At 42.7% G+C, this 144,179-nt stretch overlaps 1 protein-coding gene across 1 annotated transcript; it reads right to left on the reverse strand.

Moving 5' to 3' along the window:
* Nucleotides 1–22,337: 22,337 nt before the first annotated feature.
* LOC145393545 (tyrosine-protein kinase Dnt-like) lies at nt 22,338–107,294 on the reverse strand. The gene is made up of 10 exons (XM_080267696.1): nt 107,210–107,294; nt 97,666–97,793; nt 28,405–28,657; nt 27,086–27,281; nt 25,805–26,126; nt 24,419–24,523; nt 23,927–24,108; nt 23,295–23,429; nt 22,915–23,074; nt 22,338–22,586 (listed from the first exon to the last, which is right to left on the reverse strand). The coding sequence occupies exons 1-10, from the start codon at nt 107,292–107,294 to the stop codon at nt 22,338–22,340; spliced, it is 1,815 nt and encodes a 604-aa protein (XP_080123822.1).
* Between the last annotated feature and the right edge of the window lie 36,885 nt (nt 107,295–144,179).

The following is a 144,179-nucleotide window of genomic DNA, read 5'->3' on the forward strand; positions in this document are numbered from 1 at the left end:
TCTAGCCCTTCTGACGGGGAGAGAGAGAGAGAGAGAGAGAAATGACGACGACGAAGATGACGCTGACGATGGGGAGGTGGCAAGAGTGAGAGGATGTAAAAAACGATGGAGAAGGACGAGAAGAAGAGGAGGAGGAGGAGGAGGAGGATGCAGATGCCTGATATATTTACCCTAGCGCGGGGGAGACACAGCTTATGAATGTTGTCGTCTGTCTGTACGTCTTTTTCCTCGTTTGCATCTATGTGTCTGTGTCCTTGTGTGTCTGTATGTCTTTGTCCTCGTGTGTTTGTGCGTCTGTGTCCTCGTGTGTCTTTACGTCTGTGTCCTCGTGTGTCTTTACGTCTGTGTCCTCGTGTGTCCGTGCATTTGTGTCCTCGTGTTAGTGCATCTGTGCCCTCGTGAGTCTGTACGTCTGTCCTCAGGCGTCTGAGCGTCTGTCCTCGTATGTCTGTGCGCCTGTGTCCTCGTATGAATGCACGCCTGTCCTCGTCTGTCTGTACGTCTCTGTCCTCGAGTGTTTCTGTCTCCGTGTCCTCGTGTGTTTGTTCCCTTGACTGCGAGGCTCAGACCCGCGGCTTTTATTGCCTCCCAGTGTTTGTTCTTTGTGGATATTAGCCGGGATATGAACCGACAGTACATACATACCAGTGCTTAACCCACCCAACCCCCTCTCGGCAAATAATATAAAGCCTCGCTACTCGTAATATTATCAGCCTCTTCACTCCCAAGACGTAGTTTCAGTTTCATTCTTGCTGTCTTCTGAGGAACGTGTTAAATATTCAGTAACCGTGATCAGCGACAGGGTTGGAAACAGACTTCATTAACCTCTTCACAACCTGCGTTCTTTCCCTAAGGTGAGTATAATCGTTAAGATATAGCCAAAAATATACCAGTACATCATTAGTCCGAAGGGGTAAAACACGTGCACTCCATATTATACCACCTGAGCACGGCAATTATTTTCACCTTGGCCACACTGAGAAAGATAATTTTACACGCGAAATTCATACCCACTTTCTTGTTAATGCATTCTTATTACGGAGGGGACACGTTGGTATATAAATGACAGTACCGGGTATGTTTGTCTGCAGATCAAAACCACAAGCGACAAACATATACAGTAATTGTGGGTAGTATGTCCTTTCAAATGCTCGTAAATTTTTGACCAATATGAAGCCACACAACTCGTTTTTTCCCCCCCAGATTAAACACACCCACTCTATATAAAACTTGAATACTGCACTTACTTTTACTTAGCTCACAGAGAGAATTACGTAATAATTTTATATGCGAAATTCGTAACAACATTTTTATAATTTAGTTTAACGTACTCTCATTACGGAGACACGCTAGCACAGTGGTGGCGTGCTCGTCTGGGGCTGACAACTCGACACGGGGCGGACATTTCAAAGTGGGTGGTGGTGGTGCGTCCCTTCATATGCAGGTACAAGTTGGCATTCCCATAACATAAACAATGGCACACAGACACTGCTACTCTGGTTCATTCAGGTTAACTTGGCGTAGATTTTTTTTTGTCTCTGGCAGACATCTTTCCGTAGTTCAATGGCACTGTTACAATTCTACAGTCTTGCATCCTATCCATAAAACTCTTTCGTGACTAGCACCATATTTCAGTGTTATTTTCCTGTTATAGTGCGACGTTCAAAATGGAGAGATGGTACTTTTCCGCCCAGTTAAAGTGAAACCGATTATACAAAAACCTTAGTTTTCTCATGCTCTGCTCACTAAATACCCTTTCGCGATTCTTATTTGGTCAGCATTTGAACGAGTTGATTTTGGCAGTCACTCCCCCACCAAAAGGATGATCCAGTCTGGCAGGGGACTTTATATGGACTGATAAAGACACAGGAATACGGAGAATTACGTATACATTATTCTATCCGGCAAATTCACCATCACGTCTTTATATATTATGTGTTGCAATGTTAAAGTGTTTATCATAATACAGGTATAACTTTTGCCATTGCATAATTAGCCAAAGACATTTACATCATCAACAGCAAGTTCATCATCACCTATTTATATCCAATGCATTTTAATGTTAAATCATTCCTTACCATCATACCGTAATATTATGAGTTATATATATTACTTGACCAGAGAATATTTACATCACAGTTTTAATTTTACGTTGTGTTAATATCCCATTCCGTATATTCACAAACATGTATTTCTATTCAGTATGTCGCAGCTTCAAATGTTTCTCTTCTCAGATAATATCGTTCTACCAGGCAACGTTTTATGCCTGACCGAAGAATATACTGTACACACATCATAATATGTACAGTATTTTAAACGTTGCGTCACCGTCCATGCGTGCGTTAATATGATTAGCTGCTCACTCACTATACACTTCACCACGGTAATATATTTTTGAGGGGGGGAAAATATTCATGCGCTCAAACTTGGCCGAGGCGGACTTACTATTAGCATATTCTAAGCTCGAGTGGATTACCTGGGCCGTAATTACATTAAGCGAGGTTGAATAAAGTTGTGTGAGGGTACGCCGCCGCTGCCCCGGCCATAAATTAATTACTTTAACGTTTATGAAAGGGAAGTTGGGAAGGCCGTGGGAATATCAGGATAGTTACCTTGCCTCCTTCCCCCTTAAGATGAATAAAATCGCCTGGATGTAACAAGAACGGAATAATATAACGAAAAAAATATATATATAACTGGTGGCAAGAAAGAAAAATGGCAACGAAAATCCTAACTATAACTGGGTGGCAAAAACGAAAAAAAAAAAATAATGGTAATGGAAATTCCTACCATATTAATTTCGCCGGGGTATCTCCTACACTGAATTAAATCATCCGGAAGGTGGGGGTATAAAATCTGTTGTGAACGTGTTAATGTTTATGAAAGTTAAGTTGGCGAGGGCGTGGGAATATCAGGGGTTCCTCATTGGTCACGATAGTTACCTTGGCTCCTACTCTCCTAAGCTATATTAAAACGTTTGGTGGTAGGAAGAGTGAAATATAATTTCGTCGGAGTCTCTTCATGCAAAAAATAAATAAATCAGAAAAACCATTGGCTGCAAGAATGCGAAGAAGTTGTCCTTTCCAAAGAAAACTGAATAAAAGTGAAACATAAAGATTTGTTCATTTCGACGACACACTCCCTTTAAAAAACTGGAGGTCATAGACAGTGGGAAATACAGATTGAAGAAGACAGTTCGGGTTCACTCTGTGTGTGTGTGTGTGTGTGTGTGTGATATATATATATATATATATATATATATATATATATATATATATATATATATATATATATATATATATATATATATATATATATATTGCGCGAGAGGCAATAATGCAGCCAAGGACCAGAGCTATTTTCTCATGTGTCTCAGCTATGAACGTCACAATGCAAAGTTCAACTGTCCTGTGCATTGTTCTTTATGACAAGCTGGTGTAAATGTCAGCATCATTCTACTTTATCTACTTTACGGTCATGACAACATTTATACACACATTTTCACCATGCATTAACGATCTCTTCCTTCCAGTGTGATGACTGCCCTTGCTTCCGCCTGATGATTATATTCAGCAATGTAATGCTGTGTCGGGGTAAAAAAAAAAAATAATAATAATAATAATAATAATCGCCATTAATCCCTTCAATACCATGACGTCTTACCTGCTTTATACCCAAAACAATTTCATATAACCGGGGGAAGCCCTGAACTGAAAGGGTTAATATCAACTGAAGAAGCACTGGGCATCGAGGTACAGTTCGCTCATCCAAATACTATTGATTTCCGTCATTTTGCAGCCTATATCGCGTAGTTCAGTGCCAGAATAAGACAATACTACGGCTCCACATTATTTCCACAGCATTTCTTCTTGACTGGCACCATTCTCAAGCGTTAATCTCTTGCTATAGCTCTGCACTGAAGATAAAGAGATGGGAATTTTACGCCCAGTTAAAGTGACTTGAGTATAGTTATTCATAATGCTCCAAGCAGCACTTCTCAGCGGATATTGGTTAGGATGAAAACGCTTCGGTAAACTGATGCCTTTAGTTGTCTTTCTTGCGATTTTGTTGTCTAGGAGGGACTTCAAACTGGGAGGGTAAGATACAGCCTTCCTCAACTCCTCCAGTACAAGATGGCCTAAACCTAAGGAAAATCGTCTGGTGGTTGTCTGATGAAAATGAAAGAGACATCAGCGTAGTAAAGGAAATAATAATGAGTTAACAGAGTCCCTCCCATGCTGAATAAAATCGTCTGGTGGCAGCAAAAGAAGAGGATAAAATATATCTCGGTATCAGTATCCCCCTCCCTCTCTCTCTCTCTCTCTCTCTCTCTCTCTCTCTCGCCAGGGCCTTCGGTTGTTTGCCCCCAGGACATATCCCAAACACAGTGCTTGCCTAACGATCGCCACCAATCAGGCGAAAGATAGTCTAACTCTACAACAACCTACAACACTGCTCCACTCTCCTCACTTTATTGCTGCTAACTTTAATCTCTCTCTCTCTCTCTCTCTCTCTCTCTCTCTCTCACTGTGTATGTGTTGGTGGTGGTAATAGTATTGGTGATTAAAGGAACAACAGTGATGATGATGGTCGTGCAAGTGGTAATATTCTTCCGCCATTAAGAAAGAACCAAAGTCTGGAAGCCTTATAAATGATCCTTTCCAAACTAAGTCACACATGAGAGGCAAAAGCAAGATCTGTTTATGTCGATAAGCGTGGACACATCGTATTTCCCGTACACACTGTCCCACCTTCCGTCCAACCACCCTTCCTCCCCTCCCACTCCTTCTCCTCCCTCTGCCCCCTCCCCTATACTGTGCATATGATTCACAGTACTATCCTCCAAAAAAGGAAACCCAAATATAGCATCTGCGTCAACGATTTCATAAAAACCTGCCTACGTCAATAAAAACATGGACGGAATATTGCCAGGGGACACAATTTCCTCAATAAACTGCCATCACATATAAAGTTACTACCACTGCCTTTATACAGCGATTGCGCCCGTGTCACATGTGGCAAATGAGCGCCATAAGGATGAACCGAACTTATGCTGGCGACTGTTTGTGGTGATGGTGATGGCGGAGGGATCAGTGTTGGTATGGTGGCGGTAACGACGGTGCCGTGCTGATATGGATGACAGTGAATGGTACCGGGTAACGATGGTAGTGGACGGCGTAATGGTAGTGTTTAATAAATCTGGTGGTAAATGGTAAAATTAGTGGTAACTGTTCTAACCATACAAAGAATCCAAATCCTTTCCATCTCAACTCAAGGCCAAGTTTAGTTAGTGTCGGTCTGAATAGTAACCAAGGAGATTTAGCCGCGCCTCATAACTAAGGCTCATGAAATTTCCTGCACTCACGATCTAGTAGTCAAGAGGTTGACCCAGTTCCTTCAGGTGAAAAACCGACTCTAGTGGTAAATGATGGTGGTGGCGACAGTGGTAAATGGTACGTTGTTACCGAATGTCATGCGACAAAACCCAGATTTTTATGCAATGTCTCTGTGAATGGATTGGTACTGTACTGGCTTGCTGGTCGTTCAGCGACTGTGGATGCTACAGCTGTGACGTCATCAGCGGTTGGTCAGGTCACAGTGAGGGCAGAACTGAACCAGGGTCGTCTGTCCATCAGTGTCTGGTAAGCATTAAGAAAATAGGATGTCGAGTTTCTGTATACCTTATCGAATTGAGAGTAAAAAATAGCTACGAGGTTAAATTCGTGGACTGGTCTAAATGATGTAATGAAGTACTGATGTTTTATGATCGGCAGATACGGTTATTTGGTGGTAGGTTTACATAACTGGATTCCATTGTATTTCGTCTAGTTCGTAATAGTTGGAGACAACTGTGCTGTGTTAACTTGTCTGTATTTGAATGGGAAAGCAAGCAGAGCTGACTATGAGGCAATCGGGCAGTGTGGAGCAAGATGTCCCAGTGGTGATGCAGACGGGCGGGAACTGCCGACACTTCAAGTTACACATAATCGGGAAACTTGTCACCAGGACTTAATTCATCTGAACTGGAATTTCATGTCATTTCTTAACGACATGCATTAATGTGATGTAAGGCGGACTTGTTAAATATCTGGATATAAAGTACAATCCGAAAATGTCAAACTATCAAGTAGTGTGGGTGAAATTATGCTTTTTGTTTAGGTTTAGATTTATAAATACATACTGTATATATATATATATATATATATATATATATATATATATATATATATATATATATATATATATATATATATATATATATATATATATATATTCTTTATTTTGGGTTAATTACTTTTTTCTTGAATTAAAAACTGTTAAAGACTCAAAAGGTTTAATATCCACCTTACTAAAAACTTAAGTATTATCTTAATCCTAGCATCTTACACCCCTTCAGTCCGATGACATTTTTCATTTTCTTCTTGTTAGCTACCGGTACATAAGATTTTAGGTGGCTTTGGCAACCTCTTTCCTATTAAGGGAAGTGATGGTAGCGATATCTAACTCCTCCAGTTCAAAACAAAATCAAAGGCGAATCAAACCGTCTTTGAGCAGCAAGAATATGGTGGGAAAAAACGTCATCACAATGGGGGGATCAAATGCCAGTTGTATCCCTTGAACTATTTTACACTGAAGTGCCTGTGAGTCGTGAGCTGCAATGTTGTTAGTGCTGGCAATATGTGACACTGCTGGGGATGGTGGCAGCTGAGGCAATGGTGTTTGTGATGACGGTGACAGTCTTGGTGGAAATGACTGTGGTAGTTTTGACAAGAGTGATTCTAGCGATGGTGGTGGTGGCAAGTGTTGGCAATGGTCGTGGTGGCAGTGTTCGTGGTGATGGCAGTGAGTACAGATGATGGCAGCAGCTACTGCTTAGGGTGATGGCGACCATGTTGGTGGTGGCTGAGATGGTAGTGGCACTGGTGGTTGTTAAGAAAGCAATGTTAGCAGTGGTGATAATGGTCGTGTTGGTAAGAGTGGCAAAAGTGGTGGTGGTGATGGTGGTAATGTTGTTGGTGGTGAAACTGGTGGCAATGTTGGTGGTAGCAAAGGTGATGGTGGTGATGGTGGCAGTGTTGGTGGTGGTGGTGATGGTGGTAAGTGGCGCACAACAAGCCAAGTCGAGTGTAATGAAGGTGAAGACGGAGTGGAGGTCCTGCTTTTGCCACTGCTATCTGAAGGGCTATGAAACTGAGAAAGCGTAAAGATCTAAAAGGCATGCCAAATAAATGGGACACATTGTGAAAAGCAAAACTAAAAACTGGACAAGCGTGACTGAAGACAAAGAAAAATACCGATACTATAAATCAGAAGTTGCAGGACGGAAATTGTCAGAAGTGAAAAAAGAGGTAGGCTTAAATGCAAACAGTAGAAAATGAGCTAAAAGGCAAACAAACTGCGAAAAAGAACAAAAAATGGAGAACTAAAACTGAAGAAAACAGCAAAGTGTGAAGGATGTAAAATCGGGAGCCACAACAATCATGTGTAGGCTATCTCAAAAAGAAAAAAAAATACATAAACCTAAAACCTCAGGACGATTTTGTTTAGCCGAATGAAGCCACACTAACACGGCTACAAGCTATCTCGGTCCATCCCTCCCTAGTGTGAACAAACTTGGGTGTTTTAGTTTTTACTCGGCCTAACTAGAAGATTGTTTTGCTCACCCAATATAACTTCAAGCAGTAACGAGGTTAAAGTGTAGATTATATATATATATATATATATATATATATATATATATATATGTGTGTGTGTGTGTGTGTGTGTGTGTGTGTGTGTGTGTGTGTGTGTGTGTGTGTGTGTGTGTGAACGTGTTCTATTTTTATACATCGTGGCTCTTTCCATTTTTCGTTTCACTTTCCATACAAAATACTACTGAGAACAAGAATAATGACAGTAGCAGTAGTAGTAGCAGTAGTACCAGTAGTAGTAGTAGTAGTAATGAACAACTACTTTTATTTTTTGGTTCTGCTGAGATAACGCCTAGCATCAAGGAGTTAAAATCCAGTCGGCGTGCGTGTGTTCTATTTTTTACACTGTGACTGTCTTTGCAACATTCCTTAACTCACTTGCACCCCGACTCCTTGTGGCTTGCGTCACTTGTTGCACCAGTTGCCTGATTCCCACACGTCAAGCTTCAATTGCCCTAAATCTGATCTTACCACACTGCATCACCTCCAACAACACCGATGTGGTTATGCAAGATTGTTCTAGTGTATATTTTTGTAGAAATTGCAAACCCTGTCGTATGTCAAGTTGATTTGTTGCTTCGCCCACCAAAGAGAGGGAGGTTATGTTTTCGACCCTGCTTATTTGTTGTCGATCGGATTGCAGCGAAAAGAATTGGGAATATCTGATTAAAAATGACAATGCTTTTCCACCTTTTGGGCAGCGAGTTCCGTCCCTGTGTCCATATCCCGTTGCTCAATGGCAGAAGAGACAACAATATCGATATCACTTCATTAGCATCATATTCTGAGTTGGTGTTAATCAGAGAGAGAGCGAGAGAGAGAATGTCAGTTTTAGTACATTGTAAATTGGACATATTAGAGTGACTCAATGAAGTGACAAATTTGGTTTTAACACACCTAAAGACAAACACACAATACTTAACATTATCACAGTACCAGCTCAGCGCAGGATGGGGGTAGGGGCTGTACTAAGTGCCTCTTTTGTGTATGTAAAGTAGCTGCACCCAAAGACGAGCGTGCTTACACAATATTAACAAAGAAACGTAAATTTGCCCCTTTGTGTGACCAGATAAGCTCTCTTCTCGCCTAGGGTCTATGTGTGTGTTTGTGTGTGTGTGTGTGTGTGTGTTGGGAGGTCTAAAAAATGTGAAAAATGGAAATGCCCAGTATATTACCGACTAACCAATGTCAATACAGAAATAAGGGCACGGCATTGGGTGTTACAGATCAATTAAACAAAGGGCTGTATTCTAAGTGGGACTAGAGACTTTGTAGTACCTGTATTTTAGAGGATTAGGTACTATATTACACCTTATCATTCTCTTGTCTGCTGTTTCTACCTTTTTAATAGCGACATACTTCGCATCACTTAAATACACGGTCACTGATATAATGTGCATAATAAATCGCTTAGGAAGAGGTGTTACGAATTCTCCAAAGCCACTGAAATTGCGACTATGTGAAATCCAAACCATCAAAACTGAAAATTTAGCCAGCCTGAACCAGCGAGAGTGAGGTCATGAGCTCCCACTACTAGGGTTACCCTCACCAAATTACCACTACTTACCATGCTTTATGTCCAGCGAAATGGTTTTGTGCAAATTACAGTAACAGTTACGGTATTATATTCTGCTGTGGAGTGCTTTCCTTTTTCCTATTGATAAAAGGGTAATATAATTCTTAAGTGCTTGTGTATCACTGAGCTATGATTGTAGTTACTTGCCCACAAATACACATATGTTTAAACTAAAAACTCATCTACATAAAAAATGCTAATGTACATCGTGGAAAACCTCACGCCTATCAATGCCACAAGCAAGAGGCAAAAACTAAGTATATTCTAAGATCCACTGACGCCACGATATGCAAACTACATGAGAGAACGATGTGTCTCATTCCTACGTTATCCATTATTACGGCAAACTACCACAGACAGTGTATAATCTATGCATTTAAACTTGGTCAAAAAAGATATCAAGCGTAAGTCTGATACACAAACTGAAAGACTTAAGACCTACGTTACAGTAATTTCCCTTTCTACCATTCTAAGCTAAGGTGGTTCTGCAAACTTCTTCAACTTTCGCTTCCGATTATCGCCACTCTTTCCCACTTCATCTTAATTTTTTGAGTTACTGTACAACCAGCAGTTATTCACTTTTTTGCACTAGTATATTGATTTCCGCATGGACGTCATATTCGCCACAGAAAACAAACTGCATTATTTAACCTGAGTGAGATTTGGTCAGGCTAATCTGTTCTGAGACAGACAGACAGACAGACAGATTGTCTAACATCGTTGATAGTTTTGAAACAGTAAACTAACAATTCAAATCGCCTGCACCTTTATGTTACGCCTAAGTTTAATAGTTGCAGCTGATGTAAACAAGGTATTAATAAAATATCCTCCTGCTAAAATACTGAAATGTGTAACCGCGTTGTTCTTAGTGATATATTCCCGCAATCTATATGCAATGTCGATGCAATATTTAACTCAGAAGTACGTGGTAAATTGTCCCCCCCCCTCCCCCCCGGCGGTGAGTTGTCTCCTGGGCGTTGTGCGCATGAGAGGAAATTGAGACTATAACAGCTAAGGTGTGGCAAGTCATCCTGAAAATACTACGCTTTATGAACCTTAACGTAACCCAACCCAACTGAACGTAACCCAACCATAACCTAACCCAAATCTCGGCAGGAAATGGGAAGGGGATATTTAGCTGCGGATCCAAGTTACAATTTCCGCGCATGAGCACAACACCCTCAAGCCAACTCGCCACAGAGGACAATTATTGACAACGTTACAATCGGTGGTGAAGCAATTGAGATGAAAGATGCTGCCGCCGTTCGCGTTATCTAATCTGTTCTACTGACCTTTTGGCAACCTACACATTACATAAACCTTTCTTGTTTTTCTCTGATACTTGAACTTACCTGATATGAAGCTTCTGCTAGGGTACACCCGCAGGAAAAGCTTGAAACAGGTGATGAAAACAGAAACGAACGCCGAACATTCACACCTTTGTTGTTTTTCCGCACTCTACTTCTTCAGGTTCCAATACTTCACCAGACGGCGCAGTGTGAATCAGTAAAGTATTTTGAAAGAGTTCACTATTTACATATTCGCTATTTCTCTACAGTTCAGCACTTTTATTGAGGTTAGCTTTGGCTTCAGATTCTATGTATGGCTTAGAGTACATATGTTTGCGTATTATATTTACGCTTGAAGACAGGAAATGATTTCTGAATTGTATATCGTAGTTTGCATAACCAAATTGTTTTATTTCGCATCGGCAATAAAATAAAAATTGTCCATACTAAATTACACAGCATTATTTTTACGGGTCGATCAGTTACCACGAAAATAGTGACTTTGTAGAGAATTATGGAACAAGCTGACGCGTTGTGCAAAAACTGTTGCGATTGTGAGAGGTTTGGGAAGTCCGAGCTTCACCGGGTAACTGAGAAATTGTGTTGTTTCATTTTAGCCCTTTATTTTTTGTTTGAAAATACGTATCTGAGTGGCATTTACAGTGCGTATAATGGGACACTATAAAACAACGAACGCCTGAAGTGACGGTCAGCTCAGCACCATGCCCAAGTGGTCAGGATGTGTGTTAAGTGGCCAGAACTGAAATACGACCGGGAAGTATTTTGCAGCAGCTGCCAATGTGGATCCTTTGAGAAGCCTGTGAAAGTACACTCTTTTGACTTAATAATCTTCATGTTCACTCATTCTTCTTACTATATTCACTTCTTAATCTTCCCTACCGTTTAACAGTTTCTCATGTAATGGATGTACTTTAAAATTGATTCTACTTACTGCCAGGAATTATCTTAACTCCAGTAACCAGATAATAAGGGAGGAACATACAGAGACCAAGATACAGCAGTGTGTGGTGCCGAAGAGGGGATGCCTGCACGTGGTGACACCTATGTAACCGGTCGGCTCCCCTTTCCGGCTATGTAGATTTTCCTCATTCCCTCTCATTCCTTCTGGTGGACTGCAGGTGGAGGGCAACTTCAGCCTGCAGTCTACTGGGTTCACGTACAAATGAACCTGGCAATGCTACTCCTACTACTACTACTTCTGCTACTACAACGACTACCACTACAGAGATACAGAATACCAGCTGAAATAAAGGGCTCAGAATTAAACAAACCATTAAGAAAAATAATTTATTTCCACTTTCCGTACATAATATTGTGTCTGCTGTTAAAAAATGGGATTACAATATTAAAAGTGATCGTTGTGAAGGGAAGTGGGCAGTGAGGGAGGAGGCCAGCATCCACACTGAACACACGAGAGGGTCACTGGCAAGCAGGGACCAGATCCACGAACAAACTTAAGATCAATTTCCTCTCGTAACTTTAGCCTGCAGTCCACCGGGTTCACAATACAACAGTCCTTCTCGTAACAGCCATATCCTCAGTCAGTTCTGAATCCGTGGGAAGTGTACAGTCGAACGAACAATGTGGAAATGAACGGTAATTTAGGGGAACCTTTGGAGGGATTTTGTTATTTCCCACAGTAATTAAACTTTTCATCACACATCGTTCGCCACATCAATGAAGCCCACAAACTATCATTTACGCGCACAACATAAACCAAATTTGATATTAAAGAACAAGAGGCGTGAACAGTTTCTATGCACACTTTCTTATCCTCCCTTCAAGACCAAATAATTCGTGATAAATTTGACCTCTTTTTTATTTCCAGAAAGAGAAAACGTGGCAAGATTCAACATTTTCCTCGTCCTCCGTACCAATAGAAATCAACTTTCTCCAAGTCCTTTCTACCAAAAAAAAAAAAAAAAAAAAAAAAAAAAAAAAAAAAAAATCGTTCTACAAAAAAAAAAAAAAAAATTCTCCTCGTCCTTCCTACCAAAAGAAATCAACATTCTCCTCGTCCTTCCTACCAAAAGAAACCAACACTTCCCTCGCCCTTCCTACCAAAAGAAAGCAACCTTCACCTCGTCCTTCCTACCAAATGAAATCAAAGTTACGACTTGATTTTGATCGTAAATTACACTGTGAATCCAGCCTCTGAAAAATCCCTGCTACATAAAACAACAACTGCGTGTAGAAATGCCAAATATTGATGTGTACCAGAAGAAGGTGGGCTCGTAGAAAAACACATATACAGTAGAGAACCTAATAGTCTTCTCTTACTAAACGACACTTAACATAAGCATCGCGTTTAGTATACAGATTTGCTTTACCAACCCCTTTACTCCTATGACGTAGTTTTTTGTCTTATCCTTGCTATCTCCAGACGATTTTATTAAACTCTGTGATTTACTTATTTTACTGTAGTGGTTAGTCATAGGCTTTACTGACCTGTTCTTTAATATAGAGGGCTCTCCTATGCTGAATAAACTCGTCTGGTAAAAGCAAGAATAAAGCAAATAACGCACTCGGTCTGAAGGGATTTATCGTATGGAGAGCACCGTGGTTGTGGTGATGGAGATGCCTATAGTTCGTCCACCTTAACTTGGCGGAGATTTTCGTCCTTTTCCAGCTTGTTTCCTCGCAGCTCAGTAAAAGATTAAGACTACTACGGTTCTACATCCTCTCCGTAGCACTCCTTCATGACTAGCATCAGACTAGCATTATATTCTTGTGTTAATCTCTTGTTACAGCCCGGCATTCAAGATGGGGAGATGGCAGTATTAGGCCAAGTTAAAGTGGACAGAGCAGTGTGGTGTAGTACTGAGTATGTAATGGAGGGTAGCGTTCACCAGCCCACAGCGCAGCACAGGTTTGGCAGACCTCTGGCAGCACGCGTCACTCCTGCAGGAATACAACTTCCTTAAAGTGTCTATATCTATCGTCTATCTATCTGTTTATCTATATATTAAATTTTCTCGTTTCGTCAGTGGTGTAAGTTAAAACCCTTAGCAATAACATTTCAGACTTTGCCACGAAACCCCATAAATAAAATTTGCAGATGTAACATTTAAAGCACTTTCTCCCTGGCACTGTAGGTGCAGTTTTGGATCCTAAGTCTGAATGGCTTTTTTCCTAGGAGTGTGTGTGTGTGTGTGTGTGTGTGTGTGTGTGTGTGTGTGTGTGTGTGTGTGTGTGTGTTTTACTGACTAAAATTTGTCTTTCGTTTTCCAATGTAAACTAAAAAAGATGTCTTCGGGCTGAAGTACACAGATTGCTTCAAACCCCTCCAGCCCGAAGTGTCTTTTCCAAGCTGTATGAAATAGTCTGTCGTTGCACATATTAAAAAATACGTCATGAAGGTGCAAGGGTTAAATTATTCAATACAGTGCAGCCCAGGTACATGTGATGATGATTACCTGTGTATCGAGGAGAGCAGCGTAGAGCACCTGGCCCCGGGGTAACACTGGCACACACACCTGCAACATACACAGCCCATCACAACTATAAACACATCACATATTGTTTTGTTGCTGCTAGTGACATATTACTAGATTAATTCAGGCTAATTCCTTCATCCCGGTGTCGTCTTGTTTATATATATATATATATATATATATATATATATATATATATATATATATATATATATATATGACATCCCTAGAAAATTTTGTCACCTTAAGACAGACATTTCGAACTTGGAAGGCGTGATGCTGCCTTCACTAACCTCTTCATTCTCATGGGACCTCTCCAAACCTGAATAAAATCATCTCGTTGCATCAAGAATAAATTAAAAATACATCACGTTCTCATTGAAGGGATTAATTCACTTACAGCAGCGTATATAGGAAAGATTTGGTTCCTGTAACAAAATCTGCCTATATATTGAGGAAAGATATGTTTTCTACCCATATACGACTCACTTTACGATGCATCAGGGAGGAAAGCGACGATTATGCTTTGAGTGTGAGGTAAAAGCAGTGGAATAACAGGCTAATTTTTACCCCTGACAGTATGTTTAGTTATGGAGATTGGGTAGTGTGTCCAGGAGCAGTGCATGACCCAGTACTGCTCAGTTACTAGGCCGGGGATGGGAAGGTGAACTGGAAGCTGTCTCGTTGGGGATGTTACTACCACGCCGGATAACACAATGGTATTACTTTAATCAGCGGCATGTGTGTGTGTGTGTGTGTGTGTGTGTGTGTGTGTGTGTGTGTGTGTGTGTGTACAATGCCCCTATCTGCAGAGTCGTTCGATTATACTAAATACACATTGAATCAGGCAGTTCATATCATTACGTGTACACTGATGTTATACTTTGGTGTGGCGTGTGACTGGCAGTGCTACATATATCGGGATAAAGTGGGGCACAATAGTTTCATGCGATACTTTCCTCACCAGTTTAGTCTTTGTGCCACACTAATTACAATACAACACTAAATAAAAACCAGAAACATAATGGTTGGCAAAGTAAAATGACTCATATAATGTGAAAGTAATTCCAAAACAAGCCATTCACCCACCCGTCGGGGGCTGAGGCTACACCATACTCTACTGGAGGCCACATGGCTGCCGCGATGGGCTGGGCTGACACACACCTCACCTGGGGAAGCAGAGGCACATACCATTAGTCTGGTATTACATGGCAGAAAACTGGGCAGTCAGTGATGCATACCTATTAGCATCAATACACTGCATGATATCGTGCTACTTTAAGCTTAAACTGAGCTCACACTGAACAGCGGTAGAGCAGTATTGTTGATAGTACGACAGACACCGTTATTCTAGAGGTTTGTGTAGCCATACACCACCAGGTATTTATTCTGACGACCCCACAGGCCTCCTTATGGTGTCAGGGTGTTTTTGATGTCCACGTGATACCTATCCGTCTACTACTGCTTACCTACAGACATCTGATGTCACTTTCCCCCACACTGCTAATGTTTGTTAGTTTATCTTACTTTTCTGAAGAGCTGATGATGACAGATATAATTAATGTATAATCTGTTTTCATACAATAACCGAAATTTGAACATAATTAATTGCTTCCGTCATTTTCAATGCATACAATGTGTACAGAACAACAGTAACTTTTTGCTACTGAGGTTAAGCTGAATAAGTGTGTAGCGATATTCGCATCATAACCTGATTGCTAATCAATACTGTTCACTTCTTGTATTGATATACAACATTTCACATTCACTACATGTAACAGCAACAAATATCAGTAACGTAACTCAGTCATAAAAGACTAAATGTTATAGTTTTACATGGCTCAGTGGATACACCACTAAGTTACGAAAATCACAGCCGACAGGTTGATTTCGCCCTAACCAAAGAATCGTTCTGTTGCTGCTTGTAAGTAGGCTTTATGGACTAAAAGCCCACAGGAGCCCACGGTGTGACAAGGGGCGAATAGACTATCAGAGCCAAAAACGAGTTATGCATGTGGTGAAGCTTTCCAAGGCCTTAACTTTCATATCCAAGTGGTTATTCATTCCCGCATTAAATGGCAATAAGGTCTATTACCCATTGAAATGAATGGTCGATGCTACCTTGACGGCTGACAGGTCTATTCAAAGGGCCATTTCAATGCAGAAACAGGCCAATATTCACTCATAAGATGAGCAGCGAGTTATATTATAACAGTTAACTCTGTGTTGTAAGCATCATCTCGCTATCTATAAAAACAAAACAAATTATAAGTTGGAGCTTTAAAAACTTTATATATATATATATATATATATATATATATATATATATATATATATATATATATATATATATTGTTACATAGCCTATGATTTCATCATCCTTTGTGTAATTTTAACGCACAGTATGCTGCATGTTTGATCACGAGCGTGTTCTGCCTCAGTCCCCCCCTTCTACCGTTATAGTAGAGTAAGTCGTTCTCTCTGTTGTCCAGAGCGGGATTGTCAACTCTATGTCCCCATGGCTTCATTTGCGCGTCCTTATTACAAGTTGTATCAAGCTCTCCTGGCTCCTATATAATGAGCTCAGTCTCTGCATCATTGCCACTTAGATCTGCTCCTCATTTTGTTCACATCTCTGTCCTCCCCTGTACAGATATTATTATTGTGAGTGCTCAAGAAGTCTCCAACCATCTAGCAGCTGTGTGTAATTTGAGTATAACTGTTGTTGCATTTTCTTGTACTGTATAGCATAAGTTTAATTTGTAGGCCTAGTGAAGTTTTTGTGATTCGTGTGGGGTTCTTTGTCAGTCATTTTTGATAATAGTTTGTATCTGCAATTATTTATCTGGCATTCACTGAGTATTATCTGGTATCTCATTTTATCAGGGCTGACTTAGATAAAATTTACTCTTGCTAATTTCGTGTTAATAGAGGCTATTGCAGTTAACCATATATTTAACCTGTTTTTGCCATTACATTATCCTTATGAGTCCTGAATGTTTTGTTGTTAATTTAAGCATTAAACTTTAACTTGTAATTTTACCTAACTCTTTTGTTTTGAACCTGGAACTTTACGGGACAGTAGTGACTCTTCGTATTCTCACTTAAAGTGTACATTATCTTTCTCTGTTCCGTAACATAAATTTGGCGACCTCATATCAGGATATTCAGGATATTATCATAAGGATATTGTTTGATATTTTGTGACTGTGATATATTCATGATGGCTACTATTTCTACACTTGATGAAGCCAAAGATTTTTTGTCAAATGTGCAAACAGTGTGTGATATAGAAAACAGAACAAAGAATGAACTTAAGCTTGTTGCTCAACAATTGGGAATTGCAGTTCACTCTCATCATTCTAAAGATCAAATTGTTGGCATGATTAATAAAAGCTTGTTTAATGTAACTCCTCCAAATGAGCAAACGCAGATTGAATTAGCTAAGTTACAGCTAGCTCTGCAGGAGGCTAAGGCTAAGGAGGCGGAGTCTCGTGTTAAGGAAACAAATGCTCGTATTGAAGAGGCACAGGTACAGGCTCAGGCACAAATTGAACTTGCCAGGATTCAGGCAGACCATGAGTATCGCATGAAACAAGGTGGAACTGGATCATCTAGCTCTGATGATTTTGATGTGGCTAAAAATGTTAAACTTGTCCCTCCTTTTAATGAATCTGATTTAACAAAGTATTTTCAGTTGTTTGCGAGGGTAGCTACAGGTTTTAATTGGCCTAAGGAGTATTGGCCAGTACTCCTTCAAACTGTTCTCACCGGTAAAGCTCAAGTAACTTATGCATCTTTGCCTCAGGATCAGTCTGATAATTATGATGTAGTTAAGAGCTTGATTCTTAAGGCCTATGAGCTTGTTCCTGAAGCCTATAGAGTAAAATTTAGGACAACTTACAAGCAAGATAAGCAATCCCATGTTGAGTATGCAAAAATCAAAGAAGATTTGTTAGAGCAGTGGTTAAATTCTAAGAATGTGGATTCTGATTTTGACAAATTTAAGCAGATGATTTTGCTGGAGGACTTCAAAAGGTGTATTAGTAAAGATGTAAGCCTATATCTTGATGAGAAAAGAATAGATAATTTGTCTGATGCTGCAGTTTTAGCTGATGAGTATGTTCTCACTCACAAGAGATATTCTAGAGAAAAGGGAAAGCTGAGAGTAAGTACGTTGCCTCTACTCAGAGTACAGGTAACAGGAAAGAGAGTAAAGATGATGTTTCTCAGGAAGTAAATACCAGCTTCACCTCTAGATTTCAGAAAAGTAAATGTACTTATTGTAGTAAGCTTGGTCATACTACGGAGAGATGTTTCAGGAGACAGCGTGATGTGAACAAAAAGGAGTCTTTAAATATTCAGTCAATTGGTCTAGTGTCCACTCTTGAGAGTTCCCAGAATTCTTTAACTGAGTTAACTGAACCTGCTTTGAGGGGTAACTTAAATTCTCATGATGGAGCTCCTCTTTTGAGCAGTAACGTGGGTGACACTCTCAAGAGTTCATGTGCTAATTTCCTGTCTGATGGTTTTGTCAGTCCTCTGGACAGTAATGACAGGAAATCAGTTAAAATATATCGTGATACAGGTGTTTGCCAATCCCTTATGCTGACCAGTGTTCTAGGCTCTAATTTTAATTCCTCTGATGAAACTGTAATCTTACAAGGTGTAGGGAATAATTACTTCTCTGTTCCTCTGTGCAGAGTGAATTTAGAGTCTGGTTTTGTTAATGGTTCTGTTATGGTTGGGTTGGTTGAGACACTCCCAATGTCAGGTGTAACTTTCTTACTTGGAAATGATATTGGTGGAAGTCAAGTGTGTCCAGCTCCTCAGTTGTCTAGTGAGCCAGTGGCTGTGTCCCAGGATTGTAATGTCCCTGATGTGTTCCCTGCATGTGCTGTCACTAGGGCTAAGTCTAAAGTTACTGGTGATTTAGAGGATAATGATGATGATGATGTTATCCTAGCTGACACTTTTCTTGCTAATTTGGACCACTCACCAGATGAGGCAGTACCCCGTAGTGTTGATAATTTGTCTCGTCAAGAGTTGGTTGAGTTGCAGGTTGCTGACCCTGAGTTGAAAGGTCTAGCTAACTCTGCTTACAGTGAAGAAGAGTCAGCCGGTGCTTCTACTTGTTATTATGTAAAGTCAGGAGTACTTATGAGGAAGTGGAGACCCCCAACAGCATCAGCCGACTGTGAATGGGAGGTTGTACATCAAGTTGTCATCCCTCGTGTTTGTAGGCAGGATATCATTCGAGTGGCTCATGATTCCAGTTTGGCAGGACACCTTGGAGTGAGGAAGACTGTGGCACGCATTTTGAAACACTTCTACTGGCCAGGTATCTTCAGGGATGTTTCCTGGTATTGTAAGTCTTGTCACACCTGTCAAGTTGTGGGAAAGTGTAATCAGACCGAAAAGGTTGCACCTCTAGTTCCCATTCCTCCTTTTGAGGCGCCTTTCACCCGTGTGTTGGTGGATATTGTGGGCCCTCTTCCTAAGACTTCTTCAGGATTTTCTTATGTGTTGACCATGATTGATATGGCTACTCGTTATCCTGAAGCCATTCCACTTAGAAATATCTCAGCAAAGAACGTGGTTAAGGAATGCTAGGGTTCTTCACAAAGTTTGGTCTGCCCAAGGAGGTACAGTCCGACCGGGGAAGTAATTTCATGTCAAATGTTTTCAAGCAGTCTCTGAAAGAGTTGGGCATCTCCCAGATCACGTCTTCAGCTTACCATCCCCAGACCCAAGGAGCGTTGGAGAGATACCATCAAACACTCAAATCGATGCTCAAGAAATACTGTTTGGAACATCAGAAAGACTGGGATAAAGGTCTTCCATTCGTTGTGTTTGCTGCAAGAGAATCTCCAAATGAATCACTGGGCTTCTCACCTTTTGAACTACTGTTTGGCCATGAAGTAAGAGGACCCCTTAAGCTACTCAAGGAATGCTGGCTGTCGGAGGAAGATGACGTCAACCTGCTGGAGTATGTGATGAATTTCAAAGAACGGCTGTCCACTGCTTTACAGCTGGCGAGAGAGAATTTAGGAGCTGCTCAGGAGAAGATGAAGACTTGGTATGATAAGAAGTCCAGGTTACGCCACTTTCAGCCAGGAGATCAGGTTTTGATTCTGCTACCAGTTCATGGGCAACCTCTTCAAGCCAAGTTTAGTGGCCCTTATTTCGTGGAGAAGAAACTCAGTGATGTCAACTATGTCATCGCCACACCAGATCGTAGAAAGAGCAAGCAACTATGTCACATCAACATGCTAAAGTTATATCACAGGCGGGACGAAAATAATCCAGTCTGCACTGTAGCTGTTCCACCCGAGTCTGCAAGTGAAGCTCTCCCATGCAGTATGAGCCTGAGTGATAGTTTGGGGAAGAATCCTGATATCATGAATGATCTCCAGACTAAGCTTTCTCATCTACCACCCAAGGAAAGGCAGGAGTTTTCGGCATTACTGCAGGAGTACCCGCAAGTGTTCCGTGCCACTCCAGGAAGAACCACTGTGTTGATGCATGATGTCGATGTTGGAGACGCAAAGCCAATTAAATTGCCTCCTTACCGTGTGAACCCAGTGAAAGTTCCTCTCATCCAGAAGGAGCTTGGCTACCTGTTGGACCACAAGATGATTGAGCCCTGTCAGAGCGAGTGGAGTTCTCCTGTCACTCTAGTCCCTAAGCCAGGTGGGTCACAGAGGCTTTGCATCGACTACAGACGTGTTAATCAGATAACCAAAACAGACACTTACCCTCTCCCTCGTGTGGAAGATTGCATAGACAAGATCGGAAAGGCTAGGTACATAAGTAAGTTTGATTTGTTAAAGGGATACTGGCAAGTACCTATGACTGAACGTGCTAGGGAGATCTCATGTTTTGTAACATTAGGAAAGACATTTGCATGTTCTGTAATGCCATGTACAGATTGTTTTAGAGTAATAAGAAATTTCCTTTGTAAATTTCTTTTTTCTTTGTGGGGAGGTGTTACATAGCCTATGATTTCATCATCCTTTGTGTAATTTTAACGCACAGTATGCTGCATGTTTGATCACGAGCGTGTTCTGCCTCAGTCCCCCCCTTCTACCGTTATAGTAGAGTAAGTCGTTCTCTCTGTTGTCCAGAGCGGGATTGTCAACTCTATGTCCCCATGGGTTCATTTGCGCGTCCTTATTACAAGTTGTATCAAGCTCTCCTGGCTCCTATATAATGAGCTCAGTCTCTGCATCATTGCCACTTAGATCTGCTCCTCATTTTGTTCACATCTCTGTCCTCCCCTGTACAGATATTATTATTGTGAGTGCTCAAGAAGTCTCCAACCATCTAGCAGCTGTGTGTAATTTGAGTATAACTGTTGTTGCATTTTCTTGTACTGTATAGCATAAGTTTAATTTGTAGGCCTAGTGAAGTTTTTGTGATTCGTGTGGGGTTCTTTATGTCAGTCATTTTTGATAATAGTTTGTATCTGCAATTATTTATCTGGCATTCACTGAGTATTATCTGGTATCTCATTTTATCAGGGCTGACTTAGATAAAATTTACTCTTGCTAATTTCGTGTTAATAGAGGCTATTGCAGTTAACCATATATTTAACCTGTTTTTGCCATTACATTATCCTTATGAGTCCTGAATGTTTTGTTGTTAATTTAAGCATTAAACTTTAACTTGTAATTTTACCTAACTCTTTTGTTTTGAACCTGGAACTTTACGGGACAGTAGTGACTCTTCGTATTCTCACTTAAAGTGTACATTATCTTTCTCTGTTCCGTAACAAAATATATATATATATATATATATATATATATATATATATATATATATATATATATATATGTGTGTGTGTGTGTGTGTGTGTGTGTGTGTGTGTGTGTGTGCCCTGAAGAAAAGGTTCCAGACAAGATCTAAACATGTGTTCATGTATTTGTTTTGTGTCGGAGAAAAGACCTTATATTTATTAAATCCGTATGGCACAAGCTTTGACTTACCTTGGCTTGCTGGACTGTGAATCACGGCTTTGGAATATTCCTCTGATCATTCCTGGAATCCTTAGCACTGGGTTTATTAGGTTCACGAAATTTCTTATCACTGTTTTCTTTTTGGTTTACACATCAAATTTAAGTCTTTTCTTTTTTTATTATTCTCTGTGTTTAATGACCACCAAAACACACCACACTTTTTACTTCTTCTTAGCCTTTGCCTCCCCCTCCTTGCCCTCCTTGCCCTTCTTTTTCCGATCGTCAACCTTCCCATCCTTCTGCTTCTTTTTCTTAGCAGCCTTCGACCCCTTTCCTCCCCCTCCTCCTCCTCCACGTCCCGCCTTGTATCAGATGTAGTCATTGAGCTGCTGGTTGAACGCGTCGAGGTAGTCCAGGATCAGCTTAGCGTGTGGTCGGTCGTGTGGATGGATGGCCCAGCAGAAGGCCATCACTTTGTATAGGTCGTCGGGGCAGTTGAGGGGCTGGGCCAGTCTGTAGCCGTCTCGTAGGTACTCGGCCATCTCACACGACGCCACCTCCACGTAAGGCTGCTGCGCCAGGGTTGTCAACTCCCACAGCAACACACCGTACGACCACTGTGGGGGAATATGGTGGGAAGGCGGTTAACCTATGATGTGGTGCGACGGGTTTCTATTAAGTCATGCTATCGTCATACTTTATTCAGCATAAGAAAGACCTCGGGCAATGAAGGGGTTATGTGGTTATTTTAGTGATGTTTTACGATAGGATAACAAGTGTACTATTTCATATGGCTACCACTAATCAAAGTTCACAACAGTACTTGAAGACACTCCTCTGTGGCATTCACATGTTTTGTCAGTAACCTGGTGATTTGTAAATCATTTTTATTGTGTTTTCCACAACGAAATGTTCTAGAATCGGCAGTACATTAGTCAGACTTACCACATCACTGGCTGTAGATATTAGCCTCTCCGTGATGACCTCGTACGCCATCCACTTGATAGGCTGGGCCATCTCCACACCCACGGTTTCATAGTCAGTGGGGAAGAGGTCCCTGGCCAGCGCTGCGTCAGTGATCCGAAGCTGTAGCTTTTCGCTCACGCTGGAACACACAAGGTGGCAACATTTAATAGTACCATGGTATATTTTCATTCATTTGGAACGGTGTTTAATGCTGTTACATTACCATAACATAAGCCCACTACTCATCCATACTCATTTAAGCCATGTTATGTGATAGTTATTTTCGAGTACCCTTGCCGTGAACAAATAACGTCCTAATGTGAACTATATGTAAATCCAATTCATGCTGAGTTACTTACACACAGTTCCTGGCTGCAATGTCCCCGTGGAGGACGTTGGCGGTGTGTAGGAAGGACAGCCCGTGAGCCGCCTGGACCGCCAACTCCACCAGTTCCGCCGCCCTCAGGTGACCCCCGCGGTGCTCCTGTAGGTACCTGGGCAGACAGGAAGCCATCAGGGTCAGCCACAGCAGTTGATATCGTAACGTTTCCGTCAATAGTTCATTTACACTCGAAACAAAGTCTGTGAGGAATCATCATAATCTTCATCCTAATCCTTTTTTCCACAAACAGGAACAGGAAAGCAAAACAGCAAGGACATTCTCAAAACAGTTCCCAGTGAAATTGGCTCCACCTAACAGTCAAAAAAAAAAATAAATAAATAAATACTGGGAATTAACACATACTTTACCTTTATTCGACTAAAATACTTTCTACTTTAGATTCTGGGACTCTTAGACGAATAGGGTAGTCATACGAACAGCAAGGAGTATTCTGGAATAGCACGTGCTTCATCCATGCTCTACAACACGAAAGTATTTAAAGTACTGGTTGATATTTTGATAACAGAAGTGATACCGGTACACTAGAAGTAGGGAGACACTGGGAGTAACACATGCTTCATATATGCCCGACTAAACTAAAGTACTTACTGTTTTAGATTTTGGTACCCATGGAAGGGATATATAAGAAACGGAGATGAGTTGTCAGCGAAGGATATGCCGACCATAGTGAGCACGTTCCTGTGGTAGAGGTTGAAGAGGTGTGTGCCCTCCCTGTACAGCGCCACCACTTCCTCGTGTGGCGCTCCCTCCGTCACAGTCTTGATCAGAACCTGCACAGGGGTTCATGAAGGATCTGAACCAGTCTGAACGATTATCTGGACAATTATTCATAAAGGATCTGAACCAATTAAAATGATAATCCATACAAATAAATATAGAGGATTATAACCAATTTGGGGGATAATCTGAGCCAATTCTCACGATAAACGAGTCTCCAGTGTAGTTCATTATTTTCAGGACTTTTTCGTATTTTCACTCTTTAGACATTCACTCTACTATTTACCGTATGAATGGAGATCTAATTCTAATCATGCTTTATAATACACAAGTTAAGTTCAATAAAGTCTCTGAATAAAGCACCTGCTGGTCTTGCTCAGGACGGTCGCGTTGGATCCACCCTCGGAATACTCTGCCGAAGGACCCCTCATGAGCCACAGCCGTCAGTCGCACTCGCTGCCGCTCAACCTGGACAACACATGTGCAAGAGGGAATAGAAAGAAGCTTAGAAATAGGGTGTGAATAAAATGGCAAATCGTGTATTGTACCACCACCACCACCACCACCACCATCATCATCATCATCATCATCATCTTGGCGCTCCACCTGCATGTCCCCCACCCCACCAAACCCACACCCATTAGAAATATTCCAGGAACGTCAGCAAGGCAAACTGAATGGAAGAGTCGAGCAGCAAAGTATGGGTAGCCTTAGGTTCGATGGAATTCTAATTAAATGTTGTATCCTCGGGTACACTAGTGTTTAGGAATTCTTCGGCCTGTTTTTCGATAAGCCTTCTGCTGACGAGTTTGACTTCAGGTTCAAGGGTCATTTATATGCATGTAACTGATAATGAGGCGAATAGGAGAAAAATTTTAATAACCAAATAAGAACAGGCTGAATTAATAGGAGTAAATACGATGCTAATGATGCAGAGTGAAATGATTTAAGTAACAAATGTATTTCGAGAAAGCTGATTGTATTGCAGACGTAGAGAGGAAAAGGTGTTGGAGACGAAAAAGTAATGTTAATAATTAACTAATTAACAATGTCAACTGTCAGTACCATAAGGTTTGTTAGTCTTATCACGTGCGCAATGTTACATTCAGTTTTGTTCACAACTACTCAGTCTTCGCAAAAAAAAAAAAATGCGCTCAGCTGCCAACATCAGGTTGCACTACTATAAATATTTAAAGTAAACTCTGCTTCTCCAGGACCAATTGTAATACATTAGATACAGATAGTTAACTACCGATGTTTTCATATAAATGCCATGTGCTTCTAATTTGTTTCAGAGTCGTTTCAAATTCTATGCTTAAACACACACACAATGGCCATGTGATACTCCGTTCTTTGCTGCAGGCTGGATTGATAAATGCAATATCAATATCCGTATATGTCAGGATAATGGTTCCAGTGCTACAGCAATTATCCTTAATGATGATTGCTCAGTCCTCTTATAACGCCTCACACTAATTAGTCATAATTGGTCTCACTCTCTCTGTTCACCTCCATCTGCCTGAACCTCTTCTAAATCTCTCTCACTTCACCTCCATGTGTCTGAACCCTCCTGAACCTTTCTCAGCTCATTCCCACTTACTTAGGCCTCTTCTGAATCATTCACAGTTCACCTCCATCTGCTATAACCTCTCCTGAACCTCGTCAAGCTCAGTATCATTTCTCTGTCTCTGTCTGTCTGTCTGTCTCTCTCTCTCTCTCTCTCTCTCTCTTTCTTCTCTCAAAACTCACCTCCATCTGCCTGAACCTCTCCTGAACCTCGGCCGCTGAAGGGTCGACCACCACTTCGGACCTGGAGAGCGAACTGGACGATTGGCACACCTCCTTACTCCCACTCTCCCTGCTGCAGTGAGTGAGGGAGGCGGAGGTGGAGGCGTGGCTGTGGGCGTGGCCGGGGGTGAGGGGCGTGGTGGAGGTCAGCTTACGGAGGGAGGCGTAGGAGTTGACGGTGATGGAGGAGGGGAGCGTGTAGGTGTTGTTGTTGGGGGTGGCGGGACGAAGGAGGGTCGAGTTGGTCAGGGGTCGAGTCTTTACCCCCTGTAGGTCATTCGCGCTGCAACCAAACACCCAGATGACCGATTAAGCATGACATTGATTTACATTTGGCGACCCAGGAAATGAGTAAGATATAAATTGCTATATCAAAATGGGTCCAATTCTTGGCCGATACACAGCGAAGGTAATTGACGGCCTTACGGGTTATGAAGGAGACCATTTTTCCCCATAACGACATCAGTATTGTGGCTCCGTAATGGCTTAGCACTGGACTCATGTTGATATAGCAATGAATACAAATTTGCCCCCCAAGAAAAGAACCTTGAGTATTTTCGCACAATTCCTGAGACATTTGTGTGTAATTATCGCTTACAGTTTTCAGATTACTGCTATGAAATCTGAATAAACGTAAGGAATTCATGAGTCTAGAGTGGGAAAATAATTTCTAGGAGCCATTTTCGTTTATATTAACTGACCTGGTTAAGTAAAAATAACTTCCTACTCTTGAAGGGGACGATAACCAACTTTTTTTTCCCTTAAGATATTTGGTTAAGAATAATTACTGGTGAGTCTGAGGAATATAATAGTTCAGCCTAAATCAAAAGTTCCCATTAAGAGCTATACTTAAATGATGGTTGATGGTGAGTTTTGATGGAGAGAAATAAAAATGAACCGTGTTTATTTCTATCTGCCTAGCTGGTTCACAGACGATATGAAGAAAATACAACTGACTGACTGATTCATGAAACTGATGAAGACGTACAGTTATTATTCAAAAGGCTACATTTACTAATCCTCCCAGCCTCCTTTATAAATCCACTTGCGCTACTAATTTATTGGGCTAGATCTCCACCATTATACCTCTTTATAAATTTCACTACGGTACTACATTAGCATTCCACCTTCACTTTACTCCTTTATAAATCCCACTACATTACACCAAAATTCACCCACCTACGAAACTACTTTACATACCCTCCAGCAATATCAAAATAAAGCTCCCCCTGTCCTACTCACTTCAGTATCCTATGGTCGGTGTCTCTCTTGTGCCTGCGACTCCTTATGTACACCAGGAAGATGATGGAGAAGAGGACGAGTGTGAGGCCGACCAGCGCGGGAACCAGGTAATACACAACAGTCAGGGAGGTCGCACCTGCCCCCGCCACCTCACCTGGAGGGCCGAGGTGAGGCGCTGACACCTCGGCAGACTGACCTGAAAGTGCGCACATTTATACTGGTTATTGTTGTTATTATTATTATTATTATTATTATTATTATTATTTTATTATTATTATTATTATTATTGCCCTGTTTGCCACTAATGAAAGATGAAAGTAGAAATGGGCAATGTGTGAAATCACTCAGCACATAAGTCTTCGATATTCTCTGCTTCATCCTACAGGTGAAATATAAACACACACACTGAGACACACACACACAGACACACATACACACACACACACACACACACACACACACACACACACACAAACACACACAAACACACACACACACACACGGGGAGTTACTGCCCCTCCACCTCCCTCATTCACCATACCCCCAGCTTAAGTACACACAGAACCTCAAGTAATATTGTTGTACTGGCAAGAGCAAGAGAGTCTACATGGCATATCTTTGGAATTACGGACTGATACTAAAACTGATAACAACAAACGAAGGCTCTGTTATTATTCTCTCATCTCAGTAATGATATTATAACACTTTAATTAACTCGCAGGCGTGGAACTCAGCTAGCTCCTCCAAGAATATGATAGTGTGTTAGGAAGGATACTACAAACAGTCGCCATGGCCCCTTCGCCGCTTCACTAATTGTTTTATGGCAACATTTAGTACCCCGTTGTAAAATGCCCAAAGGAATATAAATGATCTGCTGTTTGGGCCCTTCACTGCAAGAACCTTTATTTTTTAGTTTATTTTTATTATTTTGCTATTTTCATGTGTTTTTATTCATCTTTGGGGGTTTGTCGGGGTTAATGAAGGCAGTATCTAACTCCCCCCAGCTCGTTTAAAGGCTCATTGGTATGGTCTGGAGATGGCAGGTATAGTCGTACAAAGGACATGGTAATTAAGAGATCAGTCCCTTGAAATCGTCTCACACAAATAAGAATGAATTACAAATATTAGAGTCTGGTTCAAAACACACACGCACACACACACACACACACACACACACACACACACACACACACACACACACACACACACTACCTCTCTCTCTCTCTCTCTCTCTCTCTCTCTCTCTCTCTCTCTCTCTCTCTCTCTCTCTCTCTCTCTCTCACACACACACAAAGGGGACCCCAAAACACAAGACCCACCTTCGAGGCAAATCTTCCGCCGCTTGAAGTACAGGACGGTGGGCGGCTGGCGGGGTCTGGGCGATGTCACGTTGATGTTCAGGATGACGTCTACTTCTGCGCTGCGGGTACCGAGGCAGGGGAGGTCCAGCCTGAAGGTGAGGGGCTGGGTGGGGACTTGGCCGGTGAGAGACACGTTCACGGAGGGCGCCGCCATTGGGGAGGGGCCAGGCGTCTCGGTCTCGTTGGTCCAGATGGCCATGTTGTAGAGAACCTAAGGAAAAAAAAGATAATAGATTAATGATTTTCAGGTGTAAATGATGAATAATGGATAAGATACAATGGACTTGATCACTAATAACAAAATGAAATACAATAATTGATAAGTTCTTGATAATGAATAATAAATAGTGATAAGAGGGAAAATAAAGGTAATCGAATAGTGATTTTCTGGTGTAAGTGATGAGTGATGAATAAGGTACGATGGAACTGATCATTAATAAAGGAAATTATAATTGGTAAGTGCTGGATAATGAATAATAAAATAATGGTGAAAAGACTAGGCTTTTCTGTCTCAATTATCCCCATTACTAAGACGACAATTTTATTCAGCGTGGGAGAAAGTGTAAAAATTGGTGGGCTGATATATAGCTTCATTAAATGCTTCAGTATGAGTCTTTCACAATTTACAAATAAAAATAATCTGGATTTGCCAAGAATACTCTAAAATAAGATGTGATCGCAATAAGGAGTTAACTAGATAATTAACAGCAGGGAGACTGGATTTAGGTGCATAGTGCTCTCCTGCAGATATGAATAATGGATAAGTGAATGATAAACTAGTGAGTGATATATAGTAGGAAGAGTAGAGGAATATGGTGCTTAGCTCCCCCGAAAAGAATGATAAACAGCAGGTAACAACTACTGGATGAAAAAAGCAGAAATAAATAAGAAAAACTAAATGTGGACCGAACATTCCGATTGTCCTGTATCTCTGGGAAATTGCGATTGTGGATTAGATGAATTTTTGTGATCCGTCTTACTGATTGAGGTCTTCGGGCCATTTTTTGCGACAGAGGTGATAAAGCCTTCATTTTTTTTTTTTCTTTTTTGAGAGAGAGAGAGAGAGAGAGAGAGAGAGAGAGAGAGAGAGAGAGAGAGAGAGAGAGAGAGAGAGAGAGAGGGTGTGATTGGCCTAAAGACATTTTTATGATACGAGTTCTGATTGAGTCTCCGAAGATTTTTTTTTTTTGTGACAGGCATGTGATAGACACTTTGAGGTGCTTTCATAATAGAGACTTGAATTTTTCTTTTTATAGCTGTCTCCCTTGGTAAACTCTGGAACTGGGCATCAGGTAAGAAGTACGTAGGTTAGCTTGGCATTAGAGGCTAGTAACGGTGGCTAATTTTGCGTTCTTCATTTTCTTCTCAAATTCTACCTATAATTACCTCACCTTGGTTTTCTCCACTCCGACAAGAGTAGAGTTTGCATTCCCCCGAGTGTGACATACTGATAAATATTGGCGAGAGTGAACGGCAAAATTGATTCTGATATTCTACACTATTTCGGCCTTCTCACGGTCAACCAGTACTGGGTTTCTTGCCGGCCTCCTCCACTCCGATGAAGACAGGGTTGGCATTCGCCCGGGTGTGATGTATTGGTGAATATTGGCGAGTGTGGAGGCGGTGGTGAGTGACGGTGACTGTGACTGGTGTTAAGCTTGATTGCACATGAGATTGGTTGTGGTGATTGCTATTGATTGATGGCCGTGGGGGTGATGGGGGTCCACTGAATATACGATGCCTGGCTGGTGGCGATGAGTTTGGAAAGGAGGAAAGGAGTTGTGTTTGGGTTCGTTATACCTGAACCATGTAGCTGTGATGGTATGGAAATCAAAGTCATCATCATCGTCATCATCATCATTATCATCATCATTGTAGGGGAACTGGGTGGCTGTAATAAGAGAAACGACCACCACCACCACCACCACCACCACCACCATCATCATCATCATCATCATCATCATCATCATTATCGTCATCATCACCCTAACTCATTTTTTTTTTACTTTCACATGGGGGGAAGGGGGGACGCTAAAGTAAGCTCTTTGATTTCACGAAGGACATAAATCAGAAAGAAAAAAAAAAAAAGTGGTCTCAGGTAGAGCGTTAAAGTTTCCCTCCCCTCCCCTCCTGTGCCGTAAAAATTATGAGACTCCTCGCAACACAAGTGCTCAGCGGTCGGGTCGTCATATTCCCACGACAATACTGAGAAGGGAGATTTTACATTATGCATCTTCATAGCTCGTAGGGAATACACGGGTAGTACGCTTTCTCCTCTACACCTTAGGATAGTGTCGATAGTGATAATCCTATACGGTAGTCGGATATTATTTTTTACTCTGAGTTTTAACCTCCTCAGTGAATATATAAAGCACAAGAATCTATTAAAGTTAAGGGATTTATTGGTGTTACTCAAATTCTTTCCACGGCAGCAGCATTGAGGAAGGGGGTCAGCTGATTATGATGTTACACGGGTGGCGCTGACTTCTTAATGACCCCTATGTGGTGGACAGCCTCCGGTCGTTACAGTCACCTAAACCACACATTAAAATACTCACCTCGTCATTAGCCAGCCTTACCCCCCCATCCATCCCTTCTTCCTTCCCTCCCTCACGCCCCTATCTTCTTCTCTCCTCATTCTTCCACCCCTCCTCTTCCTTTCACACGCCATTTCTCCCTTTTTCCTCCCCATCTCTCTTCCTTCCCTTACCTTCCTCCTCTCCACTATCTTTTCTCATCCCCCTCCTTCCCCTCCAACTCTCCTCCCTTTCCTTTTACCCCTCTCTATCTATCCTTTCTATCCATTACAGCGACATGAAGTATCCTCTCCTAGTTTCTGTGAGTACTGTGGCATTTTCCTCATTTCTATAAATCATCGTCGAATGTCTTGGCAAATGACGTGATAATTCAATCTTAAATAAAACCATTACTTATTATTTACAGTAGAAGGCAATGACGGGAAAAGAGGACAGAACTGAAGAGATAAAGATAGACTGTTGGGCAGAGAAAAGAAGCCTAACAATACAGTATATTCACCACCCGTTACGTCACCTACTTAGTAATGTCACTAACAGAGGATAACGTTTCAGTGAATTATCCTGTCCCGCATCCCACCCCCTCCCATCACTCACTCATTTTTTTTTCCCTGTCACCGCCTTCTACCCCCCCCCTCCCTTCACCCCACCCTTTCCCCCACCCCGTCCGCATCACTCATTCACTTCCTCCTCTGTCACCACCTCCACCCTCCCCTCCTCCTCCCACCATCTCCCCTTTCTGCATCCCTTCCCATCGCACATTCACTCCCTCTCCTGTCTCTACCTTCATCCCCGCTACCTCTACCTCCCTCTGTCTTTCCTCATCTCCTCCTTCCTACCCCCTGCTACTACTTATTTATCTCCCTCCCCTCCCCTTCTTCCCGACCCCTATCACTCATTCACTCCCTCTCTTGTCACCACATACATCCCCACACAACATCGTCCCTCCCTCTGCCCCTCCACCCCACCCCCTCCTATCATTCATTCACTCCTTCTATCGTAGCCTTCACCACCACCCTCCCCCTCCTTCTTCCCCTCCCTCCCCCCCACCTCATCACTCACACTCCCTATTCTATCACCACCTCCCACCTCTTCCTCTCCCCTCTTTCACCCCTATCCCATCACTCATTTACTCTCCCCCTCCCCCCTCCCCCATCACTCATACACTCCCTCTCCTGTCACCACCACCCCCGCCACGTGACTGACAGGCGCGACTAACAGGCAGTGTTGTATAATTAGCGTGTAATAACGAGGAACCACGTGAGGCGTAAACTGGTCGTTAGGGTGGCCGGGCTGAGTGAAGTGATGGAGTGATGACGGCGCCTTTGGTCAGGGTGTCGTGTGTGTGTGTGTGTGTGTGTGTGTGTGTGTGTGTGTGTGTGTGTGTGTGTGTGTGTGTGTGTGTGTGTGTGTGTGTGTGTGTGTGTGTGCAGGGACTGAAGTCAGGACAAGAAGAACCATTCAGGAACGAGTGATATAAGAGTGTTACATGGGTAAGCAAAAAAATAATGGGATAAGGTAGACAAAAGAAGAGTTGAGGAAAGGAAAGGAAAAGATGAGGGAGGAAAAGGAAGAGATGAGGGAGGAAAAGGAAGGGATGGGGAAGAGACTGAAGGAGTTAAGGTAGGGAAAGGCAGGCATGAGGAAGGGAAAGGTAGGGATGGCACAGGGAAAGAAAGTGATGAGAAAGGGAAAAGAAAAAGCTAGAAGAGGACGCAGTGCAAAGAGACATGAAGATAGGCCAAACGGTACTAGAGAAAAGGATGATGTAAGAATGTGAGGGATGTGTGTATGTCTTGGATAGGGGACTGTAAGCGACTATAAGGACCATTCGGAGTATTGGGTAATATAGGAGTGTTATGATAGGAGAGGAAGGGATGAGGGCAGCGTAGGTATTGGTGATGCTGGTAGTGATGGCAGCAGGTGTGTGTGTGTGTGTGTGTGTGTGTGTGTGTGTGTGTGTGTGTGTGTGTGTGTGTGTGTGTGTGAGAGAGAGAGAGAGAGAAATGACAAACCACTCAGGTGCTGGCTAATGTGACTTACAGGAGACTGGCAAAGGAAGAATTGAGGTAGGAAAAAATGGAATGGAAAGAAGACAGGACAAATGGTGGGGATAGATAATATAAATGTAAGGGCTGTGACTGCAAGGCTTAAAGGAGGTTAAAGAGGGTTATTCAGAGAGCTGAGTAATACGGGAATGATACAGGAGACAGACAAGAGATGGGGTGAAACGTGGGAGAAAGGGTGTGAGATGAAGTTCAGAGTGTGAGGAGTGAGGGAGGGGAAAATGAAAGGCTATGTCTGGCTGTCATTGAAGCAGGAACAATCAGTGGTATTCAAGGCGCTCAGTAATATAGGAGTGTTACGGGACATAGACAAAGGCTGGGATACTGCAGGAATAAAGGGACGTTGTAGGAGGCAAAGGCAAGGAACGGAGATGAGATGGTAGGACATGGCAGGAGGTGTAGGGGCTGTAGGAGACGTGGTGGGATGTGATGAGGCAAGAGTAGTAGCAGGACACAAGGTAGGAGAAAATAATGAAGGAGTATGATGAATGTCGGTGAGTGAATGCGTGTGTGTGTGTGAGAGAGAGAGAGAGAGAGAGAAATGCGCGAACAATAAGGCTATTCAGAGTGAGCGGTAATATTGGGGTGTTACAGGATAAGGACAGGAGATGGAGTGAATCAGAGGAGAAACGGTAGAGGAGAATCATTTTCGGGGAGTGGAAGGAAGGAAAAAAGAAGGCTATGGATCCACGAAAATGTGGAGGTGTATGCCGATGAAGCAAGAACAAAACGAGCCACTTATTATGTTAAATATGCCGCAGGAGAGTTACGGAAGCAAACAAGAAAGGAATGGATGTGGAGAGTGTGAAAATTGTTGGAAGGAAAGAAGGAGGGAAGTAAGGATAAGAGAGGGGTGTGGATGTGTGAATGCAGGAGTGTCTGTTGTTGAAATGAGAATAATAAGCCACTCAGGATGTTGGTTGATGTAAAGGTATCGCAGGACAAGACAGGAAATAAATGAGAGAGGCAGGGAGTGTGTGAGGTGACGGAGTTAAAGAAAGGAGATAGGGTAAAAAGAAGTAATTTTTACAGTACGGGGAGAGGAAAGATGGCGACAGGGCAGATGGGGATAAATGTAAGAGTGAGAAGGAAGGGAAGGACGAAGGGACGGAAGGAAGGAATAGGAAGGTACGTGTGTGTGTGTGTCGCGTGAATGGATGGAATGTGGCTGAAGCGAGAACAATAAGGGACATTCAGGATGCTGGGTAATATGGGAGGGTTACAGGAGATTGGCAAGGGAGGGGTAAGGTAGGAATGGATGGAATGGAAGGAGGATGAATGGAATGGAACGAGGGAGACGGGTAGAGAGGAGATTGGCAAGGAAAGGATAAAGTAAGATTAGACGAAATAAAAGGAAGGAGACGGAAAAAAGGGGGAGGGAAAAGACATGAAAAGATGAAATGAAAGAAAGGGGGAAGAACAGAGGAAGATAATTTTAGGAAGGGAGGGAATAAAAGTTAAAAGACAGATAGAAAGGAGACAGGAAAGGATGTGATAAAAGGTTTGAGAAGGTGGAGTGAAAGACAAGAGAAAGCGCAGTGGGAAATAAAGTTAAGAGTGCATGTGAGGAGTGAAAGGAAGGAGACAAGGAAGGAAGGAAGGAAGGAAGGAAGAAAGAAAGGAAAGAAGGAAGGAAGGAAAATGATGGTCTATGTAACGTGAATGCATGGAGGTTGGGTAAAACAGGGGAGTCACAGGAAGCACAAGGGAAAAGAGAGAATACGGGAGAGATGAAGTAGGAGAGGCGAGAGTGGAGAGGAGACGGGAAGACAGGGGACGTGGAAGAATCAAATAATGTAAGAGAGAGAGAGACTAGAGTGGAAGGAGAGATGAAGGTAGTTTAACAGTGTGACAAGAAGTACGCAAGAAAAGATTAAAAAAGGAAGATGAAGCGATGAGCTGGGTGAGAAGAATTTGGATCATTAAGGGTGTTTGGGAGGAGAGGGAGAAATATCAGTGTAACAAAATGCAAAAGGAAAGGAAAGGATAATGTAAGAGTGGAAAAGGACAAGAGTGGACGAAAGGAGACTATGAGGAATGAGACACGGAAGGAGGTGATAAAGTGGGAGTATGAGAGGAAGGAGAGATAAGAAAGAGACTAGAAGAAAGAGATACGGAAGGAAAAGATAAGATAGGAATGATAAAGGCGGAATGAAGAAAGATTACGAAAGGAAAGTTATACGAAGGGGGGACAGGGGAGGAGTGTGAGAAAAGGGACTAAGATATGGAAGAAGCAGATAATGGAAGAATACGGAAGCCTGGAACGGAAGGAGAGAGAGAGAGAGAGAGAGAGAGAGAGAGAGAGAGAGAGAGAGGCCATAAGACGCAGAGGTTCATGTCGTTAAGGTTTCTCTTCACCGCACCTTAACCCCTTCAGCCCCAGGACGCTTATTTGTATTTTATTCTTGGTGCCTTCAGCCGATTTTAAACAGGTATTTAAAGATCTCTCCTAATGGTGTTGTTATGGTGTCTGCCATTGGTGTTTCTCTTGTTAGGGCAGGGCAATGGCGCCGTCCAGTTAAATCAATGCCACCACATGAAGGCGTTCCTTTCCAGCACCGCCTTTCCTTGCGCCCTATATTTATTCCTTCATCTAGAATACGTCTTTTTATTTTATTTCCTTACTACCTTCTCACGATTTTATTCAAGTTATTAAAAAAAATCTCTCGTGCTGAAGTGACTAACGAAAGCTAAATTTATCATCGCCGGATCAAAGAACAAATATGTAAAAATAATATCATCAAGTCTCATCCGGCACGGCTAATTAGAACGGTAATTAAAAACCAAACAATTGATTAAGTTCTTTAGCGAGGGAGGGTATTTTCCGTCACTGGCTCATACAATTACAGGCTTGATAACATTCCCGCTAAAAATCACGTTCATATCCCGACAGCCACAACTTCAATGGAAATAGAGAGGAAAACCAATTTGTTATGACTAAAGGACTCATTTCCCTGACCGAAAGCAATTTAGTTCGTGCGCCAGTCGTTTGCTGAAGTGTTTTGTGCCCTGACGATAAAACATTAGTTAAAACGGGTGCTGGGGGGAAAACCGTGCTTGTAAAATTTAATGCAAGTACTGGACATGGTGTTTGGAAAGTCACTACACACTACGAGACACTGCCACACTTAACAATATCACGCCTCACACTGCCACACCTACACTGCGACACCCCACAGTCACACTTCACACTGCCACATTTCACACGGCCACACTTCACAATACCACACCCCACACTGCCACACCAAACATACAGTACATGTCACACTGCCACACCAAAATCATATCTCACACTTCCTCATCTCACGCGCACTTCACGTTTCCATACCTCACACTACCACACCAGACACACACCTCACACTGCCACACCACAAACTGCCTCACATCATACACATCGCACACCTGTCTCAGTCCCTCCCCCCTACACATACACACACACACACACACACACACACACACACCTCACTGCCACACCTGCTGTCTCCTATCGCAAAAAAAAAATATGCCTTAATGAGATAGTGCTTTTACGTATTTTTGTCGAGGCCACCCGGATGAACTCAGGGATTGGGCGTTGGGGATTATATTGGAAGTTTAATGGCAGACGGATTTATCTAAGCAATAAAAAAAAAATCCCATAAGTGTAACTCATTCAGGCAGGATGGAGTAAGTTTATTTTTTTCTTGCTGCAAGGTATTATCATTATTATTATTATTATTATTATTATTATTATTATTATTTTACTTTAGGGGGAAAAATCTCCGTTAGCCTCTTTAATACGATGATAGCTTTATTATCTTATTCTTGATGTCGCCACTCGGTTTTATTTAGCTTACAGAAGAGCTCAGGCAGTAAAGAAATCAAACATTACTTCCAAGTAAAATGACGTATGTTTCTTTACTTACTCCTGTTGCCTCCAGACGCCTTCAATTATCTCAGAGACGAGTAAAGGTGTCTGCAACTATCTCTATTATTTCTTTTAAGTATTGTGCAATGTCGTGTTATATTTCTAGCTGAGTCTTTTTTAATACCTCTGAAATACCTGTCGCAGCAAAGGTGCTCAGGATGCCAGGCCGTGATAGCAAGTCTCCCACGCAATAATGAAGGTCGCGTGCGTGTGGGAGGGAGGGGGAGGATGGGAGAGTGGGATGGGAGAGGGGAGGAGCGGAGAGGAGGTTAGTGGAGGGATGGGAGGAAGAGGGGTGTGGATGTGGAAGGGTAAAAAGAATGAAGATGAGAAAAAAAGAGGGAGAGGGGAAAGGAAGAGAGGGAGGTGGGAGGAAGAGATGGGAGTGGGAGGAAGAGGGGTCTGGGAGGAGGAGTGAAGAAAGAATGCGTGGAGGGGGAAGGGAAGGAAAGGAGAGGGAGGAGAGGAAAAAGTCGTCGAGGTACACAACGTCTTAATCACTTCCCTCAGGACTACAGTGTTGTTATCGCCACTATAGTCGTTCTATTTTATCAAGGCAGTTTGGGTCGGGCCCTCTGGGACCTCACTCTGTTAGCTCTGTTGCCACATCGTCGCCACACACGTGCGCTCTCTCTCTCTCTCTCTCTCTCTCTCTCTCTCTCTCATATTATATATTAACTACTACTAATTGTATTTTCTTAATTTTTTCTCTTGTTTTCGACTTTTTTTCCACACCACCCCTGAGGTAAAAGTCTATAGGTGCTTTTTTTTTTTTTTTTTTAAATAGCTTCCATGGCGGGAGACTGACCGAGTATGACCCACTCACGCAGGGCTGTCCCTCGTGTCACCACCTGACAACGTCTCAAAGGCAACGCTGACAAGTCTTATGAGATGTATACTATACTACGGCTTTTTTATTAAATTACATCTATACAGAGTGTTTAAAATTCATTTATAAGTAGTTACTAGCTTAAAATAGGAGAGAGAGAGAGAGAGAGGTGAACACAAATAATTACACGTGTATCGGCGGCGATGTGACAACAGAGCTAACAGTGTGAAGTCCCAGAGCGTCCCACCCAAACTGCCTTCATAAAATAGAACGACTGTAAACACATCACTACACCACCTGTAATTAGGGCCAGGTGAAGGGGCGGGCAGGTAACACGTCCAAGGCCTCAGGTGACGGCAGGTGTGGCCCAGGTAAAGCCTTAATGAGCACGCAGGATTCTCAGGAAGTCTAGCTACTGATACCGTAATTTTCTCACCGATGCGGCAAAATAAATATTACTAATTATTACAAGAGTATTAGACAGATGCAGAATCATTAGGGCCGTAATACTGGGGTTGCCTAAAGTCTGCGGGAATGAAGCGTCTTGCGCCCGAAAACCCTTAAGGAGGGACGAAGGACAGGGCCGCTCTAAGAGATTGTCCTGCATATAAAATGTCGAGATGATTATGAGCTCTCATACTTACAACTCTTCCGTATCTAAGTTCGTTTAATCTTAATCCTTACACCACGATGCCTTCCTTATTTAATCCTGACTACTTCCAAACATATATATATATATATATTAGGGTTAAGATGCCTGGTAACAACTCATTTATGAAACGTGTTCGAATAAAATACTGGATATAAAACTCATTCCATGTTCTCATCCATCTTTCCAATGTTTCTTTGTAACAACTGGGGAAAAAAAGACAAAATTACCATCCTCTGTAAAACAGTTTCAAATACGATGCAGAAATCTAAACCCAAATGCCTCTGCTAAAACTCCAGCTCATCCGGATAACTTTAGTAGCAACTCTGTGTGTCTCGGAATTCTAAAACGACACTTGATCTCGTACGCTGAAGTAGCTTGTCAACAGAGAGAGGGACGGTGGAGGCAGCCAGAGGACCGGGATTAAAGATGAGTTTCCCCTTCCGCCTCCCCTCCCCGATTTCTATGAGCCGTGTTTACCTAGGAATTACGTTTGGCGGTATCCATTAGGCAAACCAATCAGGGAGAGAGAGAGAGAGAGAGAGAGAGAGAGAGAGAGAGAGAGAGATCTTCCTATGATGCTTTTGAAGTTACTGAGAGATCCATAAGTGAGTGAGAGAGAGAGAGAGAGAGAGAGAGAGAGAGAGAGAGAGATCCTACGAATGACTAAACAGTGAATTATGGTTTTGGCGGCGTGGAGAATTTCGAGTCCCTGAATAATTAGTGATGATGATGATGATTATGATGATGATGATGATGATGATGAGGAGGAGGAGGAGGAGGAGGAAGAAAAGGAGTTGAGGTGACATGGAGAGGCAAAGAAAGGAAAGGGATTGGGTGAGGTTAGCAGGAGAGGTAGAGGAGAGATAGGGGGTAGTGGTAGCAAAGCTGATGACTGCATGTGTGCGAGCATTTGTGTGTGTGTGCATGCCAGTGAATGTTTGAGCATATGTGGATGTTTGTTATTGCTTGTGTGTGTGTGTGTGTGTGTGTGTGTGTGTGTGTGTGTGTGTGAGTCCTTCAACGTGTGTGTATTTCTTTTAATTGCCTAAGCGTGGATAGAGTCCTTGAGTGCAAATGCATGACTACGTGTGCGTGTGTCTGCTGAATGAGCATGTCTGTTAAAGTTTGGGTGAGAGCATGTGTGTGCTTCCACTACCTCTTAAGCTAGCGTGTGTGTGTGTGTGTGTGGGTGGGTGTTTGATGAGGCGTGTGTTCGTGCAGGCAAGACAATCATGTGAGGTAAAAAAAAAAAAAAACTTTTCCTTCTTCCTTTAGCATCTTACGGCCGAAACACACACAGCACCTCTCTCTCTCTCTCTCTCTCTCTCTCTCTCTCTCTCTGTCTCCACTGACCCAAACTTTACTTCTATTTCCCCACTCCTACTCATCTTTTTCTTCCCCTAGTGAACACATTTTGTTTTCTAGTCCCTGTTAGATTCTATTTTCCGCGGAACTTTATAGAAACGACCCAGAATTTTAGACAATCTTACACACATATCCAGCAATTAAATAATATCTCTATTAAGTTAACACTGTATATATATTTTCTATAAACCTTAAAAATCTGAACGCAGCAAAACAGAGAAAATATTGTCACATGAACTGGCGCAAAATGTGAGGTATGTTTTGGGACTGTCCTATTTGAGTGATTTTAATAAACGTACGCAGATTGAAGCAGATAAACGAATATTTTTAATAAAGCCATTTATTCTCGTAATGTCAATCACCACCAATTTCAAAGCTATTATTTTATTTGCTCGCTGACTGGAATTCTGGCGCGGAGAACACAGAGCAACACACTACACAGCAACACACTATAAACTACACACTACACAGCAAAGAGCAACACACTACACACTACACAACACAGAGCAACACACTACACACTACACAACACAGAGCAACACACTACACAACACAGAGCAACACACTACACACTACACAACACAGAGCAACACACTACACAACACAGAGCAACACACTACACACTACACAACACAGAGCAACACACTACACAACACAGAGCAACACACTACACACTACACAACACAGAGCAACACACTACACAACACAGAGCAACACACTACACACTACACAACACAGAGCAACACACTACACACTACACAACACAGAGCAACACACTACACACTACACAACACAGAGCAACACACTACACAACACAGAGCAACACACTACACAACACAGAGCAACACACTACACAACACAGAGCAACACACTACACAACACAGAGCAACACACTACGATAACAAACCCAAAATATCGTAACAGCTGGTCTTCGGGATGGTGGTGAGGAAATGTTACACTTTTTTTTTAATTTACTGATCGCTTCAAATCCCCGGAAAATTAGTCCATGCCACAAAACTGCTTCCAAAAGATTTTTCAGGAAAGTGGTAAGAGTAACAATTAATCATGTGTTACTTCTCTGGCGGTCAAGGAAGGCTCGGGGTTAGGATTCAGTAGTTCAGATCCTTTAAGATATAGGAGGAACTTCTACGTCTTTGGCAGAATTTCACACGATGGATGAACCTCCTGCCAACTCTTTGACTGGTGCACACGATTTTCCTGTTCACCATCATCACCATCATTGTTATCATCATTAATGTTATCATCATCATTCATCATCATCATCATCATTATTATCATCGTCATCATCGTCATCGTTCTCATCGTCTTCATAATTATCATCATCATCATCATCACCATCATCATCATCATCATTATCGTTATCATCGTCATCATCATTATCATCAACATCACCATCATCATCATCATCATCATCATCATTATCCCAATCTCATTTTCTCTCCACCCAAAGATTGTTGCTTCTTCAAAATTAAAAACATCAGATGAACTCTCAGATGGTTCTCAGCTAAACACTACCCATTAAGCTTATCATTCATTTTTAAAACTAAGTCTTTGGCATGAAATTTTCCTTCAGAAATACTCTTTTCAACATCATTCCTAAAAGTATAAAAGAAAAGGATGTCTTTGCACGTAAATTACACCATTAACATTCATCTTCATCATCTTCTTCTTGTCTTCTTCTCTTTTTTCTTCTTCTTTTCTTCTCCTTTTTCTTCTTCTTCTTTTTCTTCTTCTTCTTCTTAAATTACACCATAAACATTCTCCTTGTTCCTCTTCTTTTTTTCTTTTTCTTCTCCTTTTACTTCTTCTTCTCCTTTTTCTTCTTTCTCTTCCTCTTCTCCCTTTAGTATTAAACATGAAAATTCTCCCATATCTTCTCAATCTTTCATCCCCACATCACTCTGCCGTCATAAACATTCCTCTTTTGCGCCTCAGCATGAAAAATTCTGTCCTAAACATTCTCCTGTTAATGTTTAGCATGAAAATTCTCGCTCGTGTTGCCTCATTCTTTCAGCCCCACATCACTCTGCCTCTCCCGTTGCGTCGGCAGATCCATCACCATGTAAATGTTTGCTCAGATGGGCCCTCACATGCTGTTTACGCTTCTTTTTTTTTCTGTTTTTATTTTTTTTAGTTATCCCCCAAAGCAGCTTTTCTTCATTAATAACTATGGTTTTCTTTAGTGGTTTCTCATTTTTTGCTTTCTCCCTCTCCTTCTTTCGCTCTAATCTCTCCTCTCTTCTCTCTCCCTCTCTCTCTCTCTCTCTCTCTCTCTCTCTCTCTCTCTCTCTCTCTCTCTCTCTCTCTCTCTCACACACACACACACATATATTTGCTTTCGCTTTCTCCTTTCATCATCATCATTATAAATACTCTTTTATTATCTAGTATGTTTTTTGTCTGTCGTGTTCGTTTTTTATTTCTCTCCCAGCCTATTCGCTCTCTCTCTCTCTCTCTCTCTCTCTCTCTCTCTCTCTCTCTCTCTCTCTCTCCTTTCCAATTTTCCAATATCTCCATCTTCTGTGCGTTCCTGCTCTCCTTTCCTTTCCTCATCGTTTGTACTAACTACTTCCCATTTTCTCTACCCCGCTTCTCATTTTCTCTACCTCTCTCACCATTTTCTATACCGCAACACCCTACCTTATTTCCATTGCTCTCGTTTCATTATTTTTTTAGACCCTCTTGATAATATTTAATCCTTTTACCGAATATATCTTCATCTCTACCATCATCTGTTTTACCTCCATTTTCATCATCTTCATTTTCCTTCGTTTTGGCATTCTATCATATTCATTCCACTTCATACTATTATTTCCTTACTATTTTCTCTACTATCACCATCTTGTCATCTCTATTTTATCGTCAGTTATCTTAGTTCTAGTTTTTTTTTTTTTTTTCATTTTTAATCCTCTTCAGAACTCCTCCTTTTTCCATTATCATTTTTTATTGTCATCGCCTCTTTCCCTTTCGTTATCATTATTTTCATTAACTGGCTTCTTTATTGTTTTCTTTTCTTTCCTTTTCTCTTCAAAACAATGCCTTATCCAATGTCACGTTTGTCACCATCTTTTCTTTTTCACTGTTTCATACCTTGGCACTGATTACTTTCCTTCCAATATAATTATCCTTTATTATTTATATCTTTTTTGTACTATTTCTATTTACATTGTCATTTAAAGCTAAAGGTTAATACTCTCTCTCTCTCTCTCTCTCTCTCTCTCTCTCTCTCTCTCTCTCTCTCTCTCTCTCTCTCTCACACACACACACACACACACACACACACACACACACGCACACACTGTTGACGGCTACGTGAATAATTAAGTAATCAACGGTAAATTGGCCTGGTCGTCAGTCATTGCGGGGTCCAAGGTTACGTGGGAGGGCTTGGCGTGGCGTGGGGGTGTAGGGGGGGGGAGGTTGACGAGGGAGGGAGGGGGAGAAAGGGAAGAAAATGAGGGAGAGGGGAGAGGTGGAAATGAAGAGGCGGGGGAGTTGATATGGAGGGGGAGATGAAGTTGATGGGGGGTTGAGGAAAGAGCAGGAATTTGATGGGGAGGGGTAGCTGAAGGGAAAGGGAGGAATTAAGGGAGATGGATTTGAGGGAGAGGATGGGAAGTAAGGGAGGAGGGAGAGTTGAGGAGGTGGGAGAGATTAAGGGAGGCGGGTGAGAGATGTGAGGGTGAGGAAGTGCTGAGCGAGAAAAGAAAGGGAGGAGAGGGTGGATGAAAGGAGGAGGAGAAGAAAAATGGAAGGAGGGAAAGGAAAGGGTGTAGATGGGTTGGACAGAATGGAGGTTGCGGTAGATAGATGGATAGAAAGATAGAAAGACAGATAGGCAGATGAATATAAATCGATCAACAGATAGATAGATAGATAGACTAACAGATAGGTAGACAGATATAGATAGATAGATAGATGAGTTAAACGAAGAGAGAGAGAGAGAGAGAGAGAGAGAGAGAGAGAGAGAGAAACAAAGCTGAGACATCTGCACAGAGAAAAAAAAAAAAAGAAAAAAAAAAAACAGGGTAGGATGAAAAACGCCCCGAAATAAACTAAGCACAGGATGGAAGATAAAACCAGTGCCCAGGGAGGCCAAGATGAAGGTGAAGGTGAGGTGAAAGGGACAGAACAAAGGGGAATGGAGGTGTAGGGGGGCGTGTGAGTGGGAATTATGCCGGGGATGAGGGATGAAAATGAGAGGGTGCTGCGGACAGGGAGGGAGTGGAGCGATTTGTGGAGGACGAGAGGAGAGAGGGAGGGCGTGCTCAAGAATGATTGCTGGAGGAGAGTTTAATAAGGCCTGGTTCTTTGGAAATACGTAAAAATGAATTATCTTTTAATCTCCACAGAACCTCCTAAGTGGTATGATTTGTAGACGAAGATGCCTTTTAAAAGTATGTAGCTTAACTTATACGTATGGGAAAAACAGTTCATTAAAGCTTGGTTCTTTGCGAATATTGTAAAAATAAATTAAACTTTTATTTAGGCAAACAACAGGTACACAGAAAATTTTAGTGCTATGATCTGTAAAGGAGGCGGTGTAAAAAACAAACTGCTTGCCAACTAAACTTATATGACTACTCATGGAAGAAGAGAGTTTAATAAAGTTCGATTAATTGATATCACTTAATTGAAATATATCTATGCCTATTGATTAAACAAAGGCCATTGACAAATAACCACTAAAGGTTTGAAATTTGAGTGTTAAAATTTTAGGACCTGCTTCTTCATTTCCTCCGAGAAATAAATAAAAAGATATCAACGTTTTATCAGCGTTACCTGCAGAAATTCAAAGTATCATGGGTTGTAAAAGAATCCGTTAAAAAAAAAAAAAAAAAAGCCGCCACTCGACGCTAGAAACTTAATCATACTTAGCCTTCGGAAAGAAAGAAGTCCATTTGGATTCGTTTTTTCAGAATTCCGTAAACGTTTATTGTCTTTTCATTACATTTGACTCACAAGGGAAAAAATCGGTACCATTCAGTCACATATTTTTCCTTCCAAGGTCTAGGAATCCCAGGCTAACGACGCGTCCATACCAAATGCATGGGAGTGCGGGCGGGTGCGGGGGAGGGAGGGGGAGTTTCGCATCAATGTAATTAATAAAACTTCTCGCCCGTACCTCCCCGCGTCCACTGGGGCCACTTGGGTTACAGTGAGGCAAACCTTCCGCCCGCACCAGCAAGCATTCGGTGAGGACGCAGCCTAAGCTCCCGTTGTTATATTCAAGGGTAAATAATTAGCCTACACTGGTGGCATTACAAGGTAGGGGAACTGCCAGCCGTCTTGTAAGGGCTCGATCCAGTGCACACATCTCCTGACCTTCACCTCTACTGACCCCTTAGACCACTGGTGAAAATGCTTTAAAAAGGTGTGTGTGTGTGTGTGTGTGTGTGTGTGTGTGTGTGTGTGTGTGTGTGTGTGTGTGTGTGTCGAGTATAGAGACTCATTATGCTTTGATATATGAATGGACAGTTATCTAGAGCAAAAAAAAAAAAAAAAAAAAAAAATCGCTCATATGTAAAAATAGTGTGCCACTGTTTGTATACTGAGTTTTTCCAGCGCATAATAAATTTGCCTGGATAGATAGAATAAATCTCTGAAATACGTCGTTGTAGCGAAGAAATGAATAGTAAAAGGAAAACACCCAAATCCCTAAATTCAGCAGATCTTCCTAAGCTGAATAATAACGTTGAGGCCATCGGGATATAGGCCTAAAAAATAAATTATTATAGTGAAAATATGTTACAGGATTATATGCAGAATGAAAATAGGCGTCATCGTACTGAAAAGATTAATAATTTCACAACGAGAAGTCTCCCATAAGGTATATAAAACTGTCTACTTTGAGGAAAATAAAGAAAAAATAAAAAAATAAAAAAACAAAGAAAAAAAGAAAAATAATAAAGAAAAAATGCTCCATCGTTGAAAAGGGGTTAAAGAGAGTTATCTATTGTAAAAAAAAGGAAAAGAAAAGTGAGTGCTAAAGGGAGGGCAAAAATTATTCATACTTGAAAGAAAACGGGGTACCTCTTCCCGTATCGAGTTCCCATAATAGGCCGCTAGGTGGGATGGTGCGGAAAGAGGAGGAGGAAGGAGGAAGAAGGAGGAAGAGGAAGAGGGAGAAGAGGAGGAGGAAGAGGAGGAAGCAGAGGATAGATGATAGGAAGGAGGGGGAAGGAAAGAACTGAGAAGAGGGGTGGTGATAGGAAGAAGGGTGTAAAGGGTGAGATATGTGGGAGATGGGAGGAAAGGGTGAGAGAGAGAGAGAGAGAGAGAGAGAGAGAGCAGGAAGAAGGGATGGAGCAATCATGAAGGAGGGAAGGAGTACCCGGGGAGAATGGAAGGTGAGAACTTAGACACCTGGTAGAGGAGTCCTGGGGAGCCTGGAGGGAGGAAAAAGGGGAGGAAAAGGGGACAATGGGAGGGAAGAAGGGAGGGAAGAGGAGTGGAGAGGATGGAGAAAGGGAGGAAAAGGGGACAGGGAGGCAGGAGTAGGAGGGAAGAAGGGTGAGGAAGGATAAGAAAAGGAGATAGGAAGGAAAAGGGGAGGAAGGAGAATAGAGGAGGGGTAAAGAAGGAGAAGAAAAGAAGACAGGGATTAGAAGGACAAAAAGGGGCAAGAAAGAAGGAGAAGATGAAGGAAAGAGGAAGTGGGGAAGGGGGAGAGGAAAACAGGGTAGAAACGGGAAGGATTGAAAAGGAAGAAAGGAGTGGAGGGAGGAAGGAGGATGGTCAGGGAAGAAAGGGAGAAGGACGAAGGTAGAAGGAGGCAAGATAGAAGAGGGTAGGAGGAAGGAAGGAAGGAAGGAAGAAGGAAAATGGGGAGAAGTAATTAAAAAGAGGGGGATGGAGGAAAAGGCATGAGGGAAGGTAGGGAAGGGAGAGATAAGGGAAGGAGAAGGGAGGGTGATAGGGTAGGAAAAGGAAAAAAGAAAAGTGGGTAGGAAGGAAAGAAAAGGATACGGGAAGAGAGAGAGAGAGAGAGAGAGAGAGAGAGAGAGAGACAGACAGACAGACAGACAGACAGACAGAGACAGAGATAGAGAGAGAGAGAAATAGAATCAAGTCTCTCATCAACACAAATTTTCCCCGTCACGTCCTCTCCTCCAGCCCTTGATATTATCGCTCCCACCTCATCCTGTTCACACTCCTTTCCAGCCTTTAACCAATTGTCATCACGGTGTATTGTTTGTTGTTTTAAAAGGGATGAGGGGAGGACTAGTGCGAGTATTTTACGCTTTTCACTTCCCCTGTGTTGTGTAATGTTAACTTTCTCATCGCTGGGATAACTCTAGTATGTCATCCTTGCTAACGTTAGGTGAATTTACTCAGCTAAGAATAAATAAAAGAGCTCATATTTTCGGGATAATTTTAGTATTTAGATCCAGCTAACGTTCGACGATATTGTAAAGATAAGATTGAGCTCTAACCTGAAACTATTAAACTTTCATTATCGTCATGTTAACCCTGATTCCCAATATAGCCCCAGACCTTTAACTGACGATTTAGGTATTTAGACCAGGGCAACACCGTACGATTTCAGTCTCCGTCCTCACCGGCGAAACCTCCTGCAGCGCAATGGTTAATATCGGATAGGTAGGAGCCAGAAATTAGATATGGATGGCATTGAAGAAGCGAACTATCAAGAGTGAACAATATCGTTTAGCGTAAATCCAGAATATTATACTTGGCGTGGCAGTGAAAAAAGGGCCTGAAAAGAGACGATAAAGATGTTGAAAAGAGTATAATATGTGCTTAATAAAAGTATAAGCAAAGAAAAGATGCAGTATATGTCGTTCCCTAATACTATGCATGAAGCTTAGGGGGTTTGCTCTAACTCCCATGGTTGTGTCATCTCTGTCATTATATTCCATTTAACACCAGACGACGCTACGTGGGTCAGAGTGAGCCATAGGAGCCTGAGTGCAAATATTGCCCCCATAAACCACCTAATGATCAAGACAGCTCTGTTATTCTTATCCAGCCATCTTCTAAGCTTCATTGTCTGGGAGTAAGTCTTGAGAACTTGGGAGTGTTAATAATCATGCACCTTGGGATCTGGCCTCAATAGTTCGGTACCCCCAGCCTCTCAGACATGTAAAGGGATTATTGACCGTGATTGAAGGCTACCGTAACTCCACAAGAGCGGCTTATGGAGGGTTAAATGACGTAACTACCACACTTCTTCCTGGTGTCAAATTCTCACACTTTACTTGAGTTGCACACATTTTCTTTTTTACAGGTGCTTAGGTATGGTTAGGATATGTTAAATTAGGTTAGGCTAGGTTAGGGTTAGGTTGGGTTAGGCTAGGCTAGGTTAGGTCAGGTCAGGGTTGAAGGAAGAGAGCGCTATCATCCTGGGAAACATAACTTTGGTCAATGAGGAAGTGAGTGGAGGGTAAGTGACGGTGCTAACCCGCCCCTTCCTGCATACCACATTCCCGAACTGGATACGTTTTCTTTTCCAGGAGGATCTAGATTAGGATAGGGTAGGCTGAGTTAGGTTAGGTTAGGTCAGGTTAGGTAAGGTTAGGTGGCGTTAAATTGGGTTGGATTAGGTTAAGTTAGGTTCGACTGGAGAGAATATACTGAATTAAAGGTTATAGCAGTTATAGATTAGTTTCTCACTTGTCAGGCTGCCCTATATGATGGCTTGAGATTATAGCTGAAGATCATCATAGAATTTTCCATCACAAGTGCAAAAGAGTAAAATTGCACCATAACATTCAGCTCTGGAGGTAATTGTGTGTGTGTGTGTGTGTGTGTGTGTGTGTGTGTGTGTGTGTGTGTGTGTGTGTGTGTGTGTGTGTGTGTGTGTGTGTGTGTGTGCGTGTGTGTGTGTGTGTGTGTGTGCGTGTGTGTGTGTGTGTGTGTGTGTGTGTGTGTGTGTGTGTGTGTGTGTGTGTGTGTGTGTGTGTGTGTGTGTGTGTGTGTGTGTGTGTGTGTGTGTGTGTGTGTGTGTGTGTGTGTGTGTGTGTGTTGTTAATTGTAAATGTGTGAGGTATGTTTGAGTACGTGCAAAAGTGTGTGTATTTGTGAACGTGAGGAGGAGAGAGGTAAGTGATGCGTGTGAGTTTTTGCCCTGCTGTATGTGCGTGCGTGTGTGTGTGTGCGGGATTTGTGGCGTGCGTGTATTTTTTTTGTCTTTGTCTTTTTTTTTGTGTGTGTGTGAAGGGCAGACGGAAGCCGCTGACAGGAGGTGAAGTGATCATCTCCTGGGGGGGATGTGGGTGAGAGAGAGAGAGAGAGAGAGAGAGAGAGAGAGAGAGAGAGAGAGAGAGAGAGAGAGGCGAGTTAGAAGAAAAAAAAAAACAAGATTTATGGAAGAAGGTAAAGAAAGGGGATGAGAGAAGATAGAAGAGAGAAGAACAGAGGCAGGGAAGTAAAGAGACAGATGGTAAGTAATAGATAGAGATGATAGGAAGGAGACAACCCCGAAGAGGAAGTAAATCGGAAAATTGGGAAGAAGAAATTGGAGAGGTAGAGGACAGGAAACGAAGTGGCGCGGAAAAGGGTGGAGGAAATGAGAGAGAGAGAGACGCAGGAGAGGCTGAGGGAATGCAAGATGAGGCAGGGAAGAAATGGATGGGGTCGGGTTAAAGCAAGACGGAATAAAGAATGAACGAGAGAGAGGCTGGGAAAGTGGAATAGAAAAAAGGGACGAATACACACTGCCGATCAATATTTCCTTTTCATCCTCTCAATATCCCTTTCAAATCCTGCTGAGGTACTGCTTAAGGGAATCAATAATCAAATGGCTTGGATTCTGTCTTGCTAAATTAATCGACAGTAATTCAAATGGGGTGGAATTAAACCCGCTAAGCTAATTAAATGGGTTGGAATCTCTTGGTAAATGAATCATCACTAATGCCTTGGTTGGGAATCTCACTGCTGTACTTTGAAGGCTCAGAAGCGTAAGGCGTTTGTGGATTGGGTCTTTACGGTGCAAGAATGAAGGATATGATTAGGGAAGGACAAGCGTAAACAATGAGTAGATAAGGTCAAGGGAAAAGATCAGTGAAGGTGCATATACGTCGTGGAAATAAAACACCTTAACGCCTTCCATTTAACAAAGAATCAAGGACGCGTCGGGTGAACACGTGTAAATATCATACCTTTAAAGATTCCATAAAATATCTTAATGAAGCAATTACGAAGAACAACTTTGTATTTTATTCTAAGATCCGTATTCTCGTCGGTTAAGGAAGCTCCCTAACACTTTTTCAAAGCGATTTATTTTGGACACCTTACTATTGTCTTCTGTGTTACATAAATACTTCCAGAAATCACCATACTTTGCATAAATAGCGTTCATAGGGAGATTAACCACCTACATCCAAAAATAAATCGCTAAGGAAGAGGTGTTAGGGAACCTCCTTAACCGACGAGAATTCGGAGGTAGATCTTCCTATAATTAAAAAAAAAAGTAAATACAAATAAACGTTCCTCTAAGCTAACCAAAAACGTCAATAAAAAAAAATAAGCGTCATTGGACTGAAGGGGTCATAGATGCCGGGAAAGAAGGAGGTCAAGAGAGTTAGAGAAAATGTTTAAAAAGTGAGAAAATAAAGCAAGGATAAAGTGAGGGGTAATGTGAGAAACCAAGGGCGTAAAGTTTAATTATCTACCTGGCAATTCAGTTACCTGGGAGTTTATAACCTTCTTTACCCCTAGATTTACATTAGTTCGCCCTTCCTCGTTCTTCTCTCTCTCTCTCTCTCTCTCTCTCTCTCACTAACACACACACACACACACGTTGTCTTTTCATATGCTTCTCTTTTGTCGTCCTTGTATTAGCCTTCTCTCTCTCTCTCTCTCTCTCTCTCTCTCTCTCTCTCTCTCTCTCTCTTTCAGCTTCTTCTCTTTTGTCGTACTTGTATTATCCTCCTCAATTTCTCTTATTCATCTTTTCTTCATTTTACCTCATGTTGCTACTTCACAGAGGGCACGACGCGGTTTTTTTTCAGGAGGAGGAGGAGGAGCAGGAGGAGGAGGAAATGGTTCTAAGTGTAATCGCTACCTAACAACCGGGAGCATTACAGAATGCTATTTTAGGGCTAACTATTGTATTGCTACGGACATCTTTTTACGACTATCCTTGGAATTATTTACGTTTTCTGCGAGTCTGTAGGGTCCACAAAGACGCCTGTGGAATGGAGCTGCAAGTTTATTCTTTTTATTAAGCTTATTTACTGTTTTTATTCTCCCATTTACCTCCGCTCTCCATGCATTAGACTCATTTACTCCACTCCAGCAACCGTTCCTCTCTTCTTTCCTCTTCCTCCGCCTCTTCCTCCTACCTGCTTTCTTCCTGCACCCCACCTGTCTGTTCTCTCTTCTCTTCCGCCTCTCTTCCCCTCCAACTGTTTTTCCTCCCCTCCTCCGTTCAGACTATTGGCACGTTTCCCTCGGTTGGGCATTGTCAGGAAAAAGAGAGAGAGAGAGAGAGAGAGAGAGAGAGAAGGCCTGCGTGGTTTCTGCCTCTTTTTCCTGACGATATTTCTCTCTCTCTCTCTCTCTCTCTCTCTCTCTTTACGCTTCAGTGTTCTCTTTCCTTTTATATGTAGAAAAGAAAAGAGGCCTGTGTGATTCTCTCTCTCTCTCTCTCTCTCTCTCTCTCTCTCTTTACGCTTCAGTGTTCTCTTTCCTTTTATATGTAGAAAAGAAAAGAGGCCTGTGTGGTTCTCTCTCTCTCTCTCTCTCTCTCTCTCTCTCTCTCTCTCTCTCTCTCTCTCTCTCTCTCTCGTCGCTTATCTGTATGGACTCTGGTCTTGTGTTTTCTCCCAGCAGTTCATCGATCGCGTTTAAATATTTGCAGAATGAGATGTGCAGAACCCAGAGCCCGTCAGTACTGGGATGGTCATTGCTCCTGTACACACACACACACACACACACACACACACACACACACACACACACACACACACACTTACATACACGTGAACACAGACTCACACATATAATCACACAATGGCATACGTACTTGAAAATATTAGTGTAAACCTAAGCACATGTAGCACATAGAACACACACACACACACACACACACACACACACACACACACACTTACATACACGTGAACACAGACTCACACATATAATCACACAATGGCACACGTACTTGAAAATATTAGTGTAAACCTAAGCACATGTAGCACATAGAACACACACACACACACACACACACACACACACACACACACACACACACACACACTCGCGTTCTCTCACTGGAGCGGAAAGGAGAGAAGAGGGAGATGGTAAAGAAAGACTGAAAAGTGAAAAAGGAATGTGTGGTTGAAATCCCTGGAGGAGATGACACCAGGAGAGTCGAAAGGCGATTTGATGTTGTCTTAGTTCGCTTCACCACTTCACAACGATGGCGTCTTTTTTATTTTTAATTTGTCTAAGGATTTTATTTAGCTTTGGACAGACTTTCTAACATCACTAGTGGACATTCTCTCCAAAAAAACAATAAGTAAATCTGTAGGTAAAAAGGGTGAAGTAAAAAGACAGTTTCTATTTTTTCTCCCTACCATCAGACGACTACGTTCAACTTAAGGACGCCCTAAGTTCTTACCATACCCTTTTAATTCTAATCTGGCATAAAATTGACATCTCTCCATCTTGAATACTGAGCTGTGGTATTAACGCTAGAATATGATGTAAGTTATGAAGCAGTGCTGTGGAAAGGATGCAGAGCCACAGATACTCTTATCCTGTCACTGAACTACGAGAAATGAATTGCCGAAGAACAAAAATCTGGTCCAAGTTAAGGTAAACAAGGATATAATGTTTATTTTTACACCATATTTACAAGAGTTAGAAGAAAGGATTAGATGATAAAAAGAAGATGAATAACTGATATCATCGTAGAGAAAGGACGCAGCTGAAATGGTAAATCTTATCGAATTGTGAATCCCAATAAATAGTCACAGTGAAATTAAGAATGTATGTATTACATAAATGCACTAAACTCTTTACGTGCCTTGGGTTAAGGCTTTACTGACCTACCATTAGACCCGCTAACATGTCGTAAGAACTTCCGCACAAATACCAGTACACCAGTCCAGTATGAGACAACACTAGCATTTAATCCAAACGAATGGTGGGTGTTAGCGCAGAAGTAGTGACAGGTGGAGGTGTATAGTATGTAGCAGGACTGTTGGACCTCATGGAAAGGACTGTGAAACCTATACCCGGAGTCAGGCACTTAAAACAACTAGAAAGCACTCAGAGAGCGCAGTGCCATTGCCATTAAAAAGGATTCGGATCCGCATCCGTGGAGACATTGTGTGGCATACATAGGATCCGGATCCGCCCCCAAACTTCAATCAATTGATCCTTGACCCATGGCCCACTCTTCCACAAAATTTTTATTGAAATTCATTGAGAACTTTTGGAGATATTGCGCAGGATATATAGGATCCGGATTCGGAACCGGGTCCGCCCCAAAATGTCATCAATTCTTTCCTGGCCCATGGCCCATCCTTCCACAAAATTTAACTGAAATTCATTGGGAACTTTTGGAGATATCGGCTGGACAAACAAACAGACAAACATAGGTGAATACATAACCTCCTCCAACTTCGCTGGCGGAGGTAAAAGATCTTATGCACTGTATTCGGGCAAACAACAGGTGACATCATACACGTGAAAGATGATGCCCTAGCGGTCTAAGAGTTCATTTGTGTGTGTGTGTGTGTGTGTGTGTGTGTGTGTGTGTGTGTGTGTGTGTGTGTGTGTGTTTAATTATTTAGACAACTCCCGTCTGCCTGCAAATCTTACATTACAAAACGCTGCAGCGTACAATAATAGACTAACTGCACGATTGTACTGGAACTGTAAAATGCCTGAGGATAAAATTACGTACATATATGCAATGGATGTATATAAAGGCTGGCTATGGTAAGGGTTAGGCATGAGAGTTTGCTGTTTGGCTTCCTCGGGTAATCTATCCTGTACAAATGTTACCTGATCTGTGTGTGTGTGTGTGTGTGTGTGTGTGTGTGTGTGTGTGTGTGTGTGTGTGTGTGTGTGTGTTAGAGAGAGAGAGAGAGAGAGAGAGAGAGAGAGAGAGAAACACAAGAAGTACTAAAAAAACCTAAGCTCGAAACTCGTACTGACGATGCGAACCTAAAGATAAACCTCTCTCTCTCTCTCTCTCTCCCAACAGCGGGCGCGTGAGGGTGGCATCATAAATATTGGCCATCTGTGATTTTGACCCATAATCTCAATTTACGACACACAGGCTCACTCAAATCGAATAAATTTTGGCGACGAACTCAGGTCACAATCCACGAATTTTATAGTTTTTTCGTAGTTCTGTATTCCGTATTTTTTTGCATTTCCTATTTTTTTTTTTTTTTTATACTTTAAGTCACAGTTCTCGTTTTTTTCCCCTCGGTTTTGTATTTTTGTATTTTCTGCATTTTCTTTTACTAATACAGAGTCAATTTTTTTGCTGTCAACTTCACTCACTGTACTCGAATATATATATTTTTTTTATATTTCGCTTAGACTGTATTACTGGGGGGTAGTTCTGTATTTTCCCTCGTTAATATCAACTACATTATTGCACTCAGCTCCAGTTCCTGTCCTCGAGTGTTATATTTTTCTTTGAATTTTTGCTTATTTTGTATATTTGCTTCCCTCCCCATATAAAGTATACATTTTTGCGACCAATTCCAATCACAGTCCTTGAATTTTGTAGCCTTTTCTTGTTTCCATAGCTTTTTTGTATTTTTGTATTTATAGTTTTCATGCGTTTTTTATATTTTTGTTTTTGCCTCGGTAATGCTGAATAAATTTATGCGACCAACTCCGTATAAACTTTTCGACTATTATATTTTTTTCCTTTTTTTTTTGGGGGGGGGGGATGGCGCGACCTAGGATTGTAAACTGTATCTTTTATTCTTGTATAAACAGTCCTTATTATATGCCAGGGATGCTGCAAAAAAAATAGTACCTGTCTTTTTTCTTTTTTACCTTCTCTCTCTCTCTCTCTCTCTTCCAACAAAAAGCCAGACGATTTTATTCGGGAGTGAGTTTAGGAGCCTGAGATTGTATATATGAAAATTTCCTCTGATATACTGCAGGCTTAATGACAAAATTGTAACGTCAATAAAGGCGACTAACGAAGAGAACTCAAAGAACCACAAATTAAAAGATTATAAAGTCTAATCCCTGAAGACGGCGATGAAAAGGACAATCAGGTACAGTTTATATTTTGTGTTGTACTTCTGATGTAAGATTGTAAGATAAAATACTGTTCGATTTTTTTTTTCTTGAGACAGCAGCCTAGGAAGCTTAACCATACTTTCTATTTTCTTCCTAACTAATGTAAGATGAAGCACTGTCTTAGCTTTTCTTACAGACGGCAACCTATAGTACTGCCAGCCACACTTTTTTTTCCTTACACCTGAAAGTAAGATCAAGCATCCTGTCTCATCAATTCTAAGACATCATGATGGTGTCTTGGAGTCCGGTTAGGTAAAAATATCTGTTTTGATTAGTGTCTCGAATTAAGATCAAAACATTCTATCTTTTCTTTCACAAAATATGCTCAAGGTGTATTGGAGTTAGGTTCAATGTTTTCATATATAAACATTATAAACATTTCCATTTTAATTAACATCGAAATAAGATCAAGCATTCCCTCTTACCTCTTCTAAAATGTTATCCAGATGTCTTGATGTCAGGTAGGATGTGTACGATAAAGGTGTTCACTCTGATTAATTTTATCGCCACAATCAGGTAATGGATCTCTACAGGTTACATCTGTTAACTGCTCACCTAGGTAAAAATGTGCATGTTGGGAGAGTGTTGAGTGTGTGTGTGTGTGTGTGTGTGTGTGTGTGTGTGTGTGTGTGTGTGTGTGTGTGTGTGTGTGTGTGTGTGTGTGTGCGTGCGCGCTTAAGTGTACAACAAATTAGTTCTGAGGCCATATCAACCACCTCAAAAAATAGTTCACCTCTTCAATGTGGTGAGGTAATTTTTTCTTTTTCTTTCTTTTTAACTAACACTACATTCAAACGCTTCTAAGGTAAGACTTATCGAACAGGGGAATTAGAGACAGCCTTTACTAACCCCTTTAACGCAAGAGATCCTTCCTAAACTCAATAAAATCATCTGGAGACAGCAAAAAGTAAACTAAATAGCAACGACACCGGCATCAAGGGCTCAGGTGTACATACAAAACAACCCGATGAACCACCAGAAGCAGAGAACCAGGAAGAAACGGAACTGCACGCGGAAAGAGAACCAACGGAGACGAGGCCATTGAAGAGGGGGGTGCAGGGGGCAGGGGGCAGGGAGGGGAGGATGACATGGGGGGCGCAGGGGGGCTGGGGGGACATGGGGGGCGGGAGAGAAGGAGGACAAAAACACAAAAGAAGAATTGGACGGGAACCAGTGCCAAGGAAGGGAAGAAAATGGTCGGGGGAGGGGGAGGGTAAGAGAGGGGTGAGTATGTTGTCGCGTCCAGTCTTGCGTGGGGAAGGGAGAGAGAAAGAGGAGGAAAGAGAGAAAGGGGGAGTGGGAGGGAGGAGACCAAGAAGAAGGAAGGGAAGGGTAATGGGAAGGAGATAGGGAAAGTGAGGGGAAGGGGAGATGGAGGAGAAGGGGAAGGCGTGAAAAGAAAGGAGGAGAAGAAGAGGAAGAAGGGGTAAAAGGAAAGGTAAAGGTATGGGAAGGGGAAGAGTGAAAGGAAGGCGAACAGAGGAAGGAGAAAGGGAAGAGGAGTAGAGAGGAAGAGTATGGAAGAAGGAAGAGAAAAGGGGAGCGGAGAGAGAGGGGGAGGACGATACAAATTCATTTCAGAAGAGTAGGGGAAGAAGAGGGGAAGCGAAGAGGAGGATGAAGGGAGGAGAGAGGGACAGACGGACAAGGGACGGAGAGGGGGAGGGGGAGGATGCAGGGGAGAGGAGCAAAGAATGAGTGAGGGCGGAGGTGGGTGGAAGAAAGAAGGGGAGGGGGTGCAGAGAAGGGAGATATACAGTAGCCAGAAAGGGGTACGAAGAGGGTAAGACAAGTGATGGAGCGAGAAGAGGGCAGAACAGAGAAGTGGCAAAGATTAGGAAGAGAGTGCAGGAGGAAGGGAGATAGGGTGGGGATCCAGAAAAGAGAATACAAGAGGGTGGCAAAGAAAAGGAACGGGGAAGGAGGACAGAGTCAGGGTGGGAGGCTTTCGAAGAAGATGGAGGGAAGAAGACGGGAATGGGGGTACAGAGGAAGGAGGCAGAGAAGACAAAGAATAGGAGGGGGTGGCAAAAAAAAAAAAAATGCGTCAAGGGGGCGGGGTAGAATACGAAGGGTTAAGGTGAAGGAAGAGACAGGGGGAAGAGAAGAAGAAGTAGCTGATATGGAGAAGAGGGACAGAAGACGAGGCAAAAAATAAGAGGAGACGACAGTGAAAAAGAACTTGAGAGGAGGGCAAAGACGGAGGGAACGAGGGAAGGTGAAGTGGAGGGCAGAAGCGAACAAGAAACTTAATTTACACCAACGAGTTAACAAAAAGAAAAAAATAAGTTTAAAAGAGGGTGTTGGAGCCGCGTGAAGTTTGTAAGACAGCAAGAGTGGGCAAGAAAGGTGATGGGATGGGAATTAAAAACCATCTCATCTCCAAACTGCTGACACCCACCTGGCAGTACCACCACCACCACACCAAGACCCACTGGCAAAAACTGATTCCTTGAGACATCTTGAGACGCTTTTGAGTGGTATCTCCGTTAGCCTCTCTCTCTCTCTCTCTCTCTCTCTCTCTCTCTCATCCATTCAGTGCGACAGTTCTTCCCTAAAGTAGATATAAAATCACCTGATGGTACATAGAAAAGCATCAGTCTTAAGAATCCACTATATATAATTAAACGGCGATTGAGTCTAACCCCTTCACTGTGAGACATGTATAAGCCGAATAAAATCGTCGGTGGTAGCAAAAATAGAAAAAATAAAGAAAGGAAAAGGGAAAAATAAAAGAAATCCATCATGGCAGGGAAGACTATTAAAAACGATCTCAACACCAAACCGCTGACACAAACTCTGGCAAGATCACCACCCCACGACCCAATGACAAAAAAAAAGAAAGAAAGAAAGAAAGAAAGAAAGAAAAACTACCTTCCCTGCGACATTGTGAGACATTTAAGAGTCGCCTTTTCCTTAACAAGACGACTTTTTGATAAACTTAAAATATACCCAAATGTTAAGTACTGTTTTCCTGGCTCATTTTTTTTTTTCCCTACCCATTCAGTACGATAGGTCTTCCTTAATCTGAATTTCTTCGTCTGTTGGTAGCAAGAATAGAGAAGAAGAAGAAGAAGAAGGAGGTGATGATAATGATGATGATGATGATGATGATGATGATGATGATGAAGAAAAAGAAGAAGAAGAAGAAGAAGAAAAGAAGAAGGAAAAGATCACCAACAAGACCCACCGATAAATAAATAAATAAAAAAGTAAAAATAAAGAGAAAATTAAAACACTTCCTCAAACCATCCTAAGGGGGTTTGGAGTCGCATTTCCATTCATCATGCGATTTATTTCAGACCTTCAACTATAACCACATCATATGCACTAAACATCCGACTCTACTGTATATAACCCCTTCAGTACGATGTGTCTTTGCCTAAATTCAAGCGTCTGGTAGTAGCAAGCGTTAATGGATACGGAACTGAAGACGATTTATCCCTTCACACCGGTGACGTATATTTTCTTTAGTTTATTCTTGCTATCTCCAGACGATTTTCTTCAGCTTACGGGGGATTTTCTGAACTGGGGAGGTTAGGTATAGACTGCAAGTCCCCTCTTTACAACATGAAGCCTCCATGGTCCTGAATAAAACCGTCTGCATAAAACCGTCTGAATAAAACCGTCTGAATGAAACCGGCTGCATAAACCACCCTGAATAAAACCATCTGAATAAAACGGTCTGAAAAAACCGTCTGCATAAAACCGTCTGAAAAAACCGTCTGCATAAAACCGTCTGCATAAACCACCCTGAATAAAACCGTCTGGATAAAACCGTCTGAAAAAAACCGTGTGGAGATGGCGAGAGTGAGAAATACGTCCTCGGATTGAAAGGTCTTAAGAAACGTTTCCTGAGACGTTTTTCTTGAAGATACGATCAAACGTTTTCTTGTTTGTCCATTTGTTTATTTATTTATTTGTTTGTTTATTTTATGACTCACTGGCAGGTGTATTTTAGGTGTATCTATAAGGAAAAAAAATGCCAGCTAAATATAAGTGTGAAGGATTTATTGGTTGAACTGTATGTCATATATATTTTTTTCTCTCTTTCTCTCTCTCTCTCTCTCTCTCTCTCTCTCTCTCTCTCTCTCTCTCTCAGAAACAGATGGTCCACGGGGGAGTTGTAATGAACCCCAGGCACCACCAGTCCCCACCCACCACCAGAGGCAACACTTGAGTCCCCTTGAGTCCCCTTGAGTCCCCCTTGAGTCCCCCTTAAAGTCCCCTTGAGTCCCCCTTGAGACCCCTTGAGTCCCCCTTGAGACCCCTTGAGTCCCCCTTGAGACCCCTTGAGGCCCCCTTGAGACCCCTTGAGTCTCCCTTGATTTCCTTTGAGTCCCCAAATTTCACCTTGAGTCCCGCGTGAGTCCCCTAATTACCCTCTGAGTCCCCTCTGGGTCCCCCTCGGTTACCCCTTGAGTCCCCCTTGAAGCCCTTAATTCTTCCTCGAATCCCCCCTGAATCCCCTAATTTTGCCTCGAGTTCCTCTAAGTAAGTCCCCCTTTGACTTTCCCTTGATTCCCTTATTGAGTCCCCCTTGAGTCCTCCTAAGTCCCCCTTGAGTCCCCTATAATACCCTCCTGAGTCCCCCTAAGTCCCCCTTGAGTCCCCTTTAAATACCCTCCAGAGTCCCCCTTGAGTCCCCCCCCCCACTGTGCCACAAGGGGGAGGAGACATATTATACCGGAGGCTAAAATTTATTCCCTCATTTACCTTAATCGTCCTCTTTATTCTGCTCTATATTCGCGGGAGATGAGGCTGTGTGGAGTCAACCCCTTCCCACCGCGGCGCCATAAGATTTAAGCTGAAGGAAATCGTCTGGCGGGAGGAAGAAGTTAATGTGTATCAAACCTTCACTATGGCGACGTGTTATTTCTTTCTTCCCAGGTCACCACAAGACGGGTTTTTTTTTAAGTTAGAGAGGGTTTACGTTAGGGAGGGTTTAAGTTAGGGAGGGTTTTAACAGTGAAAGAGTTGAACAAGGCTGTCTCTCACTTCTCCAATTTGAAAAAAAAAAAAAAAAAGTCTCTCGAAAGATGAATAATTTGGTCTAGAGATAGCAAAATTAAGAAAAAGTACGTCATCGGGTTGAAGGGATTGATGATTTGAAGGGACGGAAGGGTTAAATCTGACACTACCAGCGGCCTCTCCTAAAATGATTGAAAAAGAAATCGTCTTATGTGGCTGCCGAAACCGTCTCCTCCTGCGAGCGTTCTCCTTCTTAGATGAGTAAAATCGTCTGACGGCAGGAAGAATAAATCGCAAAAAATAATCTTCCAAGGTTCTAATTTATTTCCTCGTTTACGGTAATCGCCCGCTTTACTCCGGCTGATATGAGGAGGATGGCCACTCACACCCCAGGATGCTGTTTTGAGGGGGTGCAAGTGTGGGTGTTTAAGGAGGTGTAAGTGTGGGTGTTTGAAGGAGGTGTAAGTGTGGGTGTTTTAAGGAGGTGTAAGTGTGGGTGTTTGAAGGAGGTGTAAGTGTGGGTGTTTTAAGGAGGTGTAAGTGTGGGTGTTTTAAGGAGGTGTAAGTGTGGGTGTTTTAAGGAGGTGTAAGTGTGGGTGTTTTAAGGAGGTGTAAGTGTGGGTGTTTTAAGGAGGTGTAAGTGTGGGTGTTTTAAGGGGATGTAGGGGGTGTAAGTGTGGGTGTTTTAAGGAGGTGTAAGTGTGGGTGTTTTAAGGAGGTGTAAGTGTGGGTGTTTTAAGGAGGTGTAAGTGTGGGTGTTTTAAGGAGGTGTAAGTGTGGGTGTTTTAAGGGGATGTAGGGGGTGTAAGTGTGGGTGTTTTAAGGAGGTGTAAGTGTGGGTGTTTTAAGGGGATGTAGGGGGTGTAAGTGTGGGTGTTTTAAGGAGGTGTAAGTGTGGGTGTTTTAAGGAGGTGTAAGTGTGGGTGTTTTAAGGAGGTGTAAGTGTGGGTGTTTTAAGGAGGTGTAAGTGTGGGTGTTTTAAGGAGGTGTAAGTGTGGGTGTTTTAAGGGGATGTAGGGGGTGTAAGTGTGGGTGTTTTAAGGAGGTGTAAGTGTGGGTGTTTTAAGGGGATGTAGGGGGTGTAAGTGTGGGTGTTCTAAGGAGGTGTAAGTGTGGGTGTTTTAAGGGGATGTAGGGGGTGTAAGTGTGGGTGTTTTAAGGAGGTGTAAGTGTGGGTGTTAATATACTGTTGGCTGGGGGGATTTGTGTACTTGCTTGCGATTTATGGGTGAAGGGATTTATCTAGCTGGTTAATTGACTAACTTTTGGCACACCGTAATGAGTATATGTCCCAGAAAAGTTGACCACAAGCAAATCACCTCCATGTCACTACGTACTTCACCATCAGGCTCCCCTCTCTCCAACCCACACCATCCTCCTTCATATACCTCTTCGTCCAATCCCTCCATCTCTTCCTGGGTCTTCTTCTTCCGCCTCGTTCCCTCTCCACCTCACTCACATACACTCTCCAGTTCCATCTCTCATTCTCCACACTCTCCACATGGCCAAACTATCTCAGGAAACTTGTAAATATAAATGAGACGAAAATACACGTGTAGCTTTAAGTCTCTCTCTCTCTCTCTCTCTCTCTCTCTCTCTCTCTCTCTCTCTGCCACAATTACCCATCTGCCTCTAATGACCTAAGCCGTGTGTCACCCGCAGAACAACAGTCTCTCTCTCTCTCTCTCTCTCTCTCTCTCTCTCTCTCTCTCTCTCTCTCTCTCACACACACACACACACACACACACACATTCCACATTTTTCTCTCCATCGCACTTTTACCTCCTCCTACTCCTCTCAAACCTTATCTTCCTACTCTTTCTTATATTTCTTCCTCCTCCTCTTGATTTTCTTTCTTCTCCTTGGTTCTTCTTCTTCTTCTTCTTCTTCCTCCTCCTCCTCCTCCCCTTCTTGACTATTTTCTTCCTGCTTCCCCTCTTCCCCCTGGGCACTCGTCTTCCTTCCATTCCTGCTCCTCTTCCTCCTTCTCCCACTCCTCCTTTTCTTCTTCTTCCTTTTCTTCTTCTACTTCTTCTTCTTCTTCTTCTCCTTCTCCTCCTCCTCTTCCTTCTCGTCTTCTTCTTCTACTTCTTTGTCTTCTTTTCCCACCTTCTCTTCCTTCTCCTCCTCCTCCTCTTGGCTCCCTTCTCGTTGCTCCTCCTCCTCCTCCTCCTCCTCCATTGTCCATTTTCTCCACCTATCTCATATTTTTGCTCCCTGTTTCTTACACACCCTTTTAGCTTACACTCTCCCTCCTCTCTCTCTCTCTCTCTCTCTCTCTCTCTCTCGTCTTCATCTCCATTCGGCCAATCTCCCTCCACACTGCTTCCTCCTACCAAATCTTTCTTCATTCTCTTTTCCTTCCCACTCCATCTTTTACTACTTCCTCCTCTTCCTGTCTTCCATGTTCTTCTTCTGTCTCAATTTTCGCCTCTTTCTTTTCTCCTCCTCGTCTTATTTCTCCTTGGTCTTCCTCCTCCCCTTTCTCCTCCCTCTTCTTCTTCATCTACTTCGAAAATACTATTATTTTTAATTAATAATAATAATAATAATAATGATAATAATAATAATAATAAAAATAACAATAATAATAATAATAATAATAATAATAATAATAATAATGATGATGATGATGATGATAATAATAATAATAATGATAATAATAATAATATTAAAAATAATAATAATAATAACAATAATAATAATAATAATAATAATAATAATAATATTATTATTATTATTATTATTATTATTATTATTGTTATTATCATTATCATCATCATCATCAGGAGCAGCAGCAGCAGCAGCAGCAGCAACATTATTACTATTATTGTTGTTGTTCTTACTGTTGTTGCTCTCTCTCTCTCTCTCTCTCTCTCCCCCCTGACACCTCGTTCCCAATTTTTCGCTCACCTCCTTTTTTCCACTTCTTTCTAATTATAATCTTTCGTCTTCCATGCATGTATAATGAACCCTTCCTATTTTAATAATCATTCCCATTTTTTTTCATTTCCTTGTTCTCCTTCCTCGTCTTCATTTTCCTCCTCTCCTTCCTTTCATCTCCGTCTCTTCTTATTTATTATCACTTTTCTTTGATCTGTATATGTTTTCAGTGTTCTTTTGTTCTTAATATCCGTACGTCTTTTTAATACTCTCTCTCTCTCTCTCTCTCTCTCTCTCTCTCTCTCTCTCTCTCTCTCTCTCTCTCTCTCTCTCTCCCTCTCTCTCTCTCACGGCAGTTTGTTTTCATCCCTGGTTTCAATACTGTCGCTTTCCCGCCTCTCGTCCGTTCCAATTTATCCCACACCCCGCAATCCCCTACTCTATCCTTCTTCCTCCTCTTCCTCCTCCTTCTCCTTCTCCTCTTCCTCCTCCTCCCTGTGTCTTCTCCTCCTACTCCTCTTTCCTTCACGCTTCTCCTCATTCTTCTTCCTCTATGCTCCTCTTTCCTCTTTTTCTACTTTGTCTTTGCATTTCTATCCACCTTTCTTCCTCCATGCTTCTCTTCTATTTCTCCTCTCTCTCTCTCTCTCTCTCTCTCTCTCTCTCTCTCTCTCTCCATGCACGTTTTTTCCGCCTAATTCCACCCGCCCTTCCTTTACTGTACCTTCCCTCATTCTTCTTCATTAATGCTCATCCCCCTCCACATTTCTTCCTCCATGCCTCTCTTTCTCCATATTTTTCTCTCCATACTAATTTCCTCTTCCTCCGTGCTTCTCTCCCTCCATTCCTCCTCCTCCTCCTACTCCCTTTCTCTCCCTATTTCTGTTCTCCCGTTTTTTTTTCCTCCACCTCCTCTCCCTCCATCCTTCTTCCTCCATGCTTGCTCCTTCCGCCTAATTTCACCCGTCCTTCTCTTAGCGTTCTTTTTAACTCTCTCTCTCTCTCTCTCTCTCTCTCTCTCTCTCTCTCTCTCTCTCTCTCTCTCTCTCTCTCTCACCTCTTGTCCTTCATCCTTACTCCTGCGAACTCTTTTTTTTTTTCTTCTCTCTCTTCCTCCCCTCTTTCTTCAAGTAATTTACCTTTTTCCCGTGTCTCCTAATTTTCTCCTCTTTGTCTCCTACCTCTTCTTCCCTGTCCCCTCCTTCTTCTCCATCTGTCTCCTTTCTCTTCCTTCCTCCTCTTCGCTGTCTCCATCTATTTTTCTCCTCAAGTGTCTACTCCTTTTTCCACATCCTAGTTTAGCAAATCTATAAAAATTTCTTGTATTTTATCTTATTTTAGAAAGTTATAATTATCGAATAGAAATGATAATATACAGATTAAAGTGCCTAGGTCTCTCCTCAGCTGAATAAAATCGTCTGGTGGTAGCTGGAATAAAAGAATAGACGATTTTTTTACTGGGAGGGGTTATGCCACTTCTTCCCTGACCCCATTTATCGGATTATTTTTATTTTCTTTATTTCCTCTGTTACTGTGTGTGTGTGTGTGTGTGTGTGTGTGTGTGTGTGTGTGTGTGTGTGTGTGTGTGTGTGTGTGTGTGTGTGTGTGTGTCTCCCTTTTCCATGTGCATAAGTTTCATATTTCAGATTATTTTTATTTTCCTTCTTATATTATTTTCACGATGCGCCATTTTGTATATTCTTCAACATCTGTTATTCTTCCAACTCATTTCTCGTTCTATTTTTGTCATTTCCACCTTTAATTTCTCCTATTTATTTTCTGCTTTTCATTCTCCCATACCTTTCACAATTTGTTTCACTTCATTTATTGTTCCACTGAAATTTATTATTCTTTATTCTTTCAAGTCACATATTATTCCATTTCATTCTTATTTTATTTACCTTATTTTCTTAACTGTCGTCTTTTATGCCACTTCCCTTTTTGCGTTATTCCTTTACTTGTCTCCCTTTCCTCTTTACCCAAGTCACCCCTAGTCTCGTATTTCCTCACTCACATTTTCATTTCTTTTTCCCCTACTATTCGAATATATATTTTTTCCCTTTCTCTCTCTCTCCCATTCTCTCTTTCTGAAATCCTCGCCCTTTTTATGCCCTCTTTCATTAGCATTTCTCTGTTTCCCTCCTCATTCCCCTCTTCTGCTTGCCTTTCATTTCTATGCTCATGGCTTCCTATCTACATTCTCACTCTATCCTCCCATATCTCTTTCTCTTTAGCCTATTACGATTTCTTTGCCTTTCATACTGTTTCCTGTCCATGTCTGTGTCTGCCCCGTCTGTCTGTTTGTCTCTCTGTCTGTCTCTCTGTCTGTCTGTATGCATGTATATCAGTGTCTATCTATCTATCTGTCTGAACGTCCAGCAATGTCAGCCTGCGTCTCTGTGTCTGTCTGTCTGTCTATCTCTGTCTGTCTGTCTGTCTTTGTCTGTCTGTCTCTCTCTGTCTCACTCTGTCTCTGTCTCTCTCTCTCTCTCTGCTTGTGTTCATTAGAGTGGGAGTGGTTCAATCAGTGTCAACAGCCATGAGAGAAGTTTTTGTCCTCTCTCTCTCTCTTTCTCTCCCTCACCCTTCAGCAACTTTCCTTTTTAATCATTTTTTCTTCTTTTGTTGCGGGGAAGGAGTGGGAGAAAGAATGTGGCAGCAGCACTGTCACTGTTTTGTCTTTCTCTCTCTTTCTCTGACTCACTCACTCTCTCTCACACAAAGTTTTGGTTTCCCGCTCCTATAGAAAGATGAGCCACATATATGTTAATTTACACACACACACACACACACACACACACACACACACACACACACACACACACACACAGTCTCTCCTTTGTACGCTCACACTCAGATACATACACACATTCATTCTCACACATACACTGTGATTCACTCGTACACTCACACATACAAATTTACTCACTCTTTAGGACTCTCTCTCTCTCTCTCTCTCTCTCTGATTCTCTGTTTTAATGTTCTCTTCTTTTCTGTTCCTTACTTTTTTTTTTCTGTTCCTTCCTTTGATGTTGCTTTAGTTTTTTTGTTTTTTCTGCCGCTGAAACGAATCCACTAGTTTTATAGTTGTAGGAAGAGTATGATGATGATGATGATGATGATGATGATGGTAATAATAATGATGATGATGGTTATAAAAGCAATGATGATATTGTTGATAATGATGATGATTATAGTGATGATAATGATGATGATAATGGTGATGATAATGATGATGATGATGATGTAAGCGATAATGCTTCTGGTGCTGCTACTGGCGATGTTAATAGTAAAAAGATGATGATGATAATGATGATGATGATGGTAAGGGTAAAGCTGCTGTTACTGCTTCTGCTGCTGATGATGATGATGCTGATGACGATGACGATGACGTGATGATGATGATGATGGTAAGGACTATGACGTTGCTGATAAAAAAAAACGACTATAACGAAGATGATAATGATAATGATAATGATGACGATAACGGTGATGATGATGATGACGATAACGAAAAAGACGACGACGACGACGATAATAATACTGTAATAATAACGCTGACGTCAGTACCCCTCTATCATCTTCTTTCCCCATTAACAGATCCTTGAGAGCGAGCAAAGCGAGGACACCATATCGAGAAAGACAAACGTCTATATTTACACAAGTATAAGGCGTCGTAAATGCATAAAAAAATAACACACGGCAAAAGATTCATGAGGTATATATGCATTTGAAATTTGTTTATGGCCGTGTTAATTTACGACAGGTTTGGTGGTGGGGAGTCTTTTGTTCAGGCCGCCTCGTACGGGATAAGGTGTCGGGTAGGAGATAGATGGATAGATAGATAGATAGATAGATAGGTAGGTAGGTAAGTAGATGGATAGATATGTAGATAGATAGACAGATAGAAAGGAAGATGGATGCGTGAATGAGATGCATACTAAATACACAGACATACAGATATAACGTCATGTACAAAGATAAATTGAAGGATGGATGGCTAGCTACCTATCCAGACGCTGATCGATAGAAAGACAGACAGATGGACAGATGGACAAAGGTGCTCTCTTCTTCTAACACTCTCGATTCTTTCACTACACGCTCCCTCTCCCTCTCAGTTTCTCTGCTAGCCTACATCCACTCTTCCCAATACTCCGAAAAAAGAAAAGAAAAAACAACAGGAGAATTGCAAACACACACACACACACACACACACACACACACACACACACACACACACACACACACACACACACACACACACAGGTAACAAGAAAACACCTTTTATTTTTCCGGTGCAATTCAGGAGGAGGGGAAGGAATAAGAGTAAACGACCCAATTGCTGAAAGACAACTATGGCCCCGATTCTAAAACTGGGTGGAGGGTGGGGGGAGGGCGGGAAAGGGGAGGGGGGAGAGCGAGGGTGAGGGAGGGGAGGGGGAAGGAGTGAGGGGGAGAGCGAGGGTGAGGGAGGGGAGGGGGAAGGAGTGAGGGGGAGGGTGGGGATGTTGGTTCGTAGCAGGGGAGAGTGAGGGGAATGATGGGGGCAGGGGAGGGGATGAGAGGGGAAGGGAGAAGCGGTGCTGGGTAAGGGTGGCAAGGGAGGGTGAGGGGGAAAAGGAGAGGTGAGGGGGGAAAGGGAGGGGTGAGGGAGCAGCGTTCGGATTGTCACAGCCTTGCACAGTTAGAGCGGAGAAGGGAGGAAAAGGTGATGGACAGACGCGAGGAGAAGGAAAAGAAAGAATAGAGACAGGAAGGGAAACAAAGGAAATGACAGAAAAGGAAAGGGAGGAAGAGGCAAGGGAAGGAAACAGAAGGAAAGGGAAGAAAACAAAATGATAGAAAGGGAAAGGAAAGAAGAAAGAGGCACGGGAAGGGAAGGAGAGAAAGGAAAGGAAAGGAAGAGAAGTTGCAAAATGGAAGAAGAAGAGAGAAGTAAAGAATGAAGGAAGGAAGGAAGGTGGGTGTAGGAATAGGGTAAGAGGTGAAGGAGGAAGAGGTACGGGAAGGAAAGGAAAGGACAGGAGGGAAGAGAGACAAGACGAGATACCGGATGAGAGAGAAAGGAAGTGAGAGACGATGGAGAGAGAGGCAAGAGAGGGGAAGGAAAGGAAAAGAGGAAAGGTAGAAAGAGTGTAAAGCGAAAGAAAGGAAGTGATGGAATGTGATGATTTTTATAGTCTTGCCTACTGATGATGATGATGATTGATGATGATGATGATGATGATGATGATGATGATGATGCACACTGAGAAGGAGATAGAGAGACAAATAAATGGAGAGAGAGAGAGAGAGAGAGAGAGAGAGAGAGAGAGAAGGGAGGGGAAGAAAAGACGGCGAGGTAGGAAGAGAGACTGGAGGATGGAGGAACGAGGAAATACCGTGATTTTTACAACCTTGCCCACCGAGAGAGAGAGAGAGAGAGAGAGAGAGAGAGAGAGAGAGAGAGAGAGAGAGAGAGAGGAATAAAAAGTAAACAAAGTGAGAGGGGAGAGAAGAAACGTGAGTGGAGCAATGTGGAGAAGCGAAGGGGAAAGAGAGAGGGGAGAGAGAGAGAGAGAGAGAGAGAGAGAGAGAGAGAGAGAGAGAAGGTAAGGGAAAAAGAAAAACAAAGAGATAGGAAGAGAGGAGTGAAGAAGGAAAGAAAATGGTGAAAAGATTGAGTAAGAAGGGAAGCACAGAAGAGGGTAGGGAGAAAAGCATTTTCCCTCGGGTTTAGCAGGCTTCCTATTCTCCACTAATATTAATTTTCCTTATTCCGCTAAAATTTCTTCATCTCTCTCTCTCTCTCTCTCTCTCTCTCTCTCTCTCTAACTCCAATCCAGTTACGTATTTTTCTTCAGCTTCTTACCACCAGACGATTTTTTTTCTGAGTTTAAGAAGGACTGTTTATTAGTGAAGGGATTAATAAAAGCTCTTTTTAACCACTTAGAGCTCAAAAAAGTCCCTCCACAGCTGAATAAAATCGTCTGGAGAGAGAGAGAGAGACAGAAAGAGAGAGTATTAATTTTAAAAAGTGTCATACGAGTGAGAGGATTAAAGGAATGAGAGAAAGAGAGATGGTTTTGGAACGAGTGATTTTAAAAAAGAAAAATAAAGTGGAGTGGAAAAGAGAAGCAAAATAAAAGAGGAAAGAGAAAGAGAAGAGGTAAGAAGAGCAGGGAAGGACAAAAGAGAGAGAGAGAGATGGAGGAGGGAAGGAGGGAGGAGGGAAGAAGGAGAAAAGAACTGGGGAGAGAGAGAGAATAAGCAGTGAGAGGAGAGAGAGATTGAAGGGGGGAGGAGGATGAAGAGAGAGCTATAGAAAAAGTGGAGAGTGAGAGAGAGAGAGAGAGAGAGAGAGGGGGGGGGGGAGGCTTGTGGGGAAGCAAAGTGAAAGATCAAGGGAGAAGGAAGATTGATGGGAGAGAGAGAGAGAGAGAGAGGGGGGGACAGGAAGTGAGGAGAGTGGTGAGGGTAAGCCAAGTGAGGGTGTGTAAAACGTAAGGGGGGTGGTGAGGGGTGGGGGATGGGGGGATGGGGAGAGGGGTAAGGGGGGGCATAAAGTGGCCGAGAGGGGATGGAGTACTTTTTTCACACTGGAGAGAGAGAGAGAGAGAGAGAGAGCGAAGGGGAGATAGGAACGAGGGAAGAGACGGAAGAAATGAGTAAGAGGAGAATGAAGAGGGAAAGAAAATGAGAAATGAAGAGACTAAAAGAAGGAGAGAGACTGAAAGAGATGGAGATTGAAGAAGAGAGAGAGAGAGAGAGAGATTGAAGAAGTGGAGGGCGTAGAAGAGGGGAAGAGGGAGAGGGAAGGGAGAGTTTGAATGGGAGGAAGGGAAGGAGTGGCCAGAATGCAAACGAGTATTGGGAGGGTTTTTGGTCTGAGCTGCTCCAGTCTAGTTTACGTTTTACCGGCAAAGAGGACGTCCGCCTTTACCAGCCCAGATGACTGTGTGTAGCATGAATAACAGTTTGAATAGTATAAGTAAGAGTTATAAAAGAACCACTACTACTACTACTACTACTATTACTATTACTACTACTCGTTTCTCCTTTCCGGTGCGCGTGAAGCTGATAATATATGACAGTTGACAATTAGCATGCAAGAGATGGAGAAAGGAAGGAGATAAATAATTTAATGGGGCAATAAAAGATGACACTGGAGGGGAACCGGGCAGGAAAATAATTTAACCCTTTCAGCACAAAAATATTCATAAGGCCAAAACAAAGGAGTTTGAATAAGACAAGGATAGTAAAGAACAAGGCTATATTATTTTTTACTAGCCCAAGATGATGTTATTTCGCCAAAGAGTAACCATAATTCTTTAAACGTAAAAATATCTTGATTATTTTTGTTCTGTCTACCCTCAAACTATCATACGCAAGCTAGAAGTGGACTAAAAATGAAAAACTCCATATATTTCTGTCCCTCCTCAGTAACGACCCCATCTTCCACACCACACCACCCTCCCACATTTACCTCATGTCTTATCCCTCCACCTCGTTAGGCAATGGCCCTAGCTTATTCTCTCTCTCTCTCTCTCTCTCTCTCTTTCTCTCTTAACATCCTACTCTATTCCTCCTACTTTCCCCCTTTTCCTTTTCTTACTCTCTTCCCTCCTTTCTTTCACACTTTCCCCTTTCCTGTTCTCTCTCTCTCTTCCCTCATTTATTTCCCTACATTTTTTCTTCCTTCCTCTATATCCCTTTTTTCTCTCTTCCCCTTTCTCCATCCCTCTTTCCTTTTCTCATTCCTCGCATTTACTCGTCTCTCTCTTCCTTTTTTCCCTTCCATCTTCCCTCCTCCTATCCCCTCCTCTCTCTCTCTCTCTCTCCTTCTCTCTCTCTCTCTCTCTCTCTCTGCTCCCACATAAATCTACTTGAAGGCTCACTGAATCCTATTATGAGTGCCTCCATGGGTGAGAGAGAGAGAGAGAGAGAGAGAGAGAGAGAGAGAGAGAGAGAGAGAGTGCGTGTGTATCAAGACCCATTCTTCTACACACAGGGTCACTATAAAAAAAATAGCCTTTTCCTACACACACACACACACACACACATTCCTACTGCGTCTGACTATATCTAACATCAGCGAGTAGGTTAACATCATCATCATCATCGCCTCACTTCAAAAATCGTCATCATCATCATCATCATTTTCTTATCATCAACATCATCATCATTTTTCGTATTATCATCATCACTATCAACATTTTCAATATACTCATCAACATCATCATTGTCTTCATCATCATCATCATCTTCATATTTTCCACAATCGTAAGTGGGATGGGGGAGGATCGAGAAACAGGTAAACGGAACACACAACACCTGAAGAAATAGTGATCACATCTGTAAAATAACCCATACATTCAGTTCTCCAAAATTCTCACCTGTAAAAAAAAAAGAAAAAGAATAGTTACCAATATACAAAATGAGACGAGGCGGTGGTATGGGTGGCATTTTTGGGTATATAATAATTTTTGGAGGATATTTGTCGATGAAAATAATGATGAAGGGGAGTAATTTAGAAGTGAAAATTGCTGCTCAAGTTCTTGCATAAATAATCTCAAATGTTGCTAAGGAAATGAATTGCAAGTTTAAGGAAATTGATGAGAATAAATTGTTGAAGATATGAAAGGGTGATATTACCGTCAGCGTGAGGGTTTATTTCTAAGCTGGGGAAAATCAACTGGCGGGAAAAATAAGTAAATATATAAATAAATAAATAGATAAATAAAAGAATAATAAAAGGAGAAAGACGTCCTTGAACTAAAGGGGCTAATGGATTCAGTAAGTTCTCGTCATGTGTTAAGGAAATGATGAAAACTAAACAAATAAAGAGATTAAAATAACGTATAACGAGGGCTTCATTAGTGTCTCTTCCCACCTGCATAAAATCGTCTGGCAGGTGAGAGGGTCGGGATAACATGAAATAAAGACGTGCTGGGATCGAATGAAGGGAGGAAATGAAGTGTAATGTAGTTAAGGAAATGGGAGATGAGTGTTGATAGTGTGTGCAATGGTGGCAGTGGATGGGGGAGGAAAGAGAGAGGGAGGGAGGTGATGGGAGAGACGGATGATGGGGAAGAAGAACAGTGCCCCCATCCCTACCCCAGCCCCCCCTCTACTCCCACCCCTTCCCTACCTCCTACTTCTACCTCCTGCATCACCCCGCACCCCCACCTCTACCCTCACCCTCACCCGTATCACCCCTACCCTTCCCCACCCCATTCCCTACCCCTTCCTCTCATTCCAACCCCTACCTACCCCTCCTCTACCATCACCCCTCCACCCCACACCCTTACACCCCCATTTCCATCCCTCCCCCACCCTATCTCTATCACCCCTCCCCCACCCACCCCCATCCCCCAACCCCACCCAGACACTCGACCCCCTCGCCAATATCATAGCCACAAGGGAGAATTTTCACCCTTACGGTACCACTCCATAGGGCCAAAAATCACCCGCCCTGAAATCGGCCACGGGGGAAAGATAATGCATTTTTAGCGTGTGGATTACCGAGCTGCCTTTGATGTCCACGTTTTTTTTTTCCTTTTCCCTTTTTTTCCATATAGCTGGCCCGTTTCTTCACTTGTAAATTAATGCTGTAGCGAGTTGAACATTTTCCGCGAGGAGTGAGGTGTGGTGGTGGTGGTGGTGTGGTGTGGTGGTGGTGGTTGGATTGGTGGTAGTGATGGTAGTGGTAGTAGATTCTGTGGTGGTGGTGGTGATGGTTGGTGTGGTTGTAGTGATGGTAGGGATGGTAGATTCTGTGGTTGTGGTGGTACTTGGTGTGGTGGTAGTTTCTGTGGTGTTGATAGTGGTGTGATGTGACACGTGTGGTTGGTGTGGTGGAGGCGATGGTAGTTGATGTGGTGGTGTCTCCTGCCCCCTCGGATCATTGGTGTCAAATTCCTGGGGCTTATCCTCGTTATCTGGCCTCTCTGGTGACGCGGGATGGGATGGGGGTGGGCGGGAATGGGGTGTAAAAGAGTTGTGAAGGGGAGGGGGGCGAGAAATATGAGAGAGAGAGAGAGAGAGAGAGAGAGAGAGAGAGAGAGAGAGTGTTATCCATAGTCACATAAACACACCACATAGACACTGAGGACACGGCTAAATGACACAGCTTCAGTACTAACAGACATAGACAGAAATTTTGTTCTTTATTTACAGAGAACAATAATTTGCACAGCAGGATTTTTCTCTCTTTACCTAAGCCTTGGCTCTCGTGGTTTTCATCAGCTGAAGGAAGTAGTCAGATTACTATACTCTTTTTACTCCAACTTGGCCTAAAATTGCCATCTCTCTACCTTCAATGCTAAGTTGTAACCATACATTAACATTAGAATATTATGCTAGTTACGAAGCAATAGTGCAGAAAGGATGTAGAGTTGCAGTATTGTAATTTTCTGCCAATGAGCTTCGTGAAATAATCTGAAATGGAACGAAAATCTGGTCCAAGCTAGAGTAAAAACAGTATAATAACACAATAGCCAGCAAGAAACCCAGCAGAAAGGATGCACATAATTATAAGCTTGTGGAAGGTGTAAAAAGATAAGGCAGATAGTGTGAGGGTGAGTGAGTGGGAAAGCCATGCACGTGAGGAGCGAGGAGCAGCATGTGTGTGGTGAAGAGGCAGTACCCTTGGGGCTTGTGTGATAATACCTGTAATTACCTGCCTCGCCCGCCTTAATGACTCCATTCACACCGGCACTGGAGCGAGTATCACCTGACGGAGGGGGGTGGATTGGGGGAGGGGAAGGGGTGAAGGTGCTGGGGAGTTATAAGTGGGTGGCGCGTGAGAATTATAAGTGTGTGGGGTGGAGTAAGAAGACAGGAATGGGGATAAGAATGATGAAATGGCGTGACCAGGATCCTAATGAAGAGTTTATTATTATCCCTCACGAGCCACTGGCATTTTCTTATTATATAGCGGACGATTTTGAAAGAGTCTAGTAGCGAAAGGGTTTATGAAGGCTGTATCTAACCCCTCCAATCTGACGAGTCTCTCCTAAGCTGAATATATACGTCTGGAAGTAGGCAGAAGAAATAAAATAAATAGGTCACCAGATTCAGTGTGTACGGTACCATCTGTGTCATTATAAATACTAGAGGGAAAATTGTATAGAGCTTAGAGGATATTTCTCGTTATGAAAGGGTTATAATTGTCTCCACCAAATCCCATCAGTCCATGAGATTCTTCCTAAGGTGAATATTCTCGTCTGGTGATAGGAGGAACGAGTATTAGACATATCCTCGGCCTGAAGGGGTTAATGGGCCATATTCTCCTTGCCTCAGTAGACTCACCATCCCCTCTGTCTTCTCCCCGCTTATGACACGCCAGTATTATCCACTACGTTATCATTTACAGACTACTTAGGTGCTGAAGACGGTATAATTAACGTACATGGGATAATAAAGGTGTAATAAGCAAAGTAAATAAGTAAAGAAGAAGTTGCTACAAAACCTTCAAAGCCGAGAAGAAATCTGAATCATACCTTACTGAAGTTTGCCATTCGTAAAAGAAAACTGATTTATATTTTTTCCCCAACGCAGTAATTTGCATCGCTATTATTCACCTGGATATTTTTTGGATTTTTTTTTTTTGTTAATGAAATAGTCAGGCTAATAATAGTGGACGGGACTCGTGTTTTATTTGATGTTGATGTAATAATAGACTAATAATACCGACGCTGAAACTGACTCGCTCATATATGGGGATGATTTATTTTTAAATTTTTATTTTTTTATCCTGCCGGTCCGATAACGTGCTTTATAATTTATCGGGTTCCCAGCAGACGATTTTACTCAGCATAAGTGAGACTTCTACATCGGTGACGTCTTTTTTTGTCACATCACCAGACGATTTTATTCAGTTTACCAGAGGGCTTTATCCGGTGACCCTATTTTTCGTACATCACTAGACGATTTTATTCAGCTTAAGGAAGAGCTCTATCCTGGTGAGTTTTTAATCACATTCCCAGACGATTTTATTCAGCCTAAGTGAGAGCTCTGTACCGGTGATGTCTTTTTCATTTTTAGCACATACAAGACGATTTTATTCAGTTTACGGAGGATTTTTTGTAGTGGTGAGATAAGAATGTTTGTATATCTAACCTCACCAGATGGAAAAGTCTCTCCAAAGTTGAATTTAAACAACTTTTGGTTGCAGAAAGAAAGAAAAAACAGAGCATCGTACTTAAAGGGTAAGAGGAAGTCTTTCAGGTAAAAGAGATAATTAAACCTATCTCTAATTCCAATTGCTAGAAATGTCTCTCCTAAGCTAAACAGAAATATAGAGAGATATTTAAGATAGCACCGTAATGAAGAGGCAAACGAAGAACGCGAACAACCCCTTAATGATCGATCCAAATCCGACAGGGTCCTTGAGTGAAAAATTAAGCAGCACGTCTAAGAAAATGCAAAAATAGTTCTAAAATGTTGCACGGCCTAGATTTCTCGGGAGGAGGTGAAGGAGGTGAGAGGAATGGAGGCTGGAGGGCTAGGGATGGAAGAGGAGGGACGAGAGAGGCAGTGGGGGGTGGAGAAGGGATGTGGGGGAGGAGAGCAGGGGTGTTGAAAGACTAAGATCAAGAAATGGAGAGAAGAGGGAGGAGGGGAAAGAAGACTGGAGAGGAGAGGAGAGGAGGAGTATGAATAGGGGTGGAGGAGAGAAGCCTGTAAAGAGCGGAGAGGGAAGAGGGAGGAGGGAGAAAAGATCACCCTAGAGAGAGAGGAGGGGGAGAAGAAGGTCAGGAAGTGAGGAGCAAAAGGAGGGGGAAGAGGGAGGTAAGAAGGGAAACCTAGAGAGAAGGAGATCAAGAAGTGAAGAGGGGCCAGGGGATGACTCGTGAGAAGAGGAGGGAGAGGAGGGGGGAGAGGGGAGAGGGGGGGAGGGAGAAGAGGGGGGAGGGGGAGAAGAGGGGGGGGACAGGTCAACAAGGTCCGCGTCACAGAGAGAATTTATGATGTAGGCGGCCAGCGACCAGGATATGCTGGCGAGGTAAACATTATATATATTTTTTGTGATATATTGCAGCGGTAGAGAGAGAGAGAGAGAGAGAGAGAGAGCAAAGAAAACTCGCACACTCAATTACCACCCCAAACAACTCTCCATTTTCTTCAATACCGGGGATAAAAATGCATATCGGTATAAAGCCGTAAGCCCATTTACTGAACCGCCCCTGGGTACACTGTTACTGATATCTGCACGCAAAAATACACACTGCCATTACCTGCTTCAAACACACACACACACACACACACACACACACACACACACACACACACACACACATACATACACACACACACACACATACAGATTCATACTTTTTTCTCTTTTCCACACATATGCGCTCTGATTTTCTCTCTCTCTCTCTCTCTCTCTCTCTCTCTCTCTCTCTCTCTCTCTCTCTCTTTTATACACACACGTACATAAAATGTAAAATCTTTTTTTTTTTTTTTTACACACGCATACGCACATATTCTTGTTCTTTCTCCCTCTTTCACACACACACACACACACACACACACACACACACACACACACACACACACACACACACTCATTATCTCACACATAGACATTCTCTCTCTCTCTCTCTCTCTCTCTCTCTCTCAAGTATCATCGCAGCAAAAACAGAGTCGCCTGCTCCTCCCGTCACTCACTCTGCCTAAAAATATATGTCAGATCTCTCTCTCACGTGGAAAAAGAGGGGGAGGGGACTTCTCACCTTCCATGGGTAGAGAGAGAGAGAGAGAGAGAGAGAGAGAGAGAGAGAGAGAAATGGAAAACTGAATGGGTGAAACGTAATGGTAATGCTGGTGTGGATGGAAGAGAAGAAGAGAGAGAGAGAGAGAGAGAGAGAGAGAGAGAGAGAGTGGAAAATTGAATGGGTGAAACGTAATGGTAGTGCTGGTGAGGATGGAAAAGAAGAATGGAGAGGAGAGAGAGAGAGAGAGAGAGAGAGAGAGAGAGAGAGAGAGAGAGAGAGAGAGACAGACAGACAGACAGACAGACAGAGAAAGCAGGGGAGTGGAAGATGGAATGGTGTGAAAGGTGATGAATGGGATGAGAGATATGAGTGGAGAGAGAAAAAGGAGAGAGGATGGGGAGAAGGGTGAGAGGGGGGAAGGAGGGGAGAGAGAGGGGAGAGGAGGAAGGGCGAAGTATAAGGGGGGAGAGGAGCAGGAAAAGGGAAGACGGGGTAGAGAGGGGGAGAGAAACAAGTGGAGTGGAGGGGGAGGAGGGGTACAGTGAAAGAGGGGAGGAGTGGAAGAGGAAGAGGGAGGAGAGAGAGAAATAAAAAGAGGGGAAGGGGATGAAGAGAGGAAGAGGGAAACACGATGAAGACAGAAGAAAGAAAGGGAAGGTAAGGGGAGGAGAGGGGAGAAGGAAGCGGAAGAAGGGGAGAGGGGAGGGGAGAGAGGGGATAAATGAGACGCAGTTGAAATGATAGGGGGGAGGAGGAACCTGAGGGGAGAGAAATGTGAGGGGAGAGGAGAAGGAGAAATAATGGGAAGGAAATTGAGAGAAGAAATAATAGAAGGGAAATATAAATGGAGGGAAATGGAAAACGGAGAAGTACTCTGACATGATAACGAAGAGAAATGAAGATGGAAGGAGAGGAAAATGAAAGGGAAAAAAGCTAGAAAACTGGGATGTGAAGAGAGAGAGAGAGAGAGAGAGAGAGAGAGAGAGAGAGAGAGAGAGAGAGAGAACATACGGTAATACCATTCATATCTCGAAACTTTGGACCACACACACACACACACACACACACACACACACACACACACACACACACACACACACACACACACACACACATACACACATAAATCGACCTACCAGACAGATCCCCAGAAACACACACGCAGACACACACACACTCATTGATAGAAAAGTCGCGTGCCAGGGTTCGAATCCCGTTCTTGTCCAGCCGAGCGGAGCAACGATGAAAAGATCCTTGTCGAGGGAGACCCAGAAATTATCACCCCGTTTTCTTTGTGTCCTGGATACGGGCGGGGAGGGGAGGGGGGCCTTTTCTGTATTGAGCGGCGTCCGGCGGAAAGTAAGAGGGATTTTTTTCTCTCACTCTCTCACACACGCTCGTTCTTTCTCTTATTCTCACGGTGATTCTTTCTCTCACGTTTTTCTCTTTTTTAATTATATGGTATTAAAATGCCTTTCCATCTCTCTCTCTCTCTCTCTCTCTCTCTCTCTCTCTCTCTCTCTCTCTCTCTCTCTTTCGTGTGTGTGTGTGTGTGTGTGTGTGTGTGTGTGTGTGTGTGTGTGTGTGTGTGTGTTTTAGCATTTCAATTTATGAGTGTGCCAGTGCCGGATGACGTATTACAGCGATTCAACATTTTTTATTTATGTCATTTTTTTCTGTTGTTGTAACACCGGATGAACTCCTTAATTTACGCTTAAAATTACGTTGCGGGTAAAATCTTGAACAATTCTTTTAATTAATAGTTTAAATCATGATCTCTACGGCGCTCCAAATTTTATATAAACAAAGAAAGAAAGAAAAAAAAAAAGGGAGGATGAGGTTAGGTGGTCATTGGCTGACAAGGCTGACAGATTTTCATTTTTTATTTTTTTAAGACGCATTTACGCTAAGTTCGACTGGTTCTGAGGAGGAACTTGTCAACAGGGCCACCATTTTCAGCCCTGGAGAAGTGATCAGCTCCCACCCAGTACAACACGCATGGGTATTGGTGTGGCGGGCTTGGGGGTGGCAGGAAGAATAGGCTATGTTGTGTAGGGAGAATAATTTGCAAGTGGATTTTTCAGTATGCGAGGAAATACGATAATAGTAAAAAATGGATGTGGCTGAAGGTGTGGAGGTTAGTGTGAGCCTTGTACACACACACACACACACACATACACACACAGTCACCTTCACTAGCCATCTACCTATATCTCCATCTATTTCAAACGCTATTTAATTTGCACGCACACTCACACACTTTCTCACACTGACACGCACGCAAACAGGCACATAGCTGGAGGAGGAGGAGCGAGGGAAGTGCGTGAGGCAGAGGCTAACAAGCTGCCTTCATCTGTAATTACACGCACAACAGGCAGTCAGAGGGAGAGAGAGAGACAGACTGCGTGGATATCTCATGGTTTCTGTCTGTCTCTCTGTCTCTCTCAGTGTCTGTCTCTGTCTATCTGTCCCTATCTATCTGCCTATCTATTTATCTATCTATCTATCGAGGTCCAGAATTGATTGTTTTTATTCTGATTTCGATAGTGATTTATTGTTCTTTGTGTCAGTCGGAAACGCTGACTCGCTCTCTCTCTCTCTCTCTCTCTCTCTCTCTCTCTCTCTCCTCGTTTTGTTGGTAGGGAAACATGGCAAGCATTTCTCACTCAGTCTTTGTTTGTCTGCCTGTCTGTCTGTCTGTTTATCTGTCTCTCTGTATATCTAGCTATCGGTCTATAAATCCATCTATATCCTATCATTATCATCATCATCATCATCATCTTTCTCTTCAGCATTTCCACCACCACCACCACCACCACCACCACCACTATCATCATCAGCAGCAGCAGCAGCATCTTTATCTTTAGCATTTCCACCACCATCACCATCACCATCATCATCATCATCTTCATCTTCAGCATTTCCACCACCTCCATCATCATCATCATCATCATCATCACCACCACCAGCACCAGCACCACCACCACCACCACCAACTTAATCCCTGTTTCCCACGTTCACATGATACAGGGAAGATCCATTGCACGGCTCATTAATCTCTTTCGGGACATGAATCAGAGGAGGAAGTCCCAAATCCATATCCCATCCCCTGCGTTCGTGGGAGCTACGGGGATGCGGTACTTAGGCCATAGGAAGTGGGTGGGTAGGGTTGACGAATATGAGAGTATCCCTTCCCTTCCCTTCTCTTCCCTTCCCCTCCTTTCCCTCTCTCCCCTTTCCCTCCCTTCCTTCCTTCTCTTCCTTTCCTCTCCCTTCTCCTCTCTCCCCTTCCCCTCCCTTTCCTCTCTCCTCTTCCCCTCCTTTCTCTTCACTTCTCTCCCCCATTCTTCTTTTCCTTTTCTCTCTCTTCTTCTCCCAGTAAATCCATTCCCTTCCCTTCCCTTCCCTTCCTATTCTTCCCCCTTTGCCATGCTTCTCCTCCCTTTCCTTCCCTTCCCTTCCTTTCCCATTCTTTCCCTCTTTCTCTTCCCTTCCTTTCCATCCCTTCTCATCCCTCCCTTTCTCTTTTCTTCCCCTCCCTTCCTCGCCCTGTCCCTTCTTTCCTCTTTTTCTCTTTCCTCTCCCCTTCTTGGCTTGTCTTTCTCTCTCTCCCCACACGTAACCTCTTTTCCTTCTATTTTTTTTTCCTTTTCCCTCCATTTCATTTTCATCTCTCCTTTCCATTCCATTTCCTTCCTTCTCTCCCATTCCCTTCCTCTCCTCCGTCTTTCCCTCCGTTCCATCCTCTTCTCGATATTGAATTACCTTCCTTCCCTTCCTCGTAGCATCCCCTCTCTTCCCTTCCCTTCCCTTCCCTTCTTCTTCCTTCTCTTCCATCTCACCCATTCCCTCCTTCCCCTGCCATTTCCTTCCCTCCTTCCCTCTAATCTTGCTGTCCTCTGCTTTTTCCTCTCCTTTCCTTCATTTCCATCCCTTCCTTCATTCATTTCCCTCTCCGTCTCTCCTTTCCGACCTTCCCTTTCCATTACCCTTTCCTCTCTTCTTTCCTCCCCTTCCCTTCCTTTCTCTTCCCTTCCCTTCCCTTCTCTTCCCTACCTTTCTCTTCCCTCCCCTTCCCTTCCCTTCCTTTCTCTTCCCCTAGTCTCTTCTTTTTCTTTTTTTAACCTACATTATTATTATCACAAGCATTCCAAGCATTATAGAGAAAGAGGGGAAAACATGAGAGAGAGAGAGAGAGAGAGAGAGAGAGAGAGAGAGAGAGAGAGAGAGAGAGAGAGAGAGAGAGTCTAGGATCACAAAACTCAATATATTCGTAACAGCAAAAAAAAAAAAAAAAGGGGGGTGGAGAAAGATGTAAAGAAAAGAAGACTGAGATGGGAAGAAGCTAGACAATGCCAGAAAAGAAAGGAAGAAAAAAAATCGATACAGAGAAGAAACTAATGATGATGATGATGATATGGAGGAGGAAGAGGAAAAATTGAGGATAAAGTAGTAATAGTAGTAGTAGTAGTAGTAGTAGTAGTAGTAGAAGTGGTAGTAGTAGTAGTAGAAGTGGTAGTAGTAGTAGTAGAAGTAGTAGTAGTTGTAATAGTAGTAGTAGTAGTTGCAGTAGAAGTAATAGTAGTAGTAGTAGTAGTAGTAGTAGAAGTAGAAGTAATAGTAGTAGTAGCAGTAGTAGTAGTAGTAGTAGCAGTAGAAGTAATAGTAGTAGTATTGGTAGTAGTAGTAGTAGTAGTTGTTGTAGTAGTAGTAGTAGAAGTAAAAGTAGTAGTAGTAGTAGTAGTAGTAGAAATAATAATAGCAGTAGTAATAGTCGTAGTAGTAGTAGTAGTAGCAGCACAATACGACGTGGAGGAAGAGGAGCAGGAGTCAGGAAGGAAGAGAAATAAATAACGCAAGAGAACCCATAAAGAACATTGAGAAGAAAGGGAGAGAAAGAGCGGCCCAAGAGAAAAGAAACAGAGCGATATTTTGTGGAATAAGGGGGAGGGAGGAGAGGAGAAAGAGGAGAACGAGGAGAGAAGAGAAAGTGAGCGATTATATGTGGGAAAAGGGTGACGGAGGAGAGAAAAGGAAAGAGAACGATGATTTGTGGAGAGAGGAAAGGGGAACGAAAAAGAGTGAACGTAAAATTTAGGAAAAAGTAGTGACAGTTTGAAGAGATGAAAAATAATGAGAAGGAAAATACAGGAAAACTAAAGATATGTGGCAAAAGGTGAAGAAATTAGGAAAGAAAGGTGAGCGAAAGAAAAGGGAGAGAACGATATATAAAGGAGTGAGTGCAGGAAGCTATAAACGAAGGGAGAACAGGAAGAAAGGGAGGAACGAAAAGAAAAGAGAATTATGATAGACTGTGGAATAGGAGTAAAGGAAGAGAAACAGAAAAAGGAGAGAGAGAGAGAGAGGAAAAAGAACTCAGATTGTGAAATAAGCGTAAGGGAAGAAAGAGAGAAGCCAGGAGAACGAAAAGAAAGAACAACTATAATTTTTGGAATCAGGCGAAAGAAAGGGAGAAAGGAAGAAAGGGGAGCGAAAAGAGAGAGAATGAACGATATATAAAGGGAAGAGTGCAGGAAGAAAAAGGAGGGAGAGACGGAAGAAAATGGAAAAGAAAATGATAAATTGTGGAATGCTGCAGGGGTGACGGAAGCAAAAAGGGAGAGCCTAATGAAAACAGACGATAAATTTTGGAATAAAGGTGAAGAAAATGAGGACAACAGGGGAGTAGGAAAAGAAGAAAACTGGAAAGAAGACAAGATTTTGGAAGAATGCCATTAGGAAGGGAAAAGTGGAAAGAGAAAAAGAGTGGAGTAGGGCGGACGAGAGAGAGAGAGAGAGAGAGTGAGAGAGAGAGAGAGAGAGAGAGAGAGAAAGAGGTGGCAAAACATATTACACTGAGGGAAAAGCTTGAAGGAAAAACAGATGAAAAAGGGATGGTAGGAAGGACAAAAAGACACGATAAAGAGGAAATGAAATTGTGAAGTAAAGAAGAATGAAGAATAAAAACAAAAGAAGATGGGCAAACGAAAATCAAAACAAAGACTAAGAAATTAGGAAAAAATGATTAAAAAACAAAAAGAGGGGTAATAAAAGGGAAGAGGAAAGAGACAGGAAAAAAAATATTGGAACATCGAGGAAGTGAGAGAGAAAAAGAAGAAAGTGAGAAAGTGAGTGTGAAAATAAGATTATAATGAAAACAGGGACGAAGGATGTGAGAAAGGAAACGGCAGAAAAAAAGAGGGAAAGAAAGGAAAAGAAAGTAAAGGGAAAATGAACATGAAAAGATAATGAAATAAATGAAAAACAGGTGAAGGAAACCAGGAGGAAGAAGGGAGGAAAAGAAGAGAAAGGGGGAGGAAAATACAGCGTAGAGAGGAGAGAGGGCGGTGAATAATAATAATAAGGATGGAAGGAGTGAAGAAGAGGCTGAAGAACTGGATGACTGAATAAAGATGTGAATAACTGTAGAAAGAAGTTAATGTGAAAAGTTTGCCAGCGCCTGAGAGAGAGAGAGAGAGAGAGAGAGAGAGAGAGAGAGAGAGAGAGAGACGAAAATAAATTATGGCGTTATGGCAATGAAATTATGGAACAAATACACTTGAGAGAGAGAGAGAGAGAGAGAGAGAGAGAGAGAGAGAGAGAGAGAGAAAATTATGGCGTTGAGAATGGCAATGAAATTATGGAACAACTAAGAGAGAGAGAGAGAGAGAGAGCGTTGGTGAGTATTTACGATGCTCTCGGTGCCACTTTACTCTCAATGCCGTTTCTCTTTTTCTCTAGCACTGAGAGAGAGAGAGAGAGAGAGAGAGAGAGAGAGAGAGAGAGAGAGAGAGAGAGAGAGAGAGAGAGTGGTTGGGGAGGGGTGGAGGGGATCGAGCGTAATGAGGCGTGATGTTGGGAGGGAGGGATGGGGAGAGGAGGGAGGAAGGGGAGAAAAAGCAGGTTGGGGAGGGTGAGAGAGCTGGTCTGTGTATTTACGATTCTCTCTCTCTCTCTCTCTCTCTAAAATATGTAAATAAGCATCTTGTCACTATATAATGCCATCCTCTCTCTCTCTCTCTCTCTCTCAAATAAATATGTAAATATGCATCTTGACGCTAATGTCATCCCTCTCTCTCTCTCTCTCTCTCTCTCTCTCTCTCTCTCTCTCAGGACAGTGGGGGGTCGGAAGGAGGACCAGCGATATGCTCCCTTTCAATCTTTCCTTTCTCTATTTTCTAAGGCCTGCGTTTTGGCTTTAGTGTTCCCAGTCTCTCTCTCTCTCTCTCTCTCTCACACACACACACACACACACACACACCCATGGCCTCCAATCTCACGACAAGCGTTCGGCCGTCTCCTAAATATATGAGGGACCGTCAGTGGGCAAGATGGGTGGTATTGCCCCCGTACCCCCGAGAGAGAGAGAGAGAGAGAGAGAGAGAGAGAGAGAGAGAGAGAGAGAGAGAAATAAGGGAAAATGAGGAAGGAAAGGGGAAATAAAGAGTTGTTATGAGACGCAAAGGGAATAGTGATAAGAAAGAAAACGGATAACGGGGGTGAAAAAGATGGAAAGAAGGAATGAAAAGTTGACGAAAGGAGGAACGAGGCTATGGAGAGAGAGAGAGAGAGAGAGAGAGAGAGAGAGAGAGAGAGAGCGTCCGGAACAGAATTGAAGAAAGAGGACGGAAGGGAAGGACGGAACGGGAAATTCGAGTGGGTATCGAACTCAAAAGAAGTTCCGAAATGGAAGACAGGGAACGATGGAAGGGGGAGATCTGAAAGGGAGGAATTAATGGAATGGAAAAGGGAGAAGAGAGTACATAGCAGGACATAGGAAGTACAGATAACAGGAGGCCTATTTATGTATCAAAATAATAATAATAATAATAATAATAAGGCCGGTTATACCACTACTTCTGCTGCTACTACTAGTGCTACTACTACTACTACCACCACAACAGCTACCACTACTACTACTACTACTACTGCTACAGCTACTACTACTACTACTACTACAACTACTACTACTCCTGCTGCTGCTACTACTACTACTACTATTACTTCTGCTGCTGCTGCTGCTGCTGCAACTACTACTACTACTTCTAATAACAATAGTACTACTACTACTAGTACAACTACTACTACTAAAAGAAAATTCTACTACGATCTAACCAATGTGAGAGAAAAAGTGAGAAAATAAGTGAGAGGAAGAAAGTAAGAGAAGTGGAGGACGGAAGAAAGATCAGCTGGGCGTGTGAAGGAAGAGATGAATTAGATGGTAAAAACATGACAAGAAAGGAGTGTAGAGAAGACGAAAATTGAGAGAGAGAGAGAGAGAGAGAGAGAGAGAGAGGAACGGAACAGGAAGTAAAGTCGACATGGAACTCAAAGGAAGCCCTGAAATGGAAAACAAGGAACAATAAACGAGAAGACACGAGTAAAGGGGGAATGGAATGGAAGAGAGAAGAGAAAGGAATGGAAAGGACGGACGAGCAGGGGAGAGGAAGAGAAGGGATGGGAAGAGACAAGAAAAGGGAGATGGACAAAAAATGGAGAATACGAGGAGAAAAGGGAAAAGGAAAGAGAAGAACGTTTGAAAAACAAGAATAGGAAAGAAGGATGGATGGTATGGAGTGGGCAGAAACAGATGAAATAAATGACACAGAAATAAATAAAGGATAAGAGACTCAATGAAAGAGGATGTGGAAACAAAAGGGAATGGAAAACACGAAAAAAACAAGAAAAGGAGAAAAGACTCGCCAAGAAGGGAAAAGGATTAAATACGAATGGAAAGACAAAATAAAGAATACGAGAAGAAACTAAATGAATGTAAGAAAATGGAGAGATAAGAATGGAAGGGAAAAGGGGAATGGAAGGGAAGAGGAGAGAAAGAAGTATTGAAATAAAAAGAACGCAAGAGCTTAAACCAATGTAAGCTGACCATAAAGAGAGGGAACGAGGAAAGTCGGTGAAAAGAAAGGGAAAGAAGAGAAAGAAGGGGAAAGGTAAATAAGTGAAGGGAAGAGTAAACCTGTGAGGAGAAATGGAAGGAAATGGAAAAATAGCAAGACGGGTAGGAATTGAACGAATACTAATAATAATACTAATACTACTACTACCAATAATAATCATAATCATAATAATAATCATCATCATCATACGGCTACTGTTACTTCATCTTCTTCGTCTTCTACCACTACCACCACCACCACCACCATTAGTACTGCTACTACTACTACTAAAAAAAAAAAAAAAATGGATATAGGCAGAATAAAGAAGCTGACGGGAAATAACGACGGAGAAGTGAAAGGTCGGGAGGCAGAGAAGAAGAGAGAAGGGGAGCTAATAAATAATGGAAGAAAAGGGCAGAACAGAACGGAATAATGGATGGGAGGGAAAGGGAGGGAACGAAACAGAAGGAAAGTCATCACTCTGCATTTTTGTTTGTTTGTTTACTTTATGTCTGCAGGTCTTCGTCTTATCACTTTTTTTCCTTTTTAGTTCATTTTCATCACATTCCTTCTTGGTTTCACTCGTTTTTGTAACTGTAAAGTCGGGAATAGTAGGTTAAACACAAAGGGTACTGTTTCTTCCGGCAGTGTTGCTAATTCAGTGGATTCTTCCGGCAGTGTTGCTAATTCTTTGACCGATATGATGTTTACGGAAGAGCCTGGAAGATTAGGATTCGTAAGTGATTTCCTCGTGAGCACAAAAAAGAAAAGAAAAAACTTCATAGTAGTCATATAAACGCCACGAAAGATAGCCTTTGCATTGTCTGAACGCAGCGAAAATATGATGGAAGTAAACGGCGGCAACAGTGGACGAAGAGCTGAGCCGACAGTGTAAAACTCAAGCTGATAAATCTCCTCTTGAGCAACGTTAAGGGCCAAAATGATAATCTCCAGGTGTCTATTGTGAGAGAAAACATGTTACAGCTTATTTGCATCAGGGAAGGGCCGAGCAATCATTCTCGCTATGAATACATATTGCTTCATGCATTTTTGTGTCACACTCGACGTCACAAGGGGCGAGGAACCTCTCACCCACCAGCATTAACCTGCCCCTCAACACCTCCAGCGTGAACACCACTTGGCTTTATCACAACCTGCTATACTTTTTTTTTTTTTATGTACTCTAACCTGACCTAAAACTGTCTTCTCCCTATGTCTAAATTTGAGCTGTAGCATTAGATTACCATTAGAATATGGTACTAGTCCCGAAAAAGTGCACTGGTAGGAGTCTAGGCCATAGTGTTGTCTTTTTGCCACTGATTTACGTAAGCTGCAAAAAGACTAAAATCTGGGTTTCTTTCATGTATTTACGCCACTTACAAGTATTGTTTTTAGGCTGTTCCTATATACGCGGGTAGTTATGATATGGAAGGAAGTATGAATTAATTCTTTTTGATACTTGCCTAGTTTTGGTCGTTTTAAATACGAGTCCTTTAAATGCAGCCATAACATTGGAAGGACTTTAAACCGATGGTCAAGAATGCGCATGCGCCAATATGTAAATTCAATTATGGAGTTATTTTCAGAAACAAATATGCTTGGTTTCAGTTAAAGCAAATATAATATGAGTGGAATAAATTGTTAGAGTAAGATTTCTGAAAACTGCAGAAGTCATAATATTCCGCGAATACTCTTGTTTCAATGAAAATGTGTAACTTCATTTCCGCAGTTTGTTATCGAATGCGCAGAAGTGGTCGTCGTTGTAAAGGAGGTGAGTAGCGTCTGTCTTTACGTGTGCTTTAATTTCCTTGTATTAAGATTTTTCAGCCTCCATCACTACCATCTACTACATAAGGTTATTGGTAAGATAATGGAGGCTCTCGTAACTTGGACATGACTGCTAGTGAGGCAGAGGAATGACAAAATAGACGTAAACATGGGATGGCGTAGGGTATTCAGTGTTGTGATGCCACCCCGAGAGTCCGGGTAGATGCATGTGACAATTGTACAAACCACGCTGAGTGAACTTACTATTTTACAAACATCACATTGAGTGAACTTATTGATTCTTAAAATACTGTAATATGGCTGTAAAGGCATACCTGGATCATGTATATACTGCTATAATTGATTTAGGAGTGACAGCGAAAGAAAAATTGAAGTAAACATAATATTCGATTAAGCGGTGAGCCCGGAAACTGAATGTCGCCTACCACGTGCATATTCCTTTTAACCCTTTAATACCACGACATATTTTTCGTTTTGATCAGACTTTCGTTAACGTTAGACGACATAATGAAGGGTTGAATGAAAGTTATACCAAAATTATCTTCGAGTTTCAGGTGTTTCAAGCAGAGTAATTTATCTGGTGGCAGAGTAAACCTTTGTGAAGAAAATAAATTCAGTTTGATTTGGAAGCTTTCACACTGGACCGAGGATTGGAGAATACCCATAACCCCCTCAGTGTGAGTACGCTTTTCAAAATTGAATAAAGTCGTCCAAGGTTAGTAAAAGTATACTGTAGCCAAAAAAAAAAAAAAAAAAAAAAAAACAGTACATCTGACAGGAGGTTAACAGTAATAATTGGCTATATTGCATTACTGTAACATTTATATTACACTGTCATTACATTATTTTCTTGCAGTGTATATGTGACACGTGCAGTGAAAAGTATAGAAAGTAGCTGCCAGGGGTAATAGGCTATGCTGCTTTGCTGACAGATATTTCACAGTTTTATAGTCATTACATAATTTTGTTTTCTTGCAGTGTGTATGTGATGGCATGTGTGTGCAGCAGAAAGTGTGTAAAATGACTGACTTGCCGTGTGCGGTGGACAGAAGTTTTGTTTGGTGAGTACAGCATTTAACAGTTCTTTCATTATGTGCTCTTGGTAATTACCTTGCTCTGTACCTACTCTTTTAATAATTACCTTGCTCTGTACCGACTCATTTAATAATTACCTTGCTTTGTACCCGCTCTTTTACTAATTACCTTGCTCTGTACCTACACTTTTAATGATTATCTTGTTCTGGTCCTTCTCTTTTAATGATTACCCAAATCTTTACTAACTCTTAACAGTTACCTTGCTATGTACCCACTCTATTTCCTTGCTCTGTACCTACTAAGTAATTACCTTTCTGTAGCTTTTAATAATCACCCTGCCCTGTACCAACTGCTCTAATAATTACCTTGCTGTGTCCCAACTTTTATGATAATTACCTTGCTTTGTACCTGCTCTTAAAAATTACCTTGCTCTCTACTTACTGTTTTATCATTATTTTCATTGTTTTGGTTTCATCATTATTTTGGATTGTGATGTTCAGTACCAACGATGAAAGAATGCTGCATAATTAGGCCCTTTAAACTGGTGACTTGCATTTATTTATTGATTTATTCTTTATATTATTCATGCTACCTTCGTAAGACTTTATTCAGCTTTGGACCAACTTTTCGATTTGGATGAATTACATAAACCTGAAGGGAAAATTACAGATGAATTTGATGTACAGTACAGTGTTTTAAAATGACTGACTGTGTTGGTTTGTTGTGGCCAGATTTTAAAAGGTGTATTCATTTTTCTTTTTTCCTTTTAACCTTCACGTTAGGTAGAAATAACAAACGATATATCCTTGTCAAGAAGACTTTTATAGACTCTGATCAAACCAAAAACGAATCCCCCCCCCAAAAAAAAAAAGAGGCAAAACAGAAGCATTCCATCACTATCAGCAAATACTTCCAGCATCCCAGAATGACCGAAGACTTGCGTGAACTAATATGGGAAATCCTAAAATGGTTTGATGATGTTGGCCTTGGGATGTGCAGGGTTTTCTGGTGAATTTCCTCGTTTTGTATTGATGACTCGGGGTATTGGAGAATTTAAAAGATATTGGGAATTTTAAAAGGAAGTGAAGGTTGAGAGAGAGAGAGAGAGAGCCGGTATTCGTTCCTGAAATATTGAAAGCGATAGCTAGAATTGCAGATATGACGCAATAAAAAATAAAAAAGCGTACAAATAATTTTAAGAAAGATATGAAAAAGAGAAGGGAAGGTGTCAGACAGATAGCCAGCTGTTCGAAAATTATTGGACGTGAAGGGTGGAACAGAATAGTAAAAAAAAAATAAAAAAAATAAAAAGTGGAAAATAATTTTAAGAAAGAAAACAAGTAACCTACTTGTTAGTGAATTATTGAAGGAAAGCGTTAGAAAAGCATGAAAAAAAGTAGAGATAGCCAACGACACTAGGAAGAATTATTAGATGACTTGGTTTGTTTGGGCTGAATAATGAATGTTTGAAATAATAGACTTCTTTCATGATCCAGTGGTTATCTTTCATGCCATGCACTTGTCTGTTTCAATAATGATGCTGATTAAGAGCATTGTTTCTGAATCCAATGACAGTGTTTTAAGCTGTGAATTACTGTACTTGGCTATAGGTCGCGGTGAAAAATGAACACTGTTATTTATTTAGGTTCTGATAAAGATACAAGAGAATAATAATTTATACTCCTTTCCAATTCCACGTCGTCACCCCGTGGTCAATATTTCAAGTAGTAAAATTGCAGGCAGGTTGTGCTCTCCAAATAATGGTACTAAATTCACGCCATATGCTCTCACCTCTGCTACAGCCTCGGATAAACACACGAGTCACTCCTGCCCCGTGGCAGTGTGACTGGGAATGTGGGAAAGGCTCTTGCTGGTAACTAGGCTGAGATTCACGAACGAACTTAAGATCAGGGCCCTCGAAAATCAGCTTTATTTTTGTAGGAAGGATAAGAAAAATTAGCTTCCCATTTTTTTGTTCGTCCTGGAATAATATATCAGTGACTAGGGGAAGTTTTTCGCTGTAAGGAACGACGAATCTTGGTGGCGTTGGAGGCTCCTTAACTCTTCCCTCGGTAGTTTACTTCCCTGTTACATCAACGTTGTCTCGTGTGCTTTATTTTTATACTGTTTTACAATCATAATAAGTTGCATCCGTAACAGAAGATACTGAGGTGTAAAATGCAAAATAAATCGCCAGGGAGGAGGTGTAAACGAAATCTCCAAAGTCACAAGAATATAACAACCCCGAGTCGTTTTGTGAATCCCGGAGTCTCGATGTTTTGGTTTGTCATCGTCCTTCACACACTCGTCCCGCCCTCTTGTTTACATCGCTGCAGCCTGTTTCCCATTGGCTCCTTAGTGTCCAGTCATGTCGGCGGCCAATTTAACTTCAGCATTTCTTTGATTTATGGGCCGGGGTAGAATGGAGCGCCGGGTGATAAAGAGGCGGGACGGAAGGAAGGATTCTTAAAAGTGATCGTATCTTTGCGTGTGTCTCGGAGATGGCGCGTGTTTCTTAGTACTTTCACCCGCCGCCCCGGATTCTTCATCGTTTCGCTTCACAGGTGTTCTTGGCTTCATTTTTTTTTAATTTTTTAGTGAGTGCATGTTTATCGATAAATGACGTGTACAATGCGTGGGTGATGATAACGTACATAGATCTGAAATGATGATAAGTTAGCGCTATGTAGTTATAAGCTGATGATATAAGAGGAAATGGCGAATGCAGGGTTAGGCTATTGACAAATTACTGTTGTAAAATTGATGATTAATAAAAACGTACACAGTTGTAAAGTGATGCATAGTTGGAAGTACACCGTAGTAAAATGGACTGATAGTGTAACGTAAACATCTAAAATGTCAAGTTAGAGTGAAAATTAAAATTTTGTTCATCTTACTGTCGTAAAATTGTTAGTCTTTCAATATCTATCTGTTGCCAGGCACATTAGTCTCGAAAGAATTTAAAGGACACATGAAAAACGATGAATAGTACACAACCGGAAAATATAATAAAGGTAAAATGGAATGATAAAACAGGTACACGGATGTAAGATGATAAATTAGTTATAAATGGAATGATTCAATAACATATACAGATCTATACTATAAGTTTGGCCTAAAATGGATGGATATAACAGCGTACGCTGATCTAAAATGATGATAACTTTGAGAGGAAATGGAAACTGTGTCCCCTGTGTTCAGATGCTGTGTAAAAAAGTGAATCGAGATCCTGTTAAAAAAAAAAAAAAATTGATAGACTGTTATGCACGTGTGTCGTAGGTTATTACGGAAATTATAGCCATGCGAGAGAATAAGATCTTGATAACAAAGGCTGTGATTACCTTTAGTGCATCATATTGCGAACGGTGATAAGGATTTTTTTTAGTTAATTTTCTCATGTTTATTTTTATCTAGTATTATACCCTAGCATACACCAGACTATGTTAATATAGGTGTGAGCCATAGGAGCCTGGGTTAATAGTGTCGCAAAATATCATGTAGTGACAATTTTAGTTTTCTATTTGAGCTAACCCTAGAGGAATGTTAGAGCACTTACAATGCCAAACTTTTATTATTGCGAGATTTCCTAATACTTTTTTTTGGCTGGAGTGGTGGAAAAAGAAACATTTTTTTTTGTTTTTTTCTCGGGCCAAACTTCTCCTTCCGTGTTCATCTTTTGAGTCTTCCATTTCTCAACTCAAACACTTCACTTCACAGTCCACAGAAGCTTCATTCCTCACTCCTCCTCGCCTCCACACCTTTTATCCACCCATGCCTTATATCAACCCACACCACCCACACACGTAGTTACATATCCACCCACATCCACCTACACATCCACACATCACCCATGTATTAACTCACATCCAACTACAAAGCCACAAATACGTACATATGTATCCACTTCCAAATCCATCCACATATCCACACACACACACACACACACACACACACACACACACACACACACACACACACACACACACACACACATTCCAGCACTGTTTCCTGCATTCCTTACCCTACACTTCATAACATTCAAGATCTCCAACCCCCCCCCACACCCTATTCACACTCTTTAAGTAACCCCTTAAGTCACATCCCTCACAGCCCTCTCTTACCCAGCACCTTACGCTCCATACACGTCGAAATTAGTGGAGACGAAGCGGATATTCAGAAGACAAATTTGGAACAGCATGTACTAGGTTTTCTTACATTGCCATACAGATCCCTCTTATTTGTTCATGTCCCTGCGCTACCACCCTCGCCTCTTACACCTGTACCTCACCTTCCCTTCCTCCCACCCCGGATACACCTCTCTCCCCTTATCATGTCTCCCTCATCATTCAGGCTTCTCCTTTCCCCGTCATTCACGAACTTATACCTTTTTCACGCAGATACATCCCTCACCCCCATCACCCCTCATCCCGGACACACTTTCGCTCCTTCCTTACTTGTATTTCGTACCTCACACTCATCCTTCACTACGGTCAAACATCTCATGCCTCCCTCACTCCTTTACCTCCCCCACCCTTTCCCGGACGCAATTCTCATCCCTCCTTCACCCTTACCCCTCACGCTTCATCCCCCCTCCTCACCCCTTGTCATTTCTCGCCTCCCCTGCTGCTATCACCCTACCCACACCCCGGACACACCTCTCACCCTCATCACCCCCATCTTCGTCCCCTCACCCCGGACACACACGTCTCTCGTTATTGCTTCCACACCTCCTCTCCCACCTTCACCTCATCCACACCCCGGACACACCTCTCACCCCTTACATGTGTCCCTCACCCCTTCTCCCCCTAATCTCCTGCTTCCCTTCATACGAGCCTCCCTCACCCCTCATGACCCCTTCTGCACCCCGACAGTTGGGCCATCTGGTGACAGAGGCCAGAGCCAGACTTGTTTACCGCACCCCATGGTTTCCTGTCCTCCCCACCTTCTCTGTCTGTCTGTCTGTCTGTCTGTCTGTCTGTCTCTCTCTCTCTCTCTCACACACACACACACACACACACACACACACACACACACACACACACACACACACACACACACACACACACACACACATCGAGAAAGAGAGAGAGAGAGAGCGCATCATTACATTTGTATAGCCGTATCCTCTCTTCATAGCCACGTATTAAACACTGTAACATCGCCCATATGAACGACACTTGTAAACAGTGTCAACAGTAACCCATCATAACCCTCATCAAAACCACATTCCCACAACAAAAAAGTGTAATATACTGGTTTTGACAGATAATATTAATTTTTTTTTTTTTTTTAGGATTAATCAGTTAGCACGTACAATAATTATCGAGAGAGTGATTATTACGTTTGCCTCACCCTGTCCTCTCTCTCTACATCTGTTAAATACTGTTACGGCCGCAAAATGAACGGCACTCATAAATTACCCCGACAATATTCCACCGACAGCTTTATCTCCATGCTCATCTCTAAATGGAGCCGGCATAGATAACTCCTGTCCTCTGAATAATATATAAGCTGAATTGTTGTTCCTGACGCCAACACTAGCAACTTTAATCACCATCATGGCCCTGCGTTGGAAATAAATTGGTTTTTACTATTGATCACTTTAGTTGGCTAATTGTCTCTTTTTCTTCTTTCTGTTACCAGAGTATTTTTTTTTATTGTAATCTACAGGGACACCTCATGCACGGGAGGGGGTTAGGAACAGAAGCCATTAATTTTGGGGGGTATAACACACACACTCTCTCTCTCTCTCTCTCTCTTTTACTCTAGCTGCCGACGCTTTATTTTTCAGCTTAAGAATGATGAATTGTTGTTCCCTGCTATTAAAAGGGTAAATATTTGATATCTAGATTACTGTTTCGTTTGTGATGCCATTTCCACTTGTTATTGACAGTTGCAATGTGTTTTTCCTTACGGTAAAAAAAAAAAAATCTTGAAAGTCTGGAAATTAGAGCATTCCAGTCGGAGTTACGTGCTAACATAAATTCTAACCCTCAAGAGTTGACTGAAGGTTTGCGTTCGTGTAATGCCATTAAGGGAAATAGGTTTGTCATGTACCCTTAATTGTACTGGACCACAGTAGACTAGACTTGGACCCATACGTCTCGGTTGGGTAATAAGGAATTGGCATAAATCTCTCTCTCTCTCTCTGTATGAGGGGGAGAATGTCTATGAGCCCCTCTGTCCATCTGTCTTCATAACGATTTCTGGACGTGAGTATCTTCACTCCCGTGGACTTGAGCGACTTAGGCTACGTGAAAACCCCACCACACCACACCACCTTGTTGCACCACACGCACAAAAAATCACCCTCTCACACTGCACAGCACCGAAGGGCGCTGTAGTTCCCACACCTAATATGTATTTATTTTTAAAGGAGTGGAGACGAAGGATTATGTACTGTAGAAGCTTAAGTATTGATAAAGTTACTGGGTTAGATGATTATTCAATGTCTGCTGTAACTTGCTCCTAAATGCCTTGATGTAAAAAGAAATACTGTCGTATTCTCCCATACAGCTACAGGAAATAAGCTGTAAAATGACGAAAATCTCCGCCAAGTGGAGTTGTACGAAATAATTGACGAAAATAATAGTTACGATTAATGAACTAAATGACGAAAATCTCGGTCAGGTGAAGGTGGACGAAATAATTGACGAAAATAATAAAGGTGGACGAACAAAATGGTGAAAATCGCGGTCAAATTAAGATGGACTAACTTTACCCGTGTCTGGCGAGAGAGAGAGAGAGAGAGAGAGAGAGAGAGAGAGAGAGAGAGAGAGTGCTTGCAGGAAATATCAGGGAGTTGCCTTTATATTTCCTGTTATCGTAATCATCGCTTGTGTGAGAGAGAAGGAAAACAATTTGGGAGCGTTCCAGCAAATGCAGAATAAATATATAAATAATTAATTAAATGAATAAAGAGCGTATTGGTGTTGTTAGTTGTTGAGGAGAGAATTAAAATAAATTATAGTTTGTGCTAGTTATAAAGGACGTGGATGTTCGTGTGAGTGGGAAATTGAAAATAAGTTATCAGGTTAAGGGATGAGTGTAGAGAAGGAGGTGCGTGTTTAGAGTGAGAGTGCACAGAGTAAGTGAAAAGTGTGAAAGTGTAAAGAGTGAGGTGAATGCTAGAGTGAGTGCGAAGAGTGCGATTGGTGTCACAGTGAGGGAATTGAACGGAAACAGTGGGGGGGCGGTGTTGAGTGAATGCAAAGAGTGAGGTGAACGTTAGAGTTCAAAGAGTGAGGTGAGTGGTAGAGTGCAGAAATTTTAGAGTGAGTACCAAGACTGAGGTGCATGCTAAGAGTGGCTATACACTGTGGAGGCTGCATGAAGTGAAAGATGCAATGGCTTTTATCTGATGGCTTGATAAGGGGTACAAAGAGCCAGGTGAAATGTATCATTGACACTTACCTGATGGGGTGATAAGGGTTCAGAGAGTCAGGTGAAAAGACAGGTGATGCACAAGGTCGTATTCTAAGTGATGGAGGGTCCGTAACACCTCTTCCTTAGCAATTTATTCTGCAAACACTAAATCTCGGCATTCTCTTGTATCTTTTTTTTTTTTTTATGCGAGGAAGAAGGAACCAAAGGCCATGAGCCCGCAGTAACAGTTCCCTCCAAGAGAAAAACAAAATACAATAGAGAGCCAAATTCAAGATCCGATCATTTTGAGATGCCTGGACACACTGCGTTTGAAAGACTGGAGATCATAGGCAGCAGGAAATACAGACAGAGGGAGACAGTTCCAGAGCTGACCTGTTGCATAAATGAAAGACTGGGAGTAACGGTTAACTCTTGCATTAGAGAGTTGGACAGAAAAGGGATGAGAGTTTGCTGCCAGACGGGTGCTACGCGCCCGTCGTAGAGGTGGAGGAATGCAAGCAGACAGTTCAGAGGAGCAGTGACCATTAAAGTAGCGATAGAAAAGAGATAAAGATGCAACAGTGCGGCGAAGAGACAGAGGTTGAAGGAGTCAGTAAGAGGAGGAGAGTTAATGAGACGAAAAGCCTTTGACTCCACCCTATTGAGAAGAGCTGTATGTGGGGAGCCTCCCCACACATGAGAGTTGTACTCCACACAGGGGCGGATAAAACCCTTGTATAGAGTCAACAATTGTGCAGGGGTAAAGAAAGAGCGGAGTCGGCTTAGCACACCCAATCTCTTGGAAGCAGATTTTACAAGAGATGTAATATGATCTTTCCAAGATAAGTCCCGAGTAAATGAAACCTCAAGCATGTTCAAGGATGATGCAGGATTAAGCTGAATATTATTAAACATTAGTGGGTATACCTGTGGAAGATTTTGTCGGGTTGATGTTATTATGATTCTGTTTCAAAACGGTATAAGGAACGTTCAAGAGATGGGTAAGGCGTAATATGCAGAATAAACCGCTCTGGAAGAAATGTTACGAAGCATCTTATACGGTACCGCCTAGAATACCAGAGAGTGAGATGATAACAAGAAGGGTTTTATCTGAAGTGAAAGCTGAAACGGCTTTTATCTGGTGGTCTGATATGCAGGCAGAGGGCGAGGTGAATTATATGGTTGTCTGGCTATGAGATGCTGTGATAGGCTGGAAGAGCTCAGTGAAAATATTAATGGTGCTTAGAGTGATATGACGACAGATTTTATCATAGGACATAATAGGAATGAAAGCGAGTTGGGTAGACAGTAATTGAGCATAGAGTGAGTCGAAAGACAAGTGTGACTTTATCTTTCGACGTGAATGGAATGCAGAAAGCAAGATCAAAAGTAGACAGTTTTTCTTTTTACTCATTGTTAATTAATTTATTTTTATTTGTCCACAGCCCAAACCAACACAAAAGTTGGCCGTTACTTAACAGTCTGTGTGGTTAGTTAACAGCCTTTTTGCTTAGTGTGTTTTATGTGATTCAGTTGATTTTAATATGATTCAGAATGGGAACAGCGAGGTGAAACTTAGACATTTCATTAATAACTCTCACAACCCTCGATAAAGCAAGAAACGACAGATGTTAACATAGTTTTTGGTGATTGCCTACCAGATCAAATACTGTATAGACAGTGTAATTAGAATATATAAGTAGATGATGCTTTATATGTTTATATATATACCCCTATATATATATATATATATATATATATATATATATATATATATATATATATATATCTGTCTATAAAGATAGATAACTAGATAGATGGATAGATGGATATAGATATGTAGATGCAGCATGTACTCGCAGGAAAATTGGTGCCTGCTTGCCAGGTGAAGTATAGTCTGTGGACTTAGAGAGAGAGAGAGAGAGAGAGAGAGAGAGAGAGAGAGCATCACATATATACTCACAGGCTTCTTGGTGAGTGCCTGCCATGTGAAGTAGAGCCTGTGGACCTGGGCTGGCACTGGCACCCTCCAGTTCATGGCGTAGTCGTTCACAACGCCCTCACGCACGTAGTACAGTTCAGCAGTCAGGCCTGGGGGGGAGAGACGGGGTTTAGGAGATGGGAGACTGTTTGGTTGGTTAGTTGGTGGATTGCTTGGATGGTAAGAGATGTGGAGACGGGTTGGTTGGATGGTTGGTTGGTTGATTGATTGATTTATTGATTGATAAATAGATATAAATTAGTAAAATAGCTACATACACATATATTAACAGGTAGATACATTCTTATAAATAAGGAGATTAATAGCTGTAGGTAGACAGATAGATAGATAAAGACATATGGAGAAATAGAATGATGCTGGTAAAGAAATGGAGGGAGTTAAGAAGGCCCACTTCGAACAGGAAAAAAATTATTTTTTGTTAATGTATATCTGAGAGAGAGAGAGAGAGAGAGAGAGAGAGAGAGAGAGAGAGAGAGAGAGAGAGAAAGAGAGCATTCTTGAGTTTAAAATTGTCCAGAGGAAACCAGAATTGAATATAAAACCGCGTCTGCGGGCTGAATGTATTTTTTGTTTTTTGTTTTTTTACATATCAGAGATTTTATAACGGTACATTCTCTCTCTCTCTCTCTCTCTCTCTCTCTCTCTCTCTCTCTCTCTCTCTCTCTCTCTCTCTCTCTCTCTCTCTCTCTCTCTCTCTCTCTCTCTCTCTCTCTCCCTCTCTCTCTCTCTCAACACACATACACGCCAGACAACCCCTCTTAGGGATAAATCATCCTGAATTATCCAGTACACACACACACACACACACACACACACACACACACACACACACACACACACACACACACGACATTTATAATAATAATAATAATAATAATCATAATAATAATAATAATAATACTGATCGTTTTTATTAATTTTTTCATATTTACTTAAAAATGCGACCCCCCCCTCTCTCTCTCTCTCTCTCTCTCTCTCTCTCGAAAAACACACAGACACGCGCCACATCCCCCTCTTCAAGAATAAATCATGGCGAATTATCCGAGCCATACATAACAGGCCATTTCTGATATTACCAGGCACTCGGAATATTAGCGCCGCGTCCCGTGTGTAATATATGGCGGCAGATAAAACACATGTTGACACTGGACTGAGTTATGCTCGGGGTGAGGGTGTTAAGGGCGTGTGTGTGTGTGTGTGTGTGTGTGTGTGTGTGTGAGAGAGAGAGAGAGAGAGAGAGAGAGAGAGAGAATGTTTTTTCTCTCTTTTTATTAAGGGTTAGATTGAGGTCATATAGTGTTGGTATGATCAAGGTGAGGGTGTAATGTTAGGTGAAATCAAGGTGAGGGAATGAGAGTGATAGAGTGATTAAAATGTTATTGTTGTCGTTACCCCAGGTTCGTCTTAGAGTGATATCATAGAGTGAGGTTATAGGTAGTAGGGATCATGGTAGGGATGGTAGGCTGAGTTAGGGTGACGTTAAGTAGGGGTGAGGGTAATGGCAGTGGGGGGGTGAGGGTTGGGGGAGTGTCGGAGAGGGTGGGAGTGGTGGAGGAGAGTGAGGTCATGGAGTTCGGTTTGAGGCGGAGGTCAGGGTAGTGGCGTGAGGTTAGGTGGGGTCAAGCAAGGGTGAGAGTGAGGGCGGTGAGAGGGGATGGCAGGGGATGGAGGGACTGCAGATTAGGGATGTGGGGGAGGGGAGGGAATGAGGTCATAAAATGTGATTAGGGTTAGGGTTAAAGTGGGTGTGTAAGGTGAGTTAGGGCGAGGGTTAGATTAAAATAAGGTGTGAAGGCAGGGAGGAGAGAAGCTGATTACGGGTTGGAAAAGGAATAATGTTGGCGGACGACGAAAATTGAAATCATGCACACCGCTATTGCTTACACGATCGTCTGCTGTTGTTGTTTTGTAGTTGTTGTTGTTGTTCCAGGATCATTTGAATGTGAACCCGGTGGAGTGCAGGCTAGTGTTGCCCTGCTGCAGTTCACCACCCTCCTTCAGGGTGATACTGAAGGAGGTGAGGGACGTTGGTATAACCGCGTCAATATATTCTGTGCATCGACGTAAAGGTGTCACTCTCCTCCACCAGAAGATCACCTGTCTGACCAGATGCTGCTTGTATCTGCCCAGTCTTTCTAACTCATCTTTCTGGGAACCTGACCTTTATCATGCAGTGTACAGATGTTGAGTAGCGGGCGAGGTAGGTGAAGGTTAGGGAGGCAAGCAAAGGAAATATTAGTAGAGAGTGAGGATAAGGAGGCAGACAGATTCGCAGAAGTTAGGATGTGGAATAAGGAGTGTCGTGTGTGAAGTTAGGTGAGACTGAGAATTAGATCAGGATGCTGGCCTGGACGATGATGATGATGGTGATGATGATGAGGATGATTCGATGATGTGGTTAAGTAAGGATTAGGATCAAGCTACGACAAGGTGAAGGCTTAGTGATACGATGATGATGATGATGATGTTAGTGATGGTGTGAATAAGTGTTGTGGTTGAGGGTCAGGGTAGGTTAGGGTGAGGAGTGAAAGTGAGAACCGGAACTACAAGCTGAGATGTGTTTGTGTATGTGTTGGAAAGGGGGAGGGGGGAGAGGAGGGGTGATGCCATGGGATCTGGTTAAAGTTGAGGTCAGGGTGGATGTGTCAGGGTGTGTGTAGGGGTAAGAAGCAGGTAAGGGTGAGGGAGGCTGATTAGGAAGAAGAGCGGAGGAGAGAAAGAGATTGTGGAGTGTGATTGATGGCGATGATGATGGTGGATGATGATTATGATGATGAAGAAGAGGGAGAGATGTATGGAGTGTGCTCGGAATTGAGGTTAGGAATGATGATGATGATGATGCTTGGAAGTGAGGTTAAGGATGATGGTGGTGTGGTGTGGTTAACCCCTTCACTACGAAAAGCCCTTCCTTAGACTAATAAAGTCGTTTGGTACTGACAAGAATAAAACAGAAAAATCATCAGTGAAGAGGTTGCTAGAAGTTGTGTATAATTCCCTTTGTTAGAGATCCTTCTTGGGGTAAATAAAATCATCCAGAGTTAGAAAAAAAAAAAAGTGATCATGCTGAAGAGTTGAGTAAGTGTGAGGGTCAGGGTACGTTAAGGTGAGTGGGTTGGTGTGAGAGTCAGGCTGGCTTAGGATGGATGGGTTAGTGTGAGGGTTAGATTAGGTTAGGGTGAGTGGGTTAGTGTGAGGGTTAGACTAGGCTTGGGTGAGTGGGTTAGTATGACGGCTAGGGTAGTTTGGAGTGAGTGGCTTAGTGTGAGGCTAGGCTGGTTTAGGTTGATTGGGTTAACATGAAGGTGGGAAGGTAGACGGGAAATGCAAGCTGAGGCCCACCTTCTGACTGCCATTGGAGGCTTGGTACTGCCATTGGTGATTTGTATAGTACACCTTGATTGGAGGCAGGGTTCAAGGTGAAGGAATGAGCGTAGCGACCTAAGTTTCCACCAGTAACAAACAGGATGATATAAATCGTGATTTGCAGAATAAATAACTAAGAAACGTAACGAAATCCCCAGAACCAGTTAGGATACCAAGATGAGGTGGGAGGGAAGTTGATGTCATGAAGTCTGGACATCTGCATAAAGATGACGTTAGGGTGGGTGTGTAAGGTCAGAATAGGGTGAGAGAGGGCCAAGTTAGGACGATTAACGAAGGTGAGGAATGAGGGTGAGAAGAGACGAGAGTGAGGTCTTGTAGGCAGGAGGGTTGAATGTAATGTTATACCCTTTATCACTCAAACTTGGCCAGAGAATGCGGTCTCTCCATCTTGAATTCATAGTTATAACAATAGAATCACAGTAGAATACGGTACTGCCCACGGAAAAGTGCCAAGAAAAAGTGGTAGATATGCAGCATTGTCTTTTTCTGCTACGGAGCTACGTAAAGTCAGTACAGGAGGACAAAAGTCTGGGCCAGATTAAGGTGAAAAGACTATAGTTGAGGGTGAAATTGATGCAAGAGTTAGGAGATAGGGAGAGCGACAATGAACTGCGGATAGAGGTGCATGGTGGGAGGGTGATGTCGTCGAGTTTGGTTGAGGTCGAGGTCAGGGTGGAGGGGATAAGGTCAGGTGAGGGTTGGGGAGGGTCAGGGTGGGAGTGAGGGAGGCAGACCAAAGAAGGGAGGGATCATAGAGTCAGCCCCTTCAATTCGAGTACTTTTTATTTTTTAAGAGTGCTTGCTACATCCAGACAGTTTTGTTGTCGTAAAGGAAACCATTTTTAGTGACGGGGTTAGAAACAGTCTCCAGAAAACCTATTATAATCTAATTTTTTTTTTCATTCTGGGCTGAATAAAGTCAGTTAAGGTTAGCTAGAAAATACCTGTAAATGCGTCGTTGGATTGAAGGTGTTAAGATATAAGATTAAATTGGGTGTGGTGGAAGACTAATCGGCTCACCTGAAGATTAGCCCACCTGACTGACCACCTGTAGATCCGGAACGTAATTGGGGTGGACGATCTTCCTATAACTCAAAGTGGGAGTCAATTAAGGATGGGGACTTAGGTAGGATAAGGATTAATACCTTTACTAAGCTGAATAAAGTCGCCTAATGATGATGATGATGATTAATGATGATGATGATGATGGTGGATGATGATAATTGGTTAATGATGATGATGATGATGATGATGATGAATGATAATTGGTTATTGATGATGATGATGGATGATGAAGATTGATTATTGATGTTGATGGTGGTGGTGATTATGATTATGGTGACGATGATGATAAAAGACGACCTTGTAAGGAAGGGCTTAATTAGGGTTGTTTACTCTCCCATCACCTCTCAAGAAATTAAAATCCTCTAACGGAAGTAAAAATGAAATGTAAAAAAAAAGACCTGGCCCTGCAAGAGTTTAAAGACATCGAGGGTGAGGCCAGGACTGAGAGTGGGATAAATAATGGAAGCCAGGTAAAGGGGGGAGTCGGGTGGTGGGAGGTTAGAGTCAGTTCGATTGGGTTTAATTAGCTTAGCTTAGGTTAGGTTGGGGTGGGACAGCTTCGAGGAGGTTAGGTTAAGGCGGATTAGGTTAAGCTAGGTCAGGCCTGAGTGAAAATTAGCATACGTAATGGGGGTCAATTAAGAGTGGGAGGTTAGGTTAGGTTAGATAGATTAGATTAAGTTAAAATTACTTATACTTTTAAATACTGTCTTATACTATATTACGGTATGTTAGATAAGAACGGGATAGGTTAGATAAGGTTAGGACGCGTAAGGTTAGATTATATTAGGGAGGAGAGGTTAGGTGAAACTGGGTTAAGCCAGGGTTGAGAGCTGCATCAATAATGGGAGTCAGGTGAAGGGGTAAGTCAGGTCACAGGGAGGTGGTCTGATGCTTGGGTGAAGTGGGCGGAGAGGATGGGTCGAGTGTGTGCGTATGGAAATGTGTGTGTGTGTGTGTGTGTGTGTGTGTGTGTGTGTGTGTGTGTGTGAGAGAGAGAGAGGGAGAGAGAGAGAGAGAGAGAGAGAATCAGTATTTTATCCAAGTCAGTTTTATTATAAAAATCATTCATAAGTGTTTGGATGTAATCATTATTCCGTATAATTGCAAATCAGTCCCTGATATAATGAAACACACACACACACACACACACACACACACACACACACACACACACACACACACACACACACACACACACATACAGAGAGAGAGAGAGAGAGAGAGAGAGAGAGAGAGAGAGAGAGTTAGGTTATCAAGAGAGAGAGAGAGAGAGAGAGAGAGAGAGAGAGAGAGAGAGAGAGTTAGGTTATCAATTTCCAAGCCATGACCTTTCACTCCCACTATTTACCCGCTCTCAAAAAAATTCAGCGATATCTCGGTAGCCAAATATTTTCGCTCGACCAAAAAAAGAAAAAAGAAAAAAAGAAAAAAAAAAGTATTGGGAAAACTATAAACCGGTATTTATTATTATTGTTTTTTGAGAAAGATAGAGTATGATTATAGTTCCTTGTGTTTTTCCAATAATATTACTCTTTAGATAAGGAACCCACTAGGCACGTCTGCTTTAGAGAGAGAGAGAGAGAGAGAGAGAGAGAGAGAGAGAGAGAGAGAGAGAGTATCCTAACCAAGTCAATATTATCTCAGGCAAAAATATGAGAGAGAGAGAGAGAGAGAGAGAGAGAGGAGAGAGAGAGAGACTGATGACATGTCGGTTTCGTCACACACCATTTGGCTGTTTAATGATGCAGCGAGGTCCCTGGTACGTAGAGTCAAATAATTCAGTAGCAACTATAATGGTATCCGGACTCGTCATTCAGATGTGTTGCAACTCTGTCACAGATTAAAATGATTACACTTACATTGGATGCGTGACTATGATGACAGTTTCGTAAAAAAGTTAATTAAGTCGATGATTACGGTGTCTGTAGTAATGGGGTCGAATTCGATTACGGTTGGAAGTTAGATAAGGTGAAGAAAAACAGGAACATTGGCAACAGATCACGAACGTATGTAGGATGTGATGTAGTATGATGCTTGTCAGTAGAATAAGTCATAACGCATTGATTCATCTACAAATCATTGATACTGAATAAATGACTAAAAAAAAGAAATAATTCAATAAAGGATATAAATTGGCATATTGCCATGAAGTGTAAACATGATTAGTTTCTTTTGTCATGGAATCACTTGCCATCACAGTTCCTTTGTTTCCAGTGACAAATAGAATCAATTATAGTCTCTGCACGATAAAAAAGAAGTGGACTAAATTGTAATGCTTTTTGTTTTCAGACAAATGTGAACGCTGTCGGGAATAGTCGGCCTTAATTGTGTCTAGTAGCTGGTGTGTAGCCCCTTTCGCACGATGACGTCTTTTTGTTTTTGTAGTTAAAATTAAGGCCTAACATATTTTCTGCAGACCTTGATTATTTTCCGGTGATTTTATTAAGGGTAGCATAGGCATCTAGCAGTGAAGGAATTACATACACTCTGCAGTCGCCTCTTCAGTGCAGTCACGTTCATTTTATTTATTTATTTATTTATTTTTTGTTTGTACCAGAAGATTTGTATTCAGTTCAGGTCAACCTCTCATTGTAAAGGGGTTGAAGGAATCACTCATTTTTTCGGCTCTAACTAATTTCTGTGACTTGTGGATGTTTGAAGTCGTTTATAAGCGGTGTGACTGGTTGAATTCTTTATGTATTCGGACGACATGTATGATAATTGTGATGGTCGGTGTTGAAAGTAGTGGGAACTCTGGAACTGAGTGTCTGACAGCGGATAGATTGCTTGGTTGACATCCAGATCGGGAGGTAGATTGACATGGCATATATTGATGGCTGGATGGACTGGTGAACAGGAGAGAGAGAGAGAGAGAGAGAGAGAGAGAGAGAGAGAGAGAGAGAGAGAGAGAGAGAGAGAGAGAAAGGAATAATAATCATTGATAGACGAACTTAGAAACTGATCGTCAGGCGGTAAACACACAGGGAGTAAATAAACACGAGTACGTAGATAAATAGAATATGTTTCAGTAGACAGATAGATAGGCAGGTAGATAGAGTAGGTGGATAGATGGACAGACATACAGGTAGATGCACAGAGCCTATGTGCTGCGTGATTGTGCAGGTGCGTAATAAAGTGTGATCCTTGAGCTTACCTAGATTGTCACCAGGCTGTTAATGAGTTCTGTGCTCACTTCTCCCTTCCGCCACACTACCTGGCCCCACACCTTTACTCTTTTCACTTTATCATACCTTTTTCCTCTCTCTCTCTCTCTCTCTCTCTCTCTCTCTCTCTCTCTCTCTCTCTCTCTCTCTTCCTTCAACTGTCACCGTCTCCCAACCTTCCTTATTGCTTTCCTTCATTCCCGTCCACACTCTTCATCACTCCTTCCATCTCCCTGCCATCCTACTTTCCATCTTTCATCCTTACCCTCTGTTTTTCATCCTTCCTTCTTTTCCCTGCAGTTCCCTCCCTCTCTCTTATATCCTTCAGTTTTTCTCTCCACTTTCTTCCCATACTCTACCTTATTCTTTCCATCTCCTCCATTTTCTCCCAATTCTCTTCTTACTCCCTCCCATCCCTTCTTTTTACCCCACTACCTCCACAGCGCTCTTCGATCTTTCCCTGTCACCACTCCTCCTCTTCCTCCACCTCCTTTCTCTCCTCCTCCCCTCCAGTTTCTCCGTATCACCTCTCGCCCCTCCTCACCTCCTCAAAATAACGTTATAAGGGGAGAATTGGAGGGGGTTGGAGAACTACAGGACACAGAAGGTGAACGATATGGAACGAAACTGTTACGATAGTGGACAGGGGTGTGGTGTAGACTGCCTCACCTAATCTCTCCTTACTCTCTTCCACTCCTCTCTCTCCAGTTTCTCCCTCCCACTCCTCCTCCTCTCCATACCCTCCTTCCTTCTCTCTGTAGCCTCCCTTCTCCTCCTCCTCCTCCCTCCCACTCACAGCCTCGACTGTCCACCTCACCCATTGTCATCCACACTTCCTTCTTGTTGCATTTTTCCTGCCAAAATACTCTAGTCACCCCCACGGTCACGGCGCTATGACTCTCTCTCTCTCTCTCTCTCTCTCTCTCTCTCTCAAGGTCACTGTGATTACCAACGCACCTGGCCACTGAATCACCCGTTATATTATTTACCTATCGGATTTTTTTTTTGTGTGTGTGGCCAGTCCTGAAAGTACAATTAATCCCTTCAGTACGATGACAGCTTCTTTTTATGCCTCCGGACGATTTTGTTAAGCTGAAGGTAGGTCATGCGGTGAAGATGTAAGAAAAAAAAAAAGAATAAAATAAAATAAATAAAAAATCCCCCCAAATGTGATAGTACGATTATTTATTTATTTATTTTATTCAGCTTAAGGTAGGTATTTCATATCGTCTCTCTTTCGGTGACAATATTATAATTTATTCTTTATTTTTTCGGGCCAGTGTTTCAGGTTCAGATTGACCTCTCGTAGTGAAGGGGTTAAGCGTAGATAATTTGACCCGCCTCCCACGACCAGTTCTGAGCGCTTTCACCCTGACTGGCACCACATCCGCACCATCTGTCTCCTTTATCACCACTATCACCATCTTATACCTAATTGAAGTTATCAGCAGTGTCCACCACGCGTGTTATGTCTTTGCAGTGGTCGCTTTCTTGTCTTGTACTTTCTGGTTGCATCCGTGCTTCGTTACGGTGGCCATGCAACACCTGTCTAGGAGCACTTTCATCGTAGCTATTTCTGTCCACTTCTCGTAACACAAGGGATAACCATTTTTCATAGTCTTTCATGTACACAACAGAACAGTTCTTTAACTCTTTCTTCGTCTGTCCTCTATTTTTTGTTCTCTCTTCTTTTGCCCTCCAGACTTTTATATGTAATGTGTCCGGGCATCTCAAAGTGCGTGTATCATGTACAGTATTTGACTTTCTTTGGTTCAACTTTCTTTGGAAAGGACACCTTTCTTCAGGTTTTCGTTTTTTTTTTTTTTTTTTTTTTTTTTTTAAATAAAGAAACTACAGGCAGTACCATGGATACTGTCACCACTCCTTACCATAGTCTGAGGCTCTGAACCATACAAATAGCCATGCACCTTGGATAATACCTTTGTCACCATTAATTACCACAGTCTTAGCCATTCTGATAGCTACGCACAACAGATATTACCTCTGTCACCACTAATTACCACACTCTTAGCTATTCTAACCACTCTGCACCACAGTTGGCAGTATCGCCGCAAACCATCACAGTTGCCTCCACTTCAACCACCGTCTTGCTCAGTCACCACCACGACTGCCACTATCCACTGCAGTTGATAATACAGCTACTACTGCTAATAATACTATCACGCCAGTCACCATCACCATTTCACCGTTGGACACAAACTTTACCACCACAGCCACAACTACCACTCCTACCACTAGCCACTACAAACATTCACAGGACAGACAACGATACCACTTCGTACCACAGCCCAGGCCACACTTTATAACCTGTTTCACCGGTTATCAGATTTCCTATTCATTATTATTACACTTGTTACCTATACCACAGTGAAAGGTGATAACTGTGTGATTTACTGTCTTGCACCACCACAGGCACTATCACCACCACTGTAGTCTGTTTATTTTCACTTGACAATGATACCTAGCCCATCTCAGTTCAGTAGACGGCCAAGTTTACTCATAGTGGAGGGTTGGTTTTATTAGGAACCAAGGAGACTGATTACAACCTCATAACGAAGGCTGATCGAGTCTAAGACAATCACGACTTTAAGCTTCAAGTTGTGGGGGTAATTCAGGTTCGTAAAAAAAAAAAAGTGCACACAAAATTGTCACTGTAGCCTCTGTTCACCCCTTCAGTTCGATGACGTCTTTTTCATTTTCATCAGACCATCACAAGACGATTTTACTCAGCTTTAGATGGAGTTTTAAGCCAGTATTTTCGAGAGATTAGGGGGGTTTCTAGCACTTTTCGTACAGGATCCTGAGTATTACACCTCAGTATTCTCTTATACGGTACCTTCTTATTACCGATATTCCTCAGCTTCCTCCTTATTCCCACCAAATAAGGATGTTGGGATGTAAGAGAGAGGCAACTTCAGCTTCAGCCTGCAGTCCACTGGGTTCACATTCAGATGAACCTGGGGCTCAACCAACAGCAACCACTCTTACCGACATAGATTACATGAATATACAAAAGAATATTAACGTGTCAAATGAAGAAATAAACTGTGTAGGAAGATGTGCTAGAGAGCCATCTATACCAAGGAAAAGACAGATGCAAGTGGTGAATGGGTTAATGAAGGCTGTATTTAACTCCTTAAGGTAATTCAGTCTCTCCTAAGCTGACTGTCATCATCAGGAAGTAGTAAGAGTAGAACATTTTAATAAGACATCAAAATCACAGTAACCACCATCATCAATACTCCCATTTCCGCCACCATTAGCCAGTGACTTCAGTAATCCCCACCAGAATCACTTCCTTTATCATCATCAGAAACAGTCATTCCTTTTATCACCACCGTCAGCCACAGTCATTTCCTATACCAACCACTCTCGTCTCAGTGTCATTACCGCGCATCACTATCACCATCAGCTACCACCATCGTCTTGATCATTATCATCTAGTTCATTTATTTACTTAAAGGCAACTGTGATTCCTCTTCCTATCATCACCGCCATCATCTGTCACTATCACCACAACCATCTGCTACTATCACCACCACCATCTACCACTATTACCACCACCATCACCACTAATCACCACCACCATCTGCTACTATCACCACCACCATCTACCACTATTACCACCACCATCACCACTAATCACCACCACCATCAACCACAATCACCACCTTCTTCCAATGTCACCACCACCGTCAATCACTATCACCACCCCCATCAACCACAATCACCACACCTTGACCCCCCAGCACCTGCCCCTGATCCACGCCAATAAAAAACACAGGTAATTTACTTTTTCTGCTCACGGTATACTGTTTCAGCTGCCCAGTTCCTCATTCTTCGCCTTCCTCGCACCGCTTGCTTTATTTTTGATCACTCCGGACTCCTTTACTCTCTTCGTATCTTTACTTCCCCTTTACTGTATTCCAGTCTTATTTCCTCTTTCATTCTTTTCTTTTCTTGTTTACTCCATTCCTATCTTCTTATCTCCTTTCCTCTTTTCCTGTCTTCTCTTTCTCTCTCTTCTCCTTTACTCCTTTCCAATCTCCTTTCTTCTTTCCTACTTTTCTCTTCGTTTTGCAACTGACTTCGTTCAGTTTAGGTTGAAGGTACCGTACTCAGTCTGTTCGTTCCTCGTACTTCTGTTTTTTTATTCTCTCCGTCTTTTGTTGTTTATATTCTCTCCATCAGTGTTCTATCGTCTCTTATCACTTCTCTTCCTTTCTACTTTTCTCTTGCCTCATGTTTTAAGTCATAGTATTATCATGTGACTAGTTCCTCGTTCTTTTTCTTCTTCTTCCTGGGACCTCTGTTTTTACTTTTTCTTCATTGTTTTTCCCTGATCTCTCCTCCCATCTCCTGTCTTCTTTTCTCTTCTCTCTCCTCTTTCCTACTTGTGGTACAGGTCCGGGTGCCTAGTTCCTCATTCTTTGCCTTCCATGGTCCCCTGTCACTGTGTTATATTTTATCTTTTTATTTTTTCTTTGTCCCATTTCCCCCCCTCTGTTCTTCATTCCTCTTCTGTTCTTTCTTGTCTTTGTGTTCATAGCTTGACTTCTTGATCCATCTAGTGTACTTACCTCTGTTTGTCTACCTACGTACCTATACCTACTTACATATGTTTCTATATCAGTCTGTTTAGCATATCTTTATATCTACATCGATCTATCTGTCTATATATATTTATTTATCTATATCTGTCTATATTTATCTGTCCATCTATATGACTGCCTGTTTATCTGCGTATTTGTATCTGTCTACTGTGTGTGCCTCTCTCTCTCTCTCTCTCTCTCTCCACTTCAGTATCCATGTCCAGCAAACAGTCCCATCCACATAATGCCTATCCTCAGTCCAGCCCACACCTCAGTAGAACTCCCTAAGGCGTTTTTGGCCCGTCATCTCTATCCTCAGCACACTAATACGCACGGAGAGAACTGGTGTGTGTGTGTGTGTGTGTGAGAGAGAGAGAGAGAGAGAGAGAGAGAGAGAGAGAGAGAGAGAGAGAGAGAGGAATGTGTTGTGTTTAGGTTTGGCCCGTAATCCCTCTCTCTAACACACACGACAACAAACACATGGGCAGATCTGGTGTGTGTGTGTGTGTGTGTGTGTGTGTGTGTGTGTGTGTGTGTGTGAAGGGGTGGTGGTGTGTACAGTTATGGCCCTGTATTTCCTAACAGACAGGGCAGCACACACACACACACACACACACACACACACACACACACACACACACACACACACACACACACACACACACACACACACACACACACACACACACACACACACACACACACACACACACGGGCAGACGCGTTGTGCTGGGCAAAATATCATGGTGTTATAAACAAATAGGTAGATGAACGTTAATGGGAAATATGAAGTAACAACATTTAGAACAATTCCTTTTTATTTTTTTCCCCACGTTCTGTGTTCCTAAGGTATTATTTAGCTATGTAAGTATGTGATTCAGTACACTTCTTTAAGCGCCAGATTGAGGTGAATATGCAAAGGTGTCCACATGTACAATCTCTCGGCTAGCGCTAAGTCAGTCAACGATTCACAAGGGTAATTGGCCACATCCAAGGACGTATGTGAAGGGGATATGTCATTCATGTGATTTGCCTCAGAGACCAGGTGTGTGTGAGAGTGGCGCGTGCTTAGTTTTGTTGTGTTTGTTGTTATAGATGATGATGATGTGTTGTTACTGTTTACCATGTCGGTGAGTCTCGTGGAAGATGTTTAAAAGTTTGCGTTCTTAAGTAAAATGTACCTATCAGTATCTTTATCCATCCATCTTCCTGTATATCAGTGTATCTACCTACCTACTTGTCTCATGTCAAGGGTAACTGGTGTGTGTGTGTGTGTGTGTGTGTGTGTGTGTGTGTGTGTGTGTGTGTGTGTGTATCGTCCTGTCATGTTCTTCTCTCCACTAGGCTCCTGGGTGCAAAGACAAGGGCTGAATATTGTATGAGGCTGGGGAGGCGGTGGAGGAGGACTGGTTGTAGGGGTTGCCTTTGTGGTTGGGTGAGAGAGAGAGAGAGAGAGAGAGAGAGAGAGAGAGAGAGAGAGAGAGAGAAGTGTCGTGTGTTTCTCTAACCAACTTTAATTGAAGTAACATGCTTGAACGAAGATTTGAGTTTTAATTGAAGTAACACACCTGAACGAAGATGTGTGAGAGAGAGAGAGAGAGAGAGAGAGAGAGAGAGAGAGAGAGAGAGAGAGAGATCTACTGTATATAAGGAGAGAGTGTTAGCATGGAGTGAAGGCGCCCCGCTCAAATGACAGGGTAGGAACGGGCTTGCACGGATGAAAGTCTTACCAAGCTCTTACGGAGGCTGGCTTGGGCTACTCCTTCCCCTCTCCCTCTGCCCACTTCTCTCGTCCCCCTCTCCCCCTACCCACTTCTTTCGTTCCTCTCTCTCTCTGCCCACTTCTCTCGTCCCTCGCTCCTTCTGCCCACTTGTCTCGTCCCCCTCTACTCTACATTTATCTCTCGTCCCCCTCTCCCTCTACCCTCATCTCTCGTCCCCTGTAGGTAGGTTCGTCCAGTCTGAACTCCTTTGTAACTTCGTCCCACCTAAAACCTTCTCCCCTGTATCATTGTTCCATTATCTCTCACCGTAACTTTGTTCCCTGTAAACGTCTCCCAGCAGTAAACTTCTGCCCTGTACCATCGTTTCCCGTAACTTCGCCCTACCTGTAAACTCGTCCCACTTGTAACCTCCTCTCAGCTGTAACCTCGTTCCACCCGTATCCTCGTTCCACCTGTAACCTCGTCCCACCTGTCATCTCGCTCCACGCGTAATCTCGTCCCGTGGAACCTCATCCCCTATGACCTCCTCATCTCGTATAACCTCGGTCCCTGTAACTTCGTCCACTGGTATCGTCCCCTATAACCCCGTTCTCTATAACATCATCCTGTAGCCTCGTCTCCTATAACCACGTCCCCTGTAACCTCGTCCCCTGTAACCTCTTCACCTATAACCTCGTCCCCTATAACCTCATTCCCTATATCCTCGTCCCCTATAACTTCGTCCCCTTGTAACCTCACCACTATAACCGTCCCCTATAATCTCGTCCCTTGTAATCTCGTCCTGTTCCCTTCATAGTACTCGTCTTCTGTATCCTCCTCTTGTAGTTTCATCCCTTGTTTCATCTCCTTTCATCATACCAAGTAATGGTATCCCGACGCTTGCTGGCTACTCCTGTCCCTTCTGTTTCTCTGTAGTGCCACGTAAACTCTTCCCCTGCAGTCTAACAGCATGTAGAACCAGCTCCTTGCAGTGTCAACCCATCCAGCATCGTCCTTTATTATGTCATTCCCTTCTTCTCCCCCCCGTCCTCTGTTAAATTGTTCCCCTGTGCACCTACTCTTGCCGTGTAACCTCCTCCCCTAGTACACTTACTTTTGCCATGTTACATCGCCTCCGTGTTTAATATTTTTAGTATTATTTGATTGGGTTCAGTAAAAAGAAGACGTGGGTTGGGTAGAAGAGGACCTGTTGAGGCAAAAGAAAAGGTGGTTTGGAAAAGGGACAAGGAAAACTGATAATAAGAGGCAAAGGGAAAAGGGAAAGATAAGCGGCCTGATACCATCTCCACTGCATTCGTCTCCCTCATCCTTCCATTTCGCACACTCATCCCTTGTTCCTTGTTCCTGCCTAAAGTAACCTGGAGCATTGCGTGGTCTACTCGTCTCCTGCATCCTCCTCGTCCCTCGTAATGTTGTTCACCATACCCTCGTCCCCGTCCTTCTCGTCCTTCCTTTCTTTTAAGCTTATCCCTGTAATCTCGTTCCCATAGCATCCTCTCTCTCTCTCTCTCTCTCTCTCTCTCTCTCTCTCTCTCTCTCTCACACACACACACACACACACACACACACACACACACACACACACACACACACACACACACACACACACACACACACACAACCTATGATAAGTTGAACCAGTTTGCCGGCAATGCATTTACTTATCACACACCCAGGGGAAAAAAAAAAGAAAAAGAAAAGTGGTATATATTATTTGTGATACAACCGGTTTGAAATCACTATACTCTGCATTTTATGACTGGCTCTAGTGATATTTACGTAGTGGGTGTTTATGTGGGTTTATGCAGTAGATGTTTATGTGGTTCTGGTGTAGAATTAAAGTTGCCACAAAAGTATACAGTGTAGGACTTTGAATATAGTGAGAGGGACGTAAATAATCTCAGTAAGGCTTACATCAATTTTAACACAATTCTAGGATATTTAGATTCTTCGCTCAGAAAAACTAAGTAAAACTGATCGTAGCCTTACTGATATTTTTTATGTTCCTTACACTAAATTGAAATCCTTACCATATTTGTGGCGGATCCTTCATATGTGAGAATTAACGCTACAATCGATGATGCTGGGAGTTGGTGTATTTACTCATCAACCCCTTCAGTACAATGATGTCTTGTTTAGTTTGTCTGTGGCCCGCTGGCGAGTTTGTTTTGAGGGTAACCTTTTGTGGTGAAGAGGGGAAATTGTCATCATTATCCCCTTCAGTACGATGACGTCGTTGGTGATTTAGTTTGTATCTCACTGCTTTTGTTCAGCGTTGGGGAGTACTCGTGTTGAAGGGGTTAGAAAATGTGTTCACTAATCTCTTCACTGCAATGACGCCCTTTTTTTTTTTGTGTGTGTGTCTGTTCTTATAATTTTGTAGTGAAGGGTTTGGAACTATTCTTCATTAATTCCTTCAGTGTCCATTCACCTCTTCAATACAGTGATGTTTTTGTATTTTGTATCCTGCTTGCTTTTTTTTTAGTTAGTTCTTTTTACGGGGTGGGGCCCTAACCCACCACCAACCCTTTTAGTCGCCTCGTACGACAAGCAGGGATACTGGGGGAGTATTCTTGAAACCCCCCTACCCCCAGGGGGTAGTTGCAAGCGCTGGTTCGAATTTTGTATCCTGCTGCTGGTAATTTTGTCCAGCTTATGGTGACGTTTCTTGGTGGAAGGGTGTGAAGCTGTCGCCATGAATCCCTTCGATGCGATGAAGTATACATATTGAAATTTGTTCTGTATCCCACTGATGCTTTTGTTCGGCCTAGGGAAACCTCTCATTCATCTCTTCAATACAGGGGCGTTTTTTTATTATTTTTGTTGTGGATCTAGTTCACGATTTCGTTTATGTTGGGGAGATCTATAGCAGTGAAGGTGTTATGGCTCTTCTAATAACAAAGCACCTTGTTTACTTGGAGCAGGGGTGGACGAGGCCCTCTCTGCAAACATTTGCCCAATTTGTTAATGGATCTGTTTAATCCTCCCCATTTTCACAGTCGTAAGCCATTGTTCTCCCTCCGGTCTTGCATAGTTTGTGTGCACAGGTCTCACACACACACACACACACACACACACACACACACACACACACACACACACACACACACACACACACACACACACACACACACACACACACACACACACACACACACACACACACACATACCGCATATCCGGTGAAGCAAACGTGTGTAGTATTCACATTCGTAAGTCAGCTTGATATTCCACTGTCCTGTATGGCCTCATATATGAACGTAATGAAATGTGTACACATTCACAGTGCATTTGAACTCAGTGCCCCCCTTAACACCCCCGCCCCCCCTCCCCCGCACACAGACAGAATGGCATCCAGGTCTGCAAGCTCGCCAACGCTGGAGTACAAAAACGTCAATGGTCCATTTAGAGGAGGGCCGCGTGTAGCCGGCTGGATGTAGTGGCCGGGCCCGCTAAGTGAAGCCTCCCTCGCCCCGCCAAGTGAAGCCCTCCCCCTCCCTCACCCCGACACACTCAGCGGGCATCGTGCCGTTTTTTACAGCCTTAGTGTTAACCCGGCCGGCTGGCACTTCCCCGTTCACACACGACCCTGCCACACACCTGCTAGCGCCATTCCCCCACACCTGCCCTCACATTGCTGAGGTTTTAAGCATTTGACATTGGGCCTGATGATCCGGGAGACACAGTTGCCATGCTGCCGTCATAGCCGTGAATGACAGAGGCACAGCGTTATGTCCACACGGGCAGTGCGTGTGAACATGTATAGCCCCCTTTTTTCAGCTGTGGTGCCTGTTCCTGCCAGTTTGCTTGCTGGATATATTAAGCACAGGATTTCACACATTGCATACTCTGAAACATCCTGCTTGCTGTTACTGAATTTTAAAGCTAGATATCGTGTAAACTTTGGCACCGTCGTTTAATGATAGCTCGTAAGCTTTAAAAAAAGAACCAGCAGTTAGACAGTGGTATAGTAAGCTCTACCCAAGAGGTTTGAAACTGAAATTAAGCGGGGTAGACGTGTGGCATGTTTTCTACACACATTGTTTAAACACAGGATATAACTATGATATATCAGGAAAAATCAACAAAAAAATCATGTTTTTGTGTCATCTCCTGGCCCATCCTCCACATATGCCGTTTCTCAGATGCCTAAACAAGCGTCTCCCATTTTCTTTTAAGGAAATGTTTAAATGTACGTGCCTGGAGTATTTGTTTTTCCTGCAGTAAGATTGAGCACCTTTCATTTTCTTTTAAGTATTAAAAAATAAATAAGCATTGATATGTAAGTAAAAATTCATGTGTGCGTGTCTGGAATATCCCCACACATATACGGTACTTGTTCCTCCTGCCGCCAAAACGAGCACCTCCCGTTTTCTTTACATAAATCAGTATGTGGGTGCCTAATGTAGACCTCACAAAAGTTAGTCTTCCTTCTGCCGAACTGCATGTCTCTAGGTACCATTATCTTTATGTAGGGATATGAATAGTTACGTTATCATTAAGATGCGTGTAAAAAACAAAAATGCAGTTTTTATAGGATACTTATGCACACAAGCCGTTCTGCCCGCTACAAAATTGAGCACCTCCCATACTTTTTTAAGTAAGTAAATGGACATCAATCTGTAAGAAAAGTGTGTGTGTGTGTGTGTGTGTGTGTGTGTGTGTGTGTGTGTGTGTGTGTGTGTGTGTGTGTCTGGAAGTCTGGAATGTTGTCGTGCACGTTAAATCGTTCCTTCGCTTGTAAGTGATAATAATTGATCGTTTCATTCCATCCTTTGGGGGGAAATGAGGTGATGATGATGATGATAATGATAATAAGTACTTAATAAGTGAAATTAATTTGTAAGTGAAAGTTTATGTGGACGTGCCTGGAATACCCTCACGCACATAAGTTGTTCCTCGGGCTGCCAAATTGAGCGCCTCCCATTTTCTTTTGTTTCCACCAGCCGCGCGGGAGCCCATCTGTCTCTGACCTTCCCCCGCTGTTATCTCCTTCACCTCCTAATTGTCCTAACGTGATTTATTTCTCTTTCTCCCTCTCTCCCGCACACCACCACCCCGCTATCATTTATCTGGCTACCTTCTGCTTCACCTGCGGCATTCTTCTGGCTCCTGCCGCGGTGCCGCCTCTGCTATCGGGGTACTTTGTCCCTGCCGCCGCGTCATCTGTCACCACCTACCCTCACGTTACGGATTTTGGCCTTGTAAGATTCAAGGGTTTATAGGGCGTGTTTATTTTACAGGAAGGTAAGAATTCGTATGTAGATTTCAAGAATATATATATATATATATATATATATATATTTAAATATATATATAAATATATAAATAAATTTGTGGGTTTACGTAGTGGCGTGTGTGTGTGTGTGTGTGTGTGTGTGTGTGTGTGTGTGTGTGTGTACGTTGAGAGAAAGGTTGACCATATACACACCACACTCATCCACACACCACCCAGTGCTCACCTTATCTTCCCCGTCGTGACAAACACCCCGAGGGAATATTTGCACGGCTGTGTGTGTGACGACAGGGAGGGAAAAAACATCATTAGCGGTCTGTGCACTTCCGGAATTACGCCCAGACGGCGAGGGAAGGGCATGGAAAAAGGTGGAAGGTGCGTGGAGAGAGAGAGAGAGAGAGAGAGAGAGAGAGAGAGAGAGAGAGAGAGAGAGAGAGGATGGAAGAAGTGGGGATGAGACTGCATGGAAAGAGGCACAAGGGAGGGGGGGGAAATGGTTGCATGGAAGAAGGGGGAAGGGGGAGGGGGTGTCGTGGAAGGAAAGGTGGGATGCTGGGAATGTGTAGGGGACGTTGTGCAAAATGAGTAGGGATGCATAAGAATAAGAAACGAAAAGGAGGTGATTTTGGAAATGAGCTTGAGTGGAAAAACGACGGGGGAAGAGACTGCTTGGAAAGGGGAGGGAGGTGGGTCGTGAAAGGATAGGAAACAAGTGAAAATGCATGAAAAGGCGATGAGTGGACATGCATGAATGAAAAAGGGAGGTGGTCATGGAAAAAGTGATTGCATGGAAGGGACATCAGGGGGCGGATGTTGCATGAAATTACTAGGGCTGCAAGAAAGGAAGGGAGCATCATGGAAATATAGGAGGAATGCACGGAGAGAAAGAGGAGACGGATGCATCGAAGTAGGTGAAATGTGGATGGAATAAGTGTGGTTGAATGGAAAGAGCAAGGGGAGTCATGGAAGGGATGAGTGCATGGAGAGAAAGGAGAAGAACGGTGTGAGGAAGCTTGAGAAATGTGTAGGCCTATGGGTTGAGTGTGGTTGTATGGAAAGAGAAAGGGGAGCTCTTAGATGGAGGGGAGGGGTTGAGAGAGAGAGAAAAGAAAGGAGGTTTGCATGAAAACAGGAGGAGCTGCATGAAATAAGGAGGGATTGATTCGGAAGTGGGAGGTCAAGAAAGGAGAGAAGGGATTCCCGGAAAAGGATGCGTGATTGAGAGGATATGGGAGTGTGGACAAACTGTGGTGGGAGAGAGGGGTGGTGGTGGGGGGGGGGTGCATGAAAAGAGGAAAGAGAAGGGGTGTTGTGGAGGGAGAGAATGAGTGCATGGAAAAACAGAGGAATTCTTGGACACACGGGGTTCCATGAATGAGGGGAGATGTATAAATGAGAGGATGGGGTGCATGGATGGAGGAGAGTGCATAACAAAATGATGGGAGTATGAAAGAGAGAAGGAGGTGCAGAAAATAAGGGGAGGTGCAAGGCAAGAGGGAGAGGTTGCATGGAGGAGGTGGGGATAACAAGGAGAGATGGAGAAGTTGCATGGGAAAGCGGGACTCTGAACACCATATATATATCATCTAACGGCAGCAAGAATAACATGAAAGTGACCTCCTTGAAAGGGTTTAATCATGGAACAACAGCAGCAACAACAGCTACAACAACAGGATCGTGTGTCTGAGAGGGGTAGACATACCTTAACTCACACCTGTGCTTGGTCGGTTTGTTACTGGCTTCATGTTTGGAGGGCCCCTGCAGTGAGCTCGAGGGTTCGTAAAGTGAATGCTCAGAAGGTAACGCAAGTCCGCAACAAATAGCCAGACTTAACCTACACCCACAGACTTTTACCATTGTCCTCTGTTTCATCATCTTTGCCTTGAATCTGTCGTGCCCTCTTCCTAAATCCTATACTATACAACAGTCTATTACCCCACTTCTCTGCGTCATCATCTGTGCCTTGAATATGTCCTGGCCTCTTCGTAAACTACACCATACCACACTTTACAGTCTACTACCACCATCATCTGCCTCACCATCTAAGTCTTGTATCAGTCCTTCCCTCGTCCAGACACCCTGTACGACGTTTCCCTTTTACTCGCACCACAACTACCAAACCACCAGCAGAATGAAGACACAAAGCGGCGGCGTCTGTGGGGAAAAATAACACAAAATTATAGCCATCGTCTGGCTTGCAGACAGACCGACAGTTCCCCCTAACGAGACAGCGGGACGAAGAGTAATACGAAGCGCTTGTTTCCCCCCTTCCTTCCCTAACTCACACAGGGTTATATTCAGACTGGTAGCACGCGCACACACACACACACACACACACACACACACACACACACGCACACACACACACACGTCATGGTACTGAAGGGGAAGGAGTTTGTCCCTAACCTATGCCTAAGGAGGGGTTTTCGCTGCGTAGAATTGTATGTCAGTATCAGGCACTACATAAAAAGGCTTATTATCGTACTGAAGGGTTTAATGGAGGTCGTTGGTAATGGTGGTGGTTTCCATATCTAACTGTTCCTAATTCCTAACTCATCCTAATCCCTAACTCGTTCTGACTCGTCCCTCTTTGGTAAGCGACTGTTTTAACTCCAGTTCTCCCTAACTCTCTCTATATCTTCCTTTATTGGTAATGGTGACTTTCTACAGTAAATCTAACTCTTCCTAACTCTTTATAACTCCTTCCACCTTTCCTCTTTCTAAACTCCTCCTAACTCTTCCTTAGCCTTCCCTCGTTGTTAATGGTGACTCTTTCTAAAACTCTGACTCTTCCTAACTCCGTCTAACTCGTCCTTAGTTGGTAATGGTGACTTTTTAGTTCTAACTCTTCCTAACTCTTTCTGACCCTTCCTTCCTTGGCAGCGGTGACTCTAACCTTAACTATTCCTACCTTTCTACCCCCCTTGCCACAGGTGAGAATTCCTAACTAAAACTCTCCTTAACTTTTTCTACCTCCTCCCTAAGCTGAGTAAAATCGTCTGACGGTGGGGGGACTGAACTAAAGACGTCATGGCACCTTAAAATCTAATCACCCAAGCCTAACATCACCCCCGTCCTGGCTAATAAGGGCTAATGACACCAATGGTCCTTTTTATGCCCCTTCGTCGTGTTTTTGTCCCGGGGTCACTGTGGAGTTGCGTGTGGAGGAGGAGGCGTGGAAGGAGGGTGTAATGAGAGGTGCAGAGGTGATGGACGGAAGGATGGATGGAGGAAGGAGGTGGAGAAGTGGTGGGGGAAAGGAGAGGGTGGAGGAGTGTGGAGGAATGGAGAGGAATTAGGTGAAGTGGTGAAAAGAGGAGAGGAAGGAGGGAAGAGGTGGAGGGATGAGCTGGTGAAAAGAGGAGGAAAGAAGTGGCGAGATATGAAAGAAGAAGAGGAGGAGGAGGAGGGAAAAGGTGGAAAAGAGGAGAAAAGGAAGAAGTGAAGAGGAGTGGAACAAGAGCAGGGAAAAGTTGGAGAGGTGATGAAGGGGAGGAAGAGAGGAAGGTATAATGAGAGGTGAAGAGATGAGAGAGAAAGGAGAGCTCGAGAGAGAGGCGTGAAGGTGACAAGAAAGAAGAGGTCGAAGATGAGTAGTTGATGAAGAGGTGAGGAAAGAGAGGAGAGGAGGAAGGTAGGATGATGATATATGAAGGAGTGATGAAAGAGAAGGGGAGGGGAAAATTATAAAAAGTGGATTGAAAGGTGAAAAGGAATAGAGAAAGGGGGAGAAAAAGATTATGGCAAGAGGTGGGTGGAGGGATGAAAATGAGAAGAGAAAGGGGAGATGGAACTGGATAATGAGCCACTAAATAGAGGAGGAAGAGATGATGATTAATAATGATGATAAACGATGAAGAGATGATGGAAAGTGGATGGAAAGAAGGTGAAAAGGAGAAGAAAAGATGATAGTGGAGGAGAAAGAGAAGATGATAAGAGGTGGATGGAGATAAGATAAAGAGTAGAATAGAAAAGGAAGACGGCAGTAGACCGAAAGGTGATAAAGGAGAAAGAAGAGGAAATGGTGAGAATGGAACGGAGAGGTGAAAAAGAGAAGAATGGGAGATGATAATTGAAGAGGTGAAGACGAAAATGACTAAAGAGATGATAAAAGTGAGGAGGAAAGGAAGATGATAACTGTTAAAGAGGTGATGAAAAAGAGGAGGAAGGGAAGATGACAACTGTTAAAGAGGTGATGAAAAGAGGAGGAGGGGAAGATGATAATGACAAAAGAGGTAAGAAAAGAGAGGAGGAAGGGAAGATGATAACTGTTAAAGAGGTGATAAAAGAGAGGAGGAAGGGAAGGTGACAACTGTTAAAGAGGTGATGAAAGAGAGAAGGAAGGGAAGATAACTAATAGAGAGGTGATGAAAGAGAGGGGGAAGGGAAGAGGATAATGGAAAAGAGATAAGAAAAGAGAGGAGGAAGGGAGGATGATAACAGCTAAAGAGAGGAGGAAGGGAAGATGATAACAGCAGAAGGGGTGAGAAGGGAAGATGATAGAATGATAGTGTTGTGGAAGAGGCGTGACAGTCTTCCGGCCGTACGCGGTGAAAGAAAACGAGGGTGGGGTAAGAAAACGAGGGTGGGGTAAGAACTGTGATTACTGGATTGACGGGGAAAAGAAACCGCGGGGCAATTTTCCGTGGTTTGAGTTGATGGAGGGATCTGTGTTGTACTGCCCCGAGAAAAAAGAAAAGTAAACAAGGAAAGAAAGAAAAAAGTATCATTGCGTTTTCTGGCTGATGCTTGTTTAAAAATTGGCTGCAATATTTTCGCCGTAGCTCTATGAAGATTGTGTTTTCTTGTTTTTTTTTGGGGTGGGGGGGTGGGGTGGGTGGGAGACATGAGGAACTATAATGTAGGTGATGACAAGACGGTTTTGTTCAGCTCCAGGGAGGCCTTTCGAAATGATGGAGTTAGATGTAATTTTGTAAGTTTATTTACTATGATTTTTTGTGAAGTTTAATACAATCATCGAGTGTAACCTAAATAGAAGACGTTATCGTAGTGAAAGGAGTCATTGTGTACTTTCGAAAACTCACCAGGAAAAAGTAATGATTTCGAGTCCCACGCTTACCTTACACGCCCATTCATCTTTGCCTAAGCCTAAAAACTACCCCTCGACGCCCCGCATAAGGAGCAGACATTCTACTTGAGGTGCATTTTTCTTCTGAGTAGCATTTTTCTTCTTCTTGAGGTGCATTTTTTAAAAAGATGCATTTTCCTTCTTGATGTTCATTTTCCTTCAGGAAGTGTATTTATTCTGTCTGCGGTGCATTTTTCTTCTTGAGGTGCATTTTTCTTCTGAGGTGCATTTGTCTTCTTGAGGTGCATTTTTCCTCTGAGGTGCATTTTTCTTCTTGAGGTGCATTTTTCTTGAGGTGCATTTTTTTTCTTGAGGTGCATTTTTTTCTTGTGCATTTTTTTCCCTTGAGGTGCATTTTTTTTCTTGAGGTGCATTTTTTCTTCTTGAGGTGCATTTTTCTTCTTGAGGTGCATTTCTCCTCTTGAGGTGCATTTTTCTTCTTGAGGTGCATTTTTCTTCTTCTGAGGTGCCTTTTTCTTCTGAGGTAAATTTTTCTTCGTCTGACGGTGACTCCTTGAACCACGTGAGGTGAAGGATGCCGTAATTTACCTATTGAGAGTCCCGTCAGTATTATACAGCAGACTGGAAAATACCTGATTACAGTATTAGAGGGTATACGTTGATTTGATGTCGTTATCTGCAAAATATGTCAAGGTATTCTCTCCCAGTAAAAAGAAATGATAAAAGACCAAATAAGTGAATTTTAAAGATGATATTACTTTGCCGGTAGTGCGTTGATCTTAATTTGGCCCAGATTTTGGTTCTTTTGCAGCCCATTTCACGTAGCTAAGTAACAGAAAAAGGTAACGCAACTTTCTGACACCCATTGCATAGGTTTTGCTCCTGAGTGTCATCATGTGTTCACCAATTGTTACAGGATAGCATTCAGGGTGGGAGGATGGCAGTTTTAGGCCAAGTGAAAGTGAACAGCGTAAATACAGCGTCATAAGTACTGATGTTGCACTGCCTCAGCCCCCCCCCCCCCCGAAGCGAAGACCAGAGTCATACCATCCCCCTCCTAAGTATGAGAGAGAGAGAGAGAGAGAGAGAGAGAGAGAGAGAGAGAGAATAGGACGAGGGGGAGCGAAAATGAAGTAGGGGAAAGAGAGAAAGAGGCGGCGGAGCGAGTGCATAAATATAAGAGCGGGTAGGGGTCAGTTAGTAAAGGTCTAATTAGAGAGAGAGAGAGAGAGAGAGAGAGAGAGAGAGAGAGAGAGAGAGGCGGTGGAGCGAGTGCATAAATATAAGAGAGGGTTGGGGTCAGTTAGTAAAGGTCTAATTAACTCGTGTTTTGGGGTGAAAAGGGGTGACGAAAAGGGGACGAAAGGGGAGAGAAGAGGAGAGGAGGGGAGGAAAATTAAAAGGAAGAGGAGGAGAGGGAAGGAGAGGACAAGAGTTGAGAGGGAAGGTGAGCAGATGGGAAAAAAGAGAGGAGAGGAGAAATGTGTGAACCGGAGGAGAGGGGAAAGGGAGTGTATGAACGAGGGGAAAAGAAGGGGAGAAGTATATTAAGAAGGAGACGAGAGAGAAGAAAAAGTGTATGAGGGAGTGTATGAACAAGGGGAAAAAAGGAGAAGGAGTATATTAGATGGAAGATGAAGTGTAAGGAGGCCAAAAGGGAAGGGAAGGGCTGTATCACTGAGGGGAGGGGGAGTGCATTACTGAGAGGGGTGTATGAATGAGAGGCGTAGGGGAGTGTATGGACGAGGGAAAGAGAGGGAGGAGGGGAAAGGGAATACAGAAGGGACAAGACGGGGAACGGACTTGATGTTGAAGGAGTGGGGAAGGAAAGAGGAGTGTATGGAGGAACGGAAAAGAAGAGAAGAGGGCGAAAGGGGAGTTTAGAGGGAAGTGTGAAGAAGGGGTGAAGAGGGAAGGGGAGTGTATGGACGAGGGGAAGGGGAGAGGGGAGTGTATGAATAAAAGGGGAGGGGAGTGGGGAGTAAATGACCGAGGGGAAAGGGGAGAGGGGGAATTGTATGGACGATCGGCCTCGGACAAACAGGGTGTGATGAGGTGACGAAGTGGGCATTGAGGGGCGATGTTTTTTGTCGCTACTAGTGAATGTCAGGATTATTGAGGCTTAATAATTCACTGCAGTCTAGACGGGGGTGACTCTCTCTCTCTCTCTCTCTCTCTCTGCCTGCCTGCCCTAGTTACCCCTGCATTCCAAATTTTTCTGCCCTCCTTTTTTCCCTTTCCATTTTTTCTCTTTCTCCTCTTTCTTCATCCCCTCCCTTCCCCCTGCTTTCTTTATTCACCCTTTTGCATGCTCCAGTTTTCTCTCTTCTTGTATTTCATTCTCCCTTCATACTCTCTTTTCTCTTTGTTTTCCCGCTCCTCTTTTTCGTATTGTTTTAATTTTTCTCTTCTTCACACCTTCCTCTCTTTCACGCGCTTCCTTCCTTCTTGGTTTATCTTTCGTTTTGTTTATTTCTTTATCTTTTTTCCCTTTCTTTCTCCCTTATTTTCTTTGTTTTTTTAATCCCCCCTTATTTTCTATTCCCACTTTCTTCACGTAGTATCTTCCTTGTAATTATTTCATCTGTTTTCTTTCTTTAAATATTTTGCTTCGCTCCTGCTTTAATTCTTTCCAATATTCTTCTCCCCTGGAATTGCGCTTTTCCTCATGTTTTACCTCTTTCTTGTGTTTTTTCTCCAGGTTACCCAGTTTATTTCTTTTTGCTTCCTTCTTTTTTGTGCTTCATTTCCTCCTCTTTTTCTTCCCTCTTTCTTTCCTCTTCCCCTCACCTTTGTATTATAGTCTGCTCTCCACTTTTCTTTTTTTTTTTTTTTTTTTTTTTTGACGGTGCTTGCATTATCTCTTAACTTTCCTCTCCTCCGTCTCACCTTCACACTCCATGTCCTTATTTTGTTCGTGGTTTTCGTTCTCTCTTTTTTTTTTTTTTTCGCCCAACTCTCCTCATCTTTTCGCATTCTCTTTTTCCTCTTTTCTTCTTTTTGCCTTTTCTTCATGTCTCTCCTCAGTTTTGTGTCCTTTCTTTGGCTACATATGTCTGCTCTCTCTCTCTCTCTCTCTCTCTCTCTCTCTCTCTCTCTCTCTCTTGCTTCACCCACCTTTACCCTTAATCTTTCGTCCTTTTTCCTCCTTCTCCCTCTCTTTCCTTTTTATTTTCACTTTCCTCTTCTGCTTGTGCTCTCTCTCTCTCTCTCTCTCTCTCTCTCTCTCTTTTCTTTTCTTTCAGGTCTGCTTCTCTTTTGTCCTGTTCGTCCTCCCTTTTTCCTTTTCTCTCTCCCTTGTTTCTCTTTCTACTTTCCTTTAGTCCTCTTTACCGTCAGTAATCATTTTATTTCTCTTTGCTTTTCCTTTTGTATTCTTGTCTCTCTCTTCTCTCTTTTTACCCTTCAGTTTTCTTCTTCCTTCATTTACCCTCTCCAACCTCTTTCATTTTCTCCCAACTTTTCATTTCCCGTTGCTGTCTCCTCTTCTTTCCTCACCCCTCGCTTAATAATTCTGTTTTCTTTTCACCATATTTCGCTCTAATTTTGTCATCTTTTTTAACTTCTTCTAATCTTGTTCTGTCTCTCCTTTTACTTTCCTTTTTCTTCTCTTTCACTCCTTTACTCTTCTTCCTCTCACTTAAACCATATAACTTGAGTCCATCGCCTGTTCCTTTTCCTTCCCTTCCTAAACTTTCCATCCTTTCCCACTCCTTCCTCTCCGTTTCTTGCTTTCTCTTCCCTTTTCGCCTGTTATATTTTTCTTTCTTCCCCTTTCTGTTAATTCTCTCCCCCTCTCTTCCTTTTCACCTTTATTACTCCCCTTCCCTTCACCTCCTACCCCTTTCCCTTTATTCCCCCTTTTTTTTCTTCTTTTCCCCTTTTCCTGTATCACTCTCCCCTTTCACATACTTTTTCGCATCCCTCTCACCCTTTTTTCTCATTTAAAACATTTTCTTTACATCCTTTCCTCACGCTCGTCTCCTCACGCTCCCTTTCTCACCCTTTTCTCTTCCGTTCCCGACCTATCCCACTTCCCTCTCCATCACCGCTCCACGCTTTTCCTCCCCCTGCTCCTTTCAATTTCGTTTCCCCCGTCCCCCTCCAACATTGCCATCCCTATCCTCTTGTTTCTTGGCTATCCCTTTCACTTTCTTCTCCCATTCCAGCATTAACTTCTGTCTCCTCTCTCTCTCTCTCTCTCCTGCCCCTCGGTTCTTCCCCTCTTCTAGTTGACAGCTTCGCACTTTTCCTCCAACTCTCTCTCTTTCCCTCCGATTTTCTCCCCTTGTCTCTCTCCATTTTCTTTCTTCTTTTGTTTTCTTGGTAACACATTTTCAGAATTCTTATATTTCTAGTTGTGTGTCTGTTTTTCCTTCTTTTTTCTTCCCCCAATATCGCATTTCCTCCTCAGGCGTCTCTTCATTTCCTTCCTTCCTTCACTTTGTTTTCCCGTATTCCTTCACTTCTTTCCCTTCGTCTCATATCTCCTTGTTTCGTTCTTCTTCGTTACTTGTCCCTCGTTTATAATATTTTTCATGTCTTTTCCATTCTTCCTCCTCCTCCTTCTTCTCCTCCTCCTCCTCCTCCTCCTCCCTAATTTATTTTTTTTTTGCATTTCTTCCTTGTTTCATCCCGTTTCCTTTACCATTCTCTATTCTAGCTTACTGATCCTTGCCTTTATATCTTCCTTTTCCTTTGCTCTCTTCCCCGCCTCTCTTACTTTCCCCAATTTTCTCTCTTTTTTTTCCCTCTTCCTTTGCTATTCTCCCTTTTCTGCCCCTTCTCCATTTTCTCCATCTGTTTCCATTTCAGAGTAGGTTTGATTTCATTCCTCTCTCTCTCTCTCTCTCTCTCTCTCTCTCTCTCTCTCTCTGTCTCTCCTATTTTCCTTTTCTTCTTGAGTATTTATCCACCCCATTCAGTCTGTTCCATTAGCTTCCTTCACCTGTTCTCTTCCCTTTCTTTCCTTCATTTTGTCATCATTTATATCTCCTCTCCCTTTTCCTTACCTCCTGCTCACCTTCATATCTATATATCCCTGTCTGTCTTACTTCCTTTCTTCTCCTTCTCCCACTCTCTGTCCGTCCCCTTTTTTCCTTTATATTCGTTCTCTGTTCTCCTTTAATCTCTTCTTTTTTTCTCTCTCTCTTCCCTGTCTCCTTTCCTTCTTTTACATTTTTCTTCTCTTATGTGTTTCTACTTCTTTCCATTTTTCTGTTCACCTCTTCCCCTTTCCTTCACCATCTCTTCCATATCTCTTTTTTGTTTATCTCATCCCCTCTTTATCCCCCTCTTTCCATCACGCTGTGTCTTTGTCCCTCTTCCCCTCCCCCGCATTCTCTCCTCATTATCTTCTCCCTTTCTCTCCCCCCTCTTTCTTCCTTCTCCTCTTCCTCCCCTTTCCCTCACGCTTTGTGTTATCCCCTCTTCCTCCCCCCACCCCGTCTTACTCCCTTTCACGTTATACCGTATTCTTCTTTGTCTTTCCTCGTCTCCCCTCATTTCCTTCTCGTCTTTTATCCATTCTTTGTCTGTTCACTCATTTCCATCTTACTAGTATGTTCCCCTAATTCACTTTCACGTTCTTGTCTCTCCTTCCCATTCTCCTACCCTTCCTTTTCATTTCGACGTTTCTTTGTCCCCTTTCCATCCCGCCCCTCCCTCCCATTTCTTGCCTTCATTATCTATTCCCTGTCCCTCCTTTTATTATCTCTGCTTCTCCTCCCTCTCTCCCCTTCATTCTGGTTTTTCTGCCCCCTTTGTCTTCCTCCTTTCTCCTCTCCCTCACTCCCTACCGTACCTTTTTCTCTTCATTATTTTCTCCTCCCTGTCTCTTCTTTCTTAATTCCTTCTTCCTCCCCTCGCCCTTTTCTGTCTCTGCGCCTTTGTTCTCCCTCCCGTTTCTCCCTCTCTTCCTCCCTCCCGTTTCTCCCTCTCTCCCTCCCTCCCCTTTCTCCCTTTTATTATCTTCTCCATTTCGTTTTCATCACCTTTGTCCTCCCATTTCTTTTTCATCTCATTAGTCAACTCTTCGTCCCTCTTGTCTCTCCTTCTCTCTTCCTTTGTTCTTTAATCTGTAACTTCTCTCTCCTGTCCTTTCTTCTTTCCCCTTTTCTTGCGTGTCTGTCTGTCCCTTTCTGTCTCGCTGTTTCATTGGTATCTCTCTCTCTCTCTCCTCCTCCATTTCAGTACATTCTTATCCTTATCGCCCCATTCCTTTTGCCTTCTCCCTTCTCCTCTTTTCACATCATTGTCTCTTTGTCCTCCTTCCTCGCTCCTTTCCCTCCCTCGCTCCCCTTCTCTCCTTCATTATATTCTCCTCCCCGTCTCCTCCCCTTTCTTTTTTCCCCTCCCGGCCCGCCTCCTCCCTCTGTTTCCCCTCTTGCCTCTCTCTCTCTCGTTAGTCACGCACCTTCCTCCGCACACACGCACACACAAGCTCACGTACACGCTTGGTTACACATGCGTACACGAGCATACATACAAAGGCGCCCACACATAAACGCATTTAAGTACAGGCATTTTCAGAGACATAAACTTAATCGTACATAATTACACACATACGGCATACGTTCACACACACACACACACACACACACACACACACACACACACACACACACACACACACACACACACACACACACACACACACACACACACACACACACACACACACACACACACATTTTCCATCGTTTAGTCACGCACGCTGCTTCGCACAACTTAAAGTGACGTACATATACATACACACAAAAACATGCATACACACACACACACACGTACATGAGCAACAATACCTGCCCTGGACACATCTGAGAGCGTATTCTAGGTGGCGTACGAAGTTCTTAAGACATCCTTCGTGGCGATTTATTTTGTCTATTAAGCCTTAAAAATCGTTTGTGTATTCTTTATCTTGTTTTTATTCTCGAAATTGCTTGCACCACTAAATTGCAGGCACGATATTGAGGTGTAATGTGCAGGTTGTATTGCAAAGTAGTGGTAGTAGTAGTAGTAGTAGTAGTAGTAGTAGTAGCAGTAGCAGCTTAACCAGGCTCGTCTAAATGTGAACCGAGTGGACTTCCTCTTTTCCTGCAGTCCGTCATCCTCATTTCGGGGGATAGGGAAGTAACTGAGAGACGTTAGTAATACCAGGTAGTTGAGTTCCCTGGTTATGTCAGTGCCACCACATGAAGGCGTCCCTCTCCACCACCATACTGCTAAGATAAGTGTGAAAAGAAGCCTCCAGCGCATGCAAGAGGATATTAAGGTGTTGTGAGCAGAGTAAATCGCTAAGGAAGAAGTGTTACCAAATCTCCAGTCAGTTAGAAGACGACCCTCGGTAATGTGAGGGTCTGGGAACAATTTTGTCCTGGGTTCAAGCCCCGCCCCCACCACCAAAGGAAGTAAGGTTGGCTTCTTTGGGTCTTATTGTGGTTAGCTTCGGAGCCTGTCTAATTCAGTTTCCGTACTACTGTATTTTTCGATAATGCTCTGTAATACTGTATTGTACGTCGCGAAGATAATGTACGTCGATATTAGAAGGTATAAATATGATAGAATAATTAGGTGTAATATGCAGTATATTCCTACATTACTCAAGATTGTTGCTAGAATGACTCCTTAAGGCGCAAGAGAAATTGTTGTTGTTGTTGCCCTTGTATTATAAACATCAATCCGGTGGACTGCAGAGTGCTGTTGCCTTGCATCTGTCATCCACCATTCTTTCGTCAAGGGATAAGAAGAAAGTTAAGGAACGTTTAAGTAGCCCGGCAGCGGAGTTGGCCGGTTATATCGGTGCCACCGTGTGAAAGCGTCCCTCTCCAGCACGAGAATACGGGTCTTTATCGCAGGCGGTCCACGACCACCATAGTGGGACGCCCGTGTAGCGTGTGTTCAAACCCACCTGGGTGTGGGAAAGATTAGGTGATCTCCCTCCGCCTCAACCCCGCCTCTGCCATGTGTGGTAGTGTGTCGATATATAACATTTCAGGCCGAGGAACGCTGCTTCTATCCTGACCATACTATTCATCTTTGGGGAGGATAATGAATTCACAGCTACCTCTCCAACTCGAAAAGCTCTTCTTTGGTTAAGTTAAACTGATGGTGGTAGGGAGAATATATAAAAAACAAAGTCCTTGTGCTGAAGAGGTTACCAGAAGCAGCCATGGGGCCAGTCTGTTGCCCCCCTGTTCATATATATTTAATTGGCCGCCAGGGGAGAGTTACCCAATTAGCATCATTAATATCATTATTGCTAGTACCAGGGTATTATTATAATTATTATTATTATTATTATTATTATTACACACACACACACACACACACACACACACACACACACACACACACACACACACTCTCTCTCTCTCTCTCTCTCTCTCTCTCTCCCTCTCCCTCTCCCTCTCCCTCTCCCCCCTCCCCTTAAGGTAAAATCTCTCTCCCTTTCAGCAACTCTAAATATATATATACAGAGTCTCTCCTTCCACGGACATGTTTGCATAATTCGGCCATTTCTCCCTGTTCCCCCTTTTAGTTACCGTTGCCTTAAATCACGCTCACATTTTTAACTGTCCTCTCTCTCTCTCTCTCTCTCTCTCTCTCTCTCTCTCTCTCTCTCTCCATGAGTTTATTCATTTTTCTTCCACCTATTTCTTATTCTCATTCTTACTTTTCCCCCCTCCCTCCTGTCCTCTCCCTTCCTGCCCTCCCTTTCCTTAATACACTCATTTCCCCTTCTCCCTTTTCCTTCCTCCCTTCATTTCCTCTACTCCCTCTTCTCTCTCTCTCTTTCCTCCGTTCACTCCCTTCCCAAATTATTCTCATTTCCCTCCCCGTCTCCCCACATCAGCACCCACTTCTCTCCCTTTTTCCTTTGGCTTCTCCAGTTCTCTCCCCCTTTTCATTTTCCCTATTTCTTCCCCTCTTCCCCTCTTTATCCAACTCCCTTTTCCATCCGCACCCTCTTTCCCTTCCTGTTTTCTCCCCTCTTTAACTACCTTCATATCCTCTCCCTTCCTCGCCACTCGCCCTTTCTTCCTTCCTTCTTTCCTTCCTCCTTTCCTTCTTCCAGTATTTACATCTCCATTCCTCTTCACCCTCTTCCTTCTCCCCTCACTTTTCCCCTCCCCAGTTTCATCCCCACCCAAAGTATCTCCATTTCCCCTCCCCCTCTCCCCCACTCAGCACTCACTGATCATCTGGAAAACAAACGGAGCTGAGTCACTCTATCTCACCCCTTTGGAAGTCTGTCTTAGCCCCTTAGATCTGTGACCGTATATATAAACTTCCACGGCTAAACTGTTTATAGGATTAATTTATATAACTATTTTTGTTTTTTACTCACATAGCCATCAGACTCTTCACAGTAAATTAGAGTTAGTATTTATGTGGCTGGTTCCGCAAACTCTCAGTAGCCTAAAATATGTATAAGTTTGCTTGTATATACGATTGCCTTTACTAATACAGGTGCCATACTCCCCAGTCTAATGGCAGTGAATATTAAGGGGTCTGGTACCATATTTATAAACTCTCCTAAGCCAAATTATGCGTACGATTGCTTGTGAGTGCGTTTGCCTTGACACATACTGGTACACCAAGCGCTTCATAATCCTGCTTTGAATATTGAAGGAGAAAAAATACGAAAAAACAGTGATTGCAATTAACCTATGGAGACTTATCTATAGGCGATCCAAGGTCTTTAAACCTCTTCACTACGATGAGGCATTATTTTGTTTTCTAATAACCGACAGATATTTTTTCTATAGATTACAAATGACCTTCTTTAAGTAAATAATGATCGCTTATTTTGGTGTGTGTATCAGTTAAAATGTACACTTGGCTGATAGGGCTACATAATGTTACTTTGAGAGTCTAGGGTCGTTTACTGCTGGACCGGATCTTCTCGGAGGGAGAGTGATACCCAGAATCAATCCTTCTCCACGATGGCGAAGTACGAATGAGAGGGGTTTGCAGGAATTGATGCACGTGAAAGTTGATGTGTGTGTGTGTGTGTGTGTGTGTGTGTGTGTGTGTGTGTGTGTGTGTGTGTGTGTGTGTGTGTGTGTGTTGAACTATCATGGTGTTAGCATGTACACCATACCAGCACTACCGTTACCCTAATTAAATGTCTGCTATGGTTTGGATTTCGAGCTATAGACACGAGCACAGTAGACCATGAATCCTATATGTGGACCCCCTTCCCCCTCTTTTTTTTAATCCAAGACATCTCCTCCCATTCTGACGATGCCACCGTTAGTACCTGCACTGGAGACTGCCAAACCTCATACCTGGCGGCAGCTGGAGATCTCTCCCGAAGTTTGAACTTTCCGTAGCTACATGATTTACCTGCAAAGAAGAAAAAAATGCAGTTGTTATTAATGCTTATGATTTTAATGTTTTTTCATGCTGTATATGACATCAAATTATTCCTCGTGTTTATAATTTATTGTATATAAAGTGGATCTGTCATTCCATCTATCTATATCTTATCTATATCTATCTATGTCTCCATATATATGTATTGATAATCAGAAAATATTTTAAGCACGAAAATAACTTTCAGACTGTGCACTGCTTAAATCCCTCTATCTCCTGCAAAGCTGTTTTCCCAGGCAGTAGTATCAGTTTCATTTTTTTGATATGCAAATGGTACTTTGCTCAAGTATTAACATTTGGATGGGGTTACAGATTTAATACTCATTCTGCCCTCCCCTTCCTGTCCCTCTGTGTCTTCACTCCCATTTCTCCTTTCCCCGTCCCCTCACGATATATCTTCTCGTTCGTTCCCGTCTTTTCTTCCTTGTTCCCTTGTGTCCTCCATTCCTTGCTTCCTCTCGTCCCTCCCATCCCCTCACGAGCTACCTTAAATCTTTTCCCCTCCCTTCATCTCCTTTCTCACCTCTTTTTCGTTTCTTCCTTCCTCCCTTTCCCGTAACCCATTTTCCCCTCTCCGCTTCATTTCCGATCTATCTATTCCTCCCTCCCCCTTTCCTCTTCCCCTCCCCCATCCCCTCTCCACCACCCTTCTCACCGTCACTCCTGCTCCACCATTTCCACTTAAGCAACAAAACATCAGAATTATCCAAGTGTCTTAAGTAGCCAGCGCAAAGAAGTTAATTTTTGGAGGGACAGATTTTATAGCCTATTCTCTCGTTACCCTCTCCTCTTAACCCTCTCAGTACGACTACGCATTTTATATTTTTTTCTTCCCACCACCGGACGATTTTATTCAATTTAATGGGAAGCCTTTATACTCTGCTCACTATAACTTGGCGTAAAAGTAACATTTGAACTTCTGGCATGTTCAGGTATAACGCAGAATTAATACTAGATACGGTTACAGTCACGGGGAAGTGCTATGGGGGGTTTTAGTATTGTTTTCCTGTCTTATATTCACGGGAAAAAGACAGGAAAGGACGAAAATATCCGAAAACTTAGAGTGGAATGAACGATAGTAGTGGAAGAGTAAATGCCTTGAGTTCAGTACCCCCCCCTCCCTTTTTTTTTTACGTGCATACCTTTTTTTTCCTTTTGTTTTTCTTTTTTCTTTTGGTCTCCCTGCCACCAGCTATTTATTTTGAGCTTAAGAGAGCCCCATCCTAGCATAGGGGTTAATGAAGACTTTATTTTAGCCCTTCTTTCTCCAAAATTATATTCTGAGCTAAATAAAATCGTCAGGAGATACCAGGAATGAAGCAGAATATACGACATCGGACTGAAGGGGTTAATGGCCGTGGATTTCTCTTGAGGAAAATCGTCTTGTGTGATAAGAATGTAAGAGACTTCACCGTAATGAAAGGGTTAAACAGGGTAATACACGGCACGGTTTGGTGTGTGTAGCTCTCTCTCTCTCTCTCTCTCTCTCTCAGAACGGGAAATAACCAAAAGGACCCGAGAACCCGAGAATTTGACACGATAAAAAGTGCGACTGGTTTCCGGGAGTATCAGTGAATGGGAGGACGTGAAGATGGGAGGGTAAAAAAATAGTAAGGAATGGGGGAGGAGGAGGAAGGGGTTGGGAAGTGTGTGTGTGTGTGTGTGTGTGTGTGTGTGTGCGAGAGAGAGAGAGAGAGAGAGAGAGAGAGAGAGAGAGAGAGAGAGTCCTACTGAAGTGGGGAGGAAGAGAGGGAAAGATAAAGTGAGTGAGGAGGGAGAAAAAATCATGAAGAATGTGAGAGGAGGGGGTGGAGGGAAGTGAGAGAAAGAGAAGAATTTATAGAAAATGTGGGAAGAGGAGGAGGAGGAGGAGGAAGAAAGAAAGGTTGAGAAAGAAGAAAGGACAAGGAAGGTGGTAAGGAAGGAAAGGAGATAAAAAAATAAGGAAGAAGAGAGGAGGAGGAAGTGGAGGAAAGGTAGAGGAGGGCAGAGAAAAGGCATAGGAGGGCAATGGGAAGTAGGTGAGGAGTGAGGGTATAAGAAATGAGAAGAAGGACGTGGAAAAAGAAGAGGAGTACCCTAGCTGGGAAAATGGGTGGATAAGGAGGGGAGATTGAGGAAGGGGAAGGGAGAGGAAATGGGGAGAGTATGTGTAAAATAGTGAAGGATGAAAACTGAATATGGAAGAGGGAAGGGAAGTGAAAGATGAAGAAGAGACTGTTAAGAGTAATGAAAGTGTAGAAAAGGAGGAGGCTGTCTGCACAAATACGCTAAGCTAGGAAGTTGTGGAGAAGGCAGAGTGATAAATGGATGTGGAAGGAGGAATGAAAGAAGAAATTGTGAAGGAGAAGGAAAGGTAGAGAGAGAGAAAGTGGAAGAGTGAATGGATGGAATAATAATGAAAATGTAGAGGAGGAGGATGGTTGGATGAGTAACCTAGTAAGTTGTGAGAGAGAAGATGGAGTGATGAAAGATGTGGAAGGGGGAAATGGGAAGGGATATCGTGGGAGAGGGGAAAGAGGAAGAAGAGGTAGAAGAAGAGTGTGGAAGATAAAAAGGAAGACTATAGTGAAAGTGTAGACGAGGAGGATGGCTGGGCGAGAGAGTTGGGAAGTTGGAAAAGAGAAGACGGAGTGACGGAGGAAGTGGAAGGGGGAATGGGAGAGGAAATTGAGGGGGCGGAGAAGGGGGCGGCAGGGGCGGTGAACACACACACACACACAAAAAGGTCTAAACCGTTCTCCTTATACGGCCACCAAAACATGTTACGGCTAAGCGGACACGAAGTTTGTGGGTTTACGCTGTGGCTTGTGTGTGTGTGTGTGTGTGTGTGTGTGTGTGTGTGTGTGTGTGTGTGTGTGTGTGTGTGTGCTGGAGTTTACGTACATTGTGGCTTGTTTGTGTGTCAGCGGTCCAGTGGATGGCTCGTGTCCAGGCTGCCTTATAAGGTTGACAGGAGCCTCTCGGTACATTGTTTTGTTTTGTTTCATCTTGTTTTTGTTATGTTTGGGTTTTTACCAGGTGAAGTTACGTTATGTGTGTGTGTGTGTGTGTGTGTGTGTGTGTGTGTGTGTGTGTGTGTGTGTGTGTGTCCTCCTGTTTCGCGTGTTTTACCAACTTAGTGGGTGTGCTTTTTGAGATGGGTAGATGCTGCATTATAAGGGTGAATGGGAGTCGGATATATCTCACTGCTTCGTTTGGCTGCATATTGTTTTTATAGTGTATTGAACTCATGCCACTCTAGTTATGTGGGGAATATTTTTGCGTGGTGCGGTTAGGTGTGATTCATGTCCATCTTCCCTTATAAATATTGATAACAGGTGTCAAATATCTCTCTTCGTTGTTTCAAGTTTTCATTTTTATTTTCTCTCTTTTTTTGTGGTTCTGGTATTGGGGTTTAGGTGTACTCTTGTGGCCTGTGTTTGTGTCTGAGTGCAATTCGGTGTAGCTCGTGTCTGCGTTGCCATTTCAAGGTAGTAACAGGAATCTACTATGTGTGTTTGTTGTGTAACTTTTTATTCTGTTTTGATGCCTCTTGTTATTTATTTATTTATCTTTATTTATTTGTCATCATATTGAGCGGTTCAGAATGGCTCGTATATAGGCTGCCATGTAGTGTTAATAGGACTATATCGATGTTAGTCTATTCGTTCTGTTTTTTTTTTTTTTTTTTTAGAGAAGTTGGGTATGTATCACTGTTGTTTCCTTCTGTTTCGCCTTTTTTTTTTTTTTTTTTTTAGAGAGAGAGAGAGAGAGAGAGAGAGAGAGAGATTGATTTTTTTTTTTTTTTTTTTAGAGAGAGAGAGAGAGAGATTGATTGATATATATCTCTGATTCGTTCTGTTTCGTTTTGGTTTTGGAAGAGTCGGATCTGTATCGCTGTCAGCTGTTTCATTCCGTTTCGTCTTGTTTTTGGACTATACTGCATTTGTACTAGAGTTATTACTTCCGCCGACGAAGTTGGAGGAGGTTATATATTCGCCTATGTTTGTCTGTTTGTCCACACGATATTTCCGAAATTTCTTAGTGAATTTCAATGTAATTTTGTGGAAGGGTGGGCCATGGACCTGGAAGGGTGGGCCATGGTCCAAGAAAGAATTGATTAAATTTTGGGGCGGATCCGGATCTTGTGTATTCCGCTTCCAAAAGTTCTCAATGAATTTCAATGAATTTTGTGGAAGGGTGGACCACGGGCCAAGAAAGAATTAGTTAAATTAGGGGCGGATCCACAGTCGGATCCGGATCCTGTGTAGGCTATCCTGCGCAGTATCTCCGAAAGGTTTCAGTGGATTGTAATATGATTTTGTGGAAGAATGGGGCATGCGTCAAGGAACAGTTGATCGGATTTGGGGGCAGATCCGGATCCTATATATTCCACACTATCTCCACGGATCTGGATCCTTTTTAATGGCAGTGGCGGAGGTATGCGCTCTCTGAGTGCTTTCTAGCTTGCACTGTGGGTTGTTTGCGTGGGTACGGTTCGGTGTGGCGCTTGTCTGGGCTGCCGTATAAGGTACTAATAAGAGTCGCATTTGTTTTGTGTGTGTGTGTGTGTGTGTGTGTGTGTGTGTGTGTGTGTGTGTGTGTGTGTGTTCATTGCCTTATTTCTCTTTTTCATCTACTTCGATGGTAACTGAAGCCGGGAAATCACTCGACTTTTTTTTTTTCTTTGGTTTTTGCCTTTTTCATTTTAGTCTGTTCTTGTTTTTTAAGGTACCAGACCGGTTTATTACTCTCTCTCTCTCTCTCTCTCTCTCTCTCTCTCTCCACCGTATAAAGCCATCAGAAGCCGGTTTATCACTTTTTTTCCTCATTCTTTTTTCTTCTCCTCTCTTCTTTTTTTGTTGTCAGTTCTTCACTTTATAAGGGTAACAAAAGCCTGTGTATTGCTGTCATCTTTATTTTTCCTTTTTTTCTTTGTCATATTTTTCTCTCCTTTGGCTTATATATATTTTTTCTCTAACAGGAGCAAAGTCTTTTTTTTTTTTTTTTTTTTTTTTTTTTGAGCTTGCCGGATACATCGCCAGGAGACAGGTTAAGTAGATGAATAGGTGTTGATAGATATATTGGAAGATACAGATAGATAGTGATAGATAGTTATTTTGATAGATTGACAAAGAGAGAGAGAGAGAGAGAGAGAGAGAGAGAGAGAGAGAGAGAGAGAGAGAGAGAGCGGTAGATTAAACATGAGATGGGAAAGGTTGGTGTTGAGAGAGAGAGAGAGAGAGAGAGAGAGAGAGAGAGAGAGAGAGAGAGAGAGAGAGAGAGAGTAGTAGATTAAACATGAGGTGGGAAAGGTTAGTGTTGAGGTAAGAGAAGGAGGTGGTGGGGGGGACTCCTGTAAACCACTTAAAATGGCTAATAAATTTGAAGTATCGTTTTTCCACGGAGAACTTGGGTAATGAACAGGTAAGAAGAACGCTCCATTAACCCCTTCTTTACGACTGGGCGGGGGTGGGGGTCGAGATGAGGGATGGGGGCCCGGGGGGGGGGTCTCTGAAGCGAAGTAAAAATCGTAGGGTAATAACAAGAATGAAGGAGAAAAATCATTGTATTGTGGGAAATAATTGAAGAGTGATCACTGCTGTCTGTCTGTCTGTCTGTCTGTCTCTCTCTCTCTCTCTCTTTCTCCCTGCCCAGATTTTCGTCTTTTTGCATCATCTGTCTCACAGGTAGAGTAAGACAGTCCTGCTGCTTTACATCCTTTCCATAGCACGTCTTGGTACCTAGCATCATATTCTAGTGTTTACCATATTGCTGCTGTTGAAGTCCATTTGCTTACAAGAATTCCACTTTAAGCAGAACTATTGTGAAACCTGTACATAGACTGAAAAGGTTTGTTAAGCTCTGAAAAATCGCATTACTGGCATTCAAAAATCAGTGCTCACTCTCTCTTGATTTATCGTATTAAAGTGGAGCGATATTTATGTCCTGTACATATTCACTTATTATTTTTTTTAGGCCTGCACCAGACGATTTTTTCAGCCAAACACCAGACTATTTTGTTTAGCTGAGAGAAACCCTTGGAATCAGAGGGATGATGAAAGATAGAAGATATTGGTGCTTGTATTGTTTTATTTATTCAGACTAATTAGTATTTCTCCATACTCCTTTATTCTCACTTCCCCTTTCTCTGTTTCCTATATTGAAATTTTCCTCCATTCCTTTCTTTATTTCCGTGGAAATTATTGTTTTCTTTCCTCAGCTTTTTTTTTTACTCCTGTCTTTTAATTTTACATGTAATTTTCATACTTTCACTGTTTCCTTTGTTTGGTCTTTTTCCTCCAGTTTTTCATTTGTGCTTTGGTTTTTACTTCTTTCTTTGTTTCTTTTTGTGTACGTAATTTTTTGTGTCCTCTCATTCATCAGTTAGTTTGCCCGTTTCTTTTTATTATTCTTTTTAAAATATTTCTTTAATTTCCTTCCATCAGTCGGTTATTTTTTTATTTTTTTCCCGCCTTTGCGTGTTTCCTCTTTCCTATTCATTCGTCCTTTAATTTTTGCCTTTATTTTCTTTATTTCCCTTTCACTGTGGCCATTTAACCTTCTTCCCTCCCATTCCTCTCCTCCCTCCCCTTCTCCCTTTTTCTTCGCTCCATTCGCCCTTCTCTTCCATCTCTCGTGTCAGCTTTCATCCTCTGTTTCTCTCCCTGTTGTTTCTCTCCTTTTTCTTCAGTATTCTTCTCCCTCATTTTTTTTTTCTCTCCACTCCACTCGTTCCTCCTCCTCCTCCTCTCTCTCTCTCTCTCTCTCTCTCATTTTCTGGGAACTTTTCTTTTTTTTTCTTTCGCTTCATTCCTTTCAGGACCGGATCCAGCATTTTTGGAAAGGGGGGTGGGGGACGTGATTCCCAGATAAAATGGAAGTTTGAATTCATTGTGACTTATTACTAAAATTCCTCAAAAATTATTGCCATTTTTTTTTTTTTTTTTTTTTTTTTTTTTTTTTACTGTAACATTTCCGTAAGGTACCATACTTATTGCATATATATATTTTTGAATGGCAGAGTTTTTAAAATAATAAGTAATCATTAGTCTGCCGAAAATAAGGGGACATTCACCCCCCACCCCTCCACACCTCCCCCACCCAGATCCGTGCCTGTTTCTTCCCCCTCCTTTTCCTCTCCTTGCGTCATATTTCACTCTCTGGTTCACTCCCTTCCGTCTCCCATTTTTCTTCCATTTTCTTCTCCTTTCCACCTTCCTGCGGTGTCTACTCTTATTCCCTTCTCGTTTTACCCACTGTATTCCTTTTCGTTTCCTCTCTCTACTTATCTTCCCTTTTCATCCCTTCCCTTTTCTTCCCAGTGTTATAATTCTTCCATTCACCCTGTGCTGTTATTCTGGCTTCGTCTTTTGCTTCCCCCTTCCTTCCTTCCTTCCTTCCTTCCTTACCCACCTTCTTACTTACTTACCCCTTTCTGTTTGTCTTTCATTTCTTTTATCCACTCATCTCATTTATTCCTTGTCCACACTTTCATCCCTCTCACCTGGTTTTACCCTTTCGTCTTCTCCCGTCATTTCCCCTCTCACAGTGCTCTCCCCTTTCCTCTCCTCACCCTTATCTTCTTAATACCCCCTCCTTCTTCCTGCCTTTCTTTATTTCCTCAACTCCACTCAATCATCATCTAATTTTTATCGAAAAAAAAAAAAGTTTGCCATCCTTTATCTGCCCTCAAAATCACCTAACATCCTATTTTTCTTTCATTTCCGAATATTATTGGATTTTTTCGTTTTTTTTTTTTTCAGTGTGTACGTGACGGGGTGTTTTTGTTTGTGTAGCAAGATGTTTAGAAATTTACTGCGAACTGCGGTGTGAGGGCGAACGTGTAAACAGAAGCCTTATTTGGTGAGTATAGTATTTATGCTGTTTACCTGTTTACCGTTTACTGTTTATCCCTATTGTTTACCTGTTCACCATTTATTGTTTATCTGTTTATTGTTTACCTAATTACCATTTACCTGTTTATTGTTTACCTGCTTATTTGCTGTTTACCTGTTTTGTTTACCTGTTTACCTTTTACTGTACCTGTTTACCATTTACTGTGTACCTGTTTATTGTTTACTTATTAACCATTTACTGTTTACCTGTTTACTGTTTACCTATTTACCACTACTGTTTATCTATTAAACATGTACTGGTGATAGCAAGAATTAATATAAGTAAAAAAATAATAATCTCACTTTAAAGAGCTAAAGACGCGGCCCAAATATATTAGCCAAGCGTGTCGAAGTTTTTTTTTTTTCTTCCTGGACTCTCCTTATCTCAGGTAGCCTCCCAGTTTTTTTTTTTTTTTTGCTATGATTTTTTTTTTTTGAGACTGCTCGTGGATGATACCTTCCTTTCACTTTGTTGAGACACTTGTGAAGTTTGGCTACATTTGATATTTATTCTCTGTCTGTCTGTCTGTCTGTCTGTCTGTCTGTCTCTCTCTCTCTCTCTCTCTCTCTCTCTCTCTCTGTCCGTCTGCGTCTGTCCGTCTGTCTGTCTCTGTCTGTTTGTCTGTCTGTCTGTCTGTCTGTCTGTCTCTCTGTCTGTCTGTCTGTCTGTCTGTCTCTGTCTGTCTGTCTGTCTGTCTGTCTCTCTCTCTCTCTCTCTCTCTCTCTCTCTCTCAATGATAGTGATCGTAACCTTAACCAGTTCATGTTTCCCACATACAAGATGGAATGTATTTTCTTTAGTGATCAGATTTATCCTCGTCTCACGAAAATATAGAAAAGACGTACATAAAGATCATTGGGAAGACTGTAGTAGTGAAAGTCAGCATGAGGAGCAGAGCCGCGTTAGAAAGTGTGGTGGTGGACTGAGAATATATCCACTTTATACCTCTTTACTCTTGCATTAGGGCCACTTACTCTGTCAAAAGAGTACCCTGACCCCATTAACTCGTGGTCTCTCCCAAGCTGAATAAAACCGTCTGGTGTTAGGCAGCGTAAACAAATGTCCACAGGATGAAGTTAAGGAAGTTTGCGGCTAATTCATTTATTCGGTTAAGTTCTGTAAAATCGTGTGTTAATAGCCAGAAGAAAATAAAGAAGACGTCCAACGGCAAGTCCACCATTATGCCGTCTTCTCATCAGCAGTGATCACCACTATTTTGGCATTTGCCATCGGAAACCACCATCAGGACTACTGCAGCGCCTGTCGTGTTCCCTGGGCCCCGTGGTGGCGTGCTGAGGGCCCGGCTGAGTAACTTTCTGGTCCCTCACAAGTATTGGGTGTTGAGTGGCATGAGTGTGGTCTTGTGAGACTTAAGTGCTGTAAACCCTGATATCACACTGTCCCCTCCCCGCCCCTGCCCCAGCCACACCTCCCCTCACTCTCCGCTGCGTCTCTGGCAACCTGATATTACCTTGACGGACGTGGTAGTTCCACACGTCAGCGTTGTCGTCGACTCGTGGTTAATGTTCTGTCTCACATGTCTCTTTCTTAAATCGAGTTGGTGGACAGTCTATTATTTGATCTGAGGACTAAGCTGCTTACAGGGCAGGAATTTCATAGTAACGCTTCGTATCAATGCCCAGGATCGGATACGTTCAAAAAAATTATGGCCCTTCATATGTAAAGTATGCCTACGGTCATAAATCCTTCAGAAGATTAGGGTACACTTCAGTCCCTGTGTATCCCCTTCACTACGTTTATTTATTTATTTATTTTATACACTATTCATTTTTACTCTTTCGGTGACAGTTAACAGAGGTCAGAGAAGAGCGAACGCTGACTCGCCGTAGTTAGAGTCCAAAAGATGAAAGCTTTTCTGTCAACTGATGCATTTGCTACGGTACTTTCACTGCCTGGATGTCTCTTGGCTGAGTGTTCTCCCACTTTAGTGCCTCTGTCTTGTTTCTGAATCCTGCCCTGCACCATCCTTAGCTGGGAAAGATGGTGGTGGTGATGATGATGATGATGATGATGATGATGATGATGATGATGATGATCTGTCTGTCATCCAAACCTTTAGTGACCCATCAGGCTCGTAATGGTCGGGATCTCCACTACTTATTCTAGAAATTTAAGATGAGAGTGATCGGTCGCCCTTACCTGAGTGGCATTATATGAGCAATAAACTCCAGCCCACCCTCAGATGAAAACCTCATGATCTTATAAAAAAAAAATCAGTATTCTGTGTATGTGTATCAGTGGCCCATTCGAAAATAAAAATAAGCCTACGATCATAAATCCATCAAACCGTGAGGGAAGATTCCAATCCGTGTTTATGGAGTGCCGCCACCCACTCACCCACCACCCCTCCTTCTTTCCCTTTCTCCCGCCTTCCCTTCCTCCCTCCCTCCCTCCCTCCGTCCATCCATCCATCCATCCATCCATCCCCTTTCCCCTCCCAGTTGCCCACCAACCTTCCATCTCACTCACCCACCGACCCTCCCTCCCTCTTTCTCTCTCTCCATCCCACTCACCCACCTATCCCTCCCTCCCTCTTTCTCTCTCTCCCTCTCATTCATCCTCCTATCCCTCCCTCCCTCCCTCCCTCTCACACACACACACACACACACACACACACACACACACACACACACACACACACACACACACACACACACACACACACACACACACACACACACACACACACACACACACCCTCCATTTCCTACCCACTCACCCAACGTTCCTCTCTCTCCCTCCCCCCCACTCACCCAACGTTCCTTTCTCTCCCTTCCTCCCTCCCACTCGCCCAACGTTCCTCTCTCTCCCTCCCTCCCTCCCACTCGCCCAGCGTTCCTCTCTCTCCCTCGCTTCCACTCGCCCAACGTTCCTCTCTCTCCCTCCCTCCTACTCGCCCAACGTTCCTCTCTCTCCCTCCCTTCCACTCGCCCAACGTTCCTCTCTCTCCCTCCCTTCCACTCGCCCAACGTTCCTCTCTCTCCCTCCCTCCCACTCGCCCAACGTTCCTCTCTCTCCCTCCTTCCCACTCGGCCAGCGTTCCTCTCTCTCCCTCCCTCCCACTCACCCAACGTTCCTCTCTCTCTCTCTCTCTCTCTCTCTCTCACTCGCCCAACGTTCCTCTCTCTCCCTCCCTCCCTCCCGCTTGCCCACTCACCCTCCCTCCTCTCTGATAAAACTGGAGCAGTGGAGAGATACTTTATGGCCTATAAACGACGGCGGCACAGGCGGTGGGGCGGGGGGAGGGGGAGGGAGGGAGGGGAAAGACGGGGAGGGAGAGGGAGGTTGGTAAGGCACGGGAGATGATAGAGGAATGGAAAGATAGGATGTAGGAAGGGGGGTCGGAGTATAGAGCGGGGAGAAGAAGGGGACGATTAGAGGGAAGACCAGGAATGTGGATAGTGGGAGAGAGGGAGTTAGGGAGAGAAGAGGGTAAGGGCAGGGGATGTGAGGTGGGGGAGAGATGGTGAGGGGAGATAAATAGAAGGGGATGATGTTGGGTGGAGGGATGAGTCAGACTAAGGTGGGGGAGAAAAGGGTGGGTGTGGAATGGGAAGGCGATGGAAACTCCTGAGAGATGGGGAGTGTAAGTCAGGAAGAAGTGAGGGTGGGGGGGGAGGAGGGGGACCGGAGGAGTGGGGTAAGGTTTAGGGTGGGTATGGGTGAGGCAGAGAAGAGTGAGACAAGGAAGAAAGTGAGGGGTGAGTCGGTGAGGGGAGGAAAAGGGAAGGCAGGAAGGAGGAAGAGTGGGGGAGGCATGGGTGGTAGATGAGGGAGATGTGTTAAGGTGAGAAACAGTGTGTTAGGTAGGGGAGAGGAGGCAGGGAATGGCAGACTGCGTGAGGGAAGGCAAGACAAGACAGAGTTGAACGTAACGATTCAAACCAGACGACAGAGACAGACTGAGGCGGAGGAGACGAGAGGAAAAATAGACTGGAATGCAGGAGGGGGGAG

This window comes from Coenobita brevimanus, chromosome 24, assembly GCF_032717465.1.
Source record: "Coenobita brevimanus isolate Jiangsu-jjx chromosome 24, ASM3271746v2, whole genome shotgun sequence".
Taxonomy (NCBI): domain Eukaryota; kingdom Metazoa; phylum Arthropoda; class Malacostraca; order Decapoda; family Coenobitidae; genus Coenobita; species Coenobita brevimanus.

Bases quoted from the DNA above. Each gene is read 5' to 3' on its own strand.
- LOC145393545 (XM_080267696.1), bottom strand. From the start codon at position 107,294: ATGGCTAAGACTGTGGTAATTAATGGTGACAAAGGTATTATCCAAGGT. The intron at 23,075-23,294 runs GTAAGTAACTCA...TGTGTGTTCCAG, and splicing joins ATTGCAGCCAGGAACTGTGT to CGTGAGCGAAAAGCTACAGC. The intron at 22,587-22,914 runs GTAAGTCTGACT...ATTCCCCCACAG, and splicing joins TATCTACAGCCAGTGATGTG to TGGTCGTACGGTGTGTTGCT.